The following is a 144,179-nucleotide window of genomic DNA, read 5'->3' as shown; positions in this document are numbered from 1 at the left end:
GGCGGCAGCCCCTCCATCATACTGATCCACCCACAGAATTCTGCCCAGTTACCTTGGATCCACCAGCCACAACAAGCCTCGCGGTACACACCAAGATTCCACCTAGAATCCAACCGGTAACTGCCATCCCCAATGGTTGCTGTATATTGTCACTGTTGGAGGAGGGGCTGCATCAAACGAGAGGTTCCTAAGTTAAATGTGATTCTATCCACTAGCGTGCCATTGTCCTTTTATCTTCCCTCTTTCCTTTGGTTCAGATCTGTATATACAGTACAAACGGAGGGAAGTGTGTCCAGTTTTAGTTTATGGTTTCACACGTCTTGAAACTTTCTAACAGCTCACAGTACACAGAGACCCCACTAAAGGAAACTCATGTTTGTGTAATATCCATTCACCCAGAATACATATCCGTCAGTTGCTTTCTGCTGAAAGACCCATGCTCTCAGTAAATGGATCCATTTTTTTCATGGGGGCTGAAATTCCGAGAAATGAAACCAATCCCATTGTGCACATTTCTGTCTGTCTCGTTTGCTCTTAGTACAGTTTTGCAGAGTTACTTGTCTTTGTTATAGGCTTATGCCGTTTCTTCTCTACTTAGGGTAGAATATGGCATTCATTCTTGCTGTTGGAAGAATTGTAAGACTATATCACGGACTATGACCAAATCTTATTCAAAATCGGCATTTGGGTTAGGTCACGATATGCTCATTTGAATCAATATTTATGAATATTAATGCACACGTCTGTGTTCTGAATACAAGTGTGTTGTGTACATTTATGCTGCGATACTGGGTCGATGCGTGCTGAATGATCCTTGACATCACTTTGAGTATTTTGGTTTGAATACTCATGGTTTCTCTGGTATATGTCAGCCAACCGTACCGTTTTGGTGTCGGTTTTTTTGTTTGATTGTTTGTTTGTTTGCTTGTGGTTGGTTTTGCAAACACATTAGGCCATGCATCACTCCGTTTGCTTCAATCAGAGAGTCATATATGTGAATCACTTAAGATAGTGCTTAAAATCACCTATGATTTCCTGCTACCCTCTCCCATCTTATGGCTTTGATGTCCTCCTTGCCTTCTTCTTGTTTCTTGTTTGTAACTAACGCTCTTCGTGCACTTCCAATAATGGTTTTTCTTATTTCAATTTCATCTTTCAACTTTTCTATTCAGGGTAGAATTCACAATCTTTCTTTTAGGATAAGTTTTGAACTGCTGAATTCTTTTAAGCTTTGCTGGTCTGTGAATTTCCCTAGCTCTGCCGTTATTAGAAATGGCAGTCATGTGGCATAGGCTACCCATGATTATAGCTTTTTCTCATTCAGGATATGGCCTATGTCCATGCACTCCTCCCTGTTCTGCAATTTTTCTGCCGAGATATGAGCTGAAAGCCCACTGGAGGTTCTGTTGTGACTAAATTGCTTTCCTCTAGATGCATTTTAAATCACTGGGGTGATCATGAACTTTGTTGATTTGAATTATACTGCTGCATGTAGGTCTATTGGTATTCCAACTCCTTTGGACGCTGTGTAGTTCCTGAAATCGTATAGATGATTCTTTCTTGTCTTTCAGCAAGTTTCAGTCTGACTTTTCTACAATTATCTTTTCAGGCTTTTTTTTTGTTAATCTTGCTTTTCCATCTGGGACTCTTACGAATCATACTCTTTCATGCTTTGTCTTACGCCAGGATTCAACAGCAATGTTTGCATTGGTTTGCACTACATTTTCTATGTATTTTTTTGATCGAGGGTTTTTGTTACCCTGTCTTCACAGTCGTTCACGAGTCCATCTGCATTATCAAGTCTGCTTTGGACTGACCTTAGCCCTGGTATTGTCTCATCCTTGGGTTTTCTGATATTATTTGCTCGTTTTTAGAATATCTCTTCCCCTTTCCTGGTATACTGCCTTTTGTGATTCTGAGACACTGTTGTACTTCATGTTTTCCTCACCTCAGTTTTCAATACTTGCTCTGGTAGCGTTTTGAATTCTAGATGTTTGGAAGCTTATTTTTTGGGCCTTCAAACTCTTTGGAACTGAAAATGGTACTTCCTGTTTCTTTTACTCTACTTCTTTATCTATACTGGTCAAGTAATATCAGGTATCTAATGTAGATTTATAGGGCTTTGTTAAGTGAAAATTTTAGACAATTGGGTGTACAAAGTTCCATGATATTTCTGTGAGGACAATTTTCCCTAGGCATTGATTCCATGTCCTGTTCCTGTGTGTGTTGTCTGGTATATCTTTAATTGCTGGTGTTTCCTTTGTTGTGATGAGCACAACATATTATTTCAATTAGTAAAACTTCGTTTTATTGCACTTACCACACAATTCTGAAAGTGCAGAATACATTTCCTCTCCTGGAATTGAAGCTTAAAGTTTTTCAGCTCGGCATTCTGCTGTACGTCATATTGGAGTCTTTCCAAAACAGCAAACTGAGAGTGCGCTTGTGCTTTCTATTGCCATGGGAATGTCCCAATGTTACCAGTTCTTCCCAGAGCTTCTCTGTCTATAGAAACACCAGTGGAAACATATGTATGGATGTCATACATCAGGGCCTGCTGGAATGATCCCGCAGACCGAACTTTGTGTCCTCTGGGCAGTACCATGTCAGTGCCATCCAAAATGTAGCATCTGCATTTGGGAGATAATGCTGAAGGAAATGCTTCAACTTCTCACCTTGTGGAATTTGACCGCTCTTCCTTGATCCCTCATCCTTGGGTCATGGGTGCACGAATGCAACCACAGAGCTGTACCGAATTCTCTTCCTCAAACCAATCCATAATCCCTGTCCAGGTTCTGACTGTAGCAGATCCTAAAATTTTAATACTGATTTCAAACCCAAGGGCCACTGAATCCCTCAGACCAGATGCTCGGCTTCTCTAGTTGAGCCCCACACGTGCTCTATTGGCAAAATGCCAAATTGATCCTGGGCCTGCAAGATGCAGTGGATGTGGCCATGGCACATATCGAAAAACTCAACCTCACACGTCAATGTGGTTGCTTTCTTACTGGGGTAACAGGTCGGTTTGCTCTCTTGATAGAACCCACCACACCCCACAATGCACTCCAGATCCCTGAGACTCAGCGTGTGTCATTATCTGTAGCTCTATACCTCATTTTCTGCTGCCTCTGCTAGCTCAAATTTGGCAGATCGGATCTTGGTCTCAGAATCAATTGTGGGGATATTTTGTGCTGATTTCTATGAGTTATGTCAGCCAAGCATCTGCTGTGCACTCTTCTAACACTCAGCGCATTACCTACAGTCCCATGTGTGCTGTCCGCTTGAGAGTGTGCGTCCAAGTAAAACAGAGTTTCACCTTTGCTGCTCCATCAGCAGAGGTCAGATCCTGCACATATTTCCATTCTCTACTTTGCCTTCTCCTGCTTCCAGGTTATCTGAGGCCTCAGCCTGTCTTTGGAAGTAACAGACCACTCTTCAGAAAGTGTCCTGTGCCAAGGGCTTGGTGAGTGGAAGTTTACATTGCTGTGTACATGGGAGGGAGTGAGCGCAGGTTGCACTGGTTCTCTGCCAACTGGGCATCGATAAATCAACACTTTCCAGATGTAATTCACAGAAATGTGATGTTTGTTTAGCTCTGTTTTACATAAAGCCATGGTTGGAGGGATTGTCCGAAGACTCCAATTTTGACATTGTGTTGATAACACAGTTGCAGTTTTTAGGAAGGTTAATAGAATTGATTTACATGTTTTGGGATTTATATGAAAATGAAGTTAGTGTTTGAAACGTACTAAATTTAATTAGAAGTCAGACTTGTCAATTTTTGTAACATCATGTCAGCTCTAAGAAAAATGTAGACAGATAGAAAGTAAAATTGCAGTCCAAAATGTTGAAGGGGACATGTCAAATCTTTACTGTTGAAGCCTCCAACACCAACAGGAAACATGAAGTACCTATTGAAACCATGAAATAACCGAGAACCTGGGTTTACATTGTGCATGTGGTGCCCTATACTCCCAATGACACATACTGGCCAATGTTGGCATTTCAAGGGGTAACATTCCTCTCTAGGAAAGTACAAGAAAAACCAAACAAAATGTATACATTTAGGCTTGATTCCAAAGCACATACAGGCATTTTAGCTATGAGAACCCTGCTGCAGCTATGCTAGGCTATTGAAAAGCAGGTGTTCTTCTATCAGTGATGAGAACGCTTAATCTTCCGATCATGTTGGGTAAAGCAATTTAACACAACCAAGTGTGCACCCCCAAAATATCGTGCACCCGGTGCTTGACTGAAGAGTAAGACGGTCCACAAAACCTGTGTCTTTAAAGTCTTTCACGACTTTTAGAGTTCAGGTCACTGTCTGACATAATGTTTACATATACTCTCTTGAAAAACTGAGGGCTAGTACATATTCAAGTTCAGTCAAAGATTCCTCTCACTTACCACACTCCCTTCACCCCAGACAAGACATAAACCCAGCATATGCTGCATCTAGGGGAAGGTCATCATTTCTTTGTGTGACCTAAGTATCCAATTCCTAACTATTTTAGGCGAGAGTATTTGACCTTTAAAGATTTCACTATTGTTCACAGAGGGTGAAGATGGAGAAACTCTGATTCTAGGAGGGGCTTGCTCTTCTCCTACTGGCTTCATTGCAGCTCAGGTTCTCATCCTTTAAAATGGAAGCCTGAGTGGGGGGAGGGAAGAGCATGTGCTTGATAGCAAGGCCCAAACCTGGGAAAAGGCTTACCAGGGCTTGGTGCATTTTGGTCTGAATGGTTTGTAAATGCCCCTTGGGACCTGTGGATTCTCATGACCTCTTCCAAGAACATGAGCGCTTTTATCATCTCTGCCATCTCCTCTTTTAGACGTCAGGATTCGTGGAGCCGTTCTTGGAGCAGAGAATTGAGTGACTTTCTCATGTGCACGTTGACATTCCGAAAGTTTCAGCCAGTATCACAGAGGTTCAGTAGTTCTCATGAATGTCTTTCGAGCCTGGTATTCTCTAGAGTTGTCTCCATGCTGGTATTCTCCATTGTAGTGGAACTCTCATCAATATGTTCGCAACTCTCTTCAATCCGTGCAGCCAACTTTTCTACCAGCTTCTCTTCGTGTCTCCCATAAAGTCGACGTCAACAGGACTTTGCAAGTCTGAAAGTACCTCGGAGCCTCACCAGTAAGCTGATGACAGGCAGATCTTCCACTGTCTGCTCTGTCAGGTTCTGGAAACTTACCCGTGAACTTAGGTCTTTGGGCAGCAGCATTATCTCGAACTTACACAGCGTCCCGAACAATAGACCTGAGCCAAACACCACAAAGGGCGGCAGCCCCTCCATCATACTGATCCACCCACAGAATTCTGCCCAGTTACCTTGGATCCACCAGCCACAACAAGCCTCGCGGTACACACCAAGATTCCACCTAGAATCCAACCGGTAACTGCCATCCCCAATGGTTGCTGTATATTGTCACTGTTGGAGGAGGGGCTGCATCAAACGAGAGGTTCCTAAGTTAAATGTGATTCTATCCACTAGCGTGCCATTGTCCTTTTATCTTCCCTCTTTCCTTTGGTTCAGATCTGTATATACAGTACAAACGGAGGGAAGTGTGTCCAGTTTTAGTTTATGGTTTCACACGTCTTGAAACTTTCTAACAGCTCACAGTACACAGAGACCCCACTAAAGGAAACTCATGTTTGTGTAATATCCATTCACCCAGAATACATATCCGTCAGTTGCTTTCTGCTGAAAGACCCATGCTCTCAGTAAATGGATCCATTTTTTTCATGGGGGCTGAAATTCCGAGAAATGAAACCAATCCCATTGTGCACATTTCTGTCTGTCTCGTTTGCTCTTAGTACAGTTTTGCAGAGTTACTTGTCTTTGTTATAGGCTTATGCCGTTTCTTCTCTACTTAGGGTAGATTATGGCATTCATTCTTGCTGTTGGAAGAATTGTAAGACTATATCACGGACTATGACCAAATCTTATTCAAAATCGGCATTTGGGTTAGGTCACGATATGCTCATTTGAATCAATATTTATGAATATTAATGCACACGTCTGTGTTCTGAATACAAGTGTGTTGTGTACATTTAAGCTGCGATACTGGGTCGATGCGTGCTGAATGATCCTTGACATCACTTTGAGTATTTTGGTTTGAATACTCATGGTTTCTCTGGTATATGTCAGCCAACCGTACCGTTTTGGTGTCGGTTTTTTTGTTTGATTGTTTGTTTGTTTGCTTGTGGTTGGTTTTGCAAACACATTAGGCCATGCATCACTCCGTTTGCTTCAATCAGAGAGTCATATATGTGAATCACTTAAGATAGTGCTTAAAATCACCTATGATTTCCTGCTACCCTCTCCCATCTTATGGCTTTGATGTCCTCCTTGCCTTCTTCTTGTTTCTTGTTTGTAACTAACGCTCTTCGTGCACTTCCAATAATGGTTTTTCTTATTTCAATTTCATCTTGCTACTTTTCTATTCAGGGTAGAATTCACAATCTTTCTTTTAGGATAAGTTTTGAACTGCTGAATTCTTTTAAGCTTTGCTGGTCTGTGAATTTCCCTAGCTCTGCCGATATTAGAAATGGCAGTCATGTGGCATAGGCTACCCATGATTATAGCTTTTTCTCATTCAGGATATGGCCTATGTCCATGCACTCCTCCCTGTTCTGCAATTTTTCTGCCGAGATATGAGCTGAAAGCCCACTGGAGGTTCTGTTGTGACTAAATTGCTTTCCTCTAGATGCATTTTAAATCACTGGGGTGATCATGAACTTTGTTGATTTGAATTATACTGCTGCATGTAGGTCTATTGGTATTCCAACTCCTTTGGACGCTGTGTAGTTCCTGAAATCGTATAGATGATTCTTTCTTGTCTTTCAGCAAGTTTCAGTCTGACTTTTCTACAATTATCTTTTCAGGCTTTTTTTTTGTTAATCTTGCTTTTCCATCTGGGACTCTTACGAATCATACTCTTTCATGCTTTGTCTTACGCCAGGATTCAACAGCAATGTTTGCATTGGTTTGCACTACATTTTCTATGTATTTTTTTGATCGAGGGTTTTTGTTACCCTGTCTTCACAGTCGTTCACGAGTCCATCTGCATTATCAAGTCTGCTTTGGACTGACCTTAGCCCTGGTATTGTCTCATCCTTGGGTTTTCTGATATTATTTGCTCGTTTTTAGAATATCTCTTCCCCTTTCCTGGTATACTGCCTTTTGTGATTCTGAGACACTGTTGTACTTCATGTTTTCCTCACCTCAGTTTTCAATACTTGCTCTGGTAGCGTTTTGAATTCTAGATGTTTGGAAGCTTATTTTTTGGGCCTTCAAACTCTTTGGAACTGAAAATGGTACTTCCTGTTTCTTTTACTCTACTTCTTTATCTATACTGGTCAAGTAATATCAGGTATCTAATGTAGATTTATAGGGCTTTGTTAAGTGAAAATTTTAGACAATTGGGTGTACAAAGTTCCATGATATTTCTGTGAGGACAATTTTCCCTAGGCATTGATTCCATGTCCTGTTCCTGTGTGTGTTGTCTGGTATATCTTTAATTGCTGGTGTTTCCTTTGTTGTGATGAGCACAACATATTATTTCAATTAGTAAAACTTCGTTTTATTGCACTTACCACACAATTCTGAAAGTGCAGAATACATTTCCTCTCCTGGAATTGAAGCTTAAAGTTTTTCAGCTCGGCATTCTGCTGTACGTCATATTGGAGTCTTTCCAAAACAGCAAACTGAGAGTGCGCTTGTGCTTTCTATTGCCATGGGAATGTCCCAATGTTACCAGTTCTTCCCAGAGCTTCTCTGTCTTTAGAAACACCAGTGGAAACATATGTATGGATGTCATACATCAGGGCCTGTTGGAATGATCCCGCAGACCGAACTTTGTGTCCTCTGGGCAGTACCATGTCAGTGCCATCCAAAATGTAGCATCTGCATTTGGGAGATAATGCTGAAGGAAATGCTTCAACTTCTCACCTTGTGGAATTTGACCGCTCTTCCTTGATCCCTCATCCTTGGGTCATGGGTGCACGAATGCAACCACAGAGCTGTACCGAATTCTCTTCCTCAAACCAATCCATAATCCCTGTCCAGGTTCTGACTGTAGCAGATCCTAAAATTTTAATACTGATTTCAAACCCAAGGGCCACTGAATCCCTCAGACCAGATGCTCGGCTTCTCTAGTTGAGCCCCACACGTGCTCTATTGGCAAAATGCCAAATTGATCCTGGGCCTGCAAGATGCAGTGGATGTGGCCATGGCACATATCGAAAAACTCAACCTCACACGTCAATGTGGTTGCTTTCTTACTGGGGTAACAGGTCGGTTTGCTCTCTTGATAGAACCCACCACACCCCACAATGCACTCCAGATCCCTGAGACTCAGCGTGTGTCATTATCTGTAGCTCTATACCTCATTTTCTGCTGCCTCTGCTAGCTCAAATTTGGCAGATCGGATCTTGGTCTCAGAATCAATTGTGGGGATATTTTGTGCTGATTTCTATGAGTTATGTCAGCCAAGCATCTGCTGTGCACTCTTCTAACACTCAGCGCATTACCTACAGTCCCATGTGTGCTGTCCGCTTGAGAGTGTGCGTCCAAGTAAAACAGAGTTTCACCTTTGCTGCTCCATCAGCAGAGGTCAGATCCTGCACAGATTTCCATTCTCTACTTTGCCTTCTCCTGCTTCCAGGTTATCTGAGGCCTCAGCCTGTCTTTGGAAGTAACAGACCACTCTTCAGAAAGTGTCCTGTGCCAAGGGCTTGGTGAGTGGAAGTTTACATTGCTGTGTACATGGGAGGGAGTGAGCGCAGGTTGCACTGGTTCTCTGCCAACTGGGCATCGATAAATCAACACATTCCAGATGTAATTCACAGAAATGTGATGTTTGTTTAGCTCTGATTTACATAAAGCCATGGTTGGAGGGATTGTCCGAAGACTCCAATTTTGACATTGTGTTGATAACACAGTTGCAGTTTTTAGGAAGGTTAATAGAATTGATTTACATGTTTTGGGATTTATATGAAAATGAAGTTAGTGTTTGAAACGTACTAAATTTAATTAGAAGTCAGACTTGTCAATTTTTGTAACATCATGTCAGCTCTAAGAAAAATGTAGACAGATAGAAAGTAAAATTGCAGTCCAAAATGTTGAAGGGGACATGTCAAATCTTTACTGTTGAAGCCTCCAACACCAACAGGAAACGTGAAGTACCTATTGAAACCATGAAATAACCGAGAACCTGGGTTTACATTGTGCATGTGGTGCCCTATACTCCCAATGACACATACTGGCCAATGTTGGCATTTCAAGGGGTAACATTCCTCTCTAGGAAAGTACAAGAAAAACCAAACAAAATGTATACATTTAGGCTTGATTCCAAAGCACATACAGGCATTTTATCTATGAGAACCGTACTGCAGCTGTGCTAAGCTATTGAAAAGCATGAGTTCTTCTATCAGTGATGAAAACGCTTAATCATCCGAATATGTTGGGTAAAGCAATTTAACACAACCAAGTGTGCACCCCCAAAATATCGTGCACCCGTTGGTTGACTGAAGAGAAAGAAGGGTCCACAAAATCTATCTCTTTAAAGTCTTTCACGACTTTTAGAGTTCAGGTCACTCTCTGACATGATATTTACCTATACTCTCTTGAAAAATTGAGGCCTAGTACATATTCAAGTTCGGTCAAAGATTCCTCTCACTTACCACAATCCCTTCACCCCAGACAAGACATAAACCAAGCATATGCTGCATCTAGGGGAAGGTCATCATTTCTTTGTGTGAGCTAAGTATCCATTACCTAACTATTTTAGGCGAGAGTATTTGACCTTTAAGGAATTCACTGTTGTTCACAGAGGTTGAAGATTTAGGAACCCTGATTCTAGGAGGGGCTTGCTCTTCTCCTACTGGCTTCATTGCAGCTCAGGTTCTGATCCTTTAAAATGGATGCCTGAGTGGAGGGGAGGGAAGAGCATGTGCTTGATAGCAAGGACCAAACCTGGGAAAAGGCTTACCTGGGCTTGGTGCATTTTGGTCTGAATGGTTTGTAAATGCCCCTTGGGACCTGTGGATTCTCATGACCTCTTCCAAGAACATGAGCGCTTTTATCATCTCTGCCATCTCTTCTCTTTTAGACGTCAGGAATCGTGGAGCCGTTCTTGGAGCAGAGAATTGAGTGACTTTCTCAAGTGCACGTTGACATTCCGAAAGTTTCAGCCAGTATCACAGAGGTTCAGTAGGTCTCATGAATGTCTTTCGAGCCTGGTATTCTCTAGAGTTGTCTCCATGCCGGTATTTTCCATTGTAGCGGAACAACTCTCATCAATATGTTCGCAACTCTCTTCAATCCGTGCAGCCAACTTTTCTGCCAGCTTCTCTTCGTGTCTCCCATAAAGTCGACGTCAACAGGACTGGGCAAGTCTGAAAGCACCTCGGAGCCTCACCAGTAAGCTGATGACAGGCAGATCTTCCACTGTCTGCCCTTTCAGGTTCTGGAAATTTACCCGTGAACTTAGGTCTTTGGGCAGCATCATTATCTCGAACTTACACAGCGTCCCGATCAAAAGACATAAGCCAAACTCCACAAAGGGCGGCAGCCCCTCCATCACACTGATCCACCCACAGAATTCTGCCCAGGTACCTTGGATCCACCAGCCACAACAAGCCTCGCCGTACACACCAACTTTCCACCTAGAATCCAACCGGTAACTGCCATCCCCAATGGTTGCTGAATATTGTCACTGTTGGGGGAGGGGCTGCATCAAACGAGAGGTTCCTAAGTTAAATGTGATTCTATCCACTAGCGTGCCATTGTCCTTTTATCTTCCCTCTTTCCTTTGGTTCAGATCTGTATATACAGTACAAACGGAGGGAAGTGTGTACAGTTTTAGTTTATGGTTTCACACGTCTTGAAACTTTCTAACAGCTCACAGTACACAGAGACCCCACTAAAGGAAACTCATGTTTGTGTAATATCCATTCACCCAGAATACATATCCGTCAGTTGCTTTCTGCTGAAACACCCACGCCCTCAGAAAATTGATCCAATTTTTTCATGGGGGCTGAAATTCCGAGAAATGAAGCCAATCCCAATGTGCACTTTACTGTCTGTCTCGTTTGCTCTTAGTACAGTTTTGCAGAGCTACTTGTCTTTGTTATAAGCTTATGCCGTTTCTTCTCTACTTAGGGTAGAATATGGCATTCATTCTTGCTGTTGGAAGAATTGTAAGACTATATAACGGACTATGACCAAATCTTATTCAAATCGGCATTTGGGATAGGTCACGATATGCTCTTTTGAATCAATATTTATGAATATTATTGCACGCGTCTGTGTTCTGAATACAAGTGTGTTGAGTATATTTAAGCTGCGATAATGGGTCGATGCGTGCTGAATGATCCTTGACATCACTTTGAGTATTTTATTTTGAATACACATGGTTTCTCTGGTATATGTCAGCCAACCGTACCGTTTTGGTGTCGGTTTTTTTGTTTGATTGTTTGTTTGTTTGCTTGTGGTTGGTTTTGCAAACACAATAGGCCATGCATCACTCCGTTTGCTTCAATCAGAGAGTCATATATGTGAATCACTTAAGATAGTGCTTAAAATCACGTATGATTTCCTGCAACCCTCTCCCATCTTATGGCTTTGATGTCCTCCTTGCCTTCTTCTTGTTTCTTGTTTGTAACGAACGCTCTTCGTGCACTTCCAATAATGGTTTTTCTTATTTCCATTTCATCTTGCTACTTTTCTATTCAGGGTAGATTTCTCAATCTTTCTTTTAGGATAAGTTTTGAACTGCTGAATTCTTTTAAGATTTGATGGTCTGTGAATTTCCCTAGGTCTGCCGTTATTAGAAATGGCAGTCATGTGGCATAGGCTACCCATGATTACAGCTTTTTCTCATTCAGGATAAGGCCTATGTCCTTGCACTCCTCCCTGTTCTGCAATATTTCTGCCGAGATATGAGCTGAAAGCCCACTGGAGGTTCTGTTGTGAATAAATTGATTTCCTCTAGATGCATTTTAAATCACTGGGGTGATCATGAACTTTGTTAATTTGAATTATACAGCTGCAATTATATCTATTGGGATTCCACCTAATTGGACACTGTGTAGTTCCTGAAATCGTATAGATGATTCTTTCTTGTCTTTCAGCAAGTTTCAGTCTGGCTTTTCTACAGTTATTTTTTCAGGCTTTTTTCTTAATCTTGCTTTTCCATCTGGGACTCTTACGAATCATACTCTTTCATGCTTTGTCTTACCCCAGGCTTCAACAGGAATATTTGCGTTAGTTTGAACTACTTTTTCTATGTATTTTTTTGATCGACGGTTTTTTGTTCCCCTGTCTTCACAGTCTTTCACGAGTCCATCTGCATTATCAAGTCTGCTTTGGACTGACTTTAGCCCTGGTATTGTCTCATCCTTGGGTTTTCTGATATTATTTGCTCGTTTTTAGAATATCTCTTCCCCTTTCCTGGTATACTGCCTTTTGTGATTCTGAGACACTGTTGTACTTCATGTTTTCCTCACCTCAGTTTTCAATACATGCTCTGGTAGCGTTTTGCAGTCTAGATGTTTGAAAGCTTATTTTTTGGGCCTTCAAACTCTTTGGAACTGAAAATGGTACTTCCTGTTTCTTTTACTCTACTTCTTTATCTCTACTGGTCAAGTAATATCAGGTATCTAATGTAGATTTATAGGGCTTTGTTAAGTGAAAATTTTAGACCATTGGGTGTACAAAGTTCCATGATATTACTGTGAGGACAATTTTCCCTAGGCATTGATGCCATGTCCTGTTCCTGTGTGTGTTGTCTGGTATATCTTTAATTGCTGGTGTTTCCTTTGTTGTGATGAGCACACCATATTATTTCAATTAGTAAAACTTCGTTTTATTGCACTTACCTCACAATTCTGAAAGTGCAGAGTACATTTCCTCTCCTGGAATTGAAGCTTAAAGTTTTTCAGCTCGGCATTCTGCTGTACGTCATATTGGAGTCTTTCCAAAACAGCAAACTGAGAGTGCGCTTGTGCTTTGTATTGCCATGGGAATGTCCCAATGTTACCAGTACTTCCCAGAGTTTCTCTGTCTAAAGAAACACCAGTGGAAACATATGTATGGATGTCATATATCAGGGACTGCTGGAATGATCCGGCAGACCGATCTTTGTGTCCTCTGGGCAGTACCATGTCAGTGCCATCCAAAATGTAGCATCTGCATTTGGGAGATAATGCTGAAGGAAATGCTTCAACTTCTCACGTTGTGGACTTTGACCACTCTTCCTTGATCCCTCATCCTTGGGTCAATGGTGCACGAATGCAACCACAGAGCTGTACCGAATTCTCTTCCTCAAACCAATCCGTAATCCCTGTCCAGGTTCGGACTGTAGCAGATCCTAAAGCTTTTAATACTGATTTCAAACCCAAGGGCCACTGAATCCCTCAGACCAGATGCACGGCTTCTCTAGTTGAGCCCCACACGTGCTCTATTGGCAAAATGCCAAATTGATCCTGGGCCTGCAAGGTGCAGTTGATGTGGCCATGGCACATATCGAAAAACTAAACCACACACGCCAATGTGGTTGCTTTCTTACTGGGGTAACAGGTCGGTTTGCTCTCTTGATAGAACCCACCACACCCCATAATGCACTCCAGATCCCTGAGACTCAGCGTGTGTCATTATCTGTAGCTCTATACCTCAATATCCACTGCCTCTGCCAGCTCAAATTTGGCAGATCCGATCTTGGTTTCAGAATCAATTGTGGGGATATTTTGTGCTGATTTCTATGAGTTATGTCAGCCAAGCATCTGCTGTGCACTCTTCTAACACTCAGTGCATTACCTACAGTCCCATGTGTGCTGTCCGCTTGAGAGTGTGCGTCCAAGTAAAACAGAGTTTCACCTTTGCTGCTCCATCAGCAGAGGTCAGATCCTGCACAGATTTCCATTCTCTACTTTGCCTTCTCCTGCTTCCAGGTTATCTGAGGCCTCAGCCTGTTTTGGAAGTAACAGACCACTCTTCGGAAAGTGTCCTGTGCCAAGGGCTGGGTGAGTGGAAATTTACATTGCTGTGTACATGGGAGGGAGTGAGGGCAGGTTGCACTGGTTCTCTGCCAACTGGGCATCGATAAATCAACACTATCCAGATGTAATTCACAGATATGTGATGTTTGTTTAGCTCTGTTTTACATAAAGCCATGGTTGGAGGGATTGTCCGAAGACTCCAATTTTGACATTGTGTTGATAACACAGTTGCAGTTTTTAGGAAGGTTAATAGAATTGATTTACATGTTTTGGGATTTATATGAAAATGTAGTTAGTGTTTGAAACGTACTAAATTTACCTAGAAGTCAGACTTGTCAATTTTTGTAACATCATGTCAGCTATAAGAAAAATGTAGACAGATAGAAAGTAAAATCGCAGTCCAAAATGTTGAAGGGGACATGTCAACTCTTTACTGTTGAAGCCTCCAACACCAACAGGAAACATGAATTACCTATTGAAACCATGAAATAACCGAGAACCTGGGTTTCCATTGTGCATGTGGTGCCCTATACTCCCAATGACACATACTGGCCAATGTTGGCATTTCAAGGGGTAACATTCCTCTCTAGGAAAGTACAAGAAAAACCAAACAAAATGTATACATTTAGGCTTGATTCCAAAAGCACATACAGGCATTTTAGCTATGAGAACCCTGCTGCAGCTGTACTAGGCTATTGAAAAGCAGGTGTTCTTCTATCAGTGATGAAAACGCTTAATCATCCGATCATGTTGGGTAAAGCAATTTAACACAACCAAGTGTGCACCCCCAAAATATCGTGCACCCGTTGCTTGACTGAAGAGAAAGAAGGGTCCACAAAATCTATCTCTTTAAATTCTTTCACGACTTTTAGAGTTCAGGTCACTCTCTGACATGATATTTACCTATACTCTCTAGAAAAATTGAGGCCTAGTACATATTCAAGTTCGGTCAAAGATTCCTCTCACTTACCACACTCCCTTCACCCCAGACAAGACATAAACCAAGCATATGCTGCATCTAGGGGAAGGTCATCATTTCTTTGTGTGAGCTAAGTATCCAATACCTAACTATTTTAGGCGAGAGTATTTGACCTTTAAGGAATTCACTGTTGTTCACAGAGGTTGAAGATGTAGGAACCCTGATTCTAGGAGGGGCTTGCTCTTCTCCTACTGGCTTCATTGCAGCTCAGGTTCTGATCCTTTAAAATGGATGCCTGAGTGGAGGGGAGGGAAGAGCATGTGCTTGATAGCAAGGACCAAACCTGGGAAAAGGCTTACCTGGGCTTGGTGCATTTTGGTCTGAATGGTTTGTAAATGCCCCTTGGGACCTGTGGATTCTCATGACCTCTTCCAAGAACATGAGCGCTTTTATCATCTCTGCCATCTCTTCTCTTTTAGACGTCAGGAATCGTGGAGCCGTTCTTGGAGCAGAGAATTGAGTGACTTTCTCAAGTGCACGTTGACATTCCGAAAGTTTCAGCCAGTATCACAGAGGTTCAGTAGGTCTCATGAATGTCTTTCGAGCCTGGTATTCTCTAGAGTTGTCTCCATGCCGGTATTTTCCATTGTAGCGGAACAACTCTCATCAATATGTTCGCAACTCTCTTCAATCCGTGCAGCCAACTTTTCTGCCAGCTTCTCTTCGTGTCTCCCATAAAGTCGACGTCAACAGGACTGGGCAAGTCTGAAAGCACCTCGGAGCCTCACCAGTAAGCTGATGACAGGCAGATCTTCCACTGTCTGCCCTTTCAGGTTCTGGAAATTTACCCGTGAACTTAGGTCTTTGGGCAGCATCATTATCTCGAACTTACACAGCGTCCCGAACAAAAGACATAAGCCAAACTCCACAAAGGGTGGCAGCCCCTCCATCACACTGATCCACCCACAGAATTCTGCCCAGTTACCTTGGATCCACCAGCCACAACAAGCCTCGCGGTACACACCAAGTTTCCACCTAGAATCCAACCGGTAACTGCCATCCCCAATGGTTGCTGAATATTGTCACTGTTGGGGGAGGGGCTGCATCAAACGAGAGGTTCCTAAGTTAAATGTGATTCTATCCACTAGCGTGCCATTGTCCTTTTATCTTCCCTCTTTCCTTTGGTTCAGATCTGTATATACAGTACAAACGGAGGGAAGTGTGTACAGTTTTAGTTTATGGTTTCACACGTCTTGAAACTTTCTAACAGCTCACAGTACACAGAGACCCCACTAAAGGAAACTCATGTTTGTGTAATATCCATTCACCCAGAATACATATCCGTCAGTTGCTTTCTGCTGAAACACCCACGCCCTCAGAAAATTGATCCAATTTTTTCATGGGGGCTGAAATTCCGAGAAATGAAGCCAATCCCAATGTGCACTTTACTGTCTGTCTCGTTTGCTCTTAGTACAGTTTTGCAGAGCTACTTGTCTTTGTTATAGGCTTATGCCGTTTCTTCTCTACTTAGGGTGGAATATGGCATTCATTCTTGCTGTTGGAAGAATTGTAAGACTATATAACGGACTATGACCAAATCTTATTCAAAATCGGCATTTGGGATAGGTCACGATATGCTCTTTTGAATCAATATTTATGAATATTATTGCACGCGTCTGTGTTCTGAATACAAGTGTGTTGAGTATATTTAAGCTGCGATAATGGGTCGATGCGTGCTGAATGATCCTTTACATCACTTTGAGTATTTTATTTTGAATACACATGGTTTCTCTGGTATATGTCAGCCAACCGTACCGTTTTGGTGTCGGTTTTTTTGTTTGATTGTTTGTTTGTTTGCTTGTGGTTGGTTTTGCAAACACAATAGGCCATGCATCACTCCGTTTGCTTCAATCAGAGAGTCATATATGTGAATCACTTAAGATAGTGCTTAAAATCACCTATGATTTCCTGCTACCCTCTCCCATCTTATGGCTTTGATGTCCTCCTTGCCTTCTTCTTGTTTCTTGTTTGTAACGAACGCTCTTCGTGCACTTCCAATAATGGTTTTTCTTATTTCCATTTCATCTTGCTACTTTTCTATTCAGGGTAGAATTCTCAATCTTTCTTTTAGGATAAGTTTTGAACTGCTGAATTCTTTTAAGATTTGATGGTCTGTGAATTTCCCTAGGTCTGCCGTTATTAGAAATGGCAGTCATGTGGCATAGGCTACCCATGATTACAGCTTTTTCTCATTCAGGATAAGGCCTATGTCCTTGCACTCCTCCCTGTTCTGCAATATTTCTGCCGAGATATGAGCTGAAAGCCCACTGGAGGTTCTGTTGTGAATAAATTGATTTCCTCTAGATGCATTTTAAATCACTGGGGTGATCATGAACTTTGTTAATTTGAATTATACAGCTGCAATTATATCTATTGGGATTCCACCTAAATTGGACACTGTGTAGTTCCTGAAATCGTATAGATGATTCTTTCTTGTCTTTCAGCAAGTTTCAGTCTGGCTTTTCTACAATTATTTTTTCAGGCTTTTTTCTTAATCTTGCTTTTCCATCTGGGACTCTTACGAATCATAATCTTTCATGCTTTGTCTTACCCCAGGCTTCAACAGGAATATTTGCGTTAGTTTGAACTACTTTTTCTATGTATTTTTTTGATCGAGGGTTTTTTGTTCCCCTGTCTTCACAGTCTTTCACGAGTCCATCTGCATTATCAAGTCTGCTTTGGACTGACTTTAGCCCTGGTATTGTCTCATCCTTGGGTTTTCTGATATTATTTGCTCGTTTTTAGAATATCTCTTCCCCTTTCCTGGTATACTGCCTTTTGTGATTCTGAGACACTGTTGTACTTCATGTTTTCCTCACCTCAGTTTTCAATACATGCTCTGGTAGCGTTTTGCAGTCTAGATGTTTGAAAGCTTATTTTTTGGGCCTTCAAACTCTTTGGAACTGAAAATGGTACTTCCTGTTTCTTTTACTCTACTTCTTTATCTCTACTGGTCAAGTAATATCAGGTATCTAATGTAGATTTATAGGGCTTTGTTAAGTGAAAATTTTAGACCATTGGGTGTACAAAGTTCCATGATATTACTGTGAGGACAATTTTCCCTAGGCATTGATGCCATGTCCTGTTCCTGTGTGTGTTGTCTGGTATATCTTTAATTGCTGGTGTTTCCTTTGTTGTGATGAGCACACCATATTATTTCAATTAGTAAAACTTCGTTTTATTGCACTTACCTCACAATTCTGAAAGTGCAGAGTACATTTCCTCTCCTGGAATTGAAGCTTAAAGTTTTTCAGCTCGGCATTCTGCTGTACGTCATATTGGAGTCTTTCCAAAACAGCAAACTGAGAGTGCGCTTGTGCTTTGTATTGCCATGGGAATGTCCCAATGTTACCAGTACTTCCCAGAGTTTCTCTGTCTAAAGAAACACCAGTGGAAACATATGTATGGATGTCATATATCAGGGACTGCTGGAATGATCCGGCAGACCGATCTTTGTGTCCTCTGGGCAGTACCATGTCAGTGCCATCCAAAATGTAGCATCTGCATTTGGGAGATAATGCTGAAGGAAATGCTTCAACTTCTCACGTTGTGGACTTTGACCACTCTTCCTTGATCCCTCATCCTTGGGTCAATGGTGCACGAATGCAACCACAGAGCTGTACCGAATTCTCTTCCTCAAACCAATCCGTAATCCCTGTCCAGGTTCGGACTGTAGCAGATCCTAAAGCTTTTAATACTGATTTCAAACCCAAGGGCCACTGAATCCCTCAGACCAGATGCACGGCTTCTCTAGTTGAGCCCCACACGTGCTCTATTGGCAAAATGCCAAATTGATCCTGGGCCTGCAAGGTGCAGTTGATGCGGCCATGGCACATATCAAAAAACTAAACCACACACGCCAATGTGGTTGCTTTCTTACTGGGGTAACAGGTCGGTTTGCTCTCTTGATAGAACCCACCACACCCCATAATGCACTCCAGATCCCTGAGACTCAGCGTGTGTCATTATCTGTAGCTCTATACCTCAATATCCACTGCCTCTGCCAGCTCAAATTTGGCAGATCCGATCTTGGTCTCAGAATCAATTGTGGGGATATTTTGTGCTGATTTCTATGAGTTATGTCAGCCAAGCATCTGCTGTGCACTCTTCTAACACTCAGCGCATTACCTACAGTCCCATGTGTGCTGTCCGCTTGAGAGTGTGCGTCCAAGTAAAACAGAGTTTCACCTTTGCTGCTCCATCAGCAGAGGTCAGATCCTGCACAGATTTCCATTCTCTACTTTGCCTTCTCCTGCTTCCAGGTTATCTGAGGCCTCAGCCTGTTTTGGAAGTAACAGACCACTCTTCGGAAAGTGTCCTGTGCCAAGGGCTGGGTGAGTGGAAATTTACATTGCTGTGTACATGGGAGGGAGTGAGGGCAGGTTGCACTGGTTCTCTGCCAACTGGGCATCGATAAATCAACACTATCCAGATGTAATTCACAGATATGTGATGTTTGTTTAGCTCTGTTTTACATAAAGCCATGGTTGGAGGGATTGTCCGAAGACTCCAATTTTGACATTGTGTTGATAACACAGTTGCAGTTTTTAGGAAGGTTAATAGAATTGATTTACATGTTTTGGGATTTATATGAAAATGTAGTTAGTGTTTGAAACGTACTAAATTTACCTAGAAGTCAGACTTGTCAATTTTTGTAACATCATGTCAGCTATAAGAAAAATGTAGACAGATAGAAAGTAAAATCGCAGTCCAAAATGTTGAAGGGGACATGTCAACTCTTTACTGTTGAAGCCTCCAACACCAACAGGAAACATGAATTACCTATTGAAACCATGAAATAACCGAGAACCTGGGTTTCCATTGTGCATGTGGTGCCCTATACTCCCAATGACACATACTGGCCAATGTTGGCATTTCAAGGGGTAACATTCCTCTCTAGGAAAGTACAAGAAAAACCAAACAAAATGTATACATTTAGGCTTGATTCCAAAAGCACATACAGGCATTTTAGCTATGAGAACCCTGCTGCAGCTGTACTAGGCTATTGAAAAGCAGGTGTTCTTCTATCAGTGATGAAAACGCTTAATCATCCGATCATGTTGGGTAAAGCAATTTAACACAACCAAGTGTGCACCCCCAAAATATCGTGCACCCGTTGCTTGACTGAAGAGAAAGAAGGGTCCACAAAATCTATCTCTTTAAATTCTTTCACGACTTTTAGAGTTCAGGTCACTCTCTGACATGATATTTACCTATACTCTCTAGAAAAATTGAGGCCTAGTACATATTCAAGTTCGGTCAAAGATTCCTCTCACTTACCACACTCCCTTCACCCCAGACAAGACATAAACCAAGCATATGCTGCATCTAGGGGAAGGTCATCATTTCTTTGTGTGAGCTAAGTATCCAATACCTAACTATTTTAGGCGAGAGTATTTGACCTTTAAGGAATTCACTGTTGTTCACAGAGGTTGAAGATGTAGGAACCCTGATTCTAGGAGGGGCTTGCTCTTCTCCTACTGGCTTCATTGCAGCTCAGGTTCTGATCCTTTAAAATGGATGCCTGAGTGGAGGGGAGGGAAGAGCATGTGCTTGATAGCAAGGACCAAACCTGGGAAAAGGCTTACCTGGGCTTGGTGCATTTTGGTCTGAATGGTTTGTAAATGCCCCTTGGGACCTGTGGATTCTCATGACCTCTTCCAAGAACATGAGCGCTTTTATCATCTCTGCCATCTTTTCTCTTTTAGACGTCAGGAATCGTGGAGCCGTTCTTGGAGCAGAGAATTGAGTGACTTTCTCAAGTGCACGTTGACATTCCGAAAGTTTCAGCCAGTATCACAGAGGTTCAGTAGGTCTCATGAATGTCTTTCGAGCCTGGTATTCTCTAGAGTTGTCTCCATGCCGGTATTTTCCATTGTAGCGGAACAACTCTCATCAATATGTTCGCAACTCTCTTCAATCCGTGCAGCCAACTTTTCTGCCAGCTTCTCTTCGTGTCTCCCATAAAGTCGACGTCAACAGGACTGGGCAAGTCTGAAAGCACCTCGGAGCCTCACCAGTAAGCTGATGACAGGCAGATCTTCCACTGTCTGCCCTTTCAGGTTCTGGAAATTTACCCGTGAACTTAGGTCTTTGGGCAGCATCATTATCTCGAACTTACACAGCGTCCCGAACAAAAGACATAAGCCAAACTCCACAAAGGGCGGCAGCCCCTCCATCACACTGATCCACCCACAGAATTCTGCCCAGTTACCTTGGATCCACCAGCCACAACAAGCCTCGCGGTACACACCAAGTTTCCACCTAGAATCCAACCGGTAACTGCCATCCCCAATGGTTGCTGAATATTGTCACTGTTGGGGGAGGGGCTGCATCAAACGAGAGGTTCCTAAGTTAAATGTGATTCTATCCACTAGCGTGCCATTGTCCTTTTATCTTCCCTCTTTCCTTTGGTTCAGATCTGTATATACAGTACAAACGGAGGGAAGTGTGTACAGTTTTAGTTTATGGTTTCACACGTCTTGAAACTTTCTAACAGCTCACAGTACACAGAGACCCCACTAAAGGAAACTCATGTTTGTGTAATATCCATTCACCCAGAATACATATCCGTCAGTTGCTTTCTGCTGAAACACCCACGCCCTCAGAAAATTGATCCAATTTTTTCATGGGGGCTGAAATTCCGAGAAATGAAGCCAATCCCAATGTGCACTTTACTGTCTGTCTCGTTTGCTCTTAGTACAGTTTTGCAGAGCTACTTGTCTTTGTTATAGGCTTATGCCGTTTCTTCTCTACTTAGGGTGGAATATGGCATTCATTCTTGCTGTTGGAAGAATTGTAAGACTATATAACGGACTATGACCAAATCTTATTCAAAATCGGCATTTGGGATAGGTCACGATATGCTCTTTTGAATCAATATTTATGAATATTATTGCACGCGTCTGTGTTCTGAATACAAGTGTGTTGAGTATATTTAAGCTGCGATAATGGGTCGATGCGTGCTGAATGATCCTTTACATCACTTTGAGTATTTTATTTTGAATACACATGGTTTCTCTGGTATATGTCAGCCAACCGTACCGTTTTGGTGTCGGTTTTTTTGTTTGATTGTTTGTTTGTTTGCTTGTGGTTGGTTTTGCAAACACAATAGGCCATGCATCACTCCGTTTGCTTCAATCAGAGAGTCATATATGTGAATCACTTAAGATAGTGCTTAAAATCACCTATGATTTCCTGCTACCCTCTCCCATCTTATGGCTTTGATGTCCTCCTTGCCTTCTTCTTGTTTCTTGTTTGTAACGAACGCTCTTCGTGCACTTCCAATAATGGTTTTTCTTATTTCCATTTCAACTTGCTACTTTTCTATTCAGGGTAGAATTCTCAATCTTTCTTTTAGGATAAGTTTTGAACTGCTGAATTCTTTTAAGATTTGATGGTCTGTGAATTTCCCTAGGTCTGCCGTTATTAGAAATGGCAGTCATGTGGCATAGGCTACCCATGATTACAGCTTTTTCTCATTCAGGATAAGGCCTATGTCCTTGCACTCCTCCCTGTTCTGCAATATTTCTGCCGAGATATGAGCTGAAAGCCCACTGGAGGTTCTGTTGTGAATAAATTGATTTCCTCTAGATGCATTTTAAATCACTGGGGTGATCATTAACTTTGTTAATTTGAATTATACTGCTGCAATTATGTCTATTGGGATTCCACCTAAATTGGACACTGTGTAGTTCCTGAAATCGTATAGATGATTCTTTCTTGTCTTTCAGCAAGTTTCAGTCTGGCTTTTCTACAATTATTTTTTCAGGCTTTTTTCTTAATCTTGCTTTTCCATCTGGGACTCTTACGAATCATACTCTTTCATGCTTTGTCTTACCCCAGGCTTCAACAGGAATATTTGCGTTAGTTTGAACTACTTTTTCTATGTATTTTTTTGATCGAGGGTTTTTTGTTCCCCTGTCTTCACAGTCTTTCACGAGTCCATCTGCATTATCAAGTCTGCTTTGGACTGACTTTAGCCCTGGTATTGTCTCATCCTTGGGTTTTCTGATATTATTTGCTCGTTTTTAGAATATCTCTTCCCCTTTCCTGGTATACTGCCTTTTGTGATTCTGAGACACTGTTGTATTCATGTTTTCCTCACCTCAGTTTTCAATACATGCTCTGGTAGCGTTTTGCAGTCTAGATGTTTGAAAGCTTATTTTTTGGGCCTTCAAACTCTTTGGAACTGAAAATGGTACTTCCTGTTTCTTTTACTCTACTTCTTTATCTCTACTGGTCAAGTAATATCAGGTATCTAATGTAGATTTATAGGGCTTTGTTAAGTGAAAATTTTAGACCATTGGGTGTACAAAGTTCCATGATATTACTGTGAGGACAATTTTCCCTAGGCATTGATGCCATGTCCTGTTCCTGTGTGTGTTGTCTGGTATATCTTTAATTGCTGGTGTTTCCTTTGTTGTGATGAGCACACCATATTATTTCAATTAGTAAAACTTCGTTTTATTGCACTTACCTCACAATTCTGAAAGTGCAGAGTACATTTCCTCTCCTGGAATTGAAGCTTAAAGTTTTTCAGCTCGGCATTCTGCTGTACGTCATATTGGAGTCTTTCCAAAACAGCAAACTGAGAGTGCGCTTGTGCTTTGTATTGCCATGGGAATGTCCCAATGTTACCAGTACTTCCCAGAGTTTCTCTGTCTAAAGAAACACCAGTGGAAACATATGTATGGATGTCATATATCAGGGACTGCTGGAATGATCCGGCAGACCGATCTTTGTGTCCTCTGGGCAGTACCATGTCAGTGCCATCCAAAATGTAGCATCTGCATTTGGGAGATAATGCTGAAGGAAATGCTTCAACTTCTCACGTTGTGGACTTTGACCACTCTTCCTTGATCCCTCATCCTTGGGTCAATGGTGCACGAATGCAACCACAGAGCTGTACCGAATTCTCTTCCTCAAACCAATCCGTAATCCCTGTCCAGGTTCGGACTGTAGCAGATCCTAAAGCTTTTAATACTGATTTCAAACCCAAGGGCCACTGAATCCCTCAGACCAGATGCACGGCTTCTCTAGTTGAGCCCCACACGTGCTCTATTGGCAAAATGCCAAATTGATCCTGGGCCTGCAAGGTGCAGTTGATGTGGCCATGGCACATATCGAAAAACTAAACCACACACGCCAATGTGGTTGCTTTCTTACTGGGGTAACAGGTCGGTTTGCTCTCTTGATAGAACCCACCACACCCCATAATGCACTCCAGATCCCTGAGACTCAGCGTGTGTCATTATCTGTAGCTCTATACCTCAATATCCACTGCCTCTGCCAGCTCAAATTTGGCAGATCCGATCTTGGTCTCAGAATCAATTGTGGGGATATTTTGTGCTGATTTCTATGAGTTATGTCAGCCAAGCATCTGCTGTGCACTCTTCTAACACTCAGCGCATTACCTACAGTCCCATGTGTGCTGTCCGCTTGAGAGTGTGCGTCCAAGTAAAACAGAGTTTCACCTTTGCTGCTCCATCAGCAGAGGTCAGATCCTGCACAGATTTCCATTCTCTACTTTGCCTTCTCCTGCTTCCAGGTTATCTGAGGCCTCAGCCTGTTTTGGAAGTAACAGACCACTCTTCGGAAAGTGTCCTGTGCCAAGGGCTGGGTGAGTGGAAATTTACATTGCTGTGTACATGGGAGGGAGTGAGGGCAGGTTGCACTGGTTCTCTGCCAACTGGGCATCGATAAATCAACACTATCCAGATGTAATTCACAGAAATGTGATGTTTGTTTAGCTCTGTTTTACATAAAGCCATGGTTGGAGGGATTGTCCGAAGACTCCAATTTTGACATTGTGTTGATAACACAGTTGCAGTTTTTAGGAAGGTTAATAGAATTGATTTACATGTTTTGGGATTTATATGAAAATGTAGTTAGTGTTTGAAACGTACTAAATTTACCTAGAAGTCAGACTTGTCAATTTTTGTAACATCATGTCAGCTATAAGAAAAATGTAGACAGATAGAAAGTAAAATCGCAGTCCAAAATGTTGAAGGGGACATGTCAACTCTTTACTGTTGAAGCCTCCAACACCAACAGGAAACATGAATTACCTATTGAAACCATGAAATAACCGAGAACCTGGGTTTCCATTGTGCATGTGGTGCCCTATACTCCCAATGACACATACTGGCCAATGTTGGCATTTCAAGGGGTAACATTCCTCTCTAGGAAAGTACAAGAAAAACCAAACAAAATGTATACATTTAGGCTTGATTCCAAAAGCACATACAGGCATTTTAGCTATGAGAACCCTGCTGCAGCTGTGCTAGGCTATTGAAAAGCAGGTGTTCTTCTATCAGTGATGAAAACGCTTAATCATCCGATCATGTTGCGTAAAGCAATTTAACACAACCAAGTGTGCACCCCCAAAATATCGTGCACCCGTTGCTTGACTGAAGAGAAAGAAGGGTCCACAAAATCTATCTCTTTAAAGTCTTTCACGACTTTTAGAGTTCAGGTCACTCTCTGACATGATATTTACCTATACTCTCTTGAAAAATTGAGGCCTAGTACATATTCAAGCGCGGTCAAAGATTCCTCTCACTTACCACAATCCCTTCACCCCAGACAAGACATAAACCAAGCATATGCTGCATCTAGGGGAAGGTCATCATTTCTTTGTGTGAGCTAAGTATCCAATACCTAACTATTTTAGGCGAGAGTATTTGACCTTTAAGGAATTCACTGTTGTTCACAGAGGTTGAAGATGTAGGAACCCTGATTCTAGGAGGGGCTTGCTCTTCTCCTACTGGCTTCATTGCAGCTCAGGTTCTGATCCTTTAAAATGGATGCCTGAGTGGAGGGGAGGGAAGAGCATGTGCTTGATAGCAAGGACCAAACCTGGGAAAAGGCTTACCTGGGCTTGGTGCATTTTGGTCTGAATGGTTTGTAAATGCCCCTTGGGACCTGTGGATTCTCATGACCTCTTCCAAGAACAGGAGCGCTTTTATCATCTCTGCCATCTCTTCTCTTTTAGACGTCAGGAATCGTGGAGCCGTTCTTGGAGCAGAGAATTGAGTGACTTTCTCAAGTGCACGTTGACATTCCGAAAGTTTCAGCCAGTATCACAGAGGTTCAGTAGGTCTCATGAATGTCTTTCGAGCCTGGTATTCTCTAGAGTTGTCTCCATGCCGGTATTTTCCATTGTAGCGGAACAACTCTCATCAATATGTTCGCAACTCTCTTCAATCCGTGCAGCCAACTTTTCTGCCAGCTTCTCTTCGTGTCTCCCATAAAGTCGACGTCAACAGGACTGGGCAAGTCTGAAAGCACCTCGGAGCCTCACCAGTAAGCTGATGACAGGCAGATCTTCCACTGTCTGCCCTTTCAGGTTCTGGAAATTTACCCGTGAACTTAGGTCTTTGGGCAGCATCATTATCTCGAACTTACACAGCGTCCCGAACAAAAGACATAAGCCAAACTCCACAAAGGGCGGCAGCCCCTCCATCACACTGATCCACCCACAGAATTCTGCCCAGTTACCTTGGATCCACCAGCCACAACAAGCCTCGCGGTACACACCAAGTTTCCACCTAGAATCCAACCGGTAACTGCCATCCCCAATGGTTGCTGAATATTGTCACTGTTGGGGGAGGGGCTGCATCAAACGAGAGGTTCCTAAGTTAAATGTGATTCTATCCACTAGCGTGCCATTGTCCTTTTATCTTCCCTCTTTCCTTTGGTTCAGATCTGTATATACAGTACAAACGGAGGGAAGTGTGTCCAGTTTTAGTTTATGGTTTCACACGTCTTGAAACTTTCTAACAGCTCACAGTACACAGAGACCCCACTAAAGGAAACTCATGTTTGTGTAATATCCATTCACCCAGAATACATATCCGTCAGTTGCTTTCTGCTGAAACACCCACGCCCTCAGAAAATGGATCCAATTTTTCATGGGGGCTGAAATTCCGAGAAATGAAGCCAATCCCAATGTGCACTTTACTGTCTGACTCGTTTGCTCTTAGTACAGTTTTGCAGAGCTACTTGTCTTCGTTATAGGCTTATGCCGTTTCTTCTCTACTTAGGGTAGCATATGGCATTCATTCTTGCTGTTGGAAGAATTGTAAATCTATATCACGGACTATGACCAAATCTTATTCAAAATCGGCATTTGGGATAGGTCACGATATGCTCTTTTGAATCTATATTTATGAATATTAATGCACACGTCTGTGTTCTGAATACAAGTGTGTTGAGTACATTTAAGCTGCGATACTGGGTCGATGCGTGCTGAATGATCCTTGACATCACTTTGAGTATTTTGTTTTGAATACTCATGGTTTCTCTGGTATATGTCAGCCAACCGTACCGTTTTGGTGTCGGTTTTTTTGTTTGATTGTGTGTTTGTTTGCTTGTGGTTGGTTTTGCAAACACATTAGGCCATGCATCACTTGGTTTGCTTCAATCAGAGAGTAATATATATGAATCACTTAAGATAGTGCTTAAAATCACCTATGATTTCCTGCTACCCTCTCCCATCTTATGGCTTTGATGTCCTCCTTGCCTTCTTGTTTCATGTTTGTAACGAACGCTCTTCGTGCACTTCCAATAATGGTTTTTCTTATTTCCATTTCATCTTGCTACTTTTCTATTCAGGGTAGAATTCACAATCTTTCTTTTAGGATATGTTTTGAACTGCTGAATTCTTTTAAGCTTTGCTTGTCTGTGAATTTCCCTAGGTCTGCCGTTATTAGAAATGGCAGTCATGTGGCATAGGCTACCCATGATTACAGCTTTTTCTCATTCAGGATATGGCCTATGTCCTTGCACTCCTCCCTGTTCTGCAATATTTCTGCCGAGATATGAGCTGAAAGCCCACTGGAGGTTCTGTTGTGACTAAATTGCTTTCCTCTAGATGCATTTTAAATCACTGGGGTGATCATGAACTTTGTTGATTTGAATTATACAGCTGCAAGTTGGTCTATTGGTATTCCAGCTCCTTTGGACGCTGTGTAGTTCCTGAAATCGTATAGATGATCCTTTCTTGTCTTTCAGCAAGTTTCAGTCTCACTTTTCTACAATTATCTTTTCAGGCTTTTTTTTTGTTAATCTTGCTTTTCCATCTGGGACTCTTACGAATCATACTCTTTCATGCTTTGTCTTACCCCAGGCTTCAACAGCAATGTTTGCATTGGTTTGCACTACTTTTTCTATGTATTGTTTTGATCGAGGGTTTTTTGTTCCCCTGTCTTCACAGTCTTTCACGAGTCCATCTGCATTATCAAGTTTGCTTAGGACTGACTTTAGCCCTGGTATTGTCTCATCCTTGGGTTTTCTGATATTATTTGCTCGTTTTTAGAATATCTATTCCCCTTTCTTGGTATACTGCCTTTTGTGATTCTGAGACACTGTTGTATTCATGTTTTCCTCCCCTTTGTTTTCAATACTTGCTCTGGTAGCGTTTTGAATTCTAGATGTTTGAAAGCTTATTTTTTGGGCCTTCAAACTCTTTGGAACTGAAAATGGTACTTCCTGTTTCTTTTACTCTACTTCTTTATCTCTACTGGTCAAGTAATATCAGGTATCTAATGTAGATTTATAGGGCTTTGTTAAGTGAAAATTTTAGACCATTGGGTGTACAAAGTTCCATGATATTACTGTGAGGACAATTTTCCCTAGGCATTGATGCCATGTCCTGTTCCTGTGTGTGTTGTCTGGTATATCTTTAATTGCTGGTGTTGCCTTTGTTGTGATGAGCACACCATATTATTTCAATTAGTAAAACTTCGTTTTATTGCACTTACCTCACAATTCTGAAAGTGCAGTGTACATTTCCTCTCCTGGAATTGAAGCTTAAAGTTTTTCAGCTCGGCATTCTGCTGTACGTCATATTGGAGTCTATCCAAAACAGCAAACTGAGAGTGCGCTTGTGCTTTCTATTGCCATGGGAATGTCCCAATGTTACCAGTTCTTCCCAGAGCTTCTCTGTCTAAAGAAACACCAGTGGAAAAATATGTATGGATGTCATACATCAGGGCCTGCTGGAATGATCCCGCAGACCGATCTTTGTGTCCTCTGGGCAGTACCATGTCAGTGCCATCCAAAATGTAGCATCTGCATTTGGGAGATAATGCTGAAAGAAATGCTTCAACTTCTCACGTTGTGGAATTTGACCACTCTTCCTTGATCCCTCATCCTTGGGTCATGGGTGCACGAATGCAACCACAGAGCTGTACCGAATTCTCTTCCTCAAACCAATCCGTAATCCCTGTCCAGGTTCTGACTGTAGCAGATCCTAAAGCTTTTAATACTGATTTCAAACCCAAGGGCCACTGAATCCCTCAGACCAGATGCACGGCTTCTCTAGTTGAGCCCCACACGTGCTCTATTGGCAAAATGCCAAATTGATCCTGGGCCTGCAAGATGCAGTGGATGTGGCCATGGCACATATCGAAAAACTCAACCTCACACGCCAATGTGGTTGCTTTCTTACTGGGGTAACAGGTCGGTTTGCTCTCTTGATAGAACCCACCACACCCCACAATGAACTCCAGATCCCTGAGACTCAGCGTGTGCCATTATCTGTAGCTCTATACCTCATTGTCCGCTGCCTCTGCTAGCTCAAATTTGGCAGATCGGATCTTGGACTCAGAATCAATTGTGGGGATATTTTGTGCTGATTTCTATGAGTTATGTAAGCCAAGCATCTGCTGTGCACTCTTCTAACACTCAGCGCATTACCTACAGTCCCATGTGTGCTGTCCGCTTGAGAGTGTGCGTCCAAGTAAAACAGAGTTTCACCTTTGCTGCTCCATCAACAGAGGTCAGATCCAGCACAGATTTCCATTCTCTACTTTGCCTTCTCCTGCTTCCAGGTTATCTGAGGCCTCAGCCTGTCTTTGGAAGTAACAGACCACTCTTCGGAAAGTGTCCTGTGCCAAGGGCTGGGTGAGTGGAAGTTTACATTGCTGTGTACATGGGAGGGAGTGAGCGCAGGTTGCACTGGTTCTCTGCCAACTGGGCATCGATAAATCAACACTTTCCAGATGTAATTCACAGAAATGTGATGTTTGTTTAGCTCTGTTTTACATAAAGCCATGGTTGGAGGGATTGTCCGAAGACTCCAATTTTGACATTGTGTTGATAACACAGTTGCAGTTTTTAGGAAGGTTAATAGAATTGATTTACATGTTTTGGGATTTATATGAAAATGAAGTTAGTGTTTGAAACGTACTAAATTAACCTAGAAGTCAGACTTGTCAATGTTTGTAACATCACGTCAGCTCTAAGAAAAAGGTAGACAGATAGAAAGTAAAATCGCAGTCCAAAATGTTGAAGGGGACATGTCAACTCTTTACTGTTCAAGCCTCCAACACCAACAGGAAACGTGAATTACCTATTGAAACCATGATATAACCGAGAACCTGGGTTTACATTGTGCATGTGGTGACCTATATTCCCAATGACACATACTGGCCAATGTTGGCATTTCAAGGGGTAACATTCCTCTCTAGGAAAGTACAAGAAAAACAAAACAAAATGTATACATTTAGGCTTGATTCCAAAAGCACATACAGGCATTTTAGCTATGAGAACACTGCTGCAGCTATGCTAGACTATTGAAAAGCACGTGTTCTTCTATCAGTGATGAGAAAGCTTAATCTTCCGATCATGTTGGGTAAAGCAATTTAACACAACCAAGTGTGCACCCGCAAATTATCGTGCACCCGGCGCTTGACTGAAGAGTAAGACGGTCCACAAAACCTGTGTCTTTAAAGTCTTTCACGACTTTTAGAGTTCAGGTCACTGTCTGACATAATATTTACCTATACTGTCTTGAAATACTGAGGGCTAGTACATATTCGAGTTCAGTCAAAGATTCCTCTCACTTACCACAATCCCTTCACCCCAGACAAGACATAAACCCAGCATATGCTGCATCTAGGGGAAGGTCATCATTTCTTTGTGTGAGCTAATTATCCAATACATAACTAATTTAGGCGAGAGTATTTGACGTTTAAGGTGTTCACTGTTGTTCACAGAGAGAGAAGATTGAGGAACTCTGATTCTAGGAGGGGCTTGCTCTTCTCCTACTGGCTTCATTGCAGCTCAGGTTCTGATCCTTTAAAATGGATGCCTGAGTGGAGGGGAGGGAAGAGCATCTGCTTGATAGCAAGGACCAAACCTGGGAAAAGGCTTACCTGGGCTTGGTGCATTTTGGTCTGAATGGTTTGTAAATGCCCCTTGGGACCTGTGGATTCTCATGACCTCTTCCAAGAACATGAGCGCTTTTATCATCTCTGCCATCTCTTCTCTTTTAGACGTCAGGAATCGTGGAGCCGTTCTTGGAGCAGAGAATTGAGTGAGTTTCTCAAGTGCACGTTGAAACTCCGAATGTTTCTGCAGGAACACAGATGTTCAGTAGGTCTCATGAATGTCTTTCGAGCCTGGTATTCTCTAGAGATATCTCCATGCCGGTATTCTCCAATGTAGCGGAACAACTCTCATCAATATGTTCGCATCTCTCCTCAATCCGTGCAGCCAGCTTTTCTGCCAGCTTCTCTTCGTGTCTCCCATAAAGTTGACGTCAACAGGACTGGGCAAGTCTGAAAGTACCTCGGAGCCACACCAGTAAGCTGATGACAGGCAGATCTTCCACTCTCTGCCCTGTCAGGTTCTGGAAACTTACCCGTGAACCTAGGTATTTGGGCAGCAGCATTATCTCGAACTTACACAGCGTCCCGAACAAAAGACCTAAGCCAAACTCCTCAAAGGCGGCAGCCCCTCCATCACACTGATCAACCCACAGAATTCTGACCAGTTACTTTGGATCCACCAGCCACAACAGGCCTCGCGGTACACACCAAGATTCCACCTAGAATCAAACCGGTAACTGCCATCCCCAATGGTTGCTGAATATTGTCTGTGTTGGGGGAGGGGCTGCATCAAACGAGAGATTCCTAAGTTAAATGTGATTCTATCCACTAGCGTGCCATTGTCCTTTTATCTTCCCTCTTTCCTTTGGTTCAGATCTGTATATACAGTACAAACGGAGGGAAGTGTGTCCAGTTTTAGTTTATGGTTTCACACGTCTTGAAACTTTCTAACAGCTCACAGTACACAGAGACCCCACTAAAGAAACTCATGTTTGTGTAATATCCATTCACCCAGAATACATATCCGTCAGTTGTTTTCTGTTGAAACACCCACGCTCTCAGTAAAAGGATCCATTTGTTTCATGGGGGCTGAAATTCCGAAAAATGAAACCAATCCCAATGTGCACTTTGCTGTCTGTCTCATTTGCCCTTAGTACAGTTTTGCAGAGCTAATTGTCTTTGTTATAGGCTTATGCCGTTTCTTCTCTACTTAGGGTAGCATATGGCATTCATTCTTGCTGTTGGAAGAATTGTAAGTCTACATCACGGACTATGACCAAACCTTATTCAAAATCGGCATTTGGGTTAGGTCACGATATGCTCATTTGTATCAATATTTATGAATATTAATGCACGCGTCTGTGTTCTGAATACAAGTGTGTTGAGTACATTTAAGCTGCGATACTGGGTCGAAGCGTGCTGAATGATCCTTGACATCACTTTGAGTATTTTGTTTTGAATACTCATGGTTTCTCTGGTATATGTCAGCCAACCGTACCGTTTTGGTGTCGGTTTTTTTGTTTGATTGTGTGTTTGTTTGCTTGTGGTTTGTTTTGCAAACACATTAGGCCATGCATCACTCCGTTTGCTTCAATCAGAGAGTCATATATGTGAATCACTTAAGATAGTGCTTAAAATCACGTATGATTTCCTGCAACCCTCTCCCATCTTATGGCTTTGATGTCCTCCTTGCCTTCTTCTTGTTTCTTGTTTGTAACGAACGCTCTTCGTGCAATTCCAATAATGGTTTTTCTTATTTCCATTTCATCTTGCTACTTTTCTATTCAGGGTAGAATTCTCAATCTTTCTTTTAGGATAAGTTTTGAACTGCTGAATTCTTTTAAGCTTTGCTGGTCTGTGAATTTCCCTAGCTCTGCCTTTATTAGAAATGGCAGTCATGTGGCATAGGCTACCCATGATTACAGCTTTTTCTCATTCAGGATATGGCCTATGTCCCTGAACTCCTCCCTGTTCTGCAATTTATCTGCCGAGAAATGAGCTGAAAGCCCACTGGAGGTTCTGTTGTGACTAAATTGCTTTCCTCTAGATGCATTTTAAATCACTGGGTTGATCATGAACTTTGTTGATTTGAATTATACAGCTGCAAGTAGGTCTATTGGGATTCCACCTCCTTTGGACGCTGTGTAGTTCCTGAAATCGTATAGATGATCCTTTCTTGTCTTTCAGCAAGTTTCAGTCTCACTTTTCTACAATTATCTTTTCAGGCTTTTTTTTGTTAATCTTGCTTTTCCATCTGGGACTCTTACGAATCATACTCTTTCATGCTTTGTCTTACCCCAGGCTTCAACAGCAATGTTTGCATTGGTTTGCACTTCTTTTTCTATGTCTTCTTCTGATCGAGGGATTTCTGTTCCCCTGACTTCACAGTCTTTCACGAGTCCGTCTGCATTATCAAGTCTGCTTTGGACTGACTTTAGCCCCTGGTATTGACTCATCCTTGGGTTTTCTGATTTTTTTGGCTCGTTTTTAGAGTTTCTCTTCCCCTTTCCTGGTATACTGCCTTTTGTGATTCTGAGACACTGTTGTACTTCATGTTTTCCTCACCTCAGTTTTCAATACTTGCTCTGGTAGCGTTTTGCAGTCTAGATGTTTGAAAGCTTATTTTTGGGCCTTCAGTAACTTTGGAACTGAAAATGGTACTTCCTGTTTTTTTTACTCTACTTCTTTATCTCTACTGGTCAAGTAATATCAGGTATCTAATGTAGATTTATAGGGCTTTGTTAAGTGAAAATTTTAGACCATTGGGTGTACAAAGTTCCATGATATTCCTGTGAGGACAATTTTCCCTAGGCATTGATGCCATGTCCTGTTCCTGTGTGTGTTGTCTGGTATATCTTTAATTGCTGGTGTTTCCTTTGTTTTGATGAGCACACCATATTATTTCAATTAGTAAAACTTCGTTTTATTGCACTTACCTCACAATTCTGAATGTGCAGAGTACACTTCCTCTTCTGGAAATGAAGCTTAAAGTTTTTCAGCTCGGCATTCTGCTGTACGTCATATCTGAGTCTTTCCAAAACAGCAAACTGAGAGTGCGCTTGTGCTTTCTATTGCCATGGGAATGTCCCAATGTTACCAGTTCTTCCCAGAGCTTCTCTGTCTAAAGAAACACCAGTGGAAACATATGTATGGATGTCATACATCAGGGCCTGCTGGAATGATCCCGCAGACCGATCATTGTGTCCTCTGGGCAGTACCATGTCAGTGCCATCCAAAATGTAGCATCTGCATTTGGGAGATAATGCTGAAGGAAATGCTTCAACTTGTCACGTTGTTTACTTTGACCACTCTTCCTTGATCCCTAATCCTTTTGTCATGGGTGCACGAATGCATCCACAGAGCTGTACCGAATTCTCTTCCTCAAACCAATCCGTAATGCCTGTCCAGGTTCTGACTGTAGCAGATCCTAAAACTTTTAATACTTATTTCAAACCCAATGGCCACTGAATCCCTCAGACCAGATGCACGGCTTCTCTAGTTGAGCCCCACACGTGCTCTATTGGCAAAATGCCAAATTGATCCTGGGCCTGCAAGATGCAGTGGATGTGGCCATGGCACATATCAAAATACTCAACCTCACATGCCAATGTGGTTGCTTTCTTACTGGGGAAACAGGTCGTTTTGCTCTCTTGATAGAACCCACCAAACCCCACAATGCACTCCAGATCCCTGAGACTCAGCGTGAGCCATAATCTGTAGCTCTATTCCTCATTTTCTGCTGCCTCTGCTAGCTCAAATTTGGCAGATCGTATCTTGGTCTCAGATTCAATTGTGGGGATATTTTGTGCTGATTTCTATGAGTTATGTCAGCCAAGCATCTGCTGTGCACTCTTCTAACACTCAGCGCATTACCTACAGTCCCATGTGTGCTGTCCGCTTGAGAGTGTGCGTCCAAGTAAAACAGAGTTTCACCTTTGCTGCTCCATCACAGAGGTCAGATCCTGCACAGATTTCCATTCTCTACTTTGCCTTCTCCTGCTTCCAGATTATCTGAGGCCTCAGCCTGTCTTTGGAAGTAACAGACTTCTCTTCGGAAAGTGTCCTGTGCCAAGGGCTGGGTGAGTGGAAGTTTACATTGCTGTGTACTTGGGAGGGAGTGAGCGCAGGTTGCACTTGTTCTCTGCCAACTGGGCATCGATAAATCAACACTTTCCAGATGTAATTCACAGAAATGTGATGTTTGTTTAGCTCTGTTTTACATAAAGCCATGGTTGGAGGGATTGTCCGAAGACTCCAATTTTGCCATTGTTTTGATAACACAGTTGCAGTTTTTAGGAAGGTTATTAGAATTGATTTACATGTTTTGGGATTTATATGAAAATGTAGTTAGTGTTTGAAACGTACTAAATTTACCTAGAAGTCAGACTTGTCAATTTTTGTAACATCATGTCAGCTCTAAGAAAAATGTAGACAGATAGAAAGTAAAATCGCAGTCCAAAATGTTGAAGGGGACATGTCATCTCTTTACTGTTGAAGCCTCCAACACCAACAGGAAACATGAATTACCTATTGAAACCATGAAATAACCGAGAACCTGGGTTTCCATTGTGCATGTGGTGCCCTATATTCCCAATGACACATACTGGCCAATGTTGGCATTTCAATGGGTAAAAATACTCTCTAGGAAATTACAAGAAAAACCAAACAAAATGTATACACTTAGGCTTGATTACAAAAGCACATACAGGCATTTTATCTATGAGAACCCTGCTGCATCTATGCTAGTCTATTGAAATACAGGTGTTCTTCTATCAGTGATGAGAACGCTTAATCATCCGAACATGTTGGGTAAAGCAATTTAACACTACCAAGTGTGCACCCGCAAAATATCGTGTACCCGGTGCTTGACTGAAGAGAAAGACGGTCCACAAAACCTGTGTCTTTAAAGTCTTTCACGACTTTTAGAGTTCAGGTCACTGTCTGACATAATATTTACCTATACTGTCTTGAAAAACTGAGGGCTAGTACATATTCGAGTTCAGTCAAAGATTCCTCTCACTTACCACAATCCCTTCACCCCAGACAAGACATAAACCCAGCATATGCTGCATCTATGGGAAGGTCATCATTTCTTTGTGTGAGCTAAGTATCCAATACCTAACTATTTTAGGCGAGAGTATTTGACCTTTAAGGTGTTCACTGTTGTTCACAGAGTGTGAAGATGGAGGAACTCTGATTCTAGGAGGAGCTTGCTCTTCTCCTACTGGCTTCATTGCAGCTCAGGTTCTGATCCTTTAAAATGGATGCCTGAGTGGAGGGGAGGGAAGAGCAAGTGCTTGATAGCAAGGCCCAAGACTGTGAAAAGGCTTACCTGGGCTTGGTGCATTTTGGTCTGAATGGCTTGTAAATGCCCCTTGGGACCTGTGGATTCTCATGACCTCTTCAAAGAACATGAGCGCTTTTATCATCTTTGCCATCTCTTCTCTTTTAGACGTCAGGAATCGTGGAGCCGTTCTTGGAGCAGAGAATTGAGTGAGTTTCTCAAGTGCACGTTGACACTCCGTATGTTTCTGCAGGAACACAGAGGTTCAGTAGGTCTCATGAATGACTTTCGAGCCTGGTATTCTCTAGAGATGTCTCCATGCCGGTATTCTCCATTGTAGCGTAACAACTCTCATCAATATGTTCGCATCTCTCCTCAATCCGTGCAGCCAACTTTTCTGCCAGCTTCTCTTCGTGTCTCCCATAAAGTCGACGTCAACAGGACTGGGCAAGTCTGAAAGTACCTCGGAGCCTCACCAGTAAGCTGATGACAGGCAGATCTTCCACTGTCTGCCTTGTCAGGTTCTGGAAACTTACCCGTGAACTTAGGTCTTTGGGCAGCAGCATTATCTCGAACTTACACAGCGTCCCGAACAAAAGACCTAAGCCAAACTCCACAAAGGGCGGCAGCCCCTCCATCACACTGATCCACCCACAGAATTCTGCCCAGTTACCTTGGATCCACCAGCCACAACAAGCCTCGCGGTACACACCAAGATTCCACCTAGAATCCAACCGGTAACTGCCATCCCCAATGGTTGCTGAATATTGTCAGTGTTGGGGGAGGGGCTGCATCAAACGAGAGGTTCCTAAGTTAAATGTGATTCTATCCACTAGCGTGCCATTGTCCTTTTATCTTCCCTCTTTCCTTTGGTTCAGATCTGTATATACAGTACAAACGGAGGGAAGTGTGTCCAGTTTTAGTTTATGGTTTCACACGTCTTGAAACCTTCTAACAGCTCACAGTACACAGAGACCCCACTATAGGAAACTCATGTTTGTGTAATATCCTTTCACCCAGAATACATATCCGTCAGTTGCTTTCTGCTGAAACACCCACGCTCTCAGTAAATGGATCCATTTTTTTCATGGGGGCTGAAATTCCGAGAAATGAAACCAATCCCAATGTGCACTTTACTGTCTGTCTCGTTTGCTCTTAGTACAGTTTTGCAGAGCTACTTGTCTTTGTTATAGGCTTATGCCGTTTCTTCTTTACTTAGGGTAGAATATGGCATTCATTCTTGCTGTTGGAAGAATTGTAAGTCTATATCACGGACTATGAACAAACCTTAATCAAAATCGGCATTTGTGTTAGGTCACGATATGCTCATTTGTATCAATATTTATGAATATTAATGCACGCGTCTGTGTTCTGAATACAAGTGTGTTGAGTACATTTAAGCTGCGATACTGGGTCGATGCGTGCTGAATGATCCTTGACATCACTTTGAGTATTTTGTTTTGAATACTCATGGTTTCTCTGGTATATGTCAGCCAACCATACCGTTTTGGTGTCGGTTTTTTTGTTGATTGTTTGTTTGTTTGCTTGTGGTTGGTTTTGCAAACACATTAGGCCATGCATCACTCCGTTTGCTTCAATCAGAGAGTCATATATGTGAATCACTTAAGATAGTGCTTAAAATCACCTATGATTTCCTGCAACCCTCTCCCATCTTATGGCTTTGATGTCCTCCTTGCCTTCTTCTTGTTTCTTGTTTGTAACGAACGCTCTTCGTGCACTTCCAATAATGGTTTTTCTTATTTCCATTTCATCTTGCTACTTTTCTATTCAGGGTAGAATTCTCAATCTTTCTTTTAGGATAAGTTTTGAACTGCTGAATTCTTTTAAGCTTTGCTGGTCTGTGAATTTCCCTAGCTCTGCCGTTATTAGAAATGGCAGTCATGTGGCATAGGCTACCCATGATTACAGCTTTTTCTCATTCAGGATATGGCCTATGTCCCTGAACTCCTCCCTGTTCTGCAATATTTCTGCCGAGATATGAGCTGAAAGCCCTCTCGAGGTTCTGTTGTTACTAAATTGCTTTCCTCTAGATGAATATTAAATCACTGGGGTGATCATGAACTTTGTTGATTTGAATTATACAGCTGCAAGTAGGTCTATTGGGATTCCACCTCCTTTGGACGCTGTGTAGTTCCTGAAATCGTATAGATGATTCTTTCTTGTCTTTCAGCAAGTTTCAGTCTGACTTTTCTACAATTATCTTTTCAGGCTTTTTTTTGTTAATCTTGCTTTTCCATCTGGGACTCTTACGAATCATACTCTTTCATGCTTTGTCTTACCCCAGGCTTCAACAGCAATGTTTGCATTGGTTTGCACTTCTTTTTCTATGTCTTCTTCTGATCGAGGGATTTCTGTTCCCCTGAATTCACAGTCTTTCACGAGTCCGTCTGCATTATCAAGTCTGCTTTGGACTGACTTTAGCCCCTGGTATTGTCTCATACTTGGGTTTTCTGATATTTTTTGGCTCGTTTTTAGAGTTTCTCTTCCCCTTTCCTGGTATACTGCCTTTTGTGATTCTGAGACACTGTTGTACTTCATGTTTTCCTCACCTCAGTTTTCAATACTTGCTCTGGTAGCGTTTTGCAGTCTAGATGTTTGAAAGCTTATTTTTGGGCCTTCAGTAACTTTGGAACTGAAAATGGTACTTCCTGTTTCTTTTACTCTACTTCTTTATCTCTACTGGTCAAGTACTATCAGGTATCTAATATAGATTTATAGGGCTTTGTTAAGTGAAAATTTTAGACCATTGGGTGTACAAAGTTCCATGATATTTCTGTGAGGACAATTTTCCTAGGCATTGATGCCATGTCCTGTTCCTGTGTGTGTTGTCTGGTATATCTCTAATTGCTGGTGTTGCCTTTGTTGTGATGAGCACACCATATAATTTCAATTAATAAAACTTCGTTTTATTGCACTTACCTCACAATTCTGAAAGTGCAGTGTACACTTCCTCTTCTGGAAATGAAGCTTAAATTTTTTCAGCTCGGCATTCTGCTGTACGTCATATTGGAGTCTTTCCAAAACAGCAAACTGAGAGTGCGCTTGTGCTTTCTATTGCCATGGGAATGTCCCAATGTTACCAGTTCTTCCCAGAGCTTCTCTGTCTAAAGAAACACCTGTGGAAACATATGTATGGATATCATACATCATGGCCTGCTGGAATGGTCCCGCAGACCGATCTTTGTGTCCTCTGGGCAGTACCATGTCAGTGCCATCCAAAATGTAGCATCTGCATTTGGGAGATAATGCTGAAGGAAATGCTTCATCTTCTCACGTTGTGGACTTTGACCACTCTTCCTTGATCCCTCATCCTTGTGTCATGGGTGCACGAATGCACCCACAGAGCTGTACCAAATTCTCTTCCTCAAACCAATCCGTAATCCCTGTCCAGGTTATGACTGTAGCAGATCCTAAAGCTTTTAATTCTGATTTCAAACCAAAGGGTCACTGGACCCCTCAGACCAGATGCACGGCTTCTCTAGTTGAGCCCCACACGTGCTTTATTGGCAAAATGCCAAATTCATCATGGGCCTGCAAGATGCAGTGGATGTGGCCATGGCACATATCGAAAAACTCAACCTCACACGCCAATGTGGTTGCTTTCTTACTGGGGTAGCATTTCGGTTTTCTCTCTTGATAGGACCCACCACAACCCACATCGTGATCCAGATCCCTGAGACTAAGCTTGTGCCATCATCCGTAGCCCTATCCCTCATTTTCTTCTGCCTCTGCTAGCTCAAATTTGGCAGCTCGGATCTTGGTCTCAGAATCAATTGTGGGGATATTTTGTGCTGATTTCTATGAGTTATGTCAGCCAAGCATCTGCTGTGCACTCTTCTATCACTCAGTGCATCACCTTCAATCCCATGTGTGCAGTCAGCTTGAGAGGGTGCGTCCAAGTAAAGCAGAGTTTCACCTGTGCTTCTCCATTACCAGAGGTCAGATCTTGTAGTGGTTTCCATTCTCTACACTGCCTTCTCCTCCTTCCTGGTTTCTGAGGCCTCATCCTGTCTTTGGAAGTAACAGACCACTCTTTGACATGTGTCTTATGTCAAGTTGTGGGTGAGTGCATGTTTACATTACTGTGTACAAAGGAGCAAGTGAGCGCATGTTGCAATTTTTCTGTGCCAAATGGGCATTGATAAAACATCATATTCCAGATATAATTCACAGAAATATGATGTTTATTTGCTGTATATTTTATACAGCCATGGTGGGAGTGTTTGTCCGATGACCCCATTTTTGACATTGTGTTGATAACACAGTTGCAGTATTTAAAAATGTAAATTGAATTTATTTACATTTTTGGTATTTATATGAAAATGAAATTAGTTTTTGAAACATACTAAATCTACCTGGAAGCCAGACTTGTCTATTTTTGTAACATTTTTTCAGCTCTAAGTAAAAGTTAGACAGATAGAATGTAAAGTAGCAGTCCAAAATTTGAATGGGACATGTCAACAATTTATTCTTGCAGCCTCCAACAACAACAGGAACCAGGAAATCCCTACTGGAACCGTGAAATAACCCCAAACCTGGGTTTCCCTTTTGAAAGGTTTGCCCTTTACTTCCAATGACACATACTGGCCAATGTTGGCATTTCAATGTGTAACATTCCTCTCTACTAAAATACAAGAAAATCCAAACAAATATATATTAGATTTGATTACTTAAGCACCTAGAAGCATAAAAGCTATGAGAATCCTTTAGCAGCTATGTTAGGCTTTTGAGATCCAGCTGTTTTTCTATCAGTGATGAGAACGGTTTATCTTCCAATCATTATGGTAAAGCAAATTAACAAAACCAAGTCTGCACCCCCATGATATATTGCACCCGGGGCTTGACTGAAGGTAAAGACGGTCCACATAAACTGTGTCTTTAAATTCTTTGGTGAATTTAACAGTTCAGTTCAATAGCTGACATAATATTTGACTATAATGTCTTGTGAAACTGAGGCTTAATACATATTCAAGTTCAGTCAAATAGTCCCCTCACTTACCACACTCCCTTCACCCCAAAGAAGACATAACCCCAGCATTTGCTGAATCTAGGGGAAGGTCATCATTTCTTTGTGTGAGCTAAGTATTCAATTCATATTTATTTTAGTCGAGAGTGTTTGATCTTTAAGGAATTCACTGTTGTTCTCAGAGTGTGAATCAGTTGGAACCCTGATTCTAGGAGGGGCTTGCTATTTTCCTACTGGCTTCATTTCACCTCAGGTGCTGATCTTTAAAATGGATGCCTGAGTGGAGGGTAGGGTAGAGCAGGGGCTTGATAGCTAGTGCGATAATGGGAAAATCTTAACTGGTCTTGGTGCATTTTGGTCTGAATTGTTTGTAAATGCCCATTGGGACGTGTGGATTCTCACGACCTCTTCCAAGAACACGAGCGCTTTTATCATCTCTGCCATCTCTTCTCTTGTAGACGTCAGGAATCTTGGACCCGTTCTTGGAGCAGGGAATTGAGTAACTTCTTCAAGGACAGGTTGACACTCCATATATTTCTGCCAGTATCAGCGAGGTTCAATATGTCTCATGAAGGTCTTTTGAGCCTGGTATTCTCTACAGACGTCTCCATGCCAGTATTCTCCATTGTAGTAGAACAACTCTCATGAATGTATTCGCATCTCTCCTCAATCAGTGCAGCCAGCTTTTCTGCCAGCTTCTATATTTGTCTCCCATAAAGTCGACTTCAAGAGGAATTGGCCATTTTGAAAGGACCTCGGAGCCTCACCAGTAAGCTGATGACAGGCAGATCTTCCACTGTCTGCCCTTTCAGGTTCTGGAAACTGACCAGAAATCTCATGTCTTTCGGCAGCAGCAGTATCTCGAACTTAAAAACCTACCCGAAAAAAAGACCTAAGACAAGCTCCCCAGAGGGCGGCAGCCCCACCATCACACTGATCCACCCACAGAATTCTGCCCAGTTTCCTTGGATCCACCAGCCACAACAAGCCTCGTGGTACCCACCAACTTTCCACCTGGAATCCAACCAGCAAATTCCATTTCCAATGGTTGCTGCATCTTGGTATTGTTGGGTTAGGGGCTGCATCAGACGACAGATTCCTAAGTTTAATGTGATTGTATCCACTAGTGTCCCATGGTCCTTTTTTCTTCCCTCTTTCCTTTGGTTCATATCCGTATACACAGTGCAAACGGAGGGAAATGTGTCCATTTTTAGTTTATGGTTTCACAGGACTTTAAACTTTTTAAAGTACACAGTTCCCAGAGAAAACCTAAAGGAAATTATTTTTGTGTAATATACATTCACCCAGAATACATATCCGTTTGTTGCTTTCTGCTGAAACACCCACCCTCTCAGAATATATATTTGCTTCATGGGGGCTGAAATTCCAAGAAATTAAACCAATCATTATGTGCACTTTACTGTGTTTCTCTTTAGCTCTTTATATAGTTTTGCAGAGCTACTTGTGTTTCTTATAGGCTTATGCCATTTCGTCTCTACCTAGGGTAGTATATGGCATTCATTCATCCTGTTGGAACACATGTAAGTCTATATCCCGGTCTATGAATACATTTTATTTAAACTCGACATTTGATTTGGGTCACGATATACTCTAATGAATCAATATTTATGAATATATATGCATGCATGATTTTTCTGAATACAAGCGTGTGGAGTACATGCAAGCATCGATACTGGGTCGATGGGTGCTGAATGATCCTTCACATCACTTTGAGTATTTTCTTTTGAATATTCATGGTTTCTTTGGTATATGTCAGACAACCGTACCCTTTTTGTGTTTGTTTGATTGATTGTTTGTTTGCTTGTTTTTTGTTTGCAAACACATTAGGCCATGCATCTCTCCGTTTGCTTCAAACAGAGAGTCATAAAATCTGATTCAGTTAAGATAGTGCTTAAAATCACCTATGATTTCCTGCTTCCCTCTCACATCTCTAGGGTTTTGCTGTCCTCCTTGCCTTCTTCTTTTTTATTCTTTGAATCTCAAGCTCTTCCTGCATTTCCAGTAATGGTTTTCTTATACCCATTTCATCTTGCTACATTCTATTCATGGTAGAATTCTCAATTTTTCTTTTAGGGTTAGTTTCAAACTGCTGATTTAATTTAAGTTTTGAAATTCTGTGAAATTCTCTAGCTCTGCCGTTATTATTAATGTCGGACATGTGGCATAGGCTAACCTAAATTGCAGCTTTATCTCATTCAGTTTATGGTCTATGTCCTGGCAATCCTCCCTATCCTGCAATATTTCTGTCGAGATATCAGCTGAAAGCCCTCTGGAGGTTCTGTTGTGACTAAGTTGCTTTAGTCTAGGTGCATTTTAAATCAATGGGATGATCGTGAACTTTGTAGATTGGAATTCTACAGCTGCTTGTAGGTCTATTGGGATTCCACCTCCTTTGGACGCTGTGTACTTCCTGAAATCTTATAGATGATTCTTTCTTGGCTTTCAGAAAGTTTCAGTCTGGTTTTTCAACAAATGAATTTTCAAACTTTTTTTTTTTTAATCTCTTTCATTCCCATCTGGGAATCTTAGGTATGATAGTCTTTCATGCTTTGTCTTACCCCGTCATTCAACAGAAATGTTTGCATTGGTTTACACTTTCTTTTCTATGTATTCTTCTGCTCGTGGGATTTCTGTTCCCCTGTCTTCACAGTCATTCACGAATCCCTCTGCATTATCTAGGCTGCTTAGGACTGACTTTAGCCCTGTTATTATCTCATCATTTGAGTTTTCTGATATTATTTGGCTTATTTTTAGATTTTCTCTTCCCCTTTTCTGGTATTCTGCCTTTTGTGAATCTGAGACACTTTTTTCCTTCAGTGTTTTCCTCACCTCCAGTTTCAATGCTTGCTCTGGTAGTGTTATGCAGCCTAGTCGTTTGAAAGCTTATTTTTTTTGCCTTCCATCTCTTTGGAAGTGAAAATGGTACTTCCTGTTTCTGTTCCTATTCTTCTTTATCTCTACTGTTCAAGTACTATCAGGTATCTAATGTAGTATTATTGGGCTTTGTTAAGTGAATGTAATAGACTATTTGGTGTAAGCAATTCCATGATATTTCTGTGAGTACAATTTTTCCTAGACATGAATTCTATGTCCTGTTCTTATGTGTGTTGTCTTTTATATCCCTAATTGCTGGTGTTGCCTTTGTTGTGATGAATACACCATAATATTTCGATTTGTATAACCTCATTTTTATTACGCTTATCTCAGAATCCTGAAATTGCACAGGACACTTCCACTTGTGGAAATGAAGCTTCTAAAGTTTTTCAGCTCTGCATTCTGGTGTATGTGCTTTTTGAGTGTTTCCAAAACAGGAAACTGACAGTGATCTTGTGCTTTCTCTTTCCATGATAATGTCCCAATATTACCAGTTTTTCCCAGAGATTCTCTGTCTACAGAAACACCAGTGGAAACATATCTATGGATGTCATACAACAAGGCCTGCTGGAACGATCCTGCAGACCGAAATATGTGTCGTCGGTGCAGTACCATGTCAGTGCCATCCAAAATATAGCATCTGCATTTGGGAGATAATGCTGAAGGTAATTCTTCATCTTCTCATGCTGTGGACTTTGACCACTATTCCTTGTTCACTCATCCTTGTGTCATGGGTGCACGAAGGCAACCACAGAGCTCTTCCGCATTCTCTGCCTCAAACGAAACCGTAATCTTTCTATAAGTTATGAAGATAGCAGATCCCAAATCTTTTAATTCTCATTTCAATCCCAAGGCCCACTGGATCTCTCAAACCCGATGCACAATATCTCTGAAAGAGCTCCACACATGCTCTATTGGCAAAATGCCAAATTGGTCCTTCATCATGCTGATGCAGTGGATATGGCCATGGGACATATCGATAAACTCAAACTTGCATGCTAGTGTGATTGCTTTCTCATTGGGGTAACAAGTCGGTTTGCTCTCTTGATAGGACCGAACACAACCCACAACGCAATCCAGATCCCTGAGACTAAGTGTATGCCATCATCCGTAGCCCTATCCCTCATTTTCTGCTGCCTCTGCTATCTCAAATTTGGCAGCTCGGGTTTTGGTCTCAGATTCAAATCTGGGGATATTTGGTGCTGATTTCTTTGAGTCCTGTCAGCCAAGCATCTGCTGTGAACTCTTCTAACACTCAGCACATCACCTTCAATCCCATGTGTGCTGTCCCCTTGAGAGTGTGCGTCCAAGTAAAGCAGAGTTTCACCTTTGCTGCTCCATTACCAGAGGTCAGATCCTGTAGTGGTTTCCATTCTCTACATTGCCTTATCCTCCTTACAGGTTTCTGGGGCCTCATCCTTTCTTTGGAATTAACAGACCACTCTTCGGCAAGTGTCCTGTGCCAAGGTCTGGTTTGGTTGATGTTTACATTGCTGTGTACATGGGAGTAAGTGAGCCCATGTTGCACTTGTTCTCTGCCAACCTGGCAGTGATAAATCAACACTTTCCAGATATAATTCACAGAAATATGATATTTACTTAGCTGTATTTTCTATACAGCCATGGTGGGAGGGTTTGTCCAAAGACTCCAGTTTTGACATTGTGTTGATAACTCAGTTGCAGTATTTTAAAATGTTATTTGAATTGATTTACATGTTTTGGGATTTATATGAAAATGAAGTTAGTTTTTGAAACATACTAAATCTACCTAAAACCAGACTTGTCTATTTTTGTAACATATTGTCAGCTCTAAGAAAAATATACAAAGATAGGATGTAAAATAGCAGTCCAATATGTTGAAGGGACATGTCAACTGTTTACACTTGAAGCCTCCAACACGAACAGGAACCATGAAATATCTATTGGAACCTTGAAATAACCCCAAACCTAGGTTTCCATTGTTCAGATGTTGCCCTTTATTACCAATGTCTCATACTGGCCAATGTTGGCATTTCAAGGTGTAACATTGTTCTCTACTAGAATACAAGATAATCTGAACAAAATATAAACATTTAGGCTTGATTCTAAAAGCACCTAGAGGCATTATATCTATGAGAAACCTCTGCAGCTATGCTAGGCTTTTGAGAACCAGGTGTTTTTCTATCAGTGATGAAAACATGTAATCATCCGATCATGTTGTGTAAAGCAATTTACACAACCAATGCTGCACCCCCATGATAAGGTGCACCGTGGGCTTGACTGAAGGGAAGCATGGTCCACATAAACTGTGTCTTTAAATTCTTTGGAGACTTTTACATTTCAGTTCACTATCTGACTTCTAATATTTGACTATACTGTCTTGAAAATATGAGGCCTAATATCTATTAAAGATCAGTCAAAGATTCCCCTCAATTACCACACTCCATTCACCCCATAGAATACATTACTCCAGCATTTGCTGAATCTATGGGAAGGTCATCATTTATTTGTGTGAGCTAAGTATTCAATTCATATCTATTTTATTCGAGAGTATTTGATCTTTAAGTATTTCACTGTTTTTCACAGAGTGTGAAGCTGTTGGAATGCTGATTCCAGGAGCGGCTTACTATTCTCCTACTGACTTCATTTCACCTCAGGTGCTTATCTTTAAAATGGATGCCTGAGTGGAGTGGAGGTTAGAGAAAGTTCTTGATATCTAGGCCCATACCTGGGAAAATTCTTACCTGGGCTTGGTGCATTTTTGTCTGAATGGTTTGTAAATGCCCCTTGGGAAATGTGGATTCTCACTACCCCTTCCAAGAACATGAGCGCTTTTATCATCTCTGCCATCTCTTCTCTTTTAGACGTCGGGATTCTTGGACCCATTCTTGGAGCATGGAATTGAGTAACTTCTTCAAGGGCATGTTGACACTCCGTATATTTCTGCCAGTATCAGCGAGGTTCAATATGTGTCATGAATGTCTTTCAAGCCTGGTATTCTCTACAGATGTCTCCATGCCAGTATTCTCCATTGTAGCAGAACAAGTCTCATCAATGTGTTGGCATCTCTCCTCAATCTGTGCTGCCAGCTTTTCTGACATCTTTTCTCCGTGTCTCCCATAAAGTCGACTTCAACAGGACTGGGCAGTTCTGAAAGGACCTCGGAGCCTCACCAGTAAGCTGATGACAGTCAAATCATGCACTGTCTGCCCTTTCAGGTTCTGGAAACTAACCCGTGATACCAGGTTTTTGGGCAGCAGCATTATCTCGAACTTACACAGCTTCCTGAACAAAAGAACTAAGACAAGCTCCACAGAGGGCAGCATCCCCTCCATCAAACTGATCCACCCACAGAATTCTGCCCAGTTACCTTGGATCCACCAGGCACAACAAGCCTCACGGTACCCACCAACATTCCACCTGGAATCCAAAAGGTAGCTGCCATGTCCGATGGTTGCTGCATCTTATTAGTGTTGGGAGAATGGCTGCATCACACATCAGATTCCTAAGTTTTATGTGATTCTATCCACTAGCGTCCCATGGTCCTTATTTCTTTCCTCTTTCCTTTTGTTCAGATCCGTATACACAGTACAAATGGAGGGAAATGTGTCCAATTTTAGTTTATGCTTTCACACGTGTGTAAACTTTCTAAAAGTTCACATTACACAGTGACACACTAAAGGAAATTATGTTTGTGAAATATCCATTCACCCAGAATACATATCCGTTTGTTGCTTTCTGCTGAAACACCCATAATCTCAGAATATGGACCCAATTGTATCATGGAGGCTGAAATTCCTAAAAATGGAACAAATCACTACGTGCAGTATACTAGCTTCCTCTTTCACACTTAGTACAGTTTTGCAGAGCTACTTGTCTTTGTTATAGGCTTATGCCATTTCTTCTCTACCTAGGGTAGAATATGGCATTGATTCATACTGTTGGAAAACTTGTAAGTATATATCACGGACTATGAAACCATTTTATTCAAACTTGGCATTTGATTTGGGTCATGATATACTCTTATCAATCAATATTTATGAATATTTATGTGCACATCATGTTTCTGAATACAAGTGTGTTGAATACATGCAAGCAGCGATACTGGGTCGATGCGTGCTGAATGATCCTTGACATCTCTTTGAGTATTTTGTTTTGAATAGTCATGGTTGCTTTGGTATAAGTCAGCCAAACGTACCCTTTTTGTATTTTTTGATTGGTTGTTTGCTTGTTGTTTGTTTTGCAAACGCATTAGGCCATGCATTTCTGTGTTTGCTTCAGAGTGTCATACAAGTTGATTCACTTAAGATAGTGCTTTAAATCACCTAAGATTACCTGCTTCCCTCTCACATCTCTAGCGTTTTGCCGTCCTCCTTGCCTTCTTCTTTTTTATTCTTTGCAACTCATGCTCTTCCAGCAATTCCAATAATGGTTTTCTTATTTCCATTTCATCTTGCTACTTTTCTATGCAGCATAGAAATCTAAATCTTTATTTTAGGATCATTTTCGAACTGCTGAATTATTTTAAGGTTTGCCGGTCTGTGAAATTCTCTAGCTCTGCCTTTATTATTAATGGTGGTCATGTGGCAAAGGCTACCCAAGTTTGCAGCTTTTTCTTATTCAGGTTATGGTCTATGTCCTGGCACTCCTCCCTGTCCTGCAATATTTCTGTCGAGATAGCAGCTGAAACCCTGCTGGAGGTACTGTTGTGATGATGTTGCTTTCATCTAGGTGCATTTTAAATCACTGGGATGATCATGAACTTTGTTGATTTGAATTCTACTGCTGCTTGTAGGTCTATTGGGATTCCACCTCATTTGGACGCTTTGTACTCCTGAAATCATATAGATGATTCTTTCTTGGCTTTCAGAAAGTTTCACTCTGATTTTTCTACAAATAATTTTTCAGACATTTTTATTTTTATCTCTTGCATTCCCTTCTTAGACTCTTTTGAATCATAGACTTTCATGCTTTGTCTTACCCCGGGATTCAACAGAAATGTTTGCATTGGTTTATACTTGCTTTTCTATGTCTTCCTCTGATCAAGGGATTTCAGTTCCCCTGTTTTGACAGTCATCCATGAGTCCCTCTGCATTATCTAGTCTGCTTAGGACTGACTTTAGCCCTGTTATTATCTCATCCATTGAGTTTACTGATATTATTTGGCTTGTCTTTAGAGTTTCTCTTCACCTTTTCTGGCATTCTGTCTTTTGTGATTCTGAGACACTGTTGTTCCTCAGTGTTTTCCTCACCTCCGCTTTCAATACTTGCTCTGATAGCGTTTTGCATTCTAGTTGTTTGGAAGCTTATTTTTTGGGCCTTCAATCACTTTGGAACAGAAAATTGTGCTTCCTGTTTCTTTTCCTATGCTTCTTTATCTCTACTGTTCAAGTACTATCAGGTATCAATTGTAGACTTATACGGCTTTGTTAATTGAATATTATAGACTCTTGGGTGTACGCAATTCCATATTTCTGTGAGGACAATTTTTCCTAGTCATTGATGCCAAGTCATGTTCCTGTGTGTGTTGTCTGGTATATCTCTAATTGCTGGTGTTGTTTGTTGTGATGAACACACTATAATATTTCGATTATTATATCCTCATTTTTATTATGCTTATCTAAGAATTCTGGTAGTGCACAGGATACTTCCTCTTGTGGAAATGAAGCTTCTAAAGATTTTCAGCTCTGCATTTTGCTGTATGTCATTTTGGAGTGTTTCCAAAACAGGAAACTGACAGTGAGCTTGTGCTTTCTATTGCCATGGGAATGTCCCAATATTACCAGTTCTTCCCAGAGCTTCTCTGTCTACAGAAACACCAGTGGAAACATATCTATGGATGTCATACAACAGGGCCTGCTGGAATGATCCTGCAGACCAATGTATGTGTTCTCGGTGCAGTAACATTTCAGTGCCATCGAAAATGTACCATCTGCATTTGGGAAAATGCTCAATGAAATTCTTCATCTTCTCACACTGCAGACTTTGACCACTCTTCCTTGTTCTCTCATCCTTTTGTCATGTGTGCACGAAGGGAAGAACAGTTGTTCTGCATCCTCTGCCTCAAACCAAAATGTAATCTCACTCCAGATATTGAATGTAGCAGATCCTAGTGCTTTTAATACTGATTTCAAACCCAAGGCCTCTGGTTCCCACAGACCTGATGCACAGTATCTCTGATTGAGCCCAACATGTGCTCTCTTGGCAAAATGCCAAATTGGTCCCTGGTCCTGCAGATGCAGTGGATGTGGCCATGGGACTTATCGATAAACTCAAACTCGCAAGCTAGTGTGGTTGCTTTCTCATTGGGGTCACAAGTCGGTTTGCTTTCTTGATAGGACCCAACACAACCCACAACACAATCCAGATCCCTGAGAGTAAGCGTGTGCCATCATCCGTAGCCCTATCCCTCATTTTCTGCTGCCTCTGCCAGCACAAATTTGGCAGCTCGGTTCTTGGTCTCAGATTCAATTCTGGGGATATTTGGTGCTGATTTCTTTGAGTCCTGTCAGCCAAGCATCTGCTGTGCACTCTTCTAACACTCCACTCATCACCCTCAATCCCATGTGTGCTGTCTGCTAGAGAGTGTGCATCCAAGCAAAGCAGAGTTTCACCTTTGCTGCTCCATTACCAGAGGTCAGATCCTGTAGTGGTTTCCATTCTCTACATTGTCTTCTCCTCCTTCCAGGTTTCTGAGGCCTCATCCTGTCTTTGGAATTAACAGACCACTCTTCTGCAATGTCCTTTTCCAAGGGCTGGTTGAGTGGATGTTTACATTGCTGTGTACATAGGAGCGAGTGAGCACATGATGCACTTGTTCCCTGCCAAGTGGGCAGTGATAAATCAACACTTTCCAGATATAATTCGCAGAAATATGATGTTTACTTAGCTCTGTTTTCTATACAGCCATGGTGGAAGGGTTTGTCCGAACACATTAGTTTTGACATTGTGTTGATAACTCAGTTGCAGTCTTTAAAAAGGTTAGAATAATTGATTTACATGTTTGGAATTTATATGAATATGAAGTTAGTTTTCAAAACATACTAAATCTGCCTAGAGGAAAGACTTGTCAATTTTTGTTACTTTTTGTCAGCTCTAAGGAAAAAATAGACAGATAGAATATAAAATAGCAGTCCAAGATTTTGAAGGGACATGTCAACCCTTTAATGTTGAATCCTCCAACACTGACAGAAAGGATGAAATAACTATTGGAACCAAGAAATAACCCCCAACCTGGGATTCCATTGTGCATGTGTTGCCGTTTCTTCCCAATGGCACATATTGGCCAATGTTTTCATTAAAAGGGGTATCATTCTTCTAGAGGAAAACACAAGAAAAACCAAATAAAGTATGTACATTTTGGCTTCATTTCAAAAGCACCTAGAGGCATTATATCTATGAGAATCCTGCTGTAGCTATGCGAGGCTATTGATAATCAGGTGTTCTTCTATCAGTGATGACAAAGATTAATCGTCTGATCATGTTGGTAAAGCAATTTAACATAACATTGTCTGCATCCCATGATATAGTGCACGAGGTTCTTGAATGAAGGGAAAAGATGGTACACATAAATTATGTCCTTTAATGTCCTTGGCGACTTTTAAAGTTCAGTTCAATAACTGACATAATATTTACCTATACTGTCTTGAAATACTGAGGCATAATACCTATTCAAGTTCAGTCAAAGATTCTCCTCACTTACCACACTCCCTTCACCCCAAAAAGACATAACCAGAGCATTTGCTGAATCTAGGGGAAGGTCATCATTTCTTTGTGTTAGCTAAATATTCAAATCCTAGCTATTTTAGTTCAGAGTATTTGACCTTTGAGGATTTCACAGTTGTTCACAGAGTGTGAAGTTGTAGGAACTCTGATTCTAGGAGGAGCTTGCTCTTCTTATATGGTTTCATTTCAGCTCAGGTTCTGATCCTTTAAAATGGATGACTGAGTGGAGGGGAGGGAAGAGCAAGTGCTTGATAGCAAGGCCCAAGACTGTGAAAAGGCTTACCTGGGCTTGGTGCATTTTGGTCTGAATGGTTTGTAAATGCCCCTTGGGACATGGGGATTCTCACAAATTATTCCACCAACATGAGCGATTTTATCACCTCTGCCATCTCTTCTCTTTAGACGTCAAGAATCTTGGATCCATTCTTGGAGCAGAGAACTGAGTAACTTCCACAAGTGCACGTTGATCCTCCATAATTTCTGCCAGGATCAACGAGGCTCAATATGTCTCATGAATGTCTTTTGAGCCTGGTATTCCCTACAGAAGTATCCATGCCTGTGTCCTCAATTGTAGCAGGACAACTCTCATCAATGTGTTCTCATATCTCCTCAATCCATGTAACCAGGTTTTCTTCCAGCTTCTCTTTAAATCTCCCATAAATTAGACTTCTACATGACTGGGCAAGTCTGAAAGATCCTCGGAACGTAACCAGTATGCTGATGACTGGCAGATGTTCCACTGTCAGCCCTTTCAGTTTCTGGAAACTGACCCGTGAACTCAGGTATTTGGGCAGAAGCAGTATCTCGAACTTACCCAGCTTCCCAAAATAAAGACCTAAGACAAGCTCCACAGAGGGTGGCAGCCCTTCCATCACACTGATCCACCCACAGAACTCTGCCCAGTTACCTTGGGCCCACCAGTCACAACAAGCTGTGCAGTACACACCAAAATTCCACCTGGAATCCAAACGGTACCTGCCATCCCCAATGGTTGCTACATCTTGTCAGTGTTTGGGAGGGGCTGCATCAGACGAGAGGTTCCTAAGGTAAATGTGAATCTCTCCAGTAGCATCCCATGGTCCTTTTTTTCTTCCTTCTTTACTTTTGTTCTCATCCCTATACACAGTACAAACGGAGGGAAGTGTGTCCATTTTTAGTTTATGGTTTCATACGTCTTTAAACTTTCTAACTGTTAACAGTACAAAAAGACCCACTAAAGGAATCTTATGTTTGTGTAATATCCATTCACCCAGAATACATATCCGTTTGTTGCTTTTCTGCTGAAACACCCACACTCTAAGAACATGTATCCATTTGTTCCATCGGGGCTGAAATTCCTAGAAATGAAACCAATCCCATTGTGCACTTTACTGACTGACTCTTTTGCTCTTAGTACAGTTCTGCAGAGCTACTTTCCTTTGTTTTAGGCTTATGCCATTTCTTCTTTATATAGGGTAGATTATGCCATTCTTTCATCATGTTGAAATACTTCTAAATCTATACCACGGACTAGGAATCCATTTTAATCAAAATAGAGATTTGGGTTAGGAGACAATGTGCTATTATGAATCAAAATTTATGAATATTAATGCACGCATCTGTTTTCTGAATACAAGTCTTTTGAGTACTTGCATGCCTCGAAACTTTGTCGATGCGTACTGAATGATCCTTGACATTACTTTGAGTATTTTTATTTAATTTATCATGGTTCCTTTGGATAGATGTCTGCCAAGCGTACTCTTTTGATGTTTGTTTCTTTGTTCAATTGTTTGTTTGTTTGCTTATTCTTTGTTTTGCAAACTCTTTAGGCCATGCATCTCTCCGTTTGATTCAGAGAGTCATATATGCTGATTAACTTAGTATAGTGCTGAAAATCACCTATGTTTTCCTGCTTCCCTGTCCCATCTTTAGGATTTTGATGTCCTCCTTGCCTTCTTCTTGTTTATTCTTTGAAACTCATTGCTCTAATTGCATTTCCAATAATGGTATTCTTATATCCATTTCATCTTGCTACTTTTCTATTCTGTTTAGAATTCTCAATCCTTTTTTTAATATTAGTTTCGAACTGCTGTAGTCTTTTAAGTATTGCCGGTCTGTGAAATTCTCTAGCTCTGCTGTTATTAGAAATGGTAGTCTTGTGGCATAGGCTACCCTAGATTGAAGCTTTTACTCATTCAATATTTGGTATATGTCCTGGCACTATTACATCTCCTGTACTATTTGTGTCGAGATATCAGCTGAAAACCCTCTGGAGATTCTGTTGTGACTAAGTTGCTTTCCTCTACGTGCATTAAGAATCACTTGGTTGATCATGAACTTTGTTGCTTTGAATAATACAGCTTCTTGTAGGTCTATTTTAATTCCACCTCCTTTGGACACTTGTACTTCCTGAATTCATATAGATGACTGCTTTTTGGCTTTAAGGAAGTTTCTGTCTGATTTTTCTACAAATATATTTCAGACTTTTCTTATTTATCTTTTGCTAATTCATCTGGGACACTTATGAATCATAATCTTTCATGCTTTGTATTACCCTGTGATTCAACAGCGATGATTGCATTGATTTTCACTTGCTTTTCTATGTCATCTTCTAATCGAGGGATTTCTATTCCTCTGTCATCACAGTCATTCACGAGTCCCTCTGCATTATCTATTCTGCTTGGGAATGACTTTAGCCCTGGTATTATCTCATCCATTGAGTTTTCTGATATTCTTTCGCTCATCTTTAGAGGTTCTCTTCCCCTTTTCTGGTATTCTGTCTTTTGTGATTCTGAGACACTGTTGTTCTTCAGTGTTTTCCTCACCTCCGTTTTCAATACATTCTCTGATAGCGTTTTGCCATCTAGTTGTTTGAAAGCTTATATTTTGGGCCTTCAAACTCTTTTGTACTTAAAATAGTACTTCCTGTTTCTTTTATTATACTTCTTTATCTCTACTGGTCAAGTACTTTCAGGTATCTAATGCAGACTTATAGGGTTTTGTTAAGTGAAAATTTTATACCATTGGATGTACGCAATTCCATGATTTTTTTGTGAGGACAATTTTTCCTAGACAATGATGCCATGTCCTTTTCCTGTGTGTGTTGTCTTATATAGCTCTAATTGCTGGTGTTCCCGTTGTTGTCATGAACACACCATACTCTTTCTATTAGTATAACCTCATTTTTATTACACTTATCTCACAGTTCTTAAAGTACACAGGACACTTCCTCTAGTGGAAATGAAGCTTCAAAGAGTTTTCAGCTCTGTAGACTGCTGTATGTCATTTAGGAGTTTTTCCAAAACAGAATCGTGACAGTGCGCTTGTGCTTTCTATTGCCATGGGAATGTCCCAATGTTACCAGTTCTTCCCAGGGCTTCTCTGTCTACAGAAACACCAGTGGAAACTTATCTAATGATGTCATGCATCAGGGCCTGTTGGAATTTTCCTGCAGCCCCATCTATGTTTCCTGGGTGCCATAGCATGTCAGTGCCATCCAAAATGTAGCATCTGCATTTCAGAGATAATGCTGAGGAAAATAATGCATCTTCTCATGCTGTGGACTTTGACCACTCTTCATTGTTCTCTCATCTGTGGCATGGGACCACGAAGGAAACCACCGAAATATTCCACATCCTCTGCCTCAAACCAAAGTATAATCCCAGTCCAGGCTATGAATGTAGCAGATCCTGAGATTTTGGAAACAGAATTCAACCCCAAGGCCCCCTGGATCCCTCAGACCAGATGCATGATGACTGTGATTGAGCCCCACACGTGCTCTATTGGCAAAATGCCAAATTGGTCCCAGGTCTTACAGATGCATTGGATGTGTCCATGGGATATTTCGATAAAATCAACCTCACTAGCCAGGGTTGTTGCTTTCTCATTGGGGTCCCAGGTAAGTTTCCTCTCTGGATAGGGCCTACCACAATCCACAACACACTCCAGATGCCTGAGAATCAGCGTGTGCTATCATCAATAGCTGTATCCCCAATTATTCACAGCCATTGTGAGCCCAAATTTGGCAGCACCAATCTTTGTCTAAGAATGAATTGTGGGTATATTTTGTGCTGATTTCTTTCAGTTCTGTCATCCAAGCATCTGCTGTGCACACTTCTAACACTCAGTGCACCGCTTTCAATCCCATGCGTCCTATCCCCTTGAGGGTGTGTGTCAAAATAAAACAGATTTTCACTTTGCTGCTCCATCAGCAGAGGACAGGTCCTACACTTATTTACATCACTACTGTGTCTTCTCCTCCTTCCAGGTTTTCTGAGGCCTCATTCTGTCCTTGGAAGTAAGAGACCACTCTTCGGCAAGTGTCCTGGACTATGGGCTGGGTGAGTGGATGTTTATCTTCCTGTGTACATGGGAGCGAGTGTGCGTAGGTTGTACTTGTACTCTGCCAACTGGGCACTGATAAATCATCACTTTCCATATATAACTCACAGACATGTTATTCTTGTTTATCTCTATTTTCTATACAGCCATGGTGGGTGGGTTTGTCTGAAGAATCCAGTTTTGACATTGTGTTGATCCCTCAGTTGCGGACTTTCAAAATTTTAATACAATTGATTTACATATTTGGGGAATTATCTGAAAATGAAGTTAGTTTTTGAAACATACTAAATCTACCTACAAGCCAGACTTATCAAATTCAAGTACCATTTTTTCAGCTATAATGGAAAAATAGACAGATAGAATGTAAAACAGCAGTCCAAAATGATGAAGTGAACAGGTTAACTGTTTACTGTTGATGCCCCAACACAAACAGGAACCATGAAATAAATATTGGAACCATGAAATAACCCTCACCCAGTGTTTCCCTTTTGCATGTGGTGCCCTTTCCACCCAGTGAATCATACTGGTCATTGTTGTCATTTCAAGCGGTAACATTTCTATGTAGGAAGACACTAGGTAACCCAAACAAAATATTTATATGAAGGCTTGGTTCCAAAAGCAACTAGAGGCATTATAGCTAAGAGAAAACTGCTGCAGCTATGCTAGGCTACTGAGAACCAGGTGTTCTTCTAACAACGATGAGAATGCTTAATCGTCCGATCATGTTGGGTAAAGCAATTTAACCCAGCCAAGTCTGCACCCCCATGATATTCTACATACGGGGCTTGAATGAAGGGAAAAGACAGTCCACATAACATGTGTCCTTACATGTCTATGGCGACTTTTAGAGTTCAGTTCACAAACTGACTTACAATAGTTACCTATACTGCCTTGAAACACTGAGGACAAATACATACTCAAGTTCAGTCAAAGATTCCCCTCACTTACCACACTCCCTTCACCCCAAAGAAGACATTAACCCAGCATTTGCTGAATCAAGGGGAAGGTCATCATTTCTTTGTGTGAGATACATATTCAATTCCTATCTATTTCAGTCGAGAGTATTTGACAATTGAGGAGTTCAGTGTTGTGCACAAAGTGTGAATTTGGTGGAACACTTGTTCTAGGAGGGGCTTGATATTCTTCTCCTGGCTTCATTGCAGCTCAGGTGCTGATCCTTTGAAATGGATGCCTGAGAGGAGTGGAGGGAAGAGCAAGTGTTTGATAGCAAGGCCCAAACCTGGGAAAAGGCTTACCAGGATTTCATGCACTGTGATATATTTGATTTGTAGATGTCTCTTGGGACTTGTGGATTCTCATGATCTCTTCCAAGAACATGAGTGATTTTATCATCTCTGCCATCTCTTCTCTTTTAGACGTCAGGAATCTTGGACCATTTCTTGAAGCAGTAAACTGAGTACCATCCTTAAGAGCACGTTGACCCTCCACAGGTCTCTGCCAGTATCAGTGAGGCTCAATATGTCTCATGAATGCCTTTTGAGCCTGGTATTCACTACAAAAGTCTCCATGTCATTATTCTCCCTTGTAGCAGAACAACTCTCATCAATGTGTTCACATCTCTCCTCAATCAGTGCAGCCAGCTTTTCTGCATGCTTCTTTTGGTGTCTCCCATAAAGTCGAATTCTACAGGACTGGGCAAGTCTGAAAGTTCCTCGGAACGTAACCAGTATGCTGATGACTGGCAGATGTTCCACTGTCAGCCCTTTCAGTTTCTGGAAACTGACCCGTGAACTCAGGTATTTGGGCAGAAGCAGTATCTCGAACTTACCCAGCTTCCTGAACTAAAGACCTAAGACAAGTTCCACAGAGGGCAGCAGCCCCTCCATCACACTGATCCACCCACAGAATTCTGCCCAGTTACCTTGGGCCCACCAGTCACAACAAGTTGTGCGGTACACACCAACATTCCACCTGGAATCCAAACGGTACCTGCCATTCCCAATGGTTGCTGCATCTTGTCAGTGTTTAGTAGGGGCTGCATCAGACGAGAGGTTCCTAAGGTAAATGTGAATCTCTCCAGTAGCATCCCATGGTCCTTTTTTCTTCCTTCTTTCCTTTTGTTCTCATCCCTATACACAGTACAAATGGATGGAATTGTGTCCATTTTTAGTTTACTGTTTCACACGTCTTTAAACTTTCTAACTGTTAACAGTACAAAAAGACCCACTAAAGGAATCTTATGTTTGTGTAATATCCATTCACCCAGAATACATATTCATCTGTTGCTTTTCTGCTGAAACACCCACACTCTAAGATCATGTATCCATTTGTTCCATCGGGGCTGAAATTCCTAGCAATGAAACCAATCACAATGTGCACTTTACTGACTGACTCTTTTGCTCTTAGTACAGTTCTGCAGAGCTACTTTCCTTTGTTTTAGGCTTATGCCATTTCTTCTGTATGTAAGGTAGAATATGCCATTCATTCGTCATGTTGAAAGACTTCTAAATCTATACCATGGACTAGGAATCCATTTTAATCAAAGTAGAGATTTGGGTTAGGTCACAATATGCTATTATGAATCAAAATTTATGAATATTAATGCACGAATCTGTTTTTGAATACAAGTCTGTTGAGTACATTCATGCCACAACACTTGTTCGATGCATACTGAGTGAACCTTGACATTACTTTGAGTATTTTGATTTGATTTATCATGGTTCCTTTGGATAGATGTCTGCCAACCGTACTCTTTTGATGTTTGTTTCTTTGTTTGATTGTTTGTTTGCTTGTTCTTTGTTTTGCAAACTCATTAGGCCATGCATCTCTCCGTTTGCTTCAAATACAGAGTCGTATATGCTGATTAACTTAGCATAGTGCTGAAAATCACCTATGTTTTCCTGCTTCCCTCTCCCATCTTTAGGATTTTGATGTCCTCCTTGCCTTCTTCTTGTTTATTCTTTGAAACTCATTACTCTAATTGCATTTCCAATAATGATATTCTTATATCCATTTCATCTTGCTACTTTTCTATACTGTGTAGAATTCTCATTCCTTATTTTAATATAAGTTTTGAACTGCTGTAGTCTTTTAAGTTTTGTCAGTCTGTGAAATTCTCTAGCTCTGCTGTTATTAGAAATGGTAGTCTTGTGGCATAGGCTACCCTAGATTGCAGCTTTTACTCATTCAAGATTTGGTCTAAGTCCTGGCACTCCTTCCTGTCCTGCAATATTTCTGTCCAGATATCAGCTGAAACCCCTCTGGAATTTCTGTTGTGACTAAGTTGCTTTCCTCTAGGTGCATTTTATATCAGTGGGTTGATCATGAACTTTGTTGATTTGAATTATACAGCTGCTTGTAGGTGTATTGTGATTCCACCTCCTTTGGATGCTTTTTAAAACGTGAATCTTATAGATGATTGTTTCTTGGCTTTCAGCAAGTTTCTGTCTAATTTTGCTACAAATAAGTTTTCAGACTTTTTTTTAACACTTGTTTTTACATCTGGGACTCTCATGAATCCTACTCTTTCATGTTTGGCTTACCACGGGATTCACCAGCAATGTTTGCATTTGTTTTCACTTGCATCTTTTTGTCATTTTCTGATCGAGGGATTTCAGTTTCCCTGTCTTCACAGTCATTCAGGAGTCCCTATGCAGTATCTCGTCTGTTTAGGACTGAGTTTAGCCTTGGTTCTATATCATCAATTGAGTTTTCTCATATTATTTGGCTAGTTTTTGAGTTTCTCTTCCCCTTTTCTGGTATTTTGCCTTTTGTGATTCTGAGACACTGTTTTTCTTCAGTGTTTTCCTCACCTAAGTTTCCAACACCTACTCTGGTGGGGTTTTGCAGTCTAGTTCTTTGAAAGCTTATTTTTTGGGCCTTCAATCTCTTTGGAATTCAAAATTGTACTTCCTGTTTCTTTTACTCTACTTCTTTATCTCTACTGGACAAGTACTCTCAGGTATCAAATGTAGACTTATAGGGCTTTATTAAGTGAAATGTTTAGACAATTCGCTGTACACAAAACCATGATATTTCTGTGAGAACAATTTTTTATAGACTTTGATGCCATGACCTTTTGCTGTGTGTGTTGTCTGGTATATCTCTAATTGCTGGTGTTGCCTTTGATGTTTTGAACACCACTTATTTTTTCCATCAGTATAACCTCAGTTTTATTACACTTAAATCACAGTTCTGAAAGTGTATGGGACACTTCCTCTTGTGGAAATGAGGCTTCTAAAGGTTTTCAGCTCTGCAGGCTGCTCTATGTCACTTTTGGAGTGTTTCCAAAACAGCATCACAACAGTGCGCTTGTGCTTTCTATTGCCATGGGAATGTCCCCATGTTACCAGTTCTTCCCAGAGCTTCTCTGTCTACAGAAACACATTGGAAAGATATCTAAGGATGTCATGCATCAGGGTCTGCTGTAATGATCCCACAGCCCCACCTATGTGTCCTCAGTGCTGTACCATGTCAGTGACTTCCAAAATGTAGCATCTGCATTGTGAGATAATGAGGAAGGAAATGCTTCATCTTCTCATGCTGTAGGCTTTGATCAGTCTTTTTTGTTCTCTCATCCTTGTGGCAAGGAACCATGAAGGCAACGTCAGGGCTGTTTCACCTCCTCTGCCTCAAACCAAACAATCCCAGTGCAGGCTATGAATGTAGAAGATCTTAAAGCTTTTGATACTTATTTCAAACCCCAGACCCCCTGGATCACTCAGACTAGATGCATGATATCTCTGATTGAGCCCCACACGTGCTCTATTGGCAATATGCCAAATTGGTCCCTGGTCCTGCAGCTGCAGTGGATGTGGCCATGGGACATTTTGATAAACTAAACCTGGCGTGCCAGTCTGGTTGCATTATCATTGGTGTCACAGGTCAGTTTGCTCTCTTGATAGGACCCAACAAAATCCATAATGCACTCCAGATCCCTGAGACTCAGCTTGTGCTATCATCCATAGCCCTATCCCTCATTTTCTGCAGCCTCTGCCAGCTCAAATTTGGCAGCTCAGGTCTTGGTCTCAGAATCAATTCTGGGAATATTTTGTGCTGATTTATTTGAGTTCTGTCAGCTAAGCATCTGCTGTGCACTCTTCTAACACTCAGCACATCACTTTCAATCCCATGTATCCTGTCCACTTGAGAGTGTGCATCCAAGGAAAACAGAGTTTCACCTTTGCTGCTCCATTACCAGAGGTCAGGTCCTGCACTGATTTCCATTCTCTACTTTGCCTTCTCCTCCTTCCAGGTTTTCTGAGGCCTCAATCTGTCTTTGGAAGTAACAGACCAAGCTTAGACTTGTGTCCTGAGCCAAGGGCTTTGTGATTGGATATTTACCTTGCTGTGTACATGGGAGTGAGTGAGCATAGTTTCCACTGGTACCCTGCCAACTGGGCATTGATAAATCAAAACTTTCCAGAGATAACTCACAGAAATGTGATTCTTGTTTAGCTCTTTTTTCTATACAGACATGGTGGGAGGGTATGTCTGAAGACTCCAATTTTGACATTGTGTTGATAACTCAGTGGCAGTCTTTCAAAGGTTAATAGAATTGATTTACATATTTTGGGATTTATGTGAAAATGAAGCTAGTTTTTGAAACATACAAAATCTACCTTGAAGCCAGACTTGTGAAATTCTTGTAACATTTTGTCATCCCTAAGGAAAACATATACAGATAGAATGAAAAATAGCAGTCCAAAATGATTAAGGGGACATGTCAACTCTTTACTGTTGATGCTTCCAACACTAGGAGGAAACATGAAATAACTATTGAAAAAATGAAATAACCCCAAACCTGGGTTTCCCTGTTGCATGTGGTGCCCTTTCCTCCCAATGACACATACTGCCCAAAGTTGGCATTTCAAGGGGTAACATTCCTCTCTAGTAAAACACAAGACAAACCAAACAAAATATATACATACATTCTTGGTTCCAAAAGAACCTAGAGGCTTTATAGCTATGAGAAAACTGTTGCAGCTTTGCTAGGCTATTGGGAACTAGGTGTTCTTCTATCAGTGGTGAGAACACTTAATTGTCCGATCATGTTGGGTAAAGCAATTATCAAAACCAAGTCTGCACCCCCAAGATATAGTGCTTGACTGATGGGAAAAGACCGTTCACATAAAGTGTGTCCTTTAATGTCTATGGCGAATTTTACAGTTCAGTTCACTAAATGACTTATAATATTTACCTATACGGTCTTGAAAATCTGAGGCCTAATACATTTCAAGTTCAGTCAAATATTCCCCTCACTTACCACACTCCTTCACCCCAAAAAAGACATAACCCAAGCATTTGCTGAATGTAGGGGAAGGTCATCATTCCTTTCTGTGAGCTAATTATTCAATTCCTACCTATTTTATTTGAGAATATTTGACTTTGAGGAGTTCACTGTTGTGCACAGAGTGTGAAAGTGGAGGATCTCTGATTCTAGGAGGGTCTTGCTCTTCTCCTACTTTCTTCATTGCAGCTCATTTGGTGATCTTTTGAAATGGATGCCTGAGTGGAGGGGAGGGAAGAGAAAGTGCTTCATAGCTAGGCCCAACCCTGGGAAAAGGCTTACCTGGGCTTGGAGCTTTGTGGTCTGAATGGTTTGTAAATTCCCCTTGGGACATGTGGATTCTCATGACTTATTCCACCAACATGAGCGATTTTACCATCTCTGCCTTCTCTTCTCTTTTAGACGTCAGGAATCTTGGACCCGTTCTTGGAGCAGAGAATTGAGTACCTTCCTCAAGTGCACGTAGGTGTTCCACAGGTTTCTGCCATTATCAGCGAGGCTCAATATATCTCGTGATTGTCTTTCTTGCCTGGGATCCTCTGCAGAAGTCTCCATGCCAGTATTCTCCATTGTAGGAGAACAACCATCATCAATGTGTTCGCATCTCTCCTCAATCCATGCAGCCAAATTTTCTGCCAGGTTCTCTTCGTGTCTCCCATAAAGTCGACTTCTACAGGACTGGGCATGTCTAAAAGTACCTCGGAGCCTCACCAGTAAGCTGATGACAGGCAGATCTTCCACTGTCTGACTTTTCAATTTCTAGAAACTGACCCATGATCTCAGGCCACTGGGCAGCAACAGTATCTCGAACTTACAGAGCTTCCTAAACAATAGACTTAAGCCAAGCTCCACAGAGTGTGGCAACCCCACCATGACACTGATCCACCCACCGAGCTCTGCCAAGTTACCTTGGATCCACCAGCTCATAACAAGCCTCGTGGAACAAACCAACATTCCACCTGGAATCTAACCAGTAACTGCCATCCTCAATTGTTGCTGCATTTTTACAGTGTTGGTGAAGTGGCTGCATCAGACGACAGGTACTTAAGGTAAAAGTGATTCTCCCCATTAGCGTCCCATTGTCCTTTATTTCCCACCCTCTTTCCTTTAGTTCAGTTCTCTAAACACAGTACAAATGGAGGGAAGTGTGTCCATGATAAGTTTATGGTTTCATTCATCTTAAAACTTTCTAACAGTTAACAGTACAAAAAGACCCACTAAAGGAAACATATGTTTGTGTAATATCCATTCACCCATAATATATATCCGTCTGTTGATTTTCTGCTGAAAGACCCACAGTCTCAGAACATGGATCCATTTGTTTCATGGGGGCTGAAAATCCAAGAAATGAAACCATTCCCAAAATACACTTTACTGTCTGTCTCTCTTACTCTTAGAACAGTTTTGTAGAGCTGCTTTTCTTTGTTATAGATGTATGCCATTTAATCTCGTCGTAGTGTGGAATATGCCATTCATTCTTCATGTTGGAAGACTTTAAGAATATATCACGGAGTATGAATCCATTATATTCAAAATAGGCATTTGGGTTAGGTCACGATGTGCTCTTATGAATCAATATTTATGAATATTGATGCACGCATCTGTTTTCTGAATACAGGTATATTGAGTACATGCAAGCACTGATACTGGGTCGATGCATGCTGAATTATCCTTGACATCACTTTGCATATTTTCTTTTGAATTATAACGGTTCCTGTGGATATTATCAGCCAACAATACTCTTTTGGTGTTTGTTTGTTTGTTTGTTTGTTTGTTTGTTTGATTGCTTGTTCTTAGATTTGCAAACACATTCGTCCTTGCATCTCTCTGTTTGCTTTAAACAGAGAGTCATATAAGATGATTCACTTATTATAGGGCTGAAAATCCCCTATGTTTTCCTGCTTCCCTCTCCCATCTTTAGGGTTTTGATGTCCTCCTTGCCTTCTTCTTGTTTATTGTCTGCAACTCATGGCTCTTCTTGCATTTCCAGTGACGGTTTTCTTATTTCCATTTCAACTAGCTTCTTTTCTATTCAGGGCAGTATTCTGAATCTTTCTTTTAGGAAAAGTTTCAAACTGCTGAATTCTTAAAGTTTCCAGGTATCTGAAATTCTCTAGCTCTGCCGTTATTAGAAATGGCGGTCTTGTTGCATAAGCTACCCTAGATTGCAGCTGTTTCTCATTCACGATTTCATCTAAGTCCTGGCACTCCTGCTTATCCTGCAATATTTCTGCCGAGATATAAGCTGAAACCCCTCTGGAGGTTCTGTTGTGACTTAGTTGCTTCCTTCTAGGTGCATTGGTAATCACTGTGTAGATCATGAACTTTGTTGATTTGAATGATAATACAGCTGCTTGTAGGTCTATTGGGATTCCACATAATTTGGATGCTGTTTGCTTACTTTTTTTGTATAGATGATTGCTTCTTCGTTTTCAGCAATTTTCTGTCTGATTTTTTTCCAAATATCTTTTCAGACTGAATAATCTTTTCTTGCTTTTAACTCTGGGACTCTTATGAATCCTATTCTTTCATGCTTTGTCTTAACCCAGGATTCAACAGCAATGTTTGCGTTGGTTTTCCTTTGCTTTTCTATGTCATTTTCTGATCGAGGGATTTCAGTTCCCCTGTGTTCACAGACATTCACGAGTCCCTCTGCATTATCTAGTCTGCTTAGGACTGATTTTAGCCCTGCTATTATCTCATCCATTGAGCTTGCTGATTTTATTTTGCTCGTCTTTAGAGGGTCTCTTCCCCTTTTCTGGAATTCTGACTTTTGTGATTCTGAGACACTGTTGTTCTTCAGTGTTTCTATCACATCCATTTTAAATAAATGTCTGATAGTGTTTCACAGTCTAGTTGTTTGAAAGCTTTTTTTTGAGCCTTCAACCTCTTTGGAACTAAAAATGTTACTTCCTGTTTCTTTTACTATACTTCTTTATCTCTACTGGTCAGTTAATTTCAAGTATCTAATGTAGACTTGTAGGGCTTTTTAAGTGAAAGTTTAAGTCTCTTGTGTGTACAAAGTTCCATGATATTTGTGTGAGGACAATTTTTCCTACACATTGATGCCATGTCATTTTCCTATATGTGTTGTCTTGTATATATCTAAATGCTGGTGATGCCTTTGCTGTGATGAACACAGCATACTCTTCGTTTTGTATAACCTCAATTTACTACGCTTATGTCACTGTACTGAAAGTGCACAGGACTGTTTCTCTTGTGGAAGTGAAGCATGTAAAGCTTTTCAGCTCTGCAAGCTGTTGAATGTCATTTTGGAGTGTTTCAAAAACAGTATCATGACTGTGAGCTTGTCCTTTCTATTTCTATGGGAATGTACCAATGTTATGAGTTCGTTCCAGAGCTTCTCTGTCTACCGAAAAACCTGTGGAAACATATCTAAAGATGTCATGCATCAGGACCTGCAGTCATTATCACAGTGCCCCAGCTAGGTATCCTCCCTGAAGTATACTGTCAGTACCATTGAAAATGTAGCATTAACATTTGGTAGATAATGGTGAAGGAAATGCTTCATCTTCTCACGTTGTGAACCTAGACCACTGTTCTTTGTTCTCTCATCCTTGTGGCTTTGGACCATGAAGGCAACCACAGTGCTGTCCCTCATCCTTTGCCTCATAACAAACCGTAATCTCAGTCCAGTCTATCAATATAGCAGATCCTGAGGCTTTGGAAACTGATTTATACACCAAGGCCCCCTGGATCCCTCAGACCTGATGCTTGATGTCTCTAATTGGACCCCACACATGCTCTATTGGCAAAATTCCAAATTGGACCCTGGGCCTGCAGATGCAGTGCATGTGGCCATGGGACATTTCGAGAAACTCAACCTCATGCGCCTGGTTTGTTGCTTTTTCATTGAGTTCCCAGGTCTGTTTCCTCTCTGGATAAGGCCAACCACAATCCACAACACACTCCAGTTCCCTGATACTCAGCGTGTGCCATCACCCATAGCCCTATCCCTCATTGTTCATAGCCAAAGTGAGCCCAAATTTGGCAGCACTGATGTTGGTCTCAGAATCAATTGTGGGGATATTTTGTGCTGATTTCTTTGAGTTCTGTCAGCCAAGCATCTGCTGTGCACTCTACTAACACTCAGCGCATCGCTTTCAATCCCATGTGTCCTGTCCGCTTGAGAGTGTGCGTCCAAATAAAACAGGGTTTCACCTTTGCTGCTCCATCAGCAGAGGTCAGGTCCTGCACTGATTTCCATTCTCTACAAGGCCTTTTTCTCTTTCCAGGTTTTCTGAGGTATCATTCTGTCTTTGGAAGTAAGAGACCACTCTTTGTCAAGTGTCCTGGACCATGGGCTGGGTGAGTGGATGTTTATTTTGCTGTGTACATGGGAGCAAGTGGGCACTGTTTGCACAGGTACTCTGCCAATTGGCTATGAATAAATCAACACTTTCCATATATAACACACAGAAATGTGATTCTTGTTTATCTCTTTTTCTATAAAGCCATGGTGGGAGGGATTCTCCAAAGAATCCAGTTTTTTGACATTTTGTTGATACCTCAGTTGCGGTCTTTCAAAATGTTAATAGAATTGATGTACAAATTGGGGATTTATATGAAAATGAAGTTAGTTTTTGAAACATACTAAATCTACCTACAAGCCAGACTTGTCAAATTCAGGTAACATTTTGTCAGCTCTAAGGGAAACATAGACAGATAGAATGTAAAATAGCAGTCCAAAATGATGAAGGTGTCATGTCAACTGTTTACTGTTGATGTCTGCAATACAAACAGGAACCATGAAATAAATATTGGAACCATGAAATAACCCCAACCCAGTGTTTCCATTTTGCATGTGGTGCCCTTTCTCCCAGTGACTCATACTGGCCAATGTTGTCATTTCAATGGGTAACATTTCTCTCTAGGAAGACACAAGCAACCCAAACCACTTATTTAAATATAGGCTTGGTTCCAAGACACCTAGAGGCATTATAGCTATGAGAAAACTGCTGCAGCTTTGCTAGACTATTGAGAAACAGGTTCTCTTTTATCAACGATGAGAAAGGTAAATCATCTGATCGTGTTGGGTAAAGCAATTTAAGCCAACTAAGTGGGCACCCCGTGATATACTGCACCCGGGACTTGAACGAAGGGAAAAGACGGTCCACATAACTTGTGTCCTTATATGTATATGGCGACTTTTACACTTCAGTTCACTAACTGACTTATAATAGTTACCTACACTGTCTTGAAAAGCTGAGGAAAAATACTTATTCAAGTTCAGTCAAATAATCCCCTCGCTTGCCAAACTCTCTTCAGCCAAATAAGATGTAACCCCAACACTTGATAAATCAAGGGGTAGATAATCATTTCTTTGTGTGAGCTATATATTGAAACCCTATCTATTTTATTCGAGAGTATTTGACCTTTGAGGAGTTCAGTGTTGTGCACAGAGTGTGAAGTTGGAGGAACTCTGGTTCTAGGAGGGGCTTGCTATTCTCCTTCTGGCTGCATTGCAGCTCAGGGTCTGATCCTTTGAAATGGATGCCTGAGTGGAGGGGAGGGAAGAGCAATTGCTTGATAGCTAAGCCCAAACTTGGGAAAAGGTTTATCAGGGCTTCATGCTCTGTGGTCTGTGAGATTTGTAAATGCCCCTTGGGATGTGTGGATTCTCACGACCTCTTCCAGGAACATGAGTGGTTTTATCATCTTTGCCATCTCTTCTCTTTTAGACGTCAGGAGCCTTGGGCCACTTCTTAGAGCAGAGAATTTAGTACATTCCTCAAATGCACGTTGACTCTCCACAGTTTTATGTTAGTATCAGCGAGTCTCAATATGTCTCATGAATGACTTTCGAGCCTGGTATTCTCTAAAGTAGTCTCCATGAGAGTATACTCAATTGTAGCAGAACAACTCTCATCAATGTGTTCGCATCTCTCCTCAATCAGTGCAGCCAGCCTTTCTGCCAGCTTCTCTTCGTGTCTCCCATAAAGTCGACTTCTACAGGACTGGGTAAGTCTGAAAGTATATCAGAGCCTCACCAGTAAGCTGATGACAAGCAGATCTTCCACTGTCTGCCTTTTAGTTTCTAGAAAATGACCCGTGATCTCAGGCCATTGGGCAGCATCAGTATCTCGAAATAACACATCTTCCTGAAGAATACACCTAAGCCAAGCTCCACAGAGGGCAGCAGCCCCTCCATGACACTGATTCACCCACAGAGCTCTGCCCAGATACCTTGGATCCACCAGCCTCAACAAGCCTTGTGGAACACACAACAATTCCACCTGGATTCAAACCGGTAACTGCCATCCACAATGGTTGCTGCATCTTATCAGTGTTGGGGGAGGGGCTGCATCAGACGAGAGGTTCCTAAAGTAAATGTGATTCTGTCCATTAGCGTCCCATTGTCCTTTGTTTCCTACCCTCTTTCCTTTAGTTCAGAACTCTAAACACAATACAAACGAAGGGAAGTTTGTCCATGATAAGTTTATAGTTTCACCCATCTTTAAACTTTCTAACAGTTAACAGTACAAAAAGGCCCACTATAGGAAACATATGTTTGTGTAATATCCATTCACCCATAATACATATCTCTCTGTTGATTTTCTGCTGAAAGACCCACAATCTCAGAACATGGATCCATTTTTTTCATGGGGGCTGAAATTCCTAGAAATGAAACCAATCCCAAACTGCACTTTACTGTCTGTCTCTCTTACTGTTACTACAGTTTTGTAGAGCTACTTTTCTTTGTTCTAAGTGTATGCCATTTATTCTCTTCGTAGGGTTGAATATGTCATTCATTCATACTTGTACAGCTGTATCACGGACTATGAATCAATTTTATTCAAAATATGCATTTGGGTTAGGTCACGATGTGCTCTTATGAATCAATATTTATGAATATTAATCCACGCATCTGTTTTCTGAATACAAGTGTGTTGAGTACATGCAAGCAGTGATATTTGGTCGATGCGTGCTGAATGAACCTTGACATCACTTTGCATATTTTCTTTTGAATTATCACGAACCTGTGGATATATATCAGCCAACCGTACTCTTTTGGTGTTTTTTTGTTTGTTTGATTATTTGTTTGCTTTTTCTTTGATTTGCAAACACATTCGGTCATGCATCTCTCTGTTTGCTTCAAACAGAGAGTCATATAAGATGATTCACTTATTATAGGGCTGAAAATCCCCTTTATTTTCCTGCTTCCCTCTCCCATCTTTAGGTTATTGATGTCCTCCTTGCCTTCTTCTAGTTAATTCTCTGCAACTTATTGCTCTTCTTGCATTTCCAATGATGGATTTCTTATTTCCATTTGGTCTTGCTTCTTTTCTCTACAGGGTAGAATTCACAATATTTCTTTAAGATAAGTATTGAAATGCTGAATTCTTTTAAGTTTTTCCGGTCTGTGAAATTCTCTAGTTCTGCCGTTATTAGAAATGGTGGTCTTGTGGCATAGGCTAGCCTAGATTGCACATTTTTCTCATTCAGGATTTCGTCCAAGTCCTGGCACTCGTTCATGTCCTGCAAAATTTCTGCCGAGATATAAGCTGAAACCGCTCTTACGGTTCTGCTGTGACTTAGTTGCTTTCCTCTAGGTGCAATGAAAATCACTGGGTTGATCATGAACTTTGATGATTAGAATGATAATACAGCTGCTTGTAGGTCTATTGGGATTCCACATAATTTGGACACTCTTTGCTTCCTTTTGCTGTACGGATGATTGTTTCTTAGCTTTCAGCAAATTTCAGTCTGATTATTCTCCAAATATCTTTTCTGTCTTTTGTTTTATATCTTGCTGTTCCCACTGGGACTCTTATGAAACATATTCTTTCATGATTTGTCTTACCCCAGGATTCAACAGCAGTATTTGCATTGGTTATGCCTTGCATTTCTATGTCATCTTCTGATAGAGGGATTTCAGTTCCCCTGTTTTCACAGTCATCCATGAGTCCCTCTGTATTATCTAGTCTGATTAGGACAGAATTTAGCCCTGGTAATATCTCATCCATTGAGATTTCTGATTTTATTTTCTCGTCCTTAGAGGTTCTCTTCCCCTTTTCTAGAATTCTGCCTTTTATGATTCTGAGACACTCTTGTCCTTCAGTGTTTCTCTCCCCTCCATTTTCAATACTTGCTCTGATAGTGTTTCAGTCTAGTTGTATGAAAGCTTTTCTTTGGGCCTTCAATTTCTTTGGAACTGAAAATGGTACTTCCTGTTTCCTTTACTATACTTCTATATCTCTACTGGTCAATTACTATCAGGTATTTAATGCAGACTTGTAGGGCTTTTTAAGTGAAACTTTTGGTCTGTTGTGTGTATGCAATTCCATGATATTTCTGTGAGGACAATTTTTCCTATTCATTGATGCCATGTCATTTTCCTGTGTGTGTTGTCTTGTATATCTCTATTTGCTGGTGATGCCTCTGTTGTGATGAACACACCATACCCTTCTCCTTTAGTATAACGTCATTTTTACTACGCTTATGTCACTGATCTGAAAGTGCACAGGACCCTTCCTCTTGTGGAAATGAAGCATGTCAAGGTTTTGAGATTTGCAGGCTCTTTAATGTTATTTTGATGTGTTTTGAAAACAACATCATGACAGTGAGCTTGCCATTTCTATTTCCATGGGAATTTCCCAATGTAACAAGTTCTTTCCAGAGCTTCTCTGTCTACAGAAAAAACTGTGGAAACATATATAAGGATGTCATGCATCAGTGACTGCTGCCATTACTGCATAGTACCAGCTAGGTGTCCTTGGTGCCATAACCATTCAGTGCCATTCAAAATGTAGCATCTGCATTTCAGAGATTATGGTGAAGGAAATGCTTCATTTTCTCACACTGTGTACCTAGACCAGTGTTCTTTGTTCTCTCATCCTTGTGGCTAGGGACCACGAAGGCAAACACAGATTTCCTGCATAATCTGCCTCATACCAAACGTAATCCCAGTCCAGTCTCTAAATGTAGCAGATCCTAAGCCTTTGGAAAATGATTTCAACCATAAGGCCCCCTGGATCACTCAGACCATATGCATGATATCTCTGATTGAGCCCCACATGTGCTCTATTGGCAAAATACCAAATTGGTCCCTAGGCTTACAGATGCAGTGTATGTGGCCATGGGACATTTCGAGAAACTCAACCTCATGCACCAGGTTTATAGCTTTCTCATTGGTGTCCCAAGTCAGCTTCCATTCTGGATAGGGAGAACCACAATCCACAACACACTCCAGATCCCTGAGGTTCAGCATGTGTTATCATCCATTGCCCTATCCCTCATTGTTTGCAGCCACTGTGAGCCCAAATATGGCAGCACCAACCTTGGTCTCAGAATCAATTGTAGCGATGTTTTGTGCTGATTTCTTTGAGTTCTGTCAGCCAGGCATCTGCTGTGCACTCTTCTAACACTCAGCACATCGCTTTCAATCCCATGCATTCTGTCCACTTGAGAGTGTGCTTCAAAGTAAAACAGGGATTCACCTTTGCTTCTGCATTAACAGAGATCAGGTCCTGCACTGATTTCCATTCTCTAATTTGACTTCTCCCCCTTCCATGTATTCTGAGGCCTCATTCTGTCTTTGGAAATAAGAGATCACTGTTTGGCAAGTGTCGTGGACCACGCACTGGGTGAGTGGATGTTTATCTTGCTGTGTAGATGGGAGTGAGTGAGTGTAGGTTGCACTGCTACCCTGACAACTGGACATCAATAAATCAACACTTTCCATGTATAACTCACAGAAATGTGATTCTTCTTTATCTCCATTTTCTATACAGCCATGGTGGGAGGGTTTTTCTGAAGACTACAGTTTTGAAATTGTGTTGATACCTCAGTTGCAGGCTTTCAAAAATTTAGTAGAATTGATTTATATTTTTGGGGATTTATATGAATATGAAGATAGATTTTGAAACATACTAAATCTGCCTACAAGCCAGACTTGTCACATTGAGGTACCATTTTGTCAGCTCTAAGGGAAAAGAAGACAGAATGTAAAAAAGCAGTCCAAAATGATGAAGGGGACAGGTCAAATGTTAAATGTTGATGCCTCCAACACAAACAGGAACCATGAAATAAATATTGGTCCCATGAAATTACCCTCACAAAATGTTTCCCATTTGCATGTATTGCCCTTTTCACCCAGTGGATTGTACTGGCCAATGTTGTCATTTCTATGGGTAATATTTCACTGTAGGAAGACACAAGGTAACCCAAACTACTTATTTATATATACGCTTGGATCCAAAAGCAACTACAGGCATTAAAACTATGAGAAAACTGCTGCAGCTTTGATAGGCTATTGAGAACCAGGTGCCCTTTTATCAAAGATGAGAATGCTTAATCTTCCAATTATGTTGTGTAAAGTAATTAAACACAACCATGTCTGCACCCATATGATATACTGCACCAGGGGCTTCAGTGAAGGAAAAGACTATCAACATATCATGTGTCCTTACATGTCTATGGCGACTTTTACAATTCAGTTCACTAACTGACTTATACTAGTTACCTAGACTGTATTGAAAAACTGAGGACACATACATATACAAGTTCAGTCAAAGATTCCCCTCACTTACCACACTCACTTCACCCCAAAGAAGATGTAACCACAGTATTTGCTGAATCTAGGGGAAGGTCATCATTTCTTTGTGTGAGTTAATATTCAATTCCTACCTATTTTAGTTGGGAGTATTTGACCATTGAGGAGTACAGTGTTGTGCATGGAGAGTAAAGTTGTAGGAACACTGATTCTAGGAGGTGCTTGCTATACTCCTACTGGCTTCAATGCAGCTCAGGTGCTGATCCTTTGAAATGGATGGCTGAGTGTAGGGGAGGGAAGAGCAAGTGCTTGATAGCTAGGACCAACCCTGGGAAAAGGCTTACCAGGGATTCGTGCCCTGAGGTCTGAGTGATTTATAAATGCCCCTTGGGACGTGTGGATTCTCATGACCTCTTAAAAGAACAAGAGGCATTTTATCAACTCTGCCATCTCTTCTCTATTAGACGTCAGGATTCTTGGACCAGTTCTTTTAGCAGAAAATTGAGTACCTTCCACAAGTGCACGTTGACCCTCCACAGGTTTCTGTCAGTATCAGCAAGGCTCAATATTTCTCATGAATGTCTTTTGAGCCTGGTATTCTCTACAGAAGTCTGCATGCCAGTATTCTCCATTGTAGCAGAAGAACACTCATCAATGTGTTCACATCTCTCCTCAATCCGTGCACTCATCCTTCTGACAGCTTCTCTTGGTGTCTCCCATGAAGTCGACTTCTACAGGACTGGGCAAGTCTGAAAGTCCCTCGGAGCCTCACCAGTAAGCTGATGACAGGCAGATCTTCCACTGTCTGCTGTTTCAATTTCTAGAAACTGACCCGTGATCTCAAGTCTTTGGGCAGCATCAGTATCTCGAAATTACACAGCTTCCTGAAAAATAGACCTAAGCCATGTTCCACATAGGGCGGCATCCCCTCCATGACCCTGATCCACTCACAGAGCTCTGCCCAGTTACCTTGGATCCACCAGCTACACCAAGACTCGCAGAACACACTGACATTCCACCTGGAATCAAACCGGTACCTGCAATCCACAATATTTGCTACATCTTGTCAGTGTTGGGGGAGGGGCTGCATCAGACGAGAGTTTCCTAAGGTAAATATGATTCTCTCCATTAGCATCCCATGGTCCTTTTTTCCCTACCCTCTTTGCTTTAGTTCAGATCTCTATACACAGTACAAACCGAGGGAAGTGTGTCCATGTTAAGTTTATGGTTCCACACGTCTTTAACCTTTCTAAAAGTTAACAGTTCACAAAGACCCCACTATAGGAATCTTAAGTTTGTGTAATAGCCATTCACCCAGAATACATATCTGTCTCTTGCTTTTTGGCTGAAACTCTCACACTCTCAGATCATGGATTCATTTGATTCATGGGGGCTGAAATTCCTAGAAATGAAGCCCATCCTAATGTACACTTTAATGTTTGTCTCTTTTGCTCTTAGTACAGTTTTGTATAGCTACTTTTCTTTGTTATAGGCATATGCCATTTATTCTTACGTAGGGTTGAATAGGCGATTCATTCATCCTGTAGGATGTCTAGTAAATCTATATAATGAAATACGAATCAATGTTATTCAAAATAGGCATTTGGTTTAGGTCACGATATGCTCTAATGAATCAACTTTTTGAATATTAATGCACGCATCTGTTTTCTGAATACAAGTGTTTTGAGTACATGCCAGCAGCGATAATGTATCGATGCGTGCTGAATGATTCTTGACACCCATTTGAGTATTTTCTTTTGAATTATCATGGTTTCTTTGGGTATATGTCAGCCAACCATAGTATTTGGTGTTTGTTTGTTTGTTTGATTTTTTGTTTGTTTGTTTGTTCTTTGTTTTGCAAACACATTAGGCCATGCATCTCTCCGTTTGCAGCAGAGAGTCATATAAGCTGATTAACTTTGTATAGTGCTGAAAATCACCTATGTTTACCTGCATCCCTCTCCCATCTTTAGGGTTTTAATGTCCTCCTTCCCTTCTTCTTGTTTATTCTCTGCAACTCTTTGCTCTTCTTGCATTTCCAATGATGGTTTTCTTATTTCAATTTCATTTTGCTACTTTTCAATTAAGGGTAGAATTCTCAATCTTTGTTTAATGATAAGGTTCGAGCTGCTGAATTCTTTTACGTTTTGCCGGTCTATGAAATTTTCTAGATCTGCCGTTATCAGAAATGGCAGTCTTGTGGCATAGGCTACCCTAGAATGCAGATTTTTCTCATTCAGGTTTTGGTCTATGTCCTGGCACTCCTACCTGTCCTGCAATATTTCTGTCGAGGTATAAGCTGAAACCCCTATGGTCTTTCTGTTGTAACTAAGTTGCTTTCCTCTAGGTGCATTTAAAATCACTGGGTTGATCATGAAATTTGATGATTTGAATAATACAGCTGCTTGTAGGTTTATAGGGATTCCACATAATTTGGATGCTGTTTGCTCCTGGTTTCATATAGATGATTGTTTCTTGGCTTTCAGCAAATTTCAGTCAGATTTTTCTCCAAATATCTTTTCAGAGGTTTTTTTTTTTTTTTTTTTGTATACCCAGCTTTTCCTTCTGAGACTCTTATGAATCCTAGTCTTTCATGCTTTGTCTTACCCCAGGATTCAACAGCAATATTTGCATTGGTTTACACTAGCTTTTCTGTGTCATCTTCTGATAGAGGGATTTCTGTTCCCCTTTGTTCAGACATTCACGAGTCGCTCTGCATTATCTAGACTGCTCAGGACTGACTTTTAATCTGCTATTATCTTATACATTGAGTTTACTTATTTTATTTGGCTCATCTTAGAGGTTCTCTTCCCCTTTTCTGATATTCTGCCTTTTGTGATTCTGAGACACTGTTGTTCTTTATTGTTTCTCTCACCTCCGTTTTCAATAATTTCTCTAGTAATGTTTCAAAATCTAGTTGTTTCAAAGCTTTTTTTTGGCCTTCAATCTCTTTGGAACTGAAATTGTTACTTCCTGTTTCTTCTACCATATCTTTATCTCTATTGGTCAAGTACTATCAGGTATCTAATGCAGACTTGTAAGGCTTGGTTAAGTGAAACTTTTAGTCTATTTGGTGTACCCAATCCCATGATATTTCCCTGAAGACAAATTTTCCTTGACATTGAAGCCATTTCGTCTTCCTGTGTGTGTTGTCTGGTATACCTCTATTTACTGGTGATACCTTTGTTGTGATGAACACACCATACGTGCATCATTTAGAATAATCTCCTTTTATTATGCTTATGTCACTTTTCTGAAAGTGCACAGGACCCTTCCTCTTGTGGAAATGGAGCATCTAAATGTTTTCAGCTCTGTAGGCTGTTGTATGTCATTTTGGAGTGTTTTCAAAACAGAATATTGTTAGTGCACTTGTCCTTTCTAGTTCTATGGGAATGTCCCAATTTTACCAGTTCTTCCCAGAGCTTCTCTGTCTACAGAAAAACCTGTGGAAACATATCTAAGGATGTCATGCATCAGGGCCTGCTGCCATTATCCCACAGCCCCACCAAGTTGTCCTCGGTGCCGTACAATTTCAGTACTATCCAAAATGTAGCATCTGCATTTGAGAGGTAATGGTGAATGAAATGCTTCACCTTCTCATGCTGCGGACCTAGACAACTAACCTTTGTTCTCTCATCCTTGTGGCTTGGGACCACAAAGGCAAACACAGCGATGTCCTGCATCCTCTGCCTCATACCAAAACTTAATCCCAGTCCAGGCTAGGAAACTAGCTGATCCTAACACTTTGCAATCTGATTTCAACCCCAAGGACCCCTGGATCCCTCAGACCAGATGCATGATTTCTCTAATTGAGCCCCACTCTTGCTCTATTGGCCAAATGTCAAATTGTTCCCTTGGCCTGCAGATGCAGTGAATGTGGCCATAGGACATTTCGATAAACTCAACTTTGCGCACAGGGTGGTTGCTTTCACGTTGGGGTCTAAGGTCAGTTTCCTCTCTTGGTAGGGCAAACCACAATCCACAACACACTCCGGATCCCTGAGACACAGCGTGTGACATCATACATAGCCTTATACCTCATTTTCAACAGCCAATGCTAGCTCAAATTTGGCAGCTCGGATCTTGGTCTCAGAATCAATTGTGGGGATATTTTGTGCTGATTTCCTTGAGTTCTGTCAGCCAAGTATTTTCTGTGCATGCTTCTAACACTCAGCGCATTGCTTTCAATCCCATGTGTCCTTTCCGCTTGAGATTGTGTGTCCAAGTAAAACAGAGTTTCACCTTTGCTGTTCCATCACCAGACGTCAGGTACTGCACTGATTTCCATTCTCTACTTTGCCTTCTCCTCCTCCCAGGTTTTCTGAGGCCTCATTCTCTTTTGGAACTAAGGGACCACTCTTCAGCATGTGTCCTGAACCACGGGCTTCATGAGTGGATGTTTATCTTGCTGTGTACATGGGAACGAGTGAGCATAGTTGGCACTAATACCCTGCCAACTGGGCATCGAGAAATCAACACATTCTATATATAACTCACAGAAATGTGATTCTTGCTTATCTCTGTTTTCTATACAGCCATGGTGGGAGGGTTTGTCCGAAGACTACAGTTTTGACATTGTGTTAATATCTCAGTTGCAATCTTTCAAAAGGTTAATAGAATTGATTTACATATTTTGGGATTTATATGAAAATGAAGTTAGATTTTGAAACATACTAAATCTAATTACAAGCCAGACTTGTGAAGTTCTTTTACAATTTTGTCAGGTCTAAGGGAAAAATAGACAGATAGAATGTACAGTAGCAGTCCAAAATGATGAAGGGGACAGGTCAAATCTTTACTTTTGATACCTACAACACCAACAGGAACCATGAAATAACTATTGGAACCATGAAATAACCCCCATCCTGGGTTTCCCTTCTGCATGTGCTGCACTTTCCTCCCAATGACACATACTGGCCAATGTTGTCATTTCAAGGGGGAACATTTCTCTCTAGGGAAACCCAATTAAACTAAAACACCATATTTATGTGTATTCTTGGTTCCAAAACTCCTAGAGGCGTTATAGCTATGAGAAAACTGCTGCAGTTTTGCTCTGCTATTGAGAACCAGGTGCTCTTCTATCAACCATGAGAACAAACGGTTGATCATGTTGGGTAAAGCAGTTTAACCCAACAAATTATGCACCAACATGATATACTGCACCTGGGGCTTCAATGAAGTGAAAAGATGGTCCACATATCATGTGTCCTTACATGTCTATGGTGACTTTTACAGTTCACTTCACTAACTGACTTATAACTGTTACCTATACTGTCTAGAAAAACTGAGACCTAATATATATCAAGTTCAGTCAAAGATTCCCCTCACTTACCAAACTCCCTTCACACCAAGGTAGATGTAACCCCAGCATTTGCTGAAACTAGGCTAAGTTCATCATTTCTTTGTGTGAGCTATGTATTCTATTCCTATCTATTATAGCCGACAGTATTTGATCTTTGAGGATTTAAGTGTTGTGCACAAAGTGTGAAGTTGGAGGAACACTGTAAGTAGGAGTGGCTTGCTTTTCTCCTACTGGCTTCATTGCAGCTCAAGTGCTGATCCTTTGAAATGGATGCCTGAGTGGAGGGGAGGAAAGAGCAATTTCTTGATATCTAGGCCCAACCCTGGGGAAAGTTTACCAGGGCCTCATGCTCTGTGTTCTGTATGATTTTTAAATGCCCCTTGGGATATGTGGATTCTCACAAACCCTTCCAAGAACATGAGCGGTTTTATCATCCCTGCCATTTCTTCTCTTTTAGACGTCAGGAATCTTTGACCACTACTTGGAGCAGAGAATTGAGTACCTTCCTCAAGTAAACGTTGACCCTCCACAGGTTTCTGCTAGTATCAGTGAGGCTCAACATGACTCATGAAAGACTTTCAAGCCTGGTATTCTCTAAAGAAGTCTTCATGCCAGTATTCTCTATTGTAGCAGAACAACTCTCATCAATGTGTTCGCACGTTTCCTCAATCTGTGCAGCCAGGTTTTCTGCCAGCTTCTCTTCGTGTCTCCATTAAAGTCGACTTCTACAGCACTGGGCAAGTCTGAAAGTACCTCACAGCCTCACGTGTATGCTGATGATGGGCAGATCTTCCACAGTCTGTCTTTTCAGTTTCTTGAAACTGACCCGTGATCTCAGGCCATTGGGAAGCAGCAGTATCTCGAACTTACAAATCTTTCCGAAATTAGACCTAAGCCAAGCTCCACAGAGGGTGGCAGTCCCTTCATGACACTGATCCACCCACAGAGCTCTGTCCAGTTAACTTGGATCCACCAGCCACAACAAGCCTGGTTGAACACACCAATATTCCATCTGGAAAGCAACCAGTAACTGCCATCTCCAATATTTGCTGTATCTTTCCAGTGTTGGGGGAGGGGCTGCATCAGACGAGAGATTCCTAAGATAAAAGTGATTCTCTCCAATAGCGTCCCATGGTCCTTTTTTTCCTACCCTCTTTCCTTTAGTTCAGAACTCTATACACAGTACAAAATAGGGAAGTGTGTTCATGTTAATTTTATGGTTCCACACATCTTTAACTTTTCTCACAGTTAAAAGTACAAAAAGACCCCACTATAGGAATCTTATGTTTGTGTAATAGCCTTTCACCCAGAATACACATCCGTCTGTTGCTTTTCGGCTGAAACACCCACATTCCCAGAAAATGGATCCATTTGATTCATGGCGGCTGAAATTCCTAGAAATTAATCCAATCACAATGTACACTTTACTGTCTGTCTCTTTTGCTCTTAGTGCAGTTTTGTAGAGCTACTTGTCTTTGTTAAAGGCATATGCCATTTATTCTCTATGTAGGGTTGAATAGGCCATTCATTCTTCCTATTGGAAGACTAGTAAATCTATATCATGGAATACGAATCGATTTTATTCAAAATAGGCATTTGGTTTAGGTCACGATGTCCTCTTATGAATCAGTATTTTTGAATATTATTGCACGCATCTGTTTTCTGAATACAAGTCTGTTGAGTACATGCAAGCAGCAATACTGCGTCGATGCGTGCTGAAAGCTCTTTGACATCCCTTTGAGTATTTTCTTTTGAATTATCATGGTTCTTTGGATATATATCATCCAACCGTACTGTTTTGGTGTTTGTTTGTTTGATTGTCTGTTTGCTTGTTCTTTGTTTTGCAAACACATTAGGCCATGCATCTCTCCGTTTGCTTCAAACAGAGGGTCATATAAGCTGATTCACTTAGTATAGTGCTGAATCTCACCAATGTTTTCCTGCTACCCTATCCCGTCTTTAGGGTTTTGATGTCCTCCTTGCCTTCTTTTTGTTTATTCTCTGCAAGTCATAGCTCTTCTTGCATTTCCAATGACGGTTTTCTTATTTCCATTTCGTCTTGCTTCTTTTCTATTCAGGGTAGAAATCTCAATCTTTCTTTTAGGATAAGGTTAGAACTGCTGAATTGTTTTAAGTTTTGCTGGTCTGTGAATTTCTCTACTTCTGCCATTATTTTAAAGCGTGGTCTTGTGGCATAGGCTACGCTAGTTTGCAGCTTTTTCTCATTCAGGATTTGGTCTATTTCTTGGCACTCCTCCCTGTCCTTCAATATTTCTGTCGGGATATCAGCTGAAACCCCTCTGGAGGTTCTGTTGTGACTAAGTTGCTTTACTCTAGGTGTATTTAAAATCATTGGGTTGATCATGAACTTTGATGATTTCAATGATAATACAGCTGCTTGTAAGTCTATTGGGGTTCCGCCTGCTTTGGAAGCTGTTTGCTTCCTGATTTCGTATAGATGATTGTTTCTTGGCTTTCAGCAAATTTCAGTCTGATATTTTTCGAATACATTTTCAGCCCTTTTTTTTGTTTTTTTTTTCTTATTCTTTTATAATCTTTCTTTTTCATCTGGGAATCCTATATGTCCTAACCTTGCATTCTTTGTCTTTTCCCATGTTTCAACAGCAATGTTTGCATTGGTTTACGCTTGAATTTATATGTCATCTTTTTACTGACAGTTTTGTGTCCTCATGTCTTCTCAAACACTTTTAAGTCCTTCTTCATTATCTAGTCTGCCAATTCCTGTCTTTAGCCATGCTATTATCTCATCCACTAAATTTTCTTTTTGTTTTTAACTGTTTATTGATTCATAATGATTTTACAATTTTGTTTCAAATTCCAGTGTAGAGCACCATTTTTCTCTTATGCATGTGCATATATACATTCATTGACATTTCTCTTCTTTTTTAGCCAACACAAAATCTTGTATATATTTCCCTGTGCTACACAGTACAGTCTTGTGTATATTTTCTACATTTTGATATCCCAGTCCTTTCCCACCCCCATTCCCCTTTGATCAGAAGTTTTTATTCTATGTCTATGAGTCTGTCTCTGTTATATATATATATACATATATTTCCACATATAAGTGATCTCATATGGTATTTTTCTTTTTCTTTCTGGCTTAATCCGCTCAGAATAGTATTCTCCAGTAACAACCATGTTGCTTCAATTGGTATTATTTTGTCAGATTTTATGTCTGAATAGTTTTCCATTTTATAAATACACCACATCTGCTTTATCCAGTCATCTGTTGATGGACGTTTAGGCTCTTCCTGTGTCTTGGCTATTGTAAATAGTTCTGTTATGAACATTGGGGTGCAAGTGTCATTTTGAAGTAGGGTTCCTTCTGTATATATGCCCAAGTGTGGTACCCTGGGTCATATGTTGTCTAATCCTAATCTTTTTAGGAATCTCCATACTGTTTTCCACAGTGGCTGCACCAAACTGCATTCTCTCCAGCAGTGTAGGAGGGTTCCCTTTTATCCACAGTCTTTCCAGCATTTGTCATTTGTGAGCTTTTGAATGATGGCCATTCCGACTTGTTTGGGGTGATACCTCATTTTAGTTTTGATTTGCATTTCTCTGATAATTTGTGATATTGAGCTTTTTTTCATGTGCCTATTGATCATTCGCATGCCTTCCTTGGAGAATTGCTTATTTGGGTCTCCTATCCATTTTGGATTGGGTTGTTTGTTTTTATTCTTATTAAATTGTGTGAGATGCTTATATATTCTGGAGATCAAGCATTTGTCAATTTCATTTGCAAAATTTTTTTCCCATTCACTAGGTTGTCATTTTGTTTTACTTATGGTTTCTTTTGCTGTGCAGAAGCTTGTAAATTTTACTAGGTCCCATTTGTTTATTCTTTCATTTATGCCTATTGCTTGGGTTGACTGTTCTAGGAGAATATTTTTGAGATGTATGTCAGATAATGTTTTGCCTATATTTTCCTCTAGGAGGTTTATTGTATCATGTCTTATGTTTAAGTCTTTGATTCATTTTGAGTTTATTTTTTTGTATGATGTAAGGGAGTGTTCTAGCTTCATTGCTTTACATGCTGCTGTCCAGTTTTAACAACCCCATTTGCTGAAGAGACTCTCTTGACCCCACTGAATATTCTTGCCTCCTTTGTTGAAGATTAGTAGACCAAAATTTTGTGGGTTCATTTCAGGGCTCTCTATTCTGTTCCAATATTCCATATGTCTGTTTTTGTACCAATACCATAATATCTTGATTAGTGTAGCTCTGTAGTATTGTCTGAAGTCTCGGAGAGTTATTCCTCCAGCCTCTTTTCTTTTTCTTCAGCAATTCTTTGGCAATTCTAGGTCTTTTATGGTTCCATATAATTTCTTATTTGAATTTAATAGATGCAGACAAAGCATTTGATAAAATTCAATGCCAATTTATGATAAAAATTCTCACCAAAGTGGGCTTATAGGGAGCATATCTCAACATGATAAAAACTATTTATGACAAACCTACAGCCAGCCTAGAACTCAATTGTGAAATGCTGAAAACCTTCCTACTAAAATCTGGGAAAAGGCAAAGTTGTCCACTCTCCCCATTTCTATTCAACTTAATCTTGGAAGGCCTAGCCACTGCATTCAGGCAAGAAAAAGAAATAAAAGAGATCCAAATTGGAAAAGAAGCAGAAGGAGATAAAGATCCCTGTGCTATATGGAAGAAATTTGTTTTTTTCAATCCAGTTTTTATATATTGTGGCCCACATTTGCAAATCACAAACTCCCAAATTTATCCCTTCCCACTCGCTTTCCCCCAGTAACCATAAGAATATTTACTTTGCTTGCAAGTCTGTTTCTACTTTGTAGATGAGTTCATTACTGTGTTCCTTTTCTTTCATTTCTTAGATTTCACATATAAGTGATACCATATATATTCTTTCTCTTTCTGGCTTCCTTCACTTAAGAATGATGATCTCTATATCCATCCATGTTATTATATTATTCTTTTTTATGGCTGAATAGTATTCCATTGTATAAATATAACACTGCTTCTTTATAGTGTCATATGCCAATGGACATTTAGGATGTTTCCACATCTTGGCTATTGTATATTGTGCTGCTATGGACATTGGGGTGCATATATCTTTTCAATTTAGAGTTCCCTCTTGATATATACCCAGGAGTGGGATTGCTAGATCATATGATTGGTACAGCCATTATGGAAAACATTATGGATATGTCTCAAAAAACTAAAAATAGACTTACCGCATGATCCACTCCTGGGCATATCTATTTCTGAATGATCTGAGTATAATTTATAGAAATCGTGTCTCAAATTCAGTGACTATTTTTTAAGATATAGATTTCTCTTATGCAATCACAATATATTTATCAAAATCAGGATAATTAATAATGATTCAGTATTATTATGTATGCCACAGTTCATATTCAAATTGTACCAGCTGTTCTAATCATGTTCTTCTTAATAATTTTTTTTTTTGGTCCAACTGCAATCCAGATATTTGTGGGAGAGTTTTCAGTTTTTCACCATTGAGTATTGTGCTGGCTGTAGGTTTGTGAAAAATAGCTTTTATTAAACAACGTTATGTAAATTTTATTATGATTTGTTCTACTTCTGTGAAATATGTCCTGGGTAAATTGATAAGGATCACCTTAAATCTGTAGATTGCCTTGGGCATATGACCGTTTCAACAATATTGATTCTTCCAATCCAGGAGCATGGGATATCTTTCCATTTTTTTTGTCTTATTTAATTTCCTCCATCAGTATTTTATAGTTTTCTGTGTAGAAGTCTTTCACTGCCTTGGTTAGATTTACTCCTAGGTATTTTATTACTTTGGGGGCTATTTTAAAGGGGATTGATTCTTTACATTCTTTTTCTGTTGATTCATCATTAGTGTAAAGAAATGAAATTTATTTTTGAATACTAATCTTGTAACCTGCTACCTTGCTGAATTCTGCTATAATTTCTAGTAGTTTTTGGGTTTTCTATATATAATATCATGTCATCTGCATATAGTGACAATTTTACCTCTTCTTTTCCAATTTGGATCCCTTTTATTTCTCTCTCTTGCCTGATTGCTGTGGCTAGGACTTTCAAGACTATGTTGAATAGGAGTGGTGATAGTGGGTAACCATGTCTTGTTCCAGATTTTAGTGGGAAGATTTTGAGTTTTTCACCATTGAGTACTATGCTGGCTGTAGGATGTGTAGACGTATTTTTGATTTAGCATTCCCTTTGTACAATTGCCCAGGAGTGGGATTGTTGCATCATAAGTTATTTGTATTTTTAGTCTTTTTAGGAATCTCCATACTGTTTTCCACAATGGCTGCACCAAACTGCATTGACACTGACAGTGTATTAGGGTGCCCTTTCTCCACACCCCCTCCAGCATTTTTCATTTGTAGACTTTAGAACGATGGCCATTCTGACTAGTGTGAGATAATATCTCATTGTAGTTTTGATTTACATTTCTCTGATATTTAGTTATTTTAAGCATTTTTTCATGAGCCTATTGAGCATTTATATGTCTTCATTGGAGAATTGCTTGTTTAGGTCTTCTGCTCATTTTGGGATTGAGTTGTTTGTTTTTCTTATTAAGTCATATAAGCTGTTTATATATTCTGGAGACCAAGCCATTCAGTTTCATCTTTTGCAAATATTTTCTCCCATTCCATAGGTTGCCGATTTGTTTTGTTTATGGTTTGCTTTGCTTTGCAAAAGCTTGTAAGTTTAATTATATCCCACTTGCTTAGTTTTGCTTTTATTTCTATTGTTTGGGTAGACTGCCCTAGTAGAACATTGTTGAGATGTATGTGAGGTAATGTTTTGCCTATGATTACTTCTAGGAAATTTATTGTGTCTTGTCTTATGTTTTAGTCTTTAATCCATTTTGCATTTATTTTTGTGTATGGTGTAAGGGAGTATTCTAACTTCATTGATTTACATGCTGCTCTCCAGTTTCTCCAACACCATTTACTGAAAAGACTCTGTTTATTCCATTGTATGTTCTTGCCACCTTCGTTGAAGATTAATTGACCAAAATTTTCTGGGTTTATTTCTGGGCTTTCTATCCTGTTCCATTGATCCATATTTCTGTTTTTGTACTAATACTATGCTGTTTTGATTACTGTAGCTTGTAGTATTTTCTGAAATCTGGGAGGGTTATTTCTCCAGCCTTATTCTTTTTCTTCAGCTATGCTTTGGCAATTTTGTGTCTTTTGTGATTCCATATAAAATTTAATATGATTTGTTCTATTCCTGTGCAGTATGTCCTAGTTAATTTAATACAGGTTGCATTAAATCTGTAAATTGCCTTGGGCAGTATGAGCATTTTAACAATATTTTTCTTCCAATCCAGGTGCATGGGATATCTTTCCATTTTTTCAGGTTTTCTTTAATCTCCTTAATCAAAGTTTCATTGTCCTTCATTTATAAAACTTTCACCTCCTTGATTTAATTTATTATTAAATATTTTATTACTTTGGGTGCTATTTTAAAAGGGAATGTTTCTTTAAATTCTTTGCCTGATGATTCATTATTAGTATAAAAAATGCAACCAATTCTTGTCCATTAAGATTGTATCTGTTACCTTGCCAAATTCTTTTATTAGTTTTAGAAGTTTTGTGTGAAACTTTCAAATTTTTCTGTATACAGTATCATGTCATCTGCATATAGTCACAATTTTACCTCTTCCTTTTCCTATTTGGATCCCTTTTATTTCTTTCTTCGTACCTGATTGCTGTGGCTAGGGCTTCCAAGACTATATTGAATACAAGTGGTGAGAGTGACAACCTTGTCCTTTATGAAGATTACACTATATAGCACAGGAAAATATATACAAGATCTTGTGGAAGCTCACAGCAAAAAACAATGTGACAATGAATATATGTATGTTCATGTACAACTGAAAAATTGTGCTCTAAACTGGAATGTGACACAACATTGTAAAATGACTATAACAATTTTAAAAAGTTTAAAAAAAACGTTTATTATGTTGAGATGTGTTCCCTCTATAACCACTTTGGTAATGTGTTTTATCATAAATTAGTGTTGAATTTTATCAAATGATTTTTCTGCATCTATTGAGATGATTGTGTGTGTGTGGTTTTTTCTTTCTCTTGTTGAGATGCATTACATTGATTGATTCATGTATGCTGCAGCATCCTTGTGTTCCTGGGATGAATCCAAATTGATCATGGTGTATGATCTCTTTTATGTGCTGTTGGACTCTGCTAATATTTTGTTGAGGAGTTTTGCATCTATGATCACCAGTGATATTAGTACATAATGTTGTTTTTTGGTAGTACCTTTGTTTTTGGTATCAGGCTAATAGTGGCTTCATAGAATGAGTTTGGGGGTACTCTCTCTTTTTCAGTCTACTGGAAGTGTTCAAGAAGGACTGTTATGAGTTCTCTGTATGTTTGGTCAAATTCCTCAGTGAAGCCTTCTGGTCCTGGACTTTTGTTTCTAGGTAAGCCTTTTATTTCTAATTCAATTTGATTTCTCCTGATTGGTTTGTTCAAGTGGTCAATTTCTTCTTCATTCAGTCTTGGTGGACTCTATGGTTCCAGAAACTTGTCCATTTCTTCTAGATTATCCATTTTATTTCCTCATAGTTGTTCATAGTATTCTCATATGACATTATGTATTTTGTGGTATTGTTTGTAATTTCTCCATTTTCCTCTCTTATTTTGTTTATTTCTGCTCCCTCTTTTCTCTTCTTCATGAGCTTGGCCAGAGATGTGTCAATTTTGTTTACTCTTTCCGAAAACCAGCTCTTGGTATATTGATTTTTTCCATTGCTTTTTAATCTTTATTTATTTCCTCCATGATCTTTCTTATTTTCTTTCTTCTGCTGACTTGCTTTTGTTTGCTCTTGGATTTTCTGATTCTTTAGCTAGTAGGTTAGAATGTTTATTTGAGATTGTTCTTCTTTTTTGAGGAAGTCCTGTATTAGTATGAGCTTCCCTCCTAGGACTCCTTTTCCTGTAAAGCATATATTCTCTGTGGTTATGACTAGTAAAACTTTAAATAGATGTTTTCCAAGAGCAGTTTTACACTCACATCAAAACTGAGAGGAAGGTACAGAGATTGCCCATATGCCCTGTCCCCATACTTGCACAACCTTCCCTATTAGGCCACTCTGGTGGGGGACGTTTCTATCTGTTACTGTTGATGAACCAATAATGACACATCTTTATCACCTGAAGCTCATGGTTTTTATTAAGTTTCACTCTTGGTGTGCGTTCTGTGGATTTGGACAAATGTGTAATGACATACATGCATTATTATAGTATCAAATGGTTTATTTTCACCAGCTTCAAAATCTTCATTGCTTGCCGATTCAGCTCTCCCATCCAAAATCCCTGGCAACCATCAGTCTTTTTACTGTCCATTTGGTTTTGCCTTTTCTAAGATATCACATAGTTGAAATCATAAAATATGTAGCCTTTTCCAATTGGCTTTTTTCACTTAGTAATAGCCATTCAAAAAAAAAAAAAAAAAAAAACAAAGGCATTCAAATTTCTTCCATGTCTTTTCATACCTTGATGGCTCATTTGTTTTTAGCATAGAATATTGTTCTGTTTTCCAGCTGTACCACAGTTTGTTTACGCATTACCTAATGAAGAGCATCTTGGTTGCTTCCAAGATTTGGATATGATGGATAAAGCTGCTCTAAATATCTATATATTGTTTTTTGTGTGGGCATAAGTTTTCAACTCCTTCTGGTAAATACCAAGGAGTGCAACTGCTGGATTATATTGTGCATGAGTGTTTAGGTTTTAAGAAGATGCCAAACTGTCTTCCACAGATTCCCTACCATCTTGCATTCCCATCAGCAGTGAATAAGAAGTGCTATAGATCCACATCCTCACCAGGATTTGGTGTTGTCAGTGTCCTGAATTTCGGGTGTTCTAATAGGTTTGTTTCCTTTTTCCTAATGACATATGATGCAGAACATTTTTTGATATGTTTATTTGCCCTCTGTGTATTTTCTTTGTTGAGATGTCTGTTAATGACTTTTGGCTACATTTAATCAGGTATTTTTGTTTCACTGTTGAGTTTTAAGTGTTTTGTGTATATTGAAGATAACAGTCCTTTATCAGATGTGCCTTTTGAAAAGATTTTCTCCAAATGTCTTCTCTGTCATTCTCTTGACATTATCATTTCTCTGGCAAATTTTTAAATTCAGTTATACTTTTCAACTTCAGGTTTTCCATTCCTTTTTTTTTAAAGTAAGTTCTTTCTTATTATTTTCTATTGGATGAGACATTTGCATATCTTCCTTTAAAATTTTAATCATGACTTTTTGTTCTTATAGGAATTATAATGTCTAATATTATATCTATAATATCTAATATCTGTGCTCAGTTATTGAAAAATAGTATTCATTTGATTTGTACTTTTATTCTCCTTTAGTATGGAACAATTTTCAGCATTTCTTTCTTTCATGATCTTATGATTTTTGAAGAACACATGTCATTAATTTTATAGTGTCCATTTTATAGTTTTCTGATATTGCCTCATGACTAGTTCCATGTCATGTATTGTTAGCAGGAGCACAACAGGCATCAGTGATGCTATGTTCTTCCCAAAGTGTTACTTTAGATGGCACAAGATGTCAGTTTTTCCACTTATGGGTGATGCTAAGTTCATCACTGCATTAGGTGGTGTCTATTAGGTTTCTTCCCTATAAAGTTCTTTTTTCCTTTCTGACTAACCAGTAACTTGAGATTATGTAAATATTCTGTTCTTCATCAAAATTTCACCCACTATTTATAAGCATCTATTAATTTGAGATTATGTAAATATTCTGAGTTTATGTAAATATTCTGTTCTTTTTTTAATACTTATTCAATTTCATTTCTAGTGATCGGTTTGTTCTAGTGGTCAATTTCTTCTTGATTCAGTCATGTGGACTGTATGTTTCCAGAAACTTGTCCATTTCTTCAAGGTTATTCATTTATTTTCCATAAAGTTTTTCACAGTATTCTCTTATGATATTTTGAATTTCTGTGGTATTGGTTGTAATTTCTCCATTTTCCTTTCATATTTTGATAATTTGTGCTCTGTCTTTTCTCTTCTTTGTGAGCTAAGCCTGAGGTTTGTCAATTTTATTTACTCTTTCAAAAAACCATCTTTTTGTTTGATTGACTCTTTCTATTTTTTTTAAATCTCTATTTTATTTCCTCCCTGATCTTTATTGTTTTCTTCCTTCTGCTGACTTTAGGTTTTGTTTGCTCTTCTTTTTCTAATTATTTTAGTTGGTTGGTTAGGTTGCTTATTTCAGATTGTTTCTCTTTTTTGAAGAAGGCCTTTATTGCAATGAACTTTCTTCTTAGGACTGCTTTTGCTGCATCCCATAGATTTTGTGTGGTTGTGATTTTTGTCATTTGTCTCAAAGTATTTTTTAATTTCTTCTTTGATTTTATCATTGACCCATTGGTTTCTTAGTATCATGTTGTTTAATCATCATGCTGTTGTTTTTTTCTCCTTTGTTTTGCTGTAGTTGATTTCTAGTTTCATGGCATTGTGTTCAGAAAAAAATGCTTAAAATAATTACTATCTTCTTAAAATTGTTGAGTCTTTTTTTGTGCCCAAGTGCATGGTCCATCCTAGAAAGTGTTCCATGTGCACTGGAAAGAATGTATATTGTAATTTTGGGGGAAGTGATATTCTGACAATATCAACCAAGTTTAATTGTTCCATTGTATCATTTAGTTGCTGTGTTGCCTTTATCTTTCTGTCAGAAGAACCTGTCAAGTGATGTGAATGGGGTGTTATAATCTCCTACCATGATTGTATTCCCATAGATTTCTCTCTTTATATTTGTTAGTATTCACTTTATGTATTTAGGTTCTCTTATGTTTTGTTCTTCTATGTTAACATGTATACTATCCTCATCTTGCATTTTGCCTTCAATCATTATATAGTGCCCTGTTTATCTTTATGGCTTTAGTTTTTAACTTATTTTGTCTGTAATCAGTATTGCTACTCCTACTTTGTTTTTTTTTTTCCATTTGCATGGAATATCATTTTCAATCCTCTCATTCTCACTCTATGTCTCTTCTTCTCCCTAAAGTGTGTCTCTTGTATACAGCATATGGTATGTTGTTGTTTTATTTTCCAATATACCACTCTGTCTTTTTATTGGAGCATTTAGTCCATTGACATTTACAGTAATCATTGATAGACTTGTATTTATTGCCATTTTGAACTTGGTTTTGCAGTTGATTTGGTATTCCCTCTTTGTTTCTTTCTTTTTCTTTTTGTGGTTTGATAATTTTCCTTGTATTATCTCTGTTTTATTTTTTGTGTGTCTCCGTTGTAAGTGTTTGTCATGTGGTTACTCTGGTTTTTACATATACTAACCCATTACTATGTCTGTTTGTTTTAAACAGATAGTGATATAAGTTCAAACCATCCTGCCAAAAAGAAAAAGAAAAAGAAAAAAAGAAAAATACTCTTAATTTTCTTGCTTCCCTCTCCCTTTCTTAATGATTTAGACGTCTCTCTTACAATTTCATGTTTATCCTGTTGTTATTCATTGTAGTTATCACCTTTCCAATTATTTTTTTTTCCTTTCAGTAGAAAACTGGTCATCCTGATTATAATATGTCTTGGTGTGGTTATGTTTGGTTTCTTCTTGTTTTGGACCCTCTGTGCTTCCTGTACTTGGATATCTGATTGCTTCTTTAGGTTTGGGGAGTTTTCAGTTATTTTTTTCTTTAAATGCCTTTTCAATCCCTTTTGCTCTTTCTTCTCCTGGGACCCCAATTATGCATAGATTGACACACTTTATATTATACCATAGGTCACTTATATCGTTTACATTGTTTTTTTCTCTCTCTCTGCTGTTCTGATTAGGTGATTTTGTTTTCCTGTCTTCTAAGTCACTTATTTGTTCCTCTGCATTATCTAGCCCACTAGCTCTCATTTCAATAAATGGGTTTTCCAATTTTATGTGGCTCTTTTTTATAGTGTTAATTTCTTTTTTTTGACATATTCTCTGTCTCTATGCACAATTTGTTTTAGTTCCTTCAGTACTGTGATCAGTCATTTTTTGAAATAATGATGTAGCAGACTATCAAAGTCTGTTTTATTGATTATTCTTTCAGGGAATTTCTCTTGTTCTTTTAATTGGGAGTGATTCTTTGCTTCTTTATCTTGCTTATCTTTCTTTGGCACTATGGATTATGAAGTATCAGTTATCTACTCTGGTCCTGAAAGGTTTTATTTATTCATTTATTTATCTGAAGTGGATGCAGAAATAAAACTATGAAAAAGAAATGCAAAATAAAACATTGAAAACAGTGTATAATCAATAACAGAAGAACAAAACAAATAAAAATGAAATTGAAATCAATTTTAAAAATTAATAAAAATATTTTAAAGAAAAATTTTGTTAATGAATAAAATATAAATAAATTAAATTAAAAATTAAAGAAAATATGGATATATTTCTCTATAGACTGTGTGCCCTTATAATTTTGTTGAGAGTTCTTTCTTACTTATGGGTAGTTGCCAAGTCTTCCTTCATTCCCTTTTGCCTGTTATCACTTTGGTTGGGGTTGTGGCCAGCGTTCTGGTGGCAAGAGCATGCCCTGGCTATTTACTGGGCCCTCCTTTTTGTTCTGTTGTTGTCACCGACCCTATCCTCACCCTGCTGCCTGAATTCCACTCACTGGTTCTAGAGGCCCAACAGTCATGTCCCTGGATCAGGGAAAATGGCCTCACTAGCCCTTGCCCCTGCTCTATGCCAAATTTCTGCTTTTTATTCATTTCTCTTAGAAGCATGAGTCCACAGAGGCACCTTTGCAGAAAGTTTCCCTCTGTCTGGGGCTGTATACAAATCTCACTCTCACCTATGATGTTGCCAAACCATAGGTATAGCTTCAGGTTTCAACCCCACTTTCACTTGGGAGCTGCACACTGGAGAATATGGTGGTTGTCATTAAGCCCTGCCTCTCTTCTCCCAAGGATACACCAATAATGGTGCCATGGGTCTGCAGAGACAAATGCTACAGTGCCCCTCTCCCTAGGGCACACCTGCAGTGTTGCTTTGTGTGTGTGTGTGTGTGTGTGTGTGTGTGTGTGTGTATTTTATGAGGGACCCAGGCTTTTCTGATCTGTATATCCCCCTAGCTATGGCACATAGCTCACTGAAGTCCCCCAAGCTTGCCTCTGTAGAGTTGGCCCATGTCCTTTTCCTGGCTCGGGCAGCCTGTCCTGTCCCAACCCTGCTGGTTGATGTCTATGCCTGGGGATTACAGGGATCCTTTGTGCCCACTTAACTTAGTTCTGTCAGTCAGAGGCCATTCCATCCAGATCCAAACGTTGGAAGCTCCCCCTCCATCCCACTGACCTCTCCTTTGGAGTGAAGGAGACCTAACAAATGAATGCTATTTCTCTTTTGTCACTCTCTCCCTGCAGGACCGGTTCCCCACTATTTTCCTTTCTCTTCCTTTTTTTTTTTCCTTTTCTCCTACTCAATTTGCAATGTATTTTGTCTTTTGAAGAAGGCAATGTTCTGTCAAAGTTCAGCAATTGTTCTGATTGGATGGGTGGGTTCATGGATATCAGTCTTGGTGTATTTGTGGGAGAGGGTGAGCTACAAGTGTCCTTCTACTCCACCATCTTTGCCCTTGTCCTCTGCTTATTTTCTATTTAGAGTAAACATTTCATTATTTCTTTTAGCATAGGTTTAGTATTGCTGAATTCTTTTAGTTTCTGCTTGTCTGTGAAATTCTTTCTCTTTCTAGTCTAAAGTACAGCCTTACTGCATAAATTATCCTAGGTTGCAGCTTTCTCTCATTCAGAAGTTTTAATATATATTGCCACTCCCTTCTGGCTGGCAGTGTTGGTGAAGAGAAACCAACAGATTGCCTTATGGGGTTTTCCTTATAGCTAACAATTCATTTTTCTCTTGCTGCCTTTAGTATAATTTCTTTATCTTTAAATTTCACCATCTTAATTTTAATATGTCTTGGTGTAGGTCTATTTGGGTTCTTCTTCTTGAGTACTCTCTGTGCTTCCTGTACTTGGATATTTGATTGCTTCTTTAGGTTTGGGATATTTTCAGTCATGATTTCTTCAAATACTTTTTCAATCCCTTTTGTTTTTCTTCTCCTTCTGTGACACCAATTATGCATAGGTTGGAATGTAATATATTATCCCATAGATCCCTTATATTGCTTTCATTGTTTTTTTTTTCCTTTTTTTCTCTTGCTTTTCTGTCTGCTGTTCTGATTGGGTGAATTCTCTTATCATGTCTTCTAAGTCACTTATTCATTCTTCTGCATTGTCTAGTCTGTTTTTGACTCTCTATCTCTTGGCTCTTTTCATAGCCATTGAGTATTATGTTTTTAATTATCTCCTCTTTATAGTTTCAATTTCCTTTTCATAATGTTCTCTCTCTCTATTTATAGTCTCTTTTATTTCTTTCAGTGCTTTCATCACTCCAGTTTTGAAGTCATGATCTAGTAGACTACTGAGATGTATTTCATTGACTGTTCTTTCTGGGGATTTCTATTGTTCTTTTAATTGAGAATCATTCCCCCCCTTCTTCATTTTACTTATATCTCTCTGGCTCTATGGATGATGAAGTATCAGTTATCTTCTCTGACCTTCAAGGGAGTTTTTTTTTGAAGAGGATGTGTTCCTGTGTAGACTGTGCACACCTAATAATTTTTTCGCTATGTCTGTTTTTAGTATGGATGGTAGCCACGTCTTTCTTCTGTGTGTTGTCTGTTATCCTTTTGATTAGGGATGTGGCTGGTGTTGTGGTGACCAGAGCCTTCTCTGGTTTTTTAGTGTGGTCTCCTTTTTGTTCTGTGGTTGTCACAGCTCTGTCAGGGACTGGGTCTGTTTCCTTTTTGTTGGGAGTGAGGCTTCCAGACCTGATTCTGAGCTCTGGTGCATAGTAGGTGGGGTTGGAGCAGTTTAAGTACTTTTTCTTGACTCTGCCCTTGTCCTAGCTTTAGTTACAGGAATGTCAGTGTCACACACTTGGTTGGTGATGCACTATCAGGTCAGTGACATCACCAGCAGCAAACACTGCACCTGCACTTGCCCTGATACACAAACTCTGCTCACCTGTCTTAGATGCCTACACCAGTAGGGCTTCCAGCACTCAGTGACTGAATTCATGCTACCAGATGAGCACCATGCCAAGTGCCAAATGCTGCCCCTTCAATCACCCCACTTTGCAAATTCTGCTCACTCTTCCCAGAGGCCCACAGGCCATGCTACTTGATCAGAACTACTCTCAGTGCTGCATCCACTCAGGGTAGGTGGGCTCACAGAAAATGGCCACACCAGCACTCACCCTCACTCTGTGCCAGAACTCTAGTCCTTGCCCTTTTGTCTTAGAGGTGTGGGTCCACAAAGACACTTGCATAGCAAAATGGTCCCCTTTGCTTGGTGTTGTAAACAAATTTCAGTCCTGCCTGTGAAGTTGTGGACCCTCTGGCTATGAATTCGTGTTTCAAATCCACCTCTGCCTGGGAGCTGAACACTAAGGGATATGGCGGTTGTGCTGGAGCCCTGCCTCTCTTCTCCTAAGAACACACCAGCAATGGTGCCACAGGCCTGTGTAGACAAAGGCTATGGCCCAGCTGCATTGTGCTTCTCCCTACAATGCACAACAGCAGTATTGTTTTCTTTTTTTAAATTTTATTGAGAACTTAGGCTGTTCTGTTCTTTATATCCTCCCAGACATAGTTCATAGCATACTCCAGCCCCTTGAGATTGCCTCTGTGCAGTTAGCCCCAGTCCACCACGTGGCTCTGGCAGCCATCCCCAGCCCACCCCCTGCTGGTTTGTGTCTAGGGCTGAGGTCACAGGGAAATTTAGTGTTCATTTTACTTATTGTTTTGTGGGTCAAGTGCTACTTTGCCCTGATACAAGACTTGGAGTCCTCCGTCCCCCCCAGTTTAAGAGTGTGAATCCTTATTTGTCACTCCCACACTGTGGGATCCATCCCACGCTATTTTCCTTTTACTTTTTTCCTACCAGATTTGTGGTGAATTTTGTCTTTTGAAGAAGGTGATGTTCTGTCAATGTTCAGTAGGTGTTCTGAGTGAATGGGTGGGTCCTGGGGTGTTTCTCTTGGTGTATTTGTGGGAAAGGGTGAGCTATTAGTGTCTTTCTACTCCACCATCTTGGCTGCTCCTGACTCCTCTTTCTTAGATTTGATACTGAAATTACTAATAATTGGCCAGAATTCCCAAACAATGTTTCCATGACCTATTCAGACAGATATTGTATACCTGTCTGAAAATTAACATGACATTTCTTATTTTTAAAAAAAATTGACAGCACATTCTGCAGGAAAGAAGTAAATATAAGTGTAATCCAATGAATCTTCAATAAAAGGATGAACTAATGGAAAGTCTGGTAGCCATGTACAGTCAATATCAGTTATCTTTGTTCTACCTTCCTTGATAATGCCTTTTTCTGTGGTACTAATTTCTTCTCTTCCCTCTACTGATCAAAACTTCTCCATTCGAAGGCATTGGTTGTATAATGGTGAGCATAGCTGCCTTTCAAAACTTCTCCACCCTCCACTGTGAACAAAAATTAAAACTAAAATGTCTTAGCCAGACATCCAAAGTCAAACATAGTTTTATCTTAATTCCATTCCCCCACAATCCGTATAATTCTAGGAAATAAAGGTGAACATGTCAGTCTAATACTGGAAGACACTGCACTTCTTTTGAATGTCTATTGGTGGATGTCTAATATCAGTTTTAGATTTTTTTCCTCTTGGGCAAAATCTAATTTCCCAAAAGTAAATATTTAAGTATTTTCTCTGCTGGGTTTAAGTCTTACAAGTTATTTATTAATTATAGACTAGAATCATCCTTATATTATGAGATAATGAAATACAAAATACATTTCAAATTGCTTCTCCACTCACTCTCCTCTTTCTTTTAGAGAATAAAATTTATTGTTGAATTTTAATGCATAATTAAAATATATCTATATATATATTTATATTTATTTATTGAAGTTTAGTCAATTTACAATGTTATGTCAATTTCTGGTGTACAGGATAATGCTTCAGTCATACATTAACATACATATATGTTTTTTTATATTCCTTTTCACCATAAGTTAGCATAAGATATTGAATATAGTACTCTGTGGTATACAATTTGGAATTGTTTTTTATATATTATATATATATTGTTATCTGCAAATCTCAAGCTCTCAATTTAGCCCTTCCCACTCTCTTCTCCCTCTGGAAACCATAAGTTTGTTTTCTATGTCTGTGAGTCTTTTTTTTAATAATTTCATCTACTTTTTAGATACTACATATAAGTGATATCATATGGCATTTTTCTTTCTCTTTCTGAGTTCACTTAGAATGCTATTTCCCAGGTCCATTCATGTTGCTTTAAATGGCATTATTTTATTATTTTTTATGGATGTACATTATTCCATTGTATAAATATACAACTTCTTTATCCAGTCATCTGTCCTCTTGTTAATCTTACTGGAGAGGCCAAATCTTGCTGGAGAGACCAATGCTCACTGCCTAGGTCACAAGTGGAATAGTCAATTTGTTTTGGCTTGCTTTGAACTGAAAATTGTTGTGTTAGGGTATTTCATTTCCTATGATGGTGCCTTTTTCCACACAGTAATATTCCCACTGTTTAGTCATACCTTTCCTGAATCTCCCCACATGGACAGAAATGTCAAGCTTCACCATGAGAGACACAAGCTCGTAGACTTTATACTTCCAGAATGATACAAGAGTTGGATGTAAGACTCAGGTTAGAATCAGTGCATTAAGTTGTTCAACAAATAAATTACACAGACTTAGTATATGCCAAACTCAGACACTGGCTGCAAGTGGATTCAGGGTATTCACAAACCAGAAAGCATCACTGAGTTTGAAGTCCAGAGGTTTTACTTGAGCTTTATAATTTATTAAATCATTGGACACATGACTAATCTCCATCTCAGCACCATCTACTCCCATCTTCCCAGAGTCCAGCGTGTCCCTAATTTTCAACCCTCTAATTATGTGGCTGGTCTTTCTGGGATTAGTGCTCATGCTGAAGTTAACTTGGGGCCCACTACCATGAGTCACCTCATTAGCATAATAGACGGTCTTCTCACTCAAGAAATTCCAAGAGTTTTGAAGTTCTGTGTCTGGTACCAGAAATAAAGGACAGATAATTTATTTATTATACCACTGATAATAACTCTAAAAATTTGGTATGCATGAGAACTACAAAGGAGATTGTTTAAAATTTTACCCTTTGTAGAACTGAATTGAGGCTCAGAACTTCCTAACTTTCAGGAGCACATAAAGAATGGTACATTGCTGATGAGCATGTAAATTAGTACAATCACCTGAGAAGCAAATACCTGTCAGTATCCACTTTAACCTGAACATACAGATAAACATATTCCAGCAAATCTGTTTCTAGGAAAATACCCAATAAAAGTGGCCACTGTCAGGAAAAACTGAAACATTTTGAAACACACATTCAACCACACAAAAGATTACTTGGTGTCTGTCTAGCTCACCCTTTGAATATTTCAAATTCAATGTTACTGAGCTATTTTCTAACTCTGTAGGTAGTAGGAAACATACAGTACTATAAATTATTATTTTTCTTTAGAAATGCTAATGTACTTAATCTTGTGGAATGCAACTGCTGGGTACCATTTACCTCAATGTGCTGTTGTTTGCCTAGATGTCTTATTTAAAGGAACCCTTCATCTCCTCTCTAATTCACCATTTCTAAGAGTGTCAACACATAATTGGTGTGAAAGACAAGACTTATAATATATGATAGCATATCTTAATTTGACCTTCAAGGCCTTTTACATTCTGGCCTCAAACATCATTTCCAAATTCAACTTTTTATTTCCCTTTCTCAACTCATATTCCAAAGACTGTTACTGACACTTCAACCATCTTGCATGATGTCTTCATCCATTACCCAATTCCTTTCCCAGCATGCATACTCACACAGACAAACACACACAAACAGGATCACTTCCACCTGCCTTCCTTTCCTCTTTGAACTTTTTGAGCACTACTGTGAGCCACTCATTTAAATTTCAATTATTCATCATCTTACATATTTACCTTTGTGCATACCAATCTCTCCTTTTGCTTGGCAAGTTCTGAAGGCTTATCCTTCCTGTTATTAACTGATTTGTTATCTGGTCCTGGGGTGAAGTCTTTTATGCATATGAGTTGAAAGAGAAGCAGTCAAGGGAATGGTTGACGAAGAAGTATAAAAATTGCCATGTTGGAAAATCTAGGACAGCAAAAAGAAACAAACAAACAAAAATAATTGGTCATGCAGAGAAACTGTGAAACCAATGATCTTTATGCTTTAAGTCCAGGATTACCTCCCTGTCTAGTTCATTGGAATTCAAACCTAGGAATTTGCCCATGTGGTCCCACACCATCTCCACTTTCTGCTTCTGCTATTCATTCTTGTGGAATTGTCTGTATGACATCTGCCTTCAGCTTGTCTTTGTCTTCTGGTATCTGCTCATGTCCCTTCATCCCAGTTCTTAGTGACTTGTCAGATGTCACTGAGATCACAGCCACGAAGTTCATTATACCATGTCTGGTGCAGGGTAGGTGCTCAGTGAGGATTTTCCTTCTTCTTAAAGTAGCTCAGATTTGTTATTATGCTTCCTGTGGAAGTGAACAAAAGGCTTTTATTAAATTAGGAAATAAAAGCAACCTGTGTTGTTTCTTGATCAAAGATGTCAGCCTGAGGCAGAATTCCAAGTTAGATGCTTGGAGAGTCAGTGGGAGCACCACAGGACCTTCTCCCTCCTTGTCTCTCTAGAAGGACTCACTTGCTCATTGTCCTTTAGAGGCTTAAGGAGCAAGTCTGAACTCACAGCTCCTTGTTCACATCAGAGGCTTCCATCCAACCACCATTGCCCTGACTCCACCCTCTCCTCCAGCAGCACCTGCTCAACTCCAGAGTAGAAACTGAGAGCAGTGTCTGTAGATCAGAGTCCAGACAGCTAGCTCTTCCTGCATAAAGTAGGGTGCCCCTGCACTGAGCTGTGTTGAAAGGCAGCAAGCATCCACTATTTAGCAGGTAGGACTTCCCCCTTCTCCACTCTCTCACCCTTTGTGTCTCTTCCCCCTCTCCCTTTCCTCCCCTCCATCCTTCTCTAACACACCCTTGAATGGATGATGCTGGCTTGCAGCTGTTAACTTAGTTCTTTTTTTATAAACCCAGTAGTTTATTTCAAAGTAGAGATTTTAGGCTTACTGAACAAAATCCCACTACAATTGACACTTATACAGACACTAGACTACTGTACACTTAAAAAAAGAAAAAATCAAGAAGGGCCAAGGTGGTAGAGTAGAACAACACTCTTAGCTCACCCTCTCCCACAAATGCACCAAGACTGACATCCACTTACCCACATATCCAATCAGAAAGTCTGATGAACTTTGACAGAACTTCACCTTCATCAAAAGACAAAACACGCCATTAATCTGGTGGGAGAAAAGGAAAATAAAAGGAAGAAAAAGGGAAATAGTGCAGTCTAGTCCCATGGGGAGGGAGCAGCAAAGGTGGTATAGTGCTCATTTGTTGGGTCTCTCCCACTCCAATGAAGAGGTCAGCTGGATGGAGGGGGAACCTCTGAGGCTTGAAATTGTGTACAATAGCCCTTGACTGACAGAACAAAGTTAAATGGGCAAAAAGGGTCCTCATGATCCACAAGCTTAGACACGAACCAGCAGGTGTGGGATGAAACAGACTGCCTGAGCCTGATGGAGGACTTGGGCCAACTGTACAAAGGCAACCTCAGGAGATTTCAATGTGCTGTGTGCCATCGCTGGGAAGGTATACAGAGCAGAACAAAATGAGTCCCACATATAATATGAAAAAATAAAGGCAAAGCAACACTGCTGGTGTGCCCTGGGGGGAGGGGTGCCATAGCTTTTGTCTTTGAAGACTTGTGGCATCATTTCTGGTGCCTTTTCTGGAGAAGAGAGGTGGGACTCAACCACACCCACCATATACTCTAATGTGCACCGAGGTGGAGGCAGGGTTGAAATTTCAATCCCTACCTAGGGGCTCTGCAACCTCATAGGGGGGACTCAGATTTGTTTGCAGCCCCAGGAAAATAGGAAAGTTCTGCTGCAGTACCTCTGTGAACTAATGCTTCTAAGACAAATGAACAAGTAGCAGAGTTCTGGCACAGAGTAGGGTTGATGGCTGGTATGACCATTTTATCCAAGTCCACCTAGAGAGCATGGAACTGAAGTGAAGTTGAGAGGGGCACTGAAAGACAGGGTGACCCAACCACCTATCATGCACAAGTGCAACACCACAATGCAGCATTTGGAAGAGACATGACACATGGCACTAGGAGAAGCACACATCAGGAGCACAACTGGAGGGCCTCTGGAACCAGTGACTGGAGTTCATGTAGCAGGGTGAGAACAGGAGCAGCAACAACCACAAAATAAAAAGGAGATCTCATTTAATAGCCAGGGAAGACTCTTACTACCAGATCACAGGCCAAATCCCCAACAAAAAGGATAACAGGCAAAAGACAGGAAGACATAATAACCACCCATACTTCAGAGCTATCGACAAAATTATTAAGAGCACATAGTGCCCACAAGAACACATCCACATATTTTCCCTTTTTTCTTTTAATTTTTAAATTTTTACTTTTAAAAGATTTTTTATGTTTCTATGTTTACCCCTTTTAAAATTGGACATTAAAATATTTTAAATTGTTTTTAGTTTGTCTCAATTTCATTTTTATTTCTCTTTGCTTTAATCTTCTATTATTGATTACACTCTGTCCTCAAATTTTTTTCTTTTTTAAGATTTTTAATTTCTCACAATTTGCTTTTATCTCTTTGTTTTGTTCTCTTATTTATTATAATCAGTTTTCAGATATTATTTTCTAATTTTAAGGCTTTTAAAATTTGTCTCAACTCAATTTTTATTTCTCTTTGACTTGTTCTTTTATTGTTCATAATCTGTTTTCAAATCTTATTCTTTTCTCTTAAATTTATTTTTTAGCTTTATTTCTGCATCTGTTTTAGGTAAATAAGTAAAGAGAAAACCTTTAGAAACAGAAAAGATAACTGATGATCCATAATCAATAGTGCAGGAGAGATATAAGTAAAATAAAGAAGTAGAGGAACAACTCCCATTTAAAAGAGCAGGTAAAATCCCCTGAAAGAGAGATCAATGAAATAGACCTTGATAATCTATTAAATCATGATTTCAAAGGAGAGATAAATGTACTAAAGACACAAAAGGTGATTGTGTACAGAGGCAAAGACTATGTCAAATAGGAAATTGAAACTTTATAAAGAAGTGTGAATTAAAATAGGAAAACACATTTGCTGAGATAAGACCTGAGTTAAAAGTTGTAAAAAAAAAAAGTAGGCTACTTAATGCAGAGGAATTAATAAGTGGTTTAGAATACAGGACAACAGAAACCAACTAATCAGAACAGAAGAGAGGAAAACAAAAACCAATGAAAGAACAAAATTCAATGAAAACAATTATCCTATGGGATAATATAAAACTTGCCAAAACCTATGCATAACAGGGGTCTCAGAAGGAGAAGTAAAAGCAAAAGGGATTGAAAAGGTATTTGAAGAAATCTTAATTAAGAACTTCTGAAACATAAAGAAGCAATCAGATATACCAATACAGGAAGTATGAAGGGACCAAAACAAGAAGAAACCAAACAGACACACACTGAGATATATTATAATCAGCATGGCCTGGGTTAAAGATAAAGAAATGATTCTAAAGGCATAAGGAGAAAAACAGAGTTAGTTACAAAGGAAACCTCATAAGGCTTTCAGCTGATTTCTCTACAGAAACACAAACACTACAAGCCAGAAGGGAATGGCAAGATATATTCAAAGTCCTGAATGAAAAACAAACAAACAAAGAAAATTCAGCCTAGGATAATTTATCCAGCAAGTCTATTCTTTAGAATAGAAGGAGAAATAAATATCTTCACAGACAAGCAAAAATAAAAGAATTTAGCAACACTAAATCTATACTAAAAGAAATATTGAATGGTATACTCTAAATCAAAAAGAAGTAGGTTGCTTTTGAAAGGAGAAAACCATAATTGGAAAGGTGATAAATACCATGAATTACAACAGAATAAACATGGAATACTAAAAGAAGACATCTAAATCATTCTCGATAGGATGAGTTTGAGCTTATATTTCTATATGTTTAAAACAAACAGATACAGTAATGGGTTAATATATGTACAAAATTGGGTAACCATAAGACAAAAACTTACAAGAGAGTCACAAAAACTAAAAATTAACCAAGATAATAGGAAGGAAAACAAACAAAAAAACACACACAATAAGAAAAAGAAAGGAACAAGGGAAAAAATGCCAAATCACCTGCAAAATTAAGTTCAAAATTGCAATAAACTAAAGTTTATCAGAAATTACTTTAAATTTCAATAAGGTTAAATGCTCCAATGAAAAGACCTAGAATGACAGACTGGATAATAAAACAAGAACCTACAATATGCCACATACAAGAGACCCACCTTTGGGAAAAGGACAAAAATAGACTGTGAGTGAGAAAATTGAACAAGATATTACACACAAACAGAAATGAAAAGAAAGCAGGTGTAGCAATACTGATTTCATCCAACATGTACTTTAAAACAAAGACCATAAAGAAAGATGAAGAACGTTTTATGATTTAAGGAGCAATATAAGATGAAGATATTACATCCATTAACATAACTACACCCAATGTAGGAGCAACTAAATACATAAAGCAAATACTAACAGATATAAAAGGAGAAATTGCTGGGAATAAAATAATGGTAGGAAATTAAAACATCCCATTATCCTCACTGGAAGACCTTCCAGATGCAAATTTAATAACGCAACAGAAATTAAATGATACAATATACAAATTAGACATGGTTGATATTTCAGAACATTACATCCTAAAAAAAATACAATATACATTCTTCATAAGTGCACATGGAACATTTTCTAGGGTGGATCATGTACTTGGGCACAAAAGAAGACAACAATTTTAAGATGATAGTAATTATTTTAAGCATTTTTTTCTGAACACAATGCATGAAACTAGAAATCAACTACAGAAAAACAAAGGAGAAAGAAATGACAGCATGATAATTAAACAACATGATACTAAGAAACCAAAGGGTCAATGATAAAATCAAAGAAGAAATTAAAAACTACTTTGAGACAAATGACAAAAATCAAAACCACACAAAATCTATAGGATGCAGCGAAAGCATTCCTAAAAAGAAAGTTCATTGCAATAAAGGTCTTCCTCAAAAAAGATGAACACTCTGAAATAAACAACTAACCAACTAAAAGAATTAGAGAAAGAAGAGCAAACAAAACCTAAAGTCAGCAGAAGGAAGAAAACAATAAAGATCAAGGAGGAAATAAATAAAATAGAGATTTAAAAAACAATAGAAAAAGTCAAACAAAGAGCTGTTGTTTTTTTTTTTTTTTGAAACAGTAAATAAAATTGACAAACCTCGGGCCTAGCTCACAAAGAAGAGAAAAGTCAGAGCACAATCAAAATAAGAAAGGAAAAGAGAAATTACAAACAATACCACAGAAATTCAAAATATTATATGAGAATACTATGAAAAACTTTATGGAAAATAAATGAATAACCTTGAAGAAACGGACAAGTTTCTGGAAACATACAGTCCACATGACTGAATCAAGAAGAAATTGACCACCAGAACAAACCAATCACTAGAAATGAAATTGAATAAGCATAAAAAAAAAAACCCTCCCAATGAACAAATGTCCAGGACTGCATGGCTTCCCTGGGGAATTCTATCATACATACAATGAAGAACTCATACCGGCCTTTCTCAAAATCTTCCAAAAGATTGAAAAGGAGGGGGTACTCACAAACTCATTCTATGAAGTCACCATCACCCTGATACCAAAACCAGACAAAGACACTACTAAAAAAGAAACTCACAGATCAATATCACTGAGGAATCATAGATACAAATATTCTCAACATAATATTAGCAAACAGAATCCAACAGCACATAGAAAAGATCATAAACCATGATCAAGTCGGGTTTATCCCAGGACCACAAGGATGGTTCAACATAGGCAAATCAATCAATAATATACCCCAACAACAAGAGAAAGGACAAAACCCACATGATCATCTTACTAGATGCAGAAAAAGCATTTGATAAGATTCAATGCCCATTATGATAAAAATCCTCACCAAAGTAGGTATAGAGGGGACATATCTCAACATAATTAAAGCTGTTTATGACAAACCTACAGCCAGCATAGAACTCAATGGTGAAAAGCTGAAAACCTTCCTACTAAAATCTGGCAAAAGGCAAGGTTCTCCACTCTCACCATTTTTATTCAACATAATCTTGGAAGTCCTAGCCACTGCAATCAGGAAAGAAAAAGAAATACAAGAGATCCAAATTGGAAAAGAAGCTAAAAAATCGTCACTATATGCAGATGACATGATACTATATATAGAAAACCCTAAAAGGCCCAGGCAAAAACTACACGAAGTAATGAAAGAATTTGGTAAGTTACAAGGATACAAGATCACAAGATTAATGTACAAAAGGATACAAAATTAATGTACAAAAATCAGTTGCATTTCTTTACACTAATGATGAATCAACAGAAAAAAGAAATAAAGAAACAATCCCTTTTAAAATTACATCTAAAGTAATAAAATATCTAGGAGTAAATCTAACCAAGGAAGCAGAAGACTTATACATGGAGAACTACAACGAAATTAAAGGAGACTTTAAAAAATGGAAAGATATCCCATGCTCCTGGATTGGAAGAATTAGTATTGTTAAAATGGTCACATTTCCCAAGGCAATCTACAGATTTAATGCAATCCCTATCAAATTACTAAAGGCATATTTCACAGAAGTGGAACAAATTATTATAAAATTTATATGGAATCACAAAAGACCCAGAATTGCCAAAACATAACTGAAGGAAAAGAATTAGGCTGGAGGAAAAACCCTCCCAGACTTCAGACCATACTACAGAGCTACATTAATCAAAACAGCATGGTATTGATACAAAACAGACATATGGACCAATGGAACAAAATTGCCCAGCAATGAACCCACAATGTTTTGGTCAATTAATCTTCAACAAAGGAGGCAAGAACATACAATGGAATAAAGACAGTCTCTTCAGCAAATGGTGTTGGGAAAATTGGACAGCAGCATGTAAATCAATGAAGTTAAAATACTCCCTCTCACCATACACAAAAATAAACTCAAAATGGATTAAAGACTTAAACATAAGACAAGTCACAATAAACCTCTTAGAAGAAAACACAAGCAGAACATAATCTCACATACATCTCAGCAATGTTCCCCAGGGCGGTCTACCAAAGAAATAGATATAAAAGTAGAAATAAACAAATGGGACCTAATTAAACTTAAAAGCTTTTGCACAACAAAGGAAACCATAGGCAAAACAAAATGGCAACCTACAGATTAGGAGAAAATATGTGCAAAAGATGAAACTGACAATGCTTAATCTCCAGAATATATAAACATCTCATATGACTTAATAAGAAAAAGAGAAACAACCCAATCCAAAAATGGCAATACACCTAAACAAGCAATTCTCCCATGAAGACATACAAATGGCCAAAAGCACATGAGAAAATGCTCAATACCTCTAATTATCAGAGAAATGCAAATTAAAACTACAATGAGGCTTCACCTCACACCAGTCTGAATGACCATCATTCAAAAGTCTATAAATGACAAATGCTGGAAAGGGTGTTGTTGAAAAGGGACCCCCCTACACTGTTGGTGGGAATGTTGTTTGGTGTAGCCATTGTGGAAAACAGTATGGAGATTCCTCAAAAGACCAAAAGTAGACTTAACATATGATGCAGTGTTCCCACTCCTGGGCATATATACAGAATAATCCCTAATTCCGAAAGACACCTGCACCCTAATGTTCATAGCAGCACTATTTACAATAGCCAAGACATGGAAGCAACCTAAATGTTCATTGACAGATGACTGGATAAAGAAATTGTGGTATATTTATACAATGGAATACTACTCGGCCATGAAAATTGAGAACATATTGCCATTTGTAGCCACGTGGATGTCCCTGGAGAATGTCATTCTAAGTGAATTAACCCAGAAAAAGAAATATACCACATAACACTTATATGTGGGCTCTAAAAAATAAGACAAATGAACTTATATATAAAACAAAAACAGACTCACAGACATATAATACAAACTTGTGGTTGCCAGGGAGAGGGGATTTTGAAAGGATAAACTGGGAATTTGAGATTTGCAGATACTGAGTGACATATACAAAATAGATAAACAACTTTTACTGTATAGCACAGGGAATTATATTCAATATCTTGTGGTAGCCAAGTTTTTAAAAAGAATATGAAAATTAATATATGTATATTTATGTATCACTGAAGAATTTCGCTGTGCACCAGAAATTGAGGCATTGTATACTAACTATAACTCAATTTTAAAAAGTAAAAAAAAAAAGTTGTCATTAAACTAGCAAAAATGCTCAGAGAGCACATACAGATGAACCCACTGTCACTATCCAAATGAAATCACAGTGGGTTAGGAGAAAACTTGCACTGATTTTGAGAAAAACAGGCAATGAGCCCAAACCAAATTTAATATCTTCCACTCTTCGTTTTTCCCTTTGGGCTTCATTCTCATGGAAATCCGACATGGAAGGGAAGTGTTAGGGACTTCAGGCTAGCTGATGCTCACTCCATGTTCTCTGATCAGCCATCTTAGCTGTGACAGGGGAGTGAGTGTCTCACTCCAAGTGGAAGAACACAGCACCAAGGCAGTGGGGGACCTCAAATACATCCACAGCACAAAGAAATCGTTTCTCAAAACGTTTTGAGATATATGTCTACCAATCAGCATCATCAAAATATTCACTTGTATGTACTGCTTATGAAGCCATCATTATGGTCTCCGAGGGTACTAGAATTACAAGAGTTTACAAGATCTGACAAATAACATAATGAGTTTTTCTTCTGTCTTTAAAATTTAAAGAAATCGAAAACATTATTTTGGTGGGCTAGCTGCCTCCATTGAGAAAAATTTAAAGAAGCACAGCTACAAATATAAATATCAAACCAAGCTCGGTCTCTGTACTGATCACTGGTCCCTGGCAGACGCAAGATGGAAATGTGTAGCTCAAGTTCTTGGCATGAATTACTTGCTATTAATTTGTCATTAACTGTAGATTCTGTCAAACTTAAATTTAATCATATTGATTTGTTTTCTAAAATAAAGACCTTTCACTTAAAAAATAAAAAAAAAACATAAAAATCTTCAAAACCTAATAAAAACGGGCAACTTGTTATACCCTGGCTTATATTAGACATTAGGAAGGTCTTCCATTGTCTTCTTATTTACACTTTCACGTGCAATAAAGAAAAATCAGGATGCAGTTTAATCTAGTTCTTTTAAAATATCTCTGAAGCCACCATAGCAAGATAGGTTGATTCACACACTAGCTTCTCCAAAGTTCAGATAATTTTTACAAGTGTCATTTATTCCAAATTTGGATATACCCTGGAGGAAGGTAGGGACAAATGGTGGTAGGAGACACACTGTAACTATAGGAAGGACCTTACCTCTTCCCTGAATGTGTAGAAGAGCAGAGTGAGTCATGCTTGTGGGGAGTGGAGAGGAACCGAGTGCAGATTCCACTGTGGACCTGCTGAGGTTAGGGTTGGCGTGGTGCTGTTGATGAGCATGTGCTCCAAGGAAAGGTGGGGTCAGGGAGTCCAGAATCACTGGAAATGGTTTCCTGGGACATGTGTCTAGAACCGGATGGCCTGGAATGGAACTAGCATGAACAGAATTCCACAGTCCCACAAAGGTAGATTCCCAGGTCCATGAACAACCAAGACCACAGGTGTGGGGGACATGAAGGTCACTGTCTGAGAAAGTGGCAACAGGCCATTAACAGCAGTGAGGGTGTATGTGTCAGGGCTGGGAGGTGGGGTAATTCTTAAATCTTAGTTCACATGTAGACTACAAGAGACTGGGTGTGGAGAAGCCAAAGTCAGGGTGAGGAAAAGTAGTGGGGTATTTTTGTAGAAGGACACACTGAGGCTTGGTGATGTGTTAAAAATGGGGGAGTACCACTGGTTTTCTGTTTGGGGAGGCTAAAACCGACAGCAGTGGAATGAGAGGTGGATTCGAGGAAAGAAAGGACATGGTGATGAAGTGAAGACACTTTTCTGGGGAGGTGAAGAGACTGGAACAGAAGTAAAATGTCTCTTTTCTCCAAAGTGATCCTCAAAGGCACAGAGAGTTCAGAAGTCTCCCATTCTTCTCCCATTACCAGCTGCTTTCAGGGACTCCATGAGGGATAGGGAAGCCATCTGCTTGATTATCACAGTAGAGAGCATCCTTGGTGAAGTGGAAAAACTTAAAAATTATATTTGAAATTATATTTTCTGAAGGCATCCATTTAAGAGGTTGCCATTGGGATTCTTTTTTGAGAAGACTTGGAATTACAAATAAGTGCAAAGTATCCATTGAGATCTGCCCTCTCCAAAGTGGCAGCTGCTAGGGGGGAGGGTATAGCTATGTGATAGAACATGTGCTCAGCATGCACGAAGTCTGGGTTCACTCCCCAGTACCTCCATTAAATATAAATCAATAAATACCTAATTACCCTCCCAAACAAACAAAACAAAACAAACAAACAAACAAACAAACAAAACAAAACAAAGCACAGAAAAACAAAGTGGCAGCCGCTAGCCACATGTAAATATTGCTTGCTTGATACATAGCCAGCTGAAGTTGAGATGCTCGGTATATGTAAAATAGACTCAGATTTTGAAGGTCTAGTATGAATAAAAGCATGTGAAATATCTCATATATTTTTCTGTTGATTATATGAAGCAATGATAGTATTTTGGCTCTATTGGATTAAATATAAATATATTGCTAAAATCAATTCCTTTTTTTTTTTTTTTACTTATTTAAAAAAGTTGGGGAGGCTTCTGGAAAATTCAAAATTGCATGAGTTGTTTGCATTATATTTGGACATCCCCTGAGTTGATTTACCAGAAACATACTTTTGCCAGTCCTGTTCATTTTATGAAGTTTTGTTTAATTATTAGAATTACGTTTTCATGCTGTAACTTTTACCAGCCTTCTGTTTGAAATCAAGCAGTAAGGAGCTAGCATTTTTGGTTTTGCTTTCTGAATTTGATGAATGACTGCATTACTGTTTTGTGTTTTCTTTCCCAAAATTTAACTGTGTGCTGGTTAATTCCAGGATGGTGATGTCTGAGTTTTTTGTTTTTTGGTTTTTTTTCTTTCCCTTTTTAAAGGTAAAATTGCACCATCCTGGAAATAGTTATCTCAGGGTATTAGGAATTATTTTTTAAAACATTCACCTCTCAAAATTCCTTCACTGGGCCTGGCAGCTCACACCATGACTGTATTTCTCTTTAGAGCTGCATTTTCAATACATTTTATTGATGTATATTTGATTTACAATTTTGTGTTAGTTTCAGGTGTACAGCAGGGTGATTCATTATATATATATTTTTTTCTTTTTCAGATTCTTTCCCACTGTAGGTTATTACAAGAAATTGAATATGGTTCCTTGTGATATACAGTAGGTCCTTGTGCTTATATATTTTATATATAATGGTGTGTATCTGTTAATATGGCCTCTTTTTGGATGCAAACAACATACTTTGGGGCTCGGAGCCTTGAAAAACGAACACTACTAAGGCCATCCGCCCATGCTTTGGGGGCTTTCTGAGTTTGTCTGCCCCCCCAGGGGAAGGGAATGGCTCTTGTCATGGGATGTGATGGTGCTTGGGCATCAGGGCTCTTTCCTGTAGCCGCAGATGTGTGTCCTCATTGAGCAGGGCAGAAAAATTGATGCCTATGCTGAAGTGGACAGGGGATTCTGTGGACAGTGTGTTCTCACAGTATTATCTTTTTCTGAGTGGCAGGGGATAATTATTTGACAACTTCTGTGTGACTGACAAGAAATGTGTGTGGTAGAATAGCCTTTCACATCTTGCATCTTAAAGCAGTCATTTTCCCTCCCTTTTTGTTACAAAAGAATTTATGTTGTTGGGAAAACTACTCGTTAGGTGGACTTACCATAGTCACAGCCTTATGCCACTTAACCATATTTTCTTCTTGTGCTTTCCAGAACATTGTAAAGCTGATAGAAAGAAAACAAGCAGGAGGGAATTCTCCTAAACTCATTCTATGAAGCCACCATCAGTCTGATACCAAAAACAGGCAAAGACACCACCAAGAAAGAGAATTAAAGACCAATATCACAGAAGAACATAGATGCAAAAAATCCTCAAGTAAATACTACCAAATAGAATGCAACAGCACATAAAAAAGATCATACATTATGATCAAGTTGGGTTCATCCCAGGGACACAAGTGTGGTTCAACACATAGAAATCAATGTAATAATTCACAACAACAAGAGAAAGGACTAAAACCACATGATAATCTCAATAGATGCAGAAAACACACTTAATAAAATTCAACGGAGAACTATAAAACATTGATGAAGGAAATTAAAGAAGTTTCTAAAAATGGAAAGATACCCCATGCTCCTGGATTGGAAGAATCAATATTGTTGAAATGGTCATACTGCCCAAAGCAATGTACAGATTTAATGTGATCTCTATCAGATTACACAGGACTTTTTTTTTATAAAATTTGAACAAATAATCTTAAATTTATATGGAACCACAAAAGACCCAGAATTGCCAAAGCAAAAATGAAGAAAAAGAATGAAGCTGGAGAAATAACCCTCCCAGACTTCAGACAACACTACAGAACTACAGTCATCAGGACAGAATGTTATTGACATAAACACAGGCTTATGGATCAATGGAACAGACTAGAAAGCCCAAAAATAAACCCACAGACCTACAGTCAATTAGTCTTTGACAAAGATAGGCAAGAAAATACAGTGATTAAAGACAGTCTCTTCAGCAAATGGTGTTGAGAACACCGGACAGCAACATGCAAATCAATGAAGTTCGAACTCCCACACGCCATACACAAAAATAAACTCAAAATGTCTTAAAGAATTAAATATAAGGCAAGACACTGTAAATCTCCTAGAAGAAAACATAGGCAAAACATTCTCTGACATAAATCTTAGCAATGTCCTAGTAGGGCAGTCTACCCAAGCAATAGAACACCTAGAAACCTCTTCATTCCACGATTCCACAGTGTTCAAAACAGTAATTCACTTGTGCAGCTGGGTAATAAGCCACAGCTGCCAGACCACTGGACTTTTCTAGATTTCTTGTAATGTCAAAGAAATCCAGAAAAGTCATTTGCTATTTGAAGAAATCTTTGTTATCTCATTTCACAGTTAAAATTTTTTATTCCATTTTTCTAAAATTCAAAACTTCTGATTATATTAATGCATAATCATACAGACACACTTGTCAGGTGTACAGACTACACTTTTTTCTTATCATTATAAACAAAGTTCAATTAATCAAGAAGTTACAATGAATTACAAATTATGTCCTAGGACATGAAGCAGATACAAAACATGTGAAAAAGAGCAATCTTTATGATAATTTGGAATCTAGCTGGAGACATAAGTACTATGTTGTGCCATCAAACAATTACTTGGTTTTGTGTTATATTCCAGATATATAAAGGAAGTACCAAGAGAAGAAATCTTGTGTGACTTGAAACATGACATAGCTTTGCACCTGAAGGACACTCAGTAAATACTAAATGAGGGAACAAATGAATGAACAAGAAAAACCAGCATAGCTGTGCAGATACATAGGCTTGAGCAGGGTTTTCAACAACCAGCAACGCAAAATCTGCTCCTCGCCAAAGAAAAGCCCTCAAGTCTAAATACACACCTGAAATATTTCATTGAGTCTAAAGGCACATATCTGTTTTCATGTCTCAGCTTCTCAGAAATTGATGAGATGCCATAATTTAAAGTGGGGCATTTTTTCTTTCTAATAGTTAAAATAAATGTGTATCTCAAGCATCTTAAATTTGATCAAACATATTGATTGACTCTAAACAAATGTTATTGTATGTAATATGATTTCAAAATTAATCACTTAATACATGTAAATTTATATACCTTATTATAACTTTTATTATACATAACAGCTCAAAAACTTAACGAAAGCCAATGAAAAATTGTGATGTCAAATCCTGTAAGATCTAATTCTTAAAGTTTCAAAACATAAAACAACAAAATTACAACCACTACAAACTCATACAGCACATCTTAAAATCTAGAGCATGCAGAATCTGCAATGTTACTGCAAACGGTGCTGTGAGGTAAATAACTGCAGATACTGTAAACAAACCTGTTATAGAAATACGGAAGATATTCTTCCCATTTTACACTGAAAGGTGGAAAGCTGGGGAAAAGAAAATAATTTTTGTTGCTATAATTTTATCTATAAATAAAAGAATAAAATACTGACCATCTTAACATGTAAAAGTTTTACTGAAAAAGAAATAGAAAGGTGTTAACTTCATATTAATGAATTTCATATTCACTTATAAATTACTCTAAAGGAAAACTCACACAATCAACATAATGCAGTAACATAAAACAAGCAACCTGCTATATTTTATTTTGACTGGGGGAGATGCCATTTTTTTTAAAAAAGAAGCAATGAATTTGCCAATGTCTGACTATTATCAGTCAGCTAGGGAAACATTTTATAGTCTACTAGAAAAGTGCAAACAGGCATGAATTAAACTGCTGACACAACCTTAGTACAGCATCCTAGTCTAATTAGTATAGGAAGTTACGTCAAGGAAAGAGCTTCCCTACCAATTTTTTTTTATCATTATCAGCCTCAATATCTGAATAGAAAAGGATATGAACTAGTGAAACATTAATCAATTAAGGGAAGAATAAACCTTAAATCTGTAGGAGAATCTGCATTTATCTATGCACCTACAGGTATGTATGTCTGTATAGGAATTTCTCATAAGAATTACATAGTGAATCTGACTTTTGCTATGTACAGGGGTAACTAGTCACTTAGTATTTTTAGCCTTAAAATTCATCACTAGAAAATGAAATAGCACTTGTTGAGTTTCTGCAATATGCCCATCACTGTGCTAGATGTTTTATGTAAATTATCTCAATCTCCAAAAGAATCCTACCAGATAATTAGAATTTACTTCACATAACCAAAAGTCAGTCACCTAAATTTGATTCCATTGGCCAAGTCAGCCAAACTCCAAAGCCCTTTTCCTTTACTACATTGTAGTATGTATATATAAACATGAATGGGCACAAATACATTCCACTACATGAATCATGACATAGCAATGGGACAGCTAGAGAATACTGTCTAATTTTTTCTACATAACACACTTCTGCAGGGAGAATTAGTTCAATCATTCATCATTAAGTGATAAGGTCAGTATAATGTGAAAGTCACATTGGTCCAGAAAGAATTATTTCCAGCAGAGTAATGTTTTAAACCCTTGAGGGATGAGCTTTCTCACAGAGTCTTAGCAATATATGATGACCTTAAGGAAAACACATGACCATCCTGTGGAAGAGGGTGAACAGAGGCCAGTTAATGGTTTCAAGAACTGCTAGGATTTCTACAATGTTAGACTATCTGGCTGAGCTGTGAATACAAATAAGCCATGAAAATATTTCCACATGTTTACTTAAAAGAAAAATAAGAGGGGAGTATCTAAAGAAGAAAGTCTACATCCTGGATCAGAATTTTTAATTTTGACAATTTATCTTTAACAGAATTGAATGCCCTCATGGAACTACATTTCAAAGAAGACTAACTGATATTGGGTGCAAATGTTCAGCTATACTAGAATTTTATGAGAACTGTTACCAGTTTTGCTAGTACAGAGATTACAAGGCTGCATAGTTCTGAGTTGCTTGTCCATATTTTTAGGGTATAATTTTGCAGAACTTTAATTTTTTTTCCAGAGACACATATATTGCTTTACAAGAGAACTGCCTGTATTATGGTATTGAAGAAAACCTAGTTTCACCACCAGCTTTATTCAGACCTAGTCTAAGTTCTTCAGTATTTGCTGTTACAGAGTAAAACCAATCTACACTGAGAGGTTAAATAAACTTTATTGCTGCTAAACACTTAAGAATTATTTGTCAAACCAAATCATTGCCCATTTTTATTTTTACTTTAAGAAATAAAAAGAGTTGGAGTGAAATATGTGAAATAAACAAAAATAGAAGATAACGTTTTAAAATACAGATTATATTAACAGAAGTAGAATATATGATCTCAAAATTATGCTAAATTAAATGTAAATTCTAATATATACTATGTATTAAAAATATTTTGAGTCAGTTAAAAAAATTTTTAATTCCACAAGGAAGATGACATTCATTACAATAATAATATAGGTTTTTTTCCTTAGAATTAGTCTACAGACAGCATACTTGAGATTATTTTCCTTATGAAAATGTCAAATTATTAAGGAGAAAACAATATTTACCAATACTGGTCACAGAAAATACACATTACTAAGTTGGCTTCTTCATTTAAATCTCTCTCTGTAACGTGTCTAAGACATCACTAATACTTTAAGTATGTCAAATCCTAATCAAATTTTAACTCTGGTAAAGTAAGTTACTAAAAGTTATTAATATTGAAAGTTATTAAATTTCCACTGTGATAAAAAAATAAGAATCAAAATTGAACAGTCCTACATAAAATAAAATGTTTATTTAACAACTAGAGCTTACACTGCTCAGTAAGTGTTTTACTCTCCTCATCGAGATAATTGAAGATTTCAGAGCTAGGCTTCTGTCAATTTGCTACTTCTCAATCTAGAAGGCTTTGTTTCTTGATTCCTCTTTCCTTCCTTCCTGTCTGTGAAGAAAAGGGTGATCCCTATCATTCCCAAGACTGATATCAGTCCTTTTGATTTTGTCTACCCCATATCTCCTCCAGAAACTTGTTCTTTTAATCATCTCCCTCCTGCTTAAAAGTTCAATTGCTTTAATCTCATTTGCCTCTCTTTCCATGAACATTATTCTTCCTAAGTTTAATAGATAATGTTGTTCCATGAAACTTGCCTGTGTTTTGTGTATTCAGATACCCTGCTGTAAAATGTACCTCTTACTATGACTCACAGTTAAAAAAAAAAAGCTTGAAAGTTACTAAACTAATCTTGTGCATTCATTTCATAGATGTGAACATTGAACCCACAGATCTGATCTATCAAAATTCACTCACTCAGTATTAGAATCCTTGGCCTTTCAATTTTCTGTATGGACAGAGCTTTTCTTTACTTTTCAAACTATGTCATGACATGGTGTCATTTAGTGACGACCACTTGTCATTATCTTAAGGTTACCTGTCAATAGATGCTTTATGTTAATATTAACTGAAAACTCAAGTTACTGTTTCCAAGCAAGGTCAGAATTCTGGACCAAAACTATTAACATCTCCATTTTGTTCATGTGCATCTCTTTTATTGTAGGTCCATGAAGTGCCTTTTTTATTTTTCAGTCACTTTTTCCCTTTCTAGGTCATACCTCAGATAATGCTGTCTGCCTTGGAGATCAGACTCCATCCTATCTTGGGTGTCTGACTGTAGAGGAGAAGGCAAATGTGTGTATTTTCCCAGTTTTCTAGGTTGCTCTTTGTCCTGTGAGGTGACATATTGGAGATACTTTACAAAAATATGCGCTGTTGGGAAAGTAACAGGACTTGCCTTACCCTGTGCGCAGGCTGGAAATGAAGGTCAGTGGTGGGCTTGGCAGTGGCAGCCGCATAGTCTTACTGAGCCGTCCTCCAGCAGGGGGCAGCACTTCCTTTACTGCTAGTGGAAGGGAGGGAGAGAGTGTGTGTGTGTGTCTCTGTGGCCTTCCAGTACCTTTGCAATAACTGTAGTATGTGCTTTACTATGTTAAAGAGCTCCTCCCTTCACTCTTGAAATAATTTGATTTCTTTGAAGTTGATTTTTGAATATTTACAGAATTAAATTAGTTGCATTCAAAGAAGTTTAAAAACCCTATGTTTAGTAACAACTTTACCATGATTTGTCTTCATGTTGTTTAAGGACCATTTAACATTGTGTTTGTAATAGAAGAAAAAACATTTTAACTTTCAAAAATAAATTTATTATTTTCTAATTATGCATTTATTACATTTATTTTGAAGTAAAACCTGTAATCTTTAATCACTTTGAATAATCACTGTTAACATTTTTCTATGTGCAATTTTTAATGTATAAACAAATTTTTTAAATATACAGCTAGACTGAAGCAATATGCTGTATACCAGAAATTGTCACAACATTGTAAACTAACTTTATTTCAATTTAAAAAAAAAATCTCCTAGAAGAAATCATAGGCAAATCATTCTCTGAAATAAACCTTAGCAATGTTCTCCTAGGGCAGTAAACCCAGGCAATAGAAATAAAAGCAAAAATAAACAAATGAGACCTAATTGAACTTAGAATCTTTGCACAGAAAAGAAAACAATACACAGAACAAAACGACAACCTATAGAGTGGGAGAAAATATTTGCAAATGATGAAACTGACAACTGCTTAATTCCCAGAATATTAAAAAAATCAGCTGATACATTATAACAAAAAAAAAAAAAACAGTCCTATCCAAAAATGGGCAGAAGACATAAACAAGTAATTCTCCCTTGAAGACAAATGACCAATAGGCACATGAAAAAATACTCAGTATTGCTAATTATCAGAGAAATGCAAATTAAAACTACAATGAGATATCACTTCACCAGTGAGAATAGTCATCACCCAAAAGTCCACAAATGATAAATGCTGGAGAGAGTGTGGAAAAAATAGAACCCTCCTACAGTGCTGGTGGGAATGTAGTTTTTTGCAGCTATTATGAAAAGCAGTATGGAGATTCCTTAAAAAACTAAAAACAGACCTAACATATGACCCAGCATTACCACTCCTGGACATACATCTGGAGGGAACTCTAATTCAAAAAGTCACATGAACCCCAATGTTCATAGCAGCACTATTTACTATAACCAACCTAAAATGTCCATCAAAAGATAACTGGATTAACAAGCTGTGGTATATTTATATAATGAAACACTACTCAACCCTATAAAAGAATAAAATAATATCATTTGCAGCAACATGGATGGACTTGGAGATCATCAGTCTAAGTAAAGGCAGTCAGACTGAGAAAGAAAAATACTATATAATATCACTCATATGTGGAATCTAAAAAAAGAAAAAAGACATTGATGAACTCATCTACAAGACAGAAAGAGACTTGCAGACATAGTAAACAATCTTATGGATACTGGGGAAAGTGGATGGGGAGGGATAAATTGATAGTTTGAGATATGCAAACATTAACTACTATATATAAAAATAGATTAAAAACACATTTCTTCTGTATAGCACAGGGAAATATACTCAATATCTTGTAGTAATCTATAATAAAAAATGTGAAAATGAATATATTTGTGTATATGTATGACTGAAACATTATGCTGATCACTAGAAATTGACAAATTGTAACAGTATAATTTTAGAAAAGCTTAATTGACCAAAAAAAAAAAAGTCGAGGAGAAGAAATATATATATATATATGTATATTCATCTAGATTCTTAGTCGTATCACTTAACGTGTAATGGGAATGATTTTTTTCCCTCTGCCACCTTCTTACAGGTTGATGCGTTGGGAGTCTCCCTGGGCCTCTCCATCACCTCTCAGTGTGGAGACTGTCCACAGTTCCTGCTAGAACTTTGGTGTTCTTGTGGCTTTAGTTACTGTCTCTATGTTGGGATCGAAATCTGCATCTCTAGTCCCTAAGGCTTTTTTATATTCTTCTAACTACCTGCCAGAAATTTTCAACTGGATGTTTTATAGGCACCTCTTCATGTAAATCTTTACTCTCCCCTGGGGCTCTTAGCATGACCTACAAACTTTTTGCAATCACTTTGGTGTATTTCTCTCCTGTCGCCTTACTGTTCTACTTAGTTCTCTCCCACCCCTTCTGGGCTGGTTTCCTAGCTTCTTAGCATCTCCTTCCTTCAACTTGGCCTGGCTACTCAGACATCAGGTTTCAGAGCCTGATTTCTGGGAAATGTTTTTGAACTCCTCTTTGACCTCCTTAAGACTGGGTCAAGTGCTTCAATGTACACTCTGATACCTTTTTCCACCATAGCATTTGTCACTTCATATAGTATTATTGTCGCCTGTTTACTAGACATAAACTTCTTATTCACAATTTCCTAACACATAGTCTGGGGCCTGGCACTTAATAGGGACGTAATAAAAATTGTTTGGATAAGTGAGCAGTATTATGAAGTGTCCCCAGTCTAATTACCTGTAATTAGTCTTCTACATTATTTTTAATGTCTTTGATGGTATTGGCATTTAATAGCACTAAGGTTCACCCAGTGTTTGGGCATTTTCCTTTCTTTTATTCTTTTGAGTACAGCACGAATGGGTTTTCATAGTTCAGTGTTCAGAAGAAGCCTCCCCTTTACTTTCTCATGGGAGACTCAGCTGAGCTTAACACGCCTGTGTGGTGCACCTGATTAGGATAACAGAACCAGAGCTATTAACCAGCTCTGCTTTGTCTGGCTTTATTGCCCTATTCAGCTGCTTATACGGCTCTTACGAGAACTTCATAGAGGCTTCTGATTATTTTTTAACTTACCTGCCCTCAGACTCAGTGGAGGTTAATTTAACAGTCTCATCCTCTCCCTACACGGTGCTGTTAGCTAATAATATGTTTGGAAAGAGTTCTCTAACCTAACAGCCTCCCCATACCTGTTTAAACTTTGTTGTTGAGACATTTGTGGAGCTGGCTCTTATTTATGATTTCCTCTTAGTATTTTGCTAATACCATGGTAAAGAATTGTCCCTTGTGTACAGAGTGACTTACTTTTCTTTTGATGGTTTCTGACCGGCTGGCAGTATGTGGCCCATAAAAAGCGGCCCTTACCCCCACTCCACACTTCTCTAGCCATTCCATTCTTGGTTCTCTTGTTTCCTGAATATGTATTTCCCAGGTGCTCTTTTGTGCCTCGTCTTCTCTTCATCTTCATCTTAAAACAATTGCAAAGATTATTGACAAATTTTACTTCTTGGTTATCATCTCAGATTGCAGTTGCTTTTGCATATCCCATAAACCTGAGTGTGAGGCTTAGATAACTCAAGTATCTTACATGATTAACTGATTAAGCGGGGCTCTTCCCCCTTCCTTCACTGAAGTTCTGAGTTGCTCCTGTATTTGTAGTTTTTGAAGACTGTGACTATCACTGCTGTCAACTGGGCTCTGAACCTGGCCAGATCATGCCAGTTCTATTTCCCGTAACTCCTCCTGAATCTCTCTATGATGCACACCCTACCACGGTCAGTTCAGGAATGAATTTTCTCTGACCTGCTCACCACTCTTCCATCTGGCCTCAACCTCCAATGCCTTGTGAAGGTGCACATTCACAGGGAGCCTCGGGTGCTTGTCTTTCCTAGCTCTGCAATGCTAACCACCTGTTGCAAATTGCATAGCCCTTAACATTCCTATCAGTTCTGCCCCTCTTTATCAGGACCTGGCAGTGCCTTTTCATGTGAATTCTCTGATTGTAAAACTTAAGCACCAGATGAAGATTTTTGGTAACTTTCTTTCAAAATTGTTCCAAGTTTAAATAGACCCTTGGCTTTCAGCTTTTATCTGCTGTTTAAAAGCAGTGCAGTGTTTTTTGACAGGGGACCATGGGCTCTTAAATACTGGTGCCCCTCTAGAAAGATCCAAGAATCATTTGGAATTGTTGTGACCTTGTCGACAGTCTTAAGTGAGTAGGCCATGGGACCAAGGTCAAAGTTCACAATAACTTGCATGTGTGTGAGTTGGGAAGTAAATGTATGCATGTGCCAATAGCATGAGAAAGTATTATGAACAATACGCATGCGCGGGCATAATAAAAGGACAAGTGCATATGCCCGAGGACGCGCTTCACCCGCTTGTAAGGCAATAAGCTGCTGTTTTGCTCCATGTCAGCTCCTCACGCATTATGTCAGCTCCTTGTGCATTTTTTTCCAGTTGGGAAGCTCACCTCCTAGCATTCTCTCTCCAGCCTCCCACGGCTGACAAACCTAAACCAGTATTTCTCATTATTTCTAAGGCTGTAGTTTTGCACATGCTACTTCCCTGTACCCCAAAACTATTTGAATTCCCGCTGCTTTCAGAATGTTTACATAAGTTCCAGATAGCCTGGCATTTTGAGTGTATTACATATTGGCTTAGAACTACGTTTCCAACCTCATAACCTGCTATTTTACACCATATTCCTGGTATACATCCTGTCACAGCCAGATATGTGTATCTGAGGCCCGCTGGTCTGGGGTGCCCTGTTCATTCCCTCTCCCACACCCTTCATCCTCTACGTCATAAACTCTTCAGTTCCAGCTCCATCCTAAGCCTTCTCTGGCATGCCCAGATGAAAATAATACCACACTTATCACCTCTAACACCTAAAATTTTGTACAATGGAATGATAGTTTTTTCTGTGCACTGCTCCTACTCACTGGATATTCTCACAGCAGGACTTTATATCCCTACAGCATCCAGCACATAATAAGCTCTTGCTATTTTTTTGATGAAAAAATTGTCACTTAATCAGTTGCCACCTGTGATCCACCTGTTTGTAAGTTGAGAGTACCGTGGATTCATTGGTTTAGCTCCACGCTATGAAAGTCTTCTTTGTGGAAAAACTTGTTCATAAAGGTGAAATTTCCCTTAGCTCACCATGATTCTGTTCCTCTAAACTTCTAACTCATTTTGAAGTTTACAGGTAGGGCATGAGAGTCAAAGTGAGCCTGTGGGCATATATATTTTTACTTGATAAGTGTAGAAATTTACTGGTATATTGAGAAGATGATCAGACTAGGACTCAGAATACAGGCCTAAATTTGAGTTCTACATTTTCACCTAAGCTTAGATAAGTCATTTAAAATCTCTTGGTCTTAGTTTCCTCTATAAGGGAAAAGTTGCATAAGATAGTTTCAGGTATCAGTTTGGAATGAAAAAGCCTATATAAGTGATTTTGAATGGGAGGCTGCAAACTTTTTCTTTAAAGGAACAGATAATATTTTAGGCCTTGCTAGACATAGGCTGTTGCAGCTCCTCGACTCTGCTATTAGTAGCTTGAAAGTGGCCATAAACAATATGTAAACTAGCATTTCAGTATTTTATTTATGAGAACATTACTATATAGTTTCATTTTTATGAAATTATAAAACAAGCAATACTTATCTGTGCTTGAAAAAAGCTCAAAATTATGTCTGCTTCTAGGATGGTGGGTGTGGGTGTTGACTGGGTAGGGACATGAGAGACATTTATAGGGTGATAGTAATGTTCTCTATCTTGATAGTGGCTTGGATCATATAGGCATAGGCTGAACTCAAGTAATGGTACATTGGAGGTTTGTGCATTTCACTGAATATAATTTGCTTTCTCAATTTTAGTTAATATGCATGGAGTGTTTAAGGGTAAAGTGTATGGACATCTGCAACATGAAATGCATTAAAAACAGATGGTGAATAGATATAAGATAAATATAGTAGACGACTGTAGAATCTAGGTGGGTTTATGGATGTTCACTTACATTTCTTCTAACCTTTCTATGTATTTGAAATTTTCCTAATTAAATGTTGAAGAAAAAATAATAAATGTATATATTGATTTTTTCCTTGACTGCCTTCTACCAGTCACGGATAGTTTCCTGCAGATAATGATTGCTTGTCAGTTTTCCTACCAGTGCTTTTCCAACACGATTATGTACGTCTGTCTGTATATGTCTGTATGTGTGTGTGTATATATGGGTCTATGTGGAATATGTAGGAATCATTTTCTTTTCCACTTTTACATGAGTTATTGGAAGAATATATGTTCTTGAACTTATTTTTTCCCACTTAATGTCTTGATTGTGTTTCCTTGTCTCTCTCTATATATATTATGCATGTATGTCTCCTTTGAATCATTGCAAAATATTCCACAGTGTAGGGATATATATCCAAGTTTATATATGTGTATATATATATATATATATATATATGTATTTCTTGGTGATATATATTTAGGTTTTTCAATTTTTTTCTTACAAATTGCTACAGTGCAATTTGTAAAAGATAAAACCTATTTCTCTAGGGTAGACACTGAGAAATGGAATCACCAGTTTGTAGTATATGTTTATTTGTATATTAATAGATTGTCCTCCTGTAAATCTGTACCAGTAGTCCCTCCAGCAGAGATTAAATTACCTGTTTATTTTCAACTTTCTGAGCATTGATTATCACTTTAAATTTTTTTCTTTGCTAATTTGATAGGATGCTGGTATCTGGTTGGGTTAATTTGCAGTGTCTCTGGTGACTGCAACTGAGCATATTTTTATGCTTACACTATTTCCATTTCTTTACAGTCATGTGTTCATCATCTTGCTCTCTTTTGTCTTGTAATTCTTTTATTTTAGAAATTGTACTTGTTTTAAATTAATATTTTCATTTTTATGGGCTTTTCCTAATCATTTATCCCAAAATATATTGCATAATCTGCCATTCCTCACCATTTCAATTGCCAACTGTGTTACATGCAAAACTGCATTTTATATGGATCCTTTCCTAGACAATGTTCTGTTTTGTCAATTTCTACCTCTATTCTGTGCTATTATAACACTGTGGTATGTAACCTGTATGTGTTTGTAAAATAAAATAAATGTGTGAAGATTGTGTGAGTACCGTCTCTCCAATTTTGGCATCTGTGTAGTGTTAGCCTTATAAAAACCATTTAGGTAAAATTTCAGAAAAGGAAAATATGTGTAGAAAAGTAATGTATTTCTCGAAAATTGGGAGAATCATCTAAAGGCATTTGGACATGAGAGATAGAGCTCTATTTATTTTTTCTAAGAACTTCTGATTTGAAATTATTAACCAGCTCTTACTTAGACATTACCAGTAGGTCTTACTGGTTTCTCTTCTCACCGTTGTTTTATATGTTTTTCTTGTCTCAGATTTTTTAAAATAAAACTTTAAAAAATGAAAAACATACAATTACATTAAATTTATGGAATTTAGTCCATGAGATTTGTCCTTTTTCTCATGTTAGACATATAATATATAAGAAAACTTTCTCCCCCAACCAAAAAAACAAAAAAATTATGCCTCTAGAGGGCAGCATTCCTCATACAAGTATGAAAAAATATAAAAGAATTCCACTGTCCAAGAAGTTTAAGAGACAAAATATAAATAAGCTTTTACAAGTTTCTTTCTTGTAAGATGTCTCAGAATTTTTAACATACCATTGTGCTTTATGAATCATCAATAGGCCACTATTATGGTACACAGTGTTTCTTCAAACTTAATCACAGAAACCTTTCTTCAAGGACCATCTCTAGTGACTACTACAGAATGCATTTGGAAACAATCTAGTAGACAAATTCTCTAATTGACAAGTTTCAATTCCTTTTTTTATTCATAGACTTGCTCCTCTGATTTTTAAAATAGGTCTTTAGACATCCCCCTCTATTCACAGATCATGGCTGAGAATGGAATATGTATTTACACTCATTTATTTTGGGGAAATCAGAAACATGGAGAACTTACGCTTGGCTTGCTCAAAGGACAACAGTGAAAGAAAGAAAAGAAGGCAAAAGGAAAAGCAAGAAAGAAAGAGAGAGTGAGAGAAAGGCTGGTACTATAACTAGTTGAGAGAGCCCTAGCTTTAAAAATCACAAAGCAGTTGAGGTGTGCATAAAAAAACATTTTCATTCTTACCCAAACTCAGAATATTAAATACTTGAACTCCATTAACCTCTTTCCACAGTCCATGTCAGCTGAAATTAAACTTCCTAATTTAAACATCTGTTGTATGCCTGATGAGATATCTATAGATCTCTATAGATGAGATGTTCTTAAATTTCAACTTGTGAGAGAGTGCTTAAACAAAATTACTCCCCTCTTTTGTTGTCATTTGGTCTTTCACTGAAATGATGAAATCAGTTTTAGAATATAGACATGCCCCCACTCCCCAAGTACTCCTGCAGAATACTTGGAGAATAATGGGGGATGAGCCATGACTTCAAATATAATACATGTGTCCAAATGTTTGATTCCTAAATAGCCTTTATCCATAAACAGTGTTTGAATATTTTTTTTCTTTTTAATTTGGCATGACTATGAGGCATGCCACAAAGACAATGCAAGTACAGGCATACCTTGGAAACACTGCAGGCTTAATTCCAGTCTACTACAATGAAGTCAATGTTGCAACAATGCAAGTCAAAGGAGTTTTGGGGTTTCCTAGTACATATAAAGTTATAGTTACAATATACTATAGCCTATTAAGTGCACAATAACATTATGTCTAAAAATTATACATACCTTGATCAAAAAATACTTTATTGTTAAAAAATGCTAATCACCCACTGAGCTGACAGTGAGCTGTAATCTTTCTGCTGGTGGAGGATTTTGCCTCCATGTTGGTGGCGGCTGACTGACCAGGGCAGTGTTTGCTGGAAGCTGGGGTGGCAGTGGTAATTTCTAAAAATTAAGCAGTGAAGCTTGCTGCATCAATTGGTTCTTCCTTTTACAAGTGTTTTCCCTCTAATGTGTAATGCTGTTTGACAGCACTCTATCCACAGTAAAACTTCTTTCAAATCTGGACTCAATTCTCTCAAACCCTACTGCCACTTTATCAAGTTTATGTAATATTCTAAATCCTTTTTGGTCATTTCAACAATCTTCATAACATCTTCACCAAGAGTAGATTTCATCTCAAGAATAACTGTCTTTGTTCATCCATAAGGAGCATCTCTTCACTCATTCACATTTTATCCTGAGATTGCAGCTAATTCAGTCACATCTCCATGCTCCAATTCTGATTCTCATTCTCTTGCTATTTCCACCACATCTGTAGTTCATTCCTCCACTGAAGGTTTGAACTCCTCAAAAAGTCATCCAGGAGGATTGGAATCAATGTCTTTCAAGCTCCTGTTAATGTTGATACTTTGACCTCTTCCCGCAAGTCACAAATGTTCTTAATGGCATCTAGAATGGAGAACCATTTCCAGAAGGTTTTCACTTTACTTGGCACAGATTTATCAGAGGAAATTCTACCTATGGCAGCTGTAGCCTTGCAAAACATATCTTAAATAATAAGACTTGAGAATTGTAGTCACCCTATCCATGGGCTGCAGAACATATGTTTTTTTAGCAGGCACATAACATTAATCTCCTTAGAGCTTTTGGGTAATCATTTGCATTGCCAATGAGCAAAAATATTTTGAAAGGAATCTTTTTGTTTTTTTCTGAGGTCTCAACTGTGAGCTTAAAATATTCAATAAGCCATGTTGTCAATAGATGTGTTCTCATCTAGGCTTTGTTGTTCCATTCATAGAACACAGGAGAGCAGACTGAACGTAATTCTTCAGGGCCTGATGGTTTTCAGAATGCTGGATAAGTACTGGCTTCAACTTAAAGTCACCAGCAACGTTAGACCCGAATGAATGTCCTAGATGGCATCTTCCAATATAAGGCTGTTCCATCAACACTGAAAATCTGTCATTTAGTGTGAACCCCAAAATGAATTCTCTTATTGAGGTCTTGAGGCTGACTTGCTGCACTTTCTCCATCAGCCTTTATTGTTTCTCCTTGTACATTTTTGTTAAGGAGATTGTGTCTTTCCTTAAACCTCATCAGCGAACCTCTTCTAGCTTCAGACTTTTCTTCTGCAGCTTTCTCACCTCTCTCAGCGTTCAAAGAATTAAAGAGAATTAGGGCCTTGCTCTAGATTAAGTTTTGGATTAAGGGAATGCTGTGGCTTAGATTTTTTATCTAGAACAATAAAGCCTTCTCCGTATCAACAATTAGCCTGTTTCACTTTCTTCTTATTTGTGTATTCACTGGAGTAGCACTGTAAATTTCCTTCAAGAAATTTCCTTTGCTCACAATTTGGCTCATTTGCACAAGAGGCCTAGTTTTCAGTCTATCTCAGCTTCAGCATATCTTCCTCACTGCACTTAATTGTTTCTAGCTTTTGATTTAAAGTGAGAAATATGCAACTCTTACTTTCACTCGAACACTGGGACCACTGTAGGGTTATTAATTACCCTGATTACAATATTGTTGTGTATTAAGGAATAGGGAGGTCTGAAGAGAGGGAGACAGATGGGAGAATGAACAATTTGTGGAGCAGCCAGAACACACAGCATTTACCAATTATGTTTGCCATCTTAAATGGGTGTGGTTTTTGGCACCCCAAAACAATTGCCATAGTAACATCAAGGATTACTGATCACAGATTACCACAACAAGTATAATAATAATGAAAAATTTTGAAATATTGCAAGAATTGCTAAAATGTAACACAAAGACATGAAGTGAGCAGATGCTGTGATAGCGCTGCCACTGGCACAGTGAAGTGAGACTAGAAGAAAACAATGAACCAATTTTAACATGAATAATAATCACAATTATCTCTGGTAAACAAAATTTAGAAACTATTACTTATATAAAAATATTTTAAACAAAAAAAGTAGACAATATTAAGAGACATTTTCAGGAAATACATAGTAAATTTTCATAAGAAGTTTCCTAAGTCAAAAGAGAAGCAACAAACTTATTCACCTGAGATCAGAATTAAATGTCCAACAAACATTTTTAAAAGATTTATAAAGGATCTGGGCTTATTAATCTAGTGAGCTATAAAACGGTATGGATTCTTGCAAAAAGAAAGAGAGGGAGGGAGAGAGATATGAAAGAAAGAAAGGAAGGATGGAAGGAAGGAAGGATGGAAGGAAGGAATGATGGAAGGAAGGAAAGAGGGAAGAAACCACATTTAAGTAGAGAGATGGTAAATAAATTATTTCAATTATAGATATTTTATTAGAAAATTATGAGGAATACTAAAACAGATATTATAGAAAAAGTAGAAGGCCTTCAATTAATCCACCAAACAACTCTCCATCATAAGGAAGACATGTCCAAAAATATCAAAAATCAGTAGATTCAAAATATGAGAAATTACTTTTCTTTTAGCTTTAGATAAGCCATGTGATACAAGAGACACTACCAAAGTACAACTTTAGACGCATTTTGTTTGAAAGAACTTCCAAACTTAAGAATAAATGTCATTATATACCTTAAAAAATCAAAATTTTAGCATGGATTATTTTTCATCTTTTACACGGCCAAAGAATTTCAGCTATATATTAAAATATTAGTCTCTGTCTCAATAGACAGCTCCAGCCATGTTAGGTTAAAAAGCTACACTTATTGGATTTTTAAAAGAAGAAACTGATACTCCTCTTATTGCTCTGCTCCACTATATGATATACATAGAGTAGATTTGTGAGGCGGTGAGTATAGTTCAGCGATAGAGTGTGTGCCTAACATGCACAAGGTCCTGGGTTCAATCCCCAGTGCCATCATCAAAAACAAACAAACATACAAATAAACCTAATTACCTCCCCTTCAAAAAATAGAATGAAAAAATGTTTGTGCTCAGCATTCTAAAGCTATGAAAAGTAGCATGTATTAAGTTGTTAAAACTGTTAAGTATGTACATGAAAATAATAAGAATCCTAGCCAGCTTGCAAAACTATTGGAAAAATAGAAAACAATACATTTAAGAATCTTGTGTATCTTGCTCAGTTGAGTAGAGGAAGAAGTTCACAAAGATTTACTGTATTATTAACACTGATCAAGAAAGTATTTTTTTCAATATTCAATAATCAAAGACAAAAATGGCAGTGCTTATGTTTTTTCACTGGTATCTCAGTACAGGTAAACAAGCATGGCTTGAAGTACCAAAGAAAGAAAAATTGTACCTATGACCTAGTTACACAGGTACAGACATTTATGTTGAAATTGAAAGTTCTCATAATTGTGGGAGCCAATGATGGGTTAACAAATTGTAACAGATCCCAGCCGCTTATCTCCTTAAAGGAGATGTGCTTAGTAACTGCCTTGAGGTTTTAGCAATGCCCAAGGCCCCTGGCTATAAACGCTGGGCGTGCCTGCTTTTAGTCTTCTATCCCCAAAACAGCCTTGGGCTGGAATGGTAAAAAGCTGTAGACTCAGAGGTGAGAAGGCTGGTTAGCCAATGACCGGAAAGATCCCCTGAGGGGGGCAACCTAAGACAGGCACGGCCGCCTGAGTCCAAATTGTTAAACAGCTGATTCTCATACGTTCCGCCCAGATAAGCTGAAAGGCTCAACACAAACAGGATTCACCAAAGAGTCTTCTGACCTTGAGCCAAACACCAACTATAAACAAAGCCTTTGTGCTCATTGTGATCCGAACCTATCCTTTCCTAAATTCCTGCATTCCTCCTTTGAGTGTACTCAACAAATGTGGGAGATTTGAGAGGCTCCAGGTTCCCAACTCCCTCTCGCTCTCTTGACTTTTCCACAGTCTTGAGTAATTAATTCCATCTCGGTGGGACTTCTGCTGGCCAGAACCCACAACTGGTGACGAACCCACTATAATATGAATTGATAATAAAGATTTTACATTTTTCTCTAACATGAACCAATATACAGAATATTTTATTTACAATGCAGAGTGTTGTAAAAATTGGCTGCAAAAATAATCAGAAATAGTTGAACAGTTTGTTGTTTTGACCGAATTTAAAGTTGTTCAATTTATGCAATATCATTAGGAAATGATGTTAATAACGCTAAGTTGACACAAGAATTAGTGAATTTGCTTAATTTAAGTAGCACAGATTTGAAACTGTTAAACTTTTGCTTCAAATTCTAAAAAAACATGAACAAGTTTTATCAAATTAGATAAAAATACTAAAAGAAAAAACTTGGGCACTTAATTCAGATATTGAAAAGTATGTTTCTTTGGAGCAACTTAGTCATGTGAATCTGCATTTTCAACCATAAATTGAAGTCTAAACTAAGATCAAGCATTTTGATGCAAATTTGGTGATCCAATCAGGATGTAAAAGATCTACTAGTGTGAAGGAAAAGCCGGGCTGGTCTAAAAAGATAACTCACAAATCTATGTATCAGTATACTGATCTGAGTTCTGCTGGACTAACTTGTAAATCTAAGTTAATTAGTGTTGGTTTGCTGTTCATGTTTTTTTTTGCTAGCCAGCTGGGTTTTCGAAGATATATATCTGGCTTTGGAATGGTGGTTTGCTGCCTCCCCGCCTCCACTTTTGTGATGATAATGCTGCTAAAGCTGTTCCATGCCTATTGGCCGAATACCCCAACCTTGCACTTTACCCTATAAAACCTCATGCGCACGTCTTGGAGGTGCTCAGAGCTTCGGAGCAGAAGCCCCTCTGAGCCCGCTGGCGTAATACATCTGAGTGCTCCAACCCTTCGAGTGGTGCTTGTTTCTTGACTGGCCGGTCATTTCCATAACACTCTGGGAAGAGAGAACTTGAAACTGGTCTTGAGGGTAGAGCTGTGCTCCCCTGGCCTTCCATGCTTCATGTTTTACACAGGGCTTCGGGGAAGTGAAATGGCCCCGGCCAAGTAAGACCTGCTGTGCACCCACCTCAGTCCTGTCTCTCAGGCAGACAGACTGGCTCCCAGCCTCAAGGCCAAGTTTGGGCACCTGAATGGTCCCTTGGAGGCATCCCATCAGTTCTCAGGAAGAAGTCTGGCTGCTTCCACCCCATGGCCCTCCCTCCCACGGTGCTGGCCTCAGGAAGTTTCTTTATTTGGGGAAGGGGGCAGCCTACCCCCTACCCCAGCCCCCACCTTGCTCTCACCCAGGCTGGTGCTTTCTCTGCCAGTCAGAGTCTGGAAAGCCATCCCTTTTCAGTTATGTCTCTTCTGAGATGGATTTGCTTCCACTCAATTCTAGGCGAGGATGCACCATGGAATGCACTGGGTAAGAGAACCAAAATTTATAGTTTCTTCTGTGAGGTTTTCTGTTAATCTACTGGGGCTGGGCTGTGTGTAGTTTGCTGCAGCTATTGGTGTGAGAGGCTAAAGCCACCTGTGTGTCCTTGTTTTCATCTCCCCACAGTCTTTGGGTTTTCCCTAGCACTACTGAGACATTTACTTCTTTTAGTTTTATTCCTGTTATCACACAGGGGCCCTAATGACATGGAGGTAAGGTGTTGGGGTAGCGGGACAGAGCAGGGCATCTATACTCCTGTGATTAGTTCTCATTGAGCCTGTGCCCTGAGCTGTGACCTCCACAAGTGTGTCTCTTTCCCCCCACCCCGATTTGGGTGACACAGAAGATATTTCCCTTCCCCCAGGTTGGTTAGGCTCTGGTAAAATAATTTCTCATTAAAAAAAAAAACACAACCCCCCACAATGGAACAGAATGTTCTGGGTGTATTTCAATAGAGATATTTTCTCCTTTACTGGCAGGAAGCATGAGGGGTTCTTCTCTGATCTTCACTCTGAGAACAGTGCATGGTCCTGGAGGTAAAATGCATGTAAAAGAGCAGAGGGCCCCTCTGACTGGCCTCCTGGAGTTGTCACACTCAGACTTCCCCACGCTGAGCCTCCTGATGGTCACAGGGAGCTTTGAAATCTGCCTGCCCCAGCGGGTCTTACAGCAGTGTGTTCTGCCCTGGGAGATGTGACTCTCCAAGCCTGCCTGGCTGCCTTTCTGGGTTAGGAGTAGCTTTTCCCCTCAGTTTTCTGGTGGATCTAAGAAGAGCTGTGGGTTTGCAGCTCCCTCAGCTCTGGTGTTGTTTTCAGGAAAGAAGGAGCAATTTCTGAGCTCCTCACAAGCTGGACCAGAAGCTGGAAGCCTCCCCTCCTCTGCCTCCATGCAGACAATCAGTGGCTGTGGTTTTGGCCGAGTTTCTGAAGCTGTGGATTTAAACACACACATCCCAGCCCCCACAGGAGCACACAGTCCCATAAATCCCTACAATTTCTACTGGTAACTACGGAGCTGATGGGGACATGGGTTTCGGGGCTGCAGAGGCCTGACTGCATGATTTGCTCCATGGCTTATTTACGTGGTTGTTCTGGGCCTTGTCTGAAGTGGCTCGCTTACCATACCTGGTACATGGGAAATATAAAATAAGTACTAGAACCTCCAGTTTTGCTCCCTCCAAGGGCCTTCAAACATAAAAAGCAATAAGTGAACTCAGACGGCCTAGTCACCACAATGAGTTCCAACCAGCCTGGCTCTCCTGAGTGACGGGCACTGACTTTCACATTAACTCGGAACAGTAGGAGAACCGCCTTCCTCTAACTGGGCATCTCCCCACACCAGGCACGCCCTCAGCTGAGACGGGGCCAACTCCCCCATTGAGGTGTGTGCTGGTGGATTCAGTGTGACCTGGCCCTGCTGGGACATGAACCTGCAGTGAGTGAGGTGGAGGGTCAGGAGGAGGGGAGTCCCTGCTCGGGCAGCAGGGGACCCAGCAGTACCCTGCCCGGCCTGGTGCCTGGGGCTCCCCAAAACCTTCCACGGCCCCCGGGTCACCTCTGGTCCAGGCCACTCCATGTACTCTCCCAGTATATTTTCATTAAGTCCCTGTTTTGCTTTTATCACCCAGAGGTGGCTTCTGTTGCTTGTTCAGTGAAACAGTGCATCGGGAAACCAGACTATTTCTAAGATCAGTAAAATACCAACCTCGGTCAGCTCGTGGGGCAGACCGAGCAGCAAAAATTCCCGCACAGGGCTGTGTGAACGGCTTACGTGAAGGGTCCACATCATCTGTCTTCAGAGATACAGAAGCTGGTGGTTCAGGTAAAATCTCAGGGAGGGATTGAGGAATCCAAAGCTGGTTGGTTTCAAAGACTAACCGGTCGGACCAGACCACTGAGCTGTGGTCAGAAGCCTGGCTCAATGTCACGCAGACTCAGCACCCTAAGTGCCGGGTGGCGCCAGTGCTGTTCCCTTTGCAGGCTCTCGTTTGGGAGTCACTGTAGCCCCTAAAATGCAGCAGGGAATCCAGCCTCCTGAGCCCCCATCCTGAGTGTTCCATGACACAATTCCTGGGAGTGTTTTTCATCTTTGTTTAGGAGGATGAAGGTGAGGCAAGAGGAGACATAAATTCACACTTAGTGACACCAAGTCACAGCCAGTACCTCCTCCTCGGAGACCTATGTGCTCCCACAGTGGTGGCTGGGTGCTGGGCAGAGCCCTTCCACTGGTCCCAGAGGGAATCACTCCTCTAGCTGTAACTGATGGGTTGGACAACAGATCCAGAGGGAGACAGAGCATGTTTCCTGGGAATTTGGAACTGACACACAGAAATCAAGTTCACTCATCTGGGAATTGGGAGGAGGGTGGAAATCAAATGAAACAGAGCAGGAGAGGAAGTTACAAGTGAATGAGAGAGAGAGAGGCAGAGAGACTGAGAGCAAATAGTGAGAAGGAAGGAAAACAATCAGGGGATAGAGGAATTCCAGCTCCTGACTGTCTAGTGTGTCCCAGCCCATCAACGACCCTGCGGGATGGTTAACATCATTCCAGTTTTGCAGATTAGGAAACAGGCTGAAAGAGATGGGGGTTGGCTTCAGATGCACAGTTAATTTAAGTGCCACTGGACCCCTCAATTCCCATTGCCTGAAGGCACCATGAACCTCAAAGGGACCCTGCTGTGCTGACAGCCCAGCACCCTGATCAAAGGGCCTCTGTGGGAGTGGGAACCCCTCTGAGTGTGGAGAGTTCCCTGCACCGAGATGCCATGCATCAGCTGGCTCCCGCTCACCCCAGGTTAACGTATCCCCAGCTGTGCAGACTCCCGACCCGCTTCCCTCCCTGCCAGGCACCCCCATCCTTACCACCGAGTGTACTGCAGGAATTCAGGCACAGGAATGCCCGAAGCAACACGAGCCCACCGGCTGTACAAACAGCAGACTCACAGCCCCAACTGGGCTTCATGGGGATAGTAGGCGTCCTCAACTTTCATGTATCTAAGGCAATCTGCTTCTTCAGCTGGAGGCTATAGAGAAAAATAAAAGGTCCAAAACATCATTCAGTGAGGAATTCCTCCAAGGACCTGACTCCAGAGTCTACAACCATGTGTGCTAGACGCTCCTACCCCCGGACTTGGGGTGAAGTGATCATCACAACCCCCGGTGGCCCAGCTCCTCGGCTTGGCTGCCCAGAGGGGGCTGGGGGAATGGGTAAGGCCAGGGCACTTAGGAAGATCACAGAGGCCCTGTCTTCACCCCTCTGCACTTGTAAGCCCTTCACCAAATATCAAGGCATCGGGCAGAGAGCAACCACCACAATAAGGAGATGCTCCCATCTCTTCACTCACTCCTCTCTGTTCATTTACGTGCTGAGCATCCACTGGGTCACAGGACATGACACACAGGATGGCCGATGGAACAGGCTTGGTCCTCCCCCCTGGACCCTGTTCAATCTGATGGAAGAATGATCACTCATAAACCGTTTCTCAAAAGGATACATAGACCGAAGACAAACTGCAAAGTGAATCAAATTTTAAAATATATATGAGGATTCCCCAGTCCCCCGCCTAAGGTTAACAGCATAAAGCTAAAAGATCTTGCCTTTGATCAGCAAGGAAGTGGTCACCCCATCTCAGGAGGAAAGGAGAGTTATTCTTTGAGCAGGACACAGAAGTGCTCCATCGGATTGGACCCGGGCCTCTGCATTCATTCAGCAAATCTGTATAAGCTCCTACTATGTATGGGAATCTAGTAACTAAACCCGTTCCCAAGGCTCTTGGGCTTTATTAGTCAACAAAATAGACAAGACTCCCCATCACTGGGGGCTCAGAGTTTTAGTAGAGGAAACAGGCAGCATGTTGGAGGTAACAAGAGCTTGGGAAAAAAAGAGTGATATGTGCAAACTCAGGTGATGGTGGTGGGGTGGGAGGCAGGCAGGAGGGAATAAGGCAGTCCTGGCAGATCTCACGGAGTAATGAACTTGAAGCAGAATAGTTCCTGAAGAAGAAGGAAGAGCAGGGGCCAGAGGCCCCCAAATTGAGGGAGAGAGTGTGGGCAGAGGGGCACAGCACTCCAGGTCCTGGAAGCCTTTGTGACAACTTTGGCTCTTAATGAAATGGTGAACCTTTTAGTGAGTTTTGATGGGATGGGTGATGTCCAACTTATGCTTTGGTTTTGTTTTTTTTTGGGGGGATGGTAATTTATTTATTTTAATGAAGGTGCTGGGGATTGAACCCTGGATCTCATGCATGCTAAGCATGCGCTATACCACTGAGCTACACTCACCTCCTCACTGTATGCTTTTAAAGGCTCCCTCTGACTCTGTATGGATGAGAGATTGTATAAAAGCAAAGATGGAAGAAAGAGGCTATTTGGTGTCCAAGAAGGGGCTGAAGGTGGCTCTTATGAGGGCAGGGAGCAGGGAGCAGATGGTTAATTAAGACAGAGTAGCCAGAATTTTCTAACAAGCTGGATTTGCTGTGTGTGTGTGTAAGAGAAAGAGAGAGAAAGAACATGGTTTGAACATCTGGACCTGGACAATGGGAGGGATGTCCTCTCCATCCACAGGGGATGGGACAAGGTGAGTCTGAGCAGGTGGAAAGAGGCTGGAATCAGCTCAGTTCTTCAATGTCATGGTTAAGGGGTCTATTAGATATTGCCACAGAAATGCCTAATAGGTAGAGGAGTCTAGTTTTTTTTTTTCTTTTTAACATTTAAAAACTATAATTTATATATATTAATTGTATTATGTGAATGATTTTGGAATTTTATGTCATGCCAAGGTATATGTTATACATAGCCAAATGGAAAATATATCAGAAAAGGGGAGAAATGAGGGCTTTCACATAAACTGACTGTCCATAACGTGGGTAAAATTTCAATAAAACCAGTCTTCAGTGCAAAAACCTCATCTTGGTGTTACATAAAAATAAATGAAAAAAGACTATCTTGATGTATCATTATTTCATGTTACATAAGAGCCCCAAACAAACACACTGTTTAACTATGAGGCTTGTAGAAATACTATTTGCTTTATTCACATAAATACAGAAATGCAGAAATATTTTAAGGTAGAATAAGCATCTTAGTGGAAATAATAGAGATTTGAGCATTTTACATGATATATATGGACTGGTTCAAAATTTGGAAAAGTAACTTACATAGTAGAACATATGTATGAATGTGAAAGCAAGATGAATGAAAGAAAAAGAGTATGTGTCTTAGGGAGAGGGGTCCAAATGGAAAGGACAAATCAGGGAGTTTTTGACAAATTGACAAATTGATGGCATGTCAATTTTCAAGGCTGGTTTCTTCCACCTAAGGTATAGCAGAGAGAGAGAGGAGAGACCCAGGACCCAACTCTGGGGTACACCCACAGTAAATGTTTGGAAGAAAGAGGAGACATTGGCAAAGGACCAGCCAGTGTACCAAAAGCAGAAAGCAGACAGAGCGATGGGCTGGAGGCCAAGTAAAGCAGGAACATGGGGGAGGAGTGATGGAAGAGCTGGGACAAATGCTGCCGAGGGGCCACGCATGATGAGGACTGAAAACTGACCACTATATTTAGCAACGTGGGGTCACTGATGGCCTTGACAAAGCAGTTTCCATAGAGCGAGGGATCAGGGGAAAAGCCAGAGTGGGTGTAAAAAGGGAAGGCTCAAGAGAAGATGCAGACAGTGAATTTAAACAACTCCTTAAAGATTTTCTGCAAAGACATGGGGTGGCAATTAGTGGGGGTGAATTAGGGTCAAGGAGTGCTGTTTGTTTATTTTAAGGGGATGGACGTTTATATACTGATAGGAGCCAACAAGCAGAAGAACAAAATAGATGAGGTAGTGAGAGAGAGGATAGTTTTGGGAGTGATAGCCTGGAGAAGATAGGAGGAACAGGGCCCCGGGGACTTTTGGAGAAACTGGCTTTTGATGTCACCTGTAATAAGAGGTGGGGCAGTGAGAGTGAGGTCACAGACATCTGAAAGCGAGCAGATGTGCTGGGAGTTGCTGGTGAAAGTTCTCTTCTGTTGGCTTCAGAAGAGAAGTAAAAACGTAAACTCACCAGCTGAGGAACGAGGAGGAAGAAAGAGTTACTGGATTCATGAGCAGAAGATACGAAAGAGCCTTCAGGGAGAATGGGACAGTGAAAAGAGCAGGGGGAGATGGGGTGAGTGTGCTCCCAGAAAGTCACATTTTATCTGTGAGGTCCACAAATGTGTGATGTGTGATTGCCCTTCCTGCTGTCTACGAAATAAAAATTAAGTATGGCTCAGGGAAAATGCTACTTCATTCTAACAGGATGCCTGTTAGAATGGTTTCTCAGGAATGGTCATCTTAAACTGAAAACATTACAAAAAATGTTGAAAAGATGAACTTGTATACCTAAAGACCCACTGTTTTCTATAAATTTGGTTGCTATTTATTTCCCATAGCAATAACACATAACCGATACTGCCTAGGATGGAGGTACACCGATGCTTAAAAGGAAATGAGATCTGTATCCTTTTCCTAAACTCCATGGCTTCCTTAATATCCAGTTCCCCTTGGAATTTAGGGATGTCCGGTATAAGAAGTGAGAAACAGTGTGAGAAAATCCCAGCTCAGATTTACACAGCAAAACCTCAGCTCAGAAGTATACAGCCGTCAAAAAAATTTTAGAAGCAAAACCCCGTAACTACTCTTAAAGACATGTGCAAACCTGGGCCTGCCCAGATGTTTCCATACTGGAAAAGTACTCCAGTCACTTGCCCGGTATGGGAACCAGAGACTGGCCAGCCATTTCCGTAAAAGCCAGAGAGTAAATATTTTCAGTTTGGCAGATCATTTTGTTAAAACCATGCAGGTCTGCAATAAGAAAGCTAAGAGCACTGGGAGACAGGAAGCAAATGGGCATGCCCACACCCTCCCTTCCACTCAGGGCAGCTTCTCTGTGGTGGGGAGCTTTGCCACAATCACTTGTTTCTTTGTTTCCATTGGTTTCTTTGTTTCCACCTTACTGCTCAAGCTCAGAACTTCAGGTGGGCCTGGTCCTTCAGCATCCATGCAGAGAGAAGGCTGAGCGGGGGTGGGGACCCACCTGACAGAGAAGAGATTGCCGTGACATGAGACAATCACACCTTCCGGGGTGAAAGGGAACACAGACAAGGGAGGGACACAGCAGTGGGACCCCCAGGTCTCCTTCCAGGCTTGCTCTCCCTCCACGGCCACCCTGGGGGCCTGAGGGGTGTTGGGCCTCAGCTACAGTGATTAGGCTGAGGGGACTCAGGATAAAGGACCCTCCAACTCCTCACCGGGTTCCAAACGCAGCCCCTCTAAGCCCACCCTCTGAGCTTCTGGAACTCAGCTGGAAGAATACAAGATCAGGCCAGACCCAGAGCCCAAGCCAAACACGACAGGGGTCACGTGGATGGTAACCCTGTGCTCAGTGGGCAGGGACTCCTTGCAAATGTGCAGAAATCCCAGTTCTGCCTCATTCCTGGGAGAAACCCCAGATCTCCTCCTGCTCTGTCTGTTCTTCTCTTGAGGCTATTGTCCTGGAGGGATGCAGTCCTTGATCCTGGCCCTCCAAACGTACATAAGCAGCCTGTTCAATAAAACAAATTATGCAGTTTTTCACCTTTACCAGTTTTTTGATTCCAGAAAGGCTACAGGACTCATTCTCACTGTCTCCTGTGCCCCCACCACTTGGTGGCCATCTGCTCATGGAAACAAGATTTCCCACAACTGCACCCTGCCTCCCAGCTGGTCAGAGGGGAGTGTCCCACAAAGACACAGGTGTTTGTGAGGATCCTGTCTCCCAGAAGAAAGCCTACTCCTGGAGCCACGGACGGGGATCTGGCCTCCTGAGCCACTCAGCTCTAATTCAAAGCCTAAACTGGGGACTGAATAACTTTCTGAGTCACCTGGGATGGAGGGGCCTGATTTTTCTTTCCAGGAATGGATGTAGCACAGCCTCCATTTTCAGGGCTGACATTCATGATGGATCTAGTTCCCCCCACTGCACCGCAGGAAGGAGAGACCCTTCCATCCCACAGCTTGGAAACCCAGCCCAGGGGAGTTATGAAGCACCACATCGCTGCCAGGTCCAGCATCCCTGCAGAGTGGACCCTGAACCTGAATGAGCCCCTTCCCTGGGCCTTCCCTGCCCCAACACGACCACACCCCAGGCTGTGCCAGAGCTCTGGGGCTCTGCGTGTCCAGGGCACACAGTTGGGACCTGAGCCAGGTGTCCCCTGGGCCTCAAGGGGGAGACGTGTGCCTCTGCATCAGGGGAAGGTGACCCCACGTGGCAGGCAGGCCACTCTCACTATGGACCTCCAGGAGACCTGGGAGCAGTTTCCCTGCAGGTGTTAGGAGCCATCATCAGAAGGGCAGGACCCTCTTTGGGCAGACCGTCTTGCTGTCCTGGGCCCAAGTGCTGACCAGAGGAATCTACACGCTCCCTGGAAACCCCAGGCAGCCTTACAAATTGGTCACTTGGTGGCCTGGTACCATGGGCTCCTTGACCATCCCATGAGGGTGGTCCTGGCAGGCATGGTCTCCAGCTGCTCCCGTTAAGAAATCCCCCTGGGTTTCTGTGGTCACAGAGCCCACACCAGAAGCTTCCAGTCCTGCAGTGACCCCCACAACAGTCAGCTCCCCTGTGCATGTCCAGGGACAAATGACAGCAATTTATTGCCAGGAACCTTGATGAACAAGGGGATGGGATTCCATACTAAGTTCAGGATCCTGGTAACTCACTCTGCACCCCAAAAAGCATCCATGAGAAATGTGTGTATTGGAATGTCTTTGCCCCTAGGAGAGCTGCTCCTCAGGGCTCCTGTGGCCCTCCAGCCCCACTCAAGTTTCTCAGAGCCTGGGTCTAAATTTCTATCTCCCTGCTTTGGTGGAAGGCCGCCTGTGTCTTGTGGTCACGGGTCACTTTATTGCATGACTTGGCATGTTCTTAGTGCCCGTCCTCCTCTCCTGCGTCTGATTCCCAAGATGTTCCCACTGGCCCTTGGCTCCCTGTGTGGGTCAGGGGTCCTAAGGCTGCCCCCTTCACTCTCCTCCTCTGCCCCCACCCATGGGTCCACCCCTAGATGGACTGGGAGGTGTTTGTAAGTGAGTCTCACACGAGGACATGACTGAACAAAGCAGGGCCCCTCACTGGGAATCACAACTGCTCCCTTCTCTGAAGAGGACCCCACAGCTCCACAGTGCCTCCCAGGGGTCTACTCAGCACACAGTCCCCCGTTCTGGGCAAGGCATCTCCCTGGAATCCTTGTTTCCAGAAGGGTCTCTCTGTCCTTCTTCAGAGTTTAGAGTTGTTCCAGTGTCCCTGACCACCAGAATGTCCAGCATGGACCCATCAGAGACCTGGGGAGACAAGGAAGATATGTGGCCACTGATCTCACAGGACACATCTGCTGGGACCCCAGGCCAAAGGGCCGTCCTCCTCCCTTCTCAGGTGTGGATCCCGTGGTAACTTTTTGCAGGGAGGCCGACTGGGGAGTGGGGCCCAGGGCAGTTCATGGGGCTCTCTGGGCAGGAAAGACTTGGGTCAGGCGGCCTTGCCTGGTTTCCCTGCTGGGCCAGCTCTGAAAACCTCCAGTTCCTCTGGCTGTGGCTGGAGATCCCCCAAGCCTCAGGGTGGGGCCCTTTCTCTAGGCCTCCACTGCCTCCAAAGCCACGCTGTCACTGGCATGGGGAAAGAGCTTTATTGCGTTCTTGTGGCTAAGTTGCCACAGACGGATGCTGCTGGCGGCTGGAGGTAGAGTTAACACTTGCTCAGATGTGACTGGTCAGGCCACTTGACACCCTGTCAACTAGCCTTAAACATTGGAAAGAAGACTTTCCTGGGAAAGACGGAAGTTGCTTTCAGTAATACGTCTATAGATTTCTTGTTTTTTTTCCTTAAGGACTCATAAAACTTCTCCCAGGTCATTCCTGGTAAGGACCATTATCCAGGGATCAATCAAGAAATGAAGGAGAAGAGGGGTGAGGATATGGGGAGAGAAGAGGAGAGATCAGAGCCCAAGGATAGGAGATGCCCCTCCCTCGGGCCACAAACTGGGCAGTGGCTGCTGGCATCCAGCTCTCCTGTTCTCAGACCCATTTCATCCGGAGGCTGTTTCCAAAAGAAACAATGGTGGAAGGGCCGTGGAGGACACCTAGACCTCCCAGAATGGACAGCGGGAGCAGAGTCACCATACTGGCTCTGGGCTCTGGAGCCGGACCTGCAATGGAGACCACAGGTCTTGTGAGAAGCGACTCCCAGTGTGTTCAGAGCTGTTTTTGGCTCTGTCCCAGCTGGAGGGTGCAATCCGCAACCTCTAGAAAGAGAGGCCAGGCCCCCCACCTGCCAGGTGGTGTTGCCTTTGTTGGGGAACAGTGATCTTTGGTTGTGAGATGTTTTGCGGCTCTCTCTAAAAACTGCTTTGACTTACATTTGTATCCCAGTCACCAGTTCCAGGGCAACAGAAAAAGCATACCCTACATCCCTTTGCACTCAAATCTTCCCCAAAGAGCAAGTATTTGCCCATGAAAATGCCAGCTGCTCTTCTAAGGCCCCCTAAATACCCAGCAGTGTGGGCGGTGCACTCTTGATCAGGGACAGGAGGACAGGGACCAGCGGTTCTCTGGCAGGCTTGGCCCGGTGTGGCAGCTGCGCTCTGGGTGCGTGGTGGTGAGGGCCATGCAGGGAATCCTGTTAGAGGGCCCTCTATGCATGCCTGAATCATGGTCTGAGGTTTCATGTAAAGGATTCAGGCGTCCTAACTGGTCAGATACAGCCCCTCACCCTCGGGCTGGAGCCACCAGGAGCTCAGTACCTCTAACAGAGACATACCCGGTGTGGGGAAAGGTCATGGGACACTCTGGGGGCAGGGGCAGTGGTGCTGGGGAAGGCAGGGAGTGCAGTGAAGGGTGCGGGGAGCAGAGCCCCTTGCTCTGGAGTGAGGGTTCTTGGGGAGACCACAGAGCATGGAACACACCATCCCCACCCTATACCCCAAACTCCTAGCCCCGCCAACACAGGGGCCACTCTGCGCCCTCTCACCATGGCTCTCCTGAGAGACCGCACCCAACCCGGCATCTGGCACCCCTGCCCTACCTCCCCTCTTGGGACAGACCCTGTCTTCTTCGAAACTGCCCAGCAGCCCGAATTCAAGGCCGGCAGCGGGCCTGGCAGATCTGCACTTCAGGTGCCCTAAACTGGCCAGCCCTGCGTGCCTGGGCTCAGTCCTCTATCTTGCCCACCCGCAGACCGGGTCCACGTCCAGTGCAAGTGGAGGCCACGGAGCCCAGGCTGAGCCCCGCACACGGACGGGTGAGGGTGCCCCCGCCCCGCTGACACGACCACTGTTGGCAGCAATGCCCCAGACTTTGGCCGGCGCCACGTGCAAGTGAGAACTTCCGTGCGGCCCCACCCATCACAGTCTCGCTCAGCTGCCCCATAAGCCTCCCACTGACCCCAGTCCTGGCCGTGCCCCGGCTCCCAATGGCTCTTCAAGTTCTGCCCTCTCACATCTAGCCTCGGGAGGATGCACGACTCAAGAGCTATGGGAGGGCCCAGCGGCGTTGCCATGGCTACAGGCGCCATGCTCCGCGGGGGGCCGGCGTGAGCTTCTGGGGCAGGGAGCGGGCTCTGGAAGTGTGTAGCTGCCAGGGACCATGGCGGTGCTTGCTGCTGGGGATGGCGGCTTGCTTGGCCGGGAGACTAGTTTTGGCCTGGTCAGTCGGCGGCCGACATCCTGTCTGGGGCGGCATCCCACAGATGGTAAACGTATGGCTGTGCCGTCGGCGGGGCGGGTGGACATGAACCACGGTGGGATCGGGGTTGTGGTGGTGGCCGGTGAGGGGCTGTGGTGCCAGGGAGCGAGTTGGTGTGGGGGGGACAGGGCTGGGGCACAGCCTCAGGCTTTCCTCCCCCTCAGGCCCTGGGTCTGGGTCCGCGAGTCTGGATCACACTGGGTGGCCACGGCCTCCCGAACCCCCTGGGAAGGGCAGGCAGAGGACCCCTCTTAGATGAAGAGGGGCCTTACCCAGGTTTTGAAGAGCCCCAGAATCAGATGTTGGAATGGGGTGGTTTATCAGCCTTGTTTATCTGCAGGGAAATTTGAGCTCCATCCAGATGTTGATTCCTTCAGTAAAACTCAGGAATAAGTCACAAGGGTCAGTGCTGATTAGCAGTTATCTAGGGCTTGACTCAAAATAGACTGTGCGGGGTGTAGGGTTGGTAGATGGGACCCTCCCTCTCGAAGTTAGCAGTCTTCTAGGACTAGAGGCCCCAGATGAGGATTACATCCTCATCTGCAGTAATGGAGGTTGTGGGAAACACACTGAGAAGGGAGGGATGTGGTGGCTGTAACTCATTACAGAAGCTAGGACCCTTGCCTGGCTCTTGTGTAGAAGAGTTTCGCCTAGGGTAGGGCAGCAGTTATCAAAGTGTGTCTGAGGCCCCTGAGGTGCAAGACTATTTTCGTAGAAACTCCGGGATGTCAAATGCCTTTTGCACACTCTTGCTCTTCTGAGTTCCTGTGGGGTTTTCCAGGGAAAACCTGGCCTGTGATATCACAAAACAGGAATGCAGAGGCAGATAGGAGAATTCAGCTCTCAACAGTCCAAAAGAGATTTGCAGAAATTAAAATCACTGCTATTCTTCCCACTAATGATTTTTGTTTTGAAAAATAGACTTATTTTGTGTTTAGGAGTATTAATCGTAACATGTAGTAGGTTGTTAATATTTTTAAGTGAATTCATACACTTTTTTAAGTTCTTATTTAACTTCTAACACACAATATTTTGATAGATTTAGCTCACATAAATAGCAGCCTTTTGGAGTTCTCAGTAATTGTTAAGAGTGTATATGGTTCTGTAGACCAAGAAGTTTGAAAGCCCCTGGAGAACGGGTGCTCAGGTGCTAGTCAGGTGCTTAGCAGTGTTAGACGGATGCCAAGATGTCTTCCGCAGCTGCTCCTGGACTCGAAGTAATTGGCCACATGGAGATGGGTGGGCAGTGCCTCCACTTTAAAAACCAGAAGATGCTGAACGTGTCTGGAGTCTAGGCCATGTGCTGTGCAGGGATTCCTGTTCTATCTGTTATATCTAAGCTGGGATTCCTGTGCAGAGGCCTGGCCCTGGAGACCCACTCTCCTTTGCTCCCTGCCAGGTACCTTCTGTGTGATATCAACCCTCCAGAGGGCTTTAGCCACCATAGGAACGTCTGCATCCACATTGCCTTCCTTCTGAAAACCCTGCTGAAGATGGAGGAGTCGGTACTGGTGCTCCCCCCTTGGGGCCACCTCTACGAATGGAGGAGCCCCAACATCAACCAGGTCCAGATTCTCTGGTCCGACTTCTTTGATCTCCCAAGTCTCAACAGAAACATCCCTGATATTGAGTATGAGTAGTTCATTGCAGGTGAGGTGGTGGTCATTTAACTGGAGACAGGTGGTCATTGTTCTGGTTCCGATCTGAACATCGGGCCATCTTGCTTTGGGCTTGTTGGTCTGCTTAGGGGCCCTGCTCATGTTTCCCACACTGCAGGTAAATTTGCTGTTCCCATAGTTTTTCTCGGGATATTGATTTGAATTGTATGAGCTCTATGTCCCCTCCCCTCTGAAAATCCTGGCCTCCTGGTGAGATGGAGCGTGACAAAGAGGCCACTGCCACAGAGGCCTTGTCCCAGCAGGACTCGCTCCTTGGGCAGCCAGGGCCATTCTTACCTGTAGGAAAACACGATGTGTGTGTAGCATGGGCCACATGCTGCAGAAGACATGTAACTGCCCATCCAGTATAATTTGGTCCTGCTCAAGATTCCCATTTTAATTTTTGTAAGAGGGAAGGGTTGAAGATTTTCTTTGAATAAAGGTATTTAGAACTTATCATTCTTTTTTAATTTTTAATTGAAATG

At 40.4% G+C, this 144,179-nt stretch overlaps 1 long non-coding RNA gene across 4 annotated transcripts; it reads left to right on the top strand.

Annotated features, from left to right (window-relative positions):
- The first annotated feature begins 36,636 nt into the window (after positions 1–36,636).
- On the top strand, positions 36,637–111,719 carry LOC135320777 (uncharacterized). Of its 4 annotated transcripts, XR_010380110.1 has the most exons (7): positions 46,726–47,684; positions 56,222–56,294; positions 62,948–63,594; positions 66,802–66,874; positions 68,469–68,527; positions 68,601–68,816; positions 110,600–111,719. It is a non-coding gene; the product is annotated as an uncharacterized LOC135320777 (long non-coding RNA). The 4 variants fall into 4 exon arrangements; XR_010380109.1 differs by lacking the exons at positions 46,726–47,684; positions 68,469–68,527 and adding an exon at positions 36,637–37,126; XR_010380111.1 differs by lacking the exons at positions 68,469–68,527; positions 110,600–111,719 and adding an exon at positions 77,378–77,418 and having other exon boundaries at positions 46,727–47,684.
- Positions 111,720–144,179: the final 32,460 nt, after the last annotated feature.

This window comes from Camelus dromedarius, unplaced genomic scaffold, assembly GCF_036321535.1.
Source record: "Camelus dromedarius isolate mCamDro1 unplaced genomic scaffold, mCamDro1.pat HAP1_SCAFFOLD_121, whole genome shotgun sequence".
Classification (NCBI taxonomy): Eukaryota; Metazoa; Chordata; class Mammalia; order Artiodactyla; family Camelidae; genus Camelus; species Camelus dromedarius.
Note: the sequence above shows the minus strand (reverse complement) of the source record. Positions and strands in the feature narration are given on the sequence as shown.